The sequence below is a fragment of the Melospiza georgiana genome, chromosome 2, assembly GCF_028018845.1.
Source record: "Melospiza georgiana isolate bMelGeo1 chromosome 2, bMelGeo1.pri, whole genome shotgun sequence".
NCBI classification, from domain to species: domain Eukaryota; kingdom Metazoa; phylum Chordata; class Aves; order Passeriformes; family Passerellidae; genus Melospiza; species Melospiza georgiana.
Genome location: NC_080431.1, coordinates 52,716,086 through 52,860,264, shown reverse-complemented (window position 1 = coordinate 52,860,264; position 144,179 = coordinate 52,716,086). Strand labels below are relative to the sequence as shown.

General features: G+C 41.0%; 1 protein-coding gene across 4 annotated transcripts; it reads left to right on the top strand.

Annotated features, from left to right (window-relative positions):
* The first annotated feature begins 43,666 nt into the window (after positions 1 to 43,666).
* TSC22D1 (TSC22 domain family member 1) lies at positions 43,667 to 134,247 on the top strand. Of its 4 annotated transcripts, XM_058043098.1 has the most exons (4): positions 43,667 to 44,111; positions 44,730 to 47,581; positions 131,794 to 131,845; positions 132,837 to 134,247. In XM_058043098.1, exons 2-4 carry the CDS (start codon positions 44,763 to 44,765, stop codon positions 133,092 to 133,094), a joined length of 3,129 nt encoding a protein of 1,042 aa, XP_057899081.1. In that variant the 5' UTR covers positions 43,667 to 44,111; positions 44,730 to 44,762; the 3' UTR covers positions 133,095 to 134,247. The 4 variants fall into 4 exon arrangements, with proteins under 4 accessions (XP_057899081.1, XP_057899075.1, XP_057899088.1 ...); XM_058043092.1 differs by lacking the exon at positions 43,667 to 44,111 and having other exon boundaries at positions 44,721 to 47,581; XM_058043105.1 differs by lacking the exons at positions 43,667 to 44,111; positions 44,730 to 47,581 and adding an exon at positions 131,095 to 131,384.
* Positions 134,248 to 144,179: the final 9,932 nt, after the last annotated feature.

Here is a 144,179-nt window from a genome sequence, read left to right as displayed (position 1 = left end):
ACTCCAAGCATCAGGGACAGAGGCCAGGCCAAGGCTAAATGCAGTTGCAAGGGTTAAAAATCAATGAGTCTAGATGGAGAGTTGAGATTGCCACATCTGCCTGTAGGGCAGGAGTGCTGAGCAGAGAAGATCCTGCTGCAGTGGGAGGATGGACCCCTGCTCATCACTACATCCCACCCCCCCTCTCCAGCAGCATCAGTAGCATTATCTTTGGTTTCCAGGGCTCTGACACAGCCAAAAAGAAGAACAGGGTCCCAGACCTTGAGCTAGTCCCTTTCCTCCACCCTGCTTCCAGACAGCCCTCCCCTGTGGATATCCATCCACTCCATCTGTGTCTTCAGCTGGCCTTTCTCTGTGGGCTGCATTTATTGTTTTATATAAAAGATAATTCTGAGAAGAGCAAGCCAGAGAATGTGTCAGAGAAGGGGAAGAAGTGACTTTGCAACTCCAAATAAGTGCATGCAAACAGGGAAGACTGCCAGTGATTACTCCCAGAGTTGTGCCTCCTGAACCCACCACATTCCCATCCCGTGATGTTTGTTCTTGTCTCCAGCCTGACTGCAATCACTATCCAAAAGATATTGTGGAATTTCACTGTCAGCTAGTAAAACTAGGCCCTAGAAATGAGCTTCCTCTATAATTACTTCAGAATACTCAGAGGACCAGATGTTGGGGCATGTGGGACACATCACAGCATAACAGGATGGTTGTGGTTGGGCAGGATCTCTGGGGATCATCTAGTTCAAGCCCCCTGCTGAAACAGGGCTGGTTGCCCAGCCCCATGCCCAGAGTGCCGTCCCAAACTCCAGCAGCAGAAAAGTTCCTGAGGCGAGCTGACTTCTCAGAAGGAAGAGAAATTCTCAGAAGGTGCTCTGCCCAGATGGCAAAAGATGCCTTCATGGCTTCTGTAGGATAAAGCAGAAAGCAGGGTGAGGGGAGACTGGGGTTTAAGTGGAAATAGGTTTTGGCCACAAAGAAATAGGTGGATACCAGAGAAGGGGGGCTGCCCTGCTAGAACAATAATATCCCAAACTCCCATCAGTGCAGTTTCATTCTTGCCTATGGAGCTGAGTTAAGGGCAGTGCTTTAAAAGAAAATAAACCACTGTTGGGAAGGCAGTACAGCTCTTACGGCTGGAAGGAGACCCAGCACCCAGGGACCCGGTGGGTGGGAGAGCCAGGTGCAAGTTTCTTCATTGCATCGGGCTTCCTATGCCATCCTGGACAAATCCTGCCTAACAGTGCCTCAGTTTCCCACAGAAACAAGAGGCAGGTAAGAGCTTTTCTCAGGCTCTTTTTCTTCCTTTTCATTGAACATGCTGGGATGGGATAAACCTTAACAAGTGAGATGCTGGTGCCTGGCAAAAGTGGTGGATATTTAGGTAGACAGGCAAAACTCTAAGTAGGTGGTGCCAGATCACCCTTTCTGAAGATGTCTCTAGTAGCCTCAGAAAAGAGGTGATTTGAAGACCTCCCTGAAGCGTTTCACCAAATAAATCCTGATTATTTGGGCTTTGTGAAGACAAAGTGATTGTTACTCTAACTTCTTGAGGCACATAAGCATTTAAGCTGCCTTAAATCTTTAAGGTAGCACAATGTAAGCATTAAAGCCAACTTAAATCCTTATTAAGTCTTCTAGGTGCTTAAAGCATTTAAGCCATTTTAAAGTCTTTTTAGAATGACTGCTGGTTCCATGGGAAGGATGCAATGTTGAAAGACACTTTGTATGCAATGTCGCCTTAAAGTTCACGCTGTCAGACACGCTGGTGTCTCATATGCAGCCTTATCAGGAGAGATTTGAAAAATGTCTAGACTTTCATTTCCCTGCCATTTCAGGTTCAGTCCCAGGTTCACAACAATGTCTATAAATGTGACAGGGTTTTGAGAACATAATGATTGATCCATCAGCTCATCCTGGTGGTTCATGTTATCCCACATCAGGGCTCTAGCACACTGCTCTGTGGTACGTGCTTTGAAGGACAGTAGAGGATGCTGAAAATGAGTGAGTTCCTTGCACATACAGGGACAATCACAGCTCACAACTAAGCAAATCTTTTTCCTCTGACTTTTCAGCAGTGACCTTTGGATTGCAATCAACCTTGGAACGCCCAATCTGAAAAGGCAACATTTTTGGCATGCCGTGAAAGCGAGGCTTTATAATAGAAACTACTTTTGCAACTTTTATTGTATGACTTGCACTCAAGAGGATGCCATAACAAACTGCTGAGCACAGTCTTTCTATGAGAAGCGATGCAATCCAGCTAACCCTGTCCTGTGTGCACAGGCAAAGAAACCACTTAACCCCTTGAATAAGGGGTGGCATATGTGGCAAAAGTTCTAAAGAACTGGGCTATCAGTGGACAGAGGGTTTTTCCAATGACTCCAGTGATAATTCTGACTTGTTCTAGTTCTTAACTTGTCTTGCTGGATCATATCTCTTATACAATTATGATTCTGAATGGCTGACAAAGCTCTCCTTTTAGCTTCATTTTTGAGTGGTAGCGGCTGGGAAGCAGTCTGCCTCCTTCAGACCCTTAGCTGGTGCTGATATTGCAGGCACCCACTGAAACAGCCCTCCAAAGTCAACAGAAGAAGACCCAGAGCAAACACGAGCCAGAGAGACATCTCACCTGAGTGCTGGCCACTGTGCTGGGACATGGGCTCCCCTGCTGGAACCCTTTAAGGACTGACCCTACAGGACACTCAAGGGACTATGGTATGACTTATCTCTCCTCATCTTCTAATAAAATCTCTTTCTGGGTGGGTCATCTGGTCAGACCTTGTCGCACTTCTCAGTCAATGGGCAGGGATAGGCACCTTCAGGAAGCCATTCTTGTGACCTGTTTAACACAACTCCCTTAGTAAAGGGCAGCCATACCTTAAAATAAGCTCATGGCTCTCCGCTATGAGTCCAGGCAATGTCAGACATAGGCAGCCACAGTACACATTTCAGCAGACGAAACTGTGCATTTTATACCTAGGTACAAACCAAATGCTTAAATTGACCAGACTGTATCTTACCAAGTGTGCTCTAGTGTGTGTACAAAAGCGAATGACTTTCTCACCCACCTCTTGAGGTCAGTTTTGAAGACCCCCTTTACTTTAAAATGCCATTGCTATTGAATCATGGGGCCAGTCTAGATTCTCCTTCTTTCGCTTAATTACAAACTGTTAGCCAGTATGCCATAAAAGGTTTATGCAAGCATACCCAAGCGGGTTTGAATGCTTTCCACTTCCCTGCTTTTGCACATGAGAACTCGCTCACTCCCATTTGCAGACTCTCAGCAGATCTGGGGGTTATGACTGAATGCCTCCAAGCTGGGGGATGCAAACACGTCAGTGTTTGGAGTCAGTGACCGCACTCATGCCCACAATAATCACGAGCATGTACAAGCCACAGGGAATTGTTAACATTGAGACTGATTTGACCATAACAAAAGTCTCAACTGTGTTTTGTTATAAAGTGCCTCATTAGTCTGATATTCTTTGTGACATCCCAGTGGCAGTAGATATGAATAGAGTTTTTTCCTGTCTCACACATGAGCAACAGGCACTAATTCTCATGTCAGCCAAAACCAGGCCTGCTCTCCACACCAGAGATGTGTAATCTGTGGAACAGCTTGCCCAGGGAGATTGTGAGGTCTCCTTCACTGAAGATATTCAAAAACTGCCTGGACACAGTCCTGTGCCACGTACTCTAGGATGACCCTGCTTGAGCAGGGAGCTTGGAGCAGATGAACCCCTGTGGTCCCTTCCAATCTGACCCACTCTGTGATTCTGTGACTGTGTGTCTCAAGGACTGAGCCTGCAAGATGCTGAACATCCCCTGCTGATGAGAGGAGCCAGGTAGTTACTGCCTCAGTCTCTGGGATAATGTAGCCCAAAAAGGGAATGGAAAGTTCAAGAGCTTATTTAAGAGCTCTGTGCCCAAACTTAGCTCGCGCAAAAGGAATCTGCAGGCTGAGCGAGTGCAGCCTGCTGCACAGCTCCCTCTCCTCCTGAGCCCCTGGGATCACAGCCTGCTGCACAGCTCCCTCTCCTCCTTACCCCTGGGATGAGCTGAGGAGTATCACAACCTGAGCAGGAACTGCACCTGATGAAACTGTGAGGAGATTGCCATGCACAGAGTAGCACCTGCCGGATTGTGCAAATATGCAACATGCTTGGCTATGCAGACCAGTCATGGACAGCAGGAGCAAAAGAGGGCTGGCTGTGTTCCTGCTCATGCAGCCCAGGGTGAGGCTCATCTCCTCTGCTGCCATGAGGTGCAGCTGGCTCAAGGTCACCTTGCTGGCCACCAGGACAGCCAGATCCTTCTTTGCAGAGCTACTTTCCACCTGGCTGCTCCCAGCCTCCACTGGTGCACAGGGTTATTCCCCTAGGGGCAGGGCATTGCATTTCCCCTGCTTGACTTCATAATGTTCCTGTTGGATCACTTCTCCAGCCTCCTTAACATCCTTGTGCACGACTCAGTGCCACTGGTGACCTCACTGATGAGGCAAGCTGTCCTGTTAGGTCGTGTTCCTGAATCAAAACCTGACAAACTCCTCCAGCTGGACTCTGAACCACTGCCCACCTCTCTGGCAATACAGCCAACTTTCCATTCATGTTATTTATATCCAAATCGCAATAATTAGGGCATGCCCTATCAAGCATTAACTTTACAGATGAGGCCACCATGGTCAGGAATTGAAAGTGTATCTCCTTTTCCTTCTGAATGCAGCTATCCCTGTTTGAAGGAGAGTCATCCCTCTTCTCCACTGCTATCTAGACATGCAAAATGATTCAAACTGCTGATCCCATGAGAAACAGCAAACGTTATCACAAACATCACAGGAACAATCTATTTGGCTCTCTACACTAGTGAGAAGGAATACATTTTATTTAATGAATTACAGATCAAAGGCCCTGAACCAAGCCTTGGTATCACCTCACTTACTACTTGGCCAGACGAAAGACAATACACCTGATACACGGAGACATCTCTGTTTATATCAATGATCTGAAAGAGAGATTTGTAGTTGTTGCAATTAGATTCATAAAGAATATATGGCATGCTTGGCTATCTCTGAGATGAAAACCGTGTGCAGTGCACTGTTGTTAAATTGCTGATCACCTGCAGAGACAACGACCTCGATTCCATGGCACCCTCTTAATAGCTAAGGCGAGAGATCCTCTGCAATTGCAGTCAAGAGTTCATTCTGTTTGCTAAAGCCATTACGGTCATTATTCTAATTACCTATCGAGGCCTATTCTTGTGCGTGGTGCTGCACAAAGACAAAGGGAATATTGTTTCTGTCGCTCAAAGTTTGCCCTCCTAATCAGAGAAGAAGAGCATTCAGGCACCTAACAAATTGAGTGAGTTAGGGAGGGGAAGGAATTACCCCATGAATTAGCTAAGAAATGTTTGTGAGGAAAATCTCTGGGTGAAAAATGGATGTATTCCTGTCAATCACCAGCCCCTATGTTCTTGCAAAGTGGAGTGCAGGAAGGCTGAGTGTCTAATAGCCTCCTTCACAGGCAGTAATTCCTCTGGAATATGGTGACTGATTTGCTTGACATTTCCTCTGGCATTAGTGGTATTAGAACCATCAGGCAATTTCTGGGAAGCTAATTTGTTCCTTTCTACTATATGTTGATAAGGAACAAAGAGATGTTAAGTGCTGAAATCTCTCAAAAATCCAGTATGATTTGGATACAAATCTCAGGAATCTTTTCTTTAGTGTAACATAAGAATTTCTATAATTCCCTTTTCTATTTCATTAATGAAGTTTCCTGCTGGAAGTATCCAAAATAAATCTGAGGTCTGGCATAACATATAGACACGACTGTAGAGAAAAATAATTTTGTTAATTTTATCAATAATATGCCCTTATATGGAAACCTTGTCAGAATGTAATTATGTATCCAAGCAAATGTATTGCTACATGCTTCTTAGTGAGACAATTGCAGAGCAAAACTGAACTTAAAAGGAACAGAGAGGCTTCAGATGCTCAAACTATTCTACAGTCTTTGTGCAGATGAAATTCCCAGTGCTAGTGTGATAGGGTTAGGAGGGCACTGTAACCCTCCTATTTACCAAGAGCAGCTGTTTGGGATTGTTTTGCTCTTTTTTTGGGTAGTGGCTGAGATTATGGTGGTCCCTGCTGGTAAATCAGGTTCACTAGACAGGAGTCCCCTGGCTTAGGTTCAAACGAGTTCGTACTGTATGAGACGGCTTGGCCCAAGGGACTGGCCTGTTTACCTTTGTCTGTATTCCTCACCTTTCTGTTCCTGTTTTTGTCACCTACATGGCACTTCAGAGACAGTTCTGCTCCCGCAATTGCCACAGCCACTTAGTGAGCTTGGCTTGGCTTTTTTGCAGTTCTTCTGCCACATGGATTTTGAGTATTTGCAGCAAGAGCCATTTGAGAGCCCACGGCAGGACAGCCTTTGTCCTGATCTGCTGCAGTCAGCACAAAAGCTAAAATGGAGGATCACCATGAAGAAATAGCTGTGTTTTTATTGTTACATGCCTTCCTTTTTTCTTCTTCCCCCACCTATTGCTACTCCTCACACATCTAGGTCCTGGGAACAGACTTAATATCTCCTGCTGTTTTATCCAAGGTACAGGCTAGACACAAAGAAGCATGAGCTCTTTCCCATGCAGAAGCCAGTTAGGCTAATTAGCTGATGTGAACACGAGCTGAATGACTTTCAAGGTCACCTCATATCTAAGAATTGCTTTTGTGCTACATAAAGCTCAAACCTCCCAGCAGACTCTCTCGCTCTACCCTTATTTTCTGCAATTTGTTTTATTTGGTGAACCCAACTCCCTTGTTACCCTGGATCATGGACAGTTGAATTCACTCATTCTTCAAGCTCAATGGAACAAAAGATTTGGGCAGAGTCCTGAGGCATCACCAAAACACATGTAACAGGGCTGAGCATATTGCCTGCTCTGCCGCTTGCTGCAGGTTGAAGATCAGTGCTCCCTGTGGGTGTGACCAGCTCCGTCTGGAAGTTCAGACAAGATTTCAGGTCTATCAGCTTTTAAAAACTACTTGCTATTTACCAGTACAAGCTTTTAACAGCATGCAGCTTCCTAAAACATGATTTCTTCCCCTCTCTTGATTAGTTTAAGAGGAAATACCCTTATTTATAAGAATAAATTAGTGAGAAAAGACTGAGGCCCAGGTGTGGTCTTATCTCGGACTTTGCATGCACTTACGGTATTGCAAGCTACTGCACTCAAAGGAGAGTGCTACAATGTGGAGGATGTTTAAAGGCAAGCACTGAGTGCTAACAAATTCAGCAGTTTACTGATGATGGTTCTGCTAATATGTTTATGCAAAACTTGTCCTTTGATTCTCCCAAGGCATGGGTAAGTGCATGCAAGCAGTGTTAATGATGAGCTACAGAAAGTGTCTATGTCTGAGCTCTTGTTTTACTGACAGCACTGTACACATAGGCAGGCACCAAGCCCAACTATCCTTTTAGGGAAGGCCAAAGGGCTGGGATCCATACTTGTGTTTAGGTTCTTACATCCCACATAGGTGCTGGCAGTCAGACCCTCCTCACCTAACACCAGACACGCTGTAAAGTTCATGTGCTCGGAGCTTAGTCACCCGAGTCAGCGAGAAAAAATTGATGTTTTCAGGGGTGATTCAGACTTGAGCCACCTCTCAGAGCCACACATCCCCATGCAGGAAACTTACTTCAAATGGCTCCCAGCTGCGCTGCCACAGGTGCCTGAGGGCAGCAAGTGCAGCTTTGGTGCTTCACAAGACTGCAAAGGAAGATAACAGGTACGGTCTGCAAACAAGCTTGGAAGGGAACTTCGTGTGAGAGATTGAAGAGTACTTCTGTTAGCAGTAGAAACATGAAGAAAAGATGGTGCTTTACCCTCCAGGAGTGGGGAATAGAGACATTGGTGTAACTGTTCTATGATGTTCATACCTGGGAGCTAGACAGTTGTTGAACCTTAATTTCTGCCTTTCAGACTATTCCATTCCAGTGTTTGAGTGTCTTCCCAAGGATGCTGGGGATTTTTATGCTGTGAAGAAGTTTATGCCCATTTCTTAAAAGAGCACTGACTCCCATGCACCATGTGCTCAGTTTTCCTTTCTTCAAATCATCTAGCATGGAGAAGAAGAAAAAAAGCACAAAAAGAGTTCCCTGTAGGTATTGCAAAGGAATGCCTGCAAGGCTTAACCCTTGAGAGAGTGTGTTTGTCTTATATCCACAGTTTAATTAATTTATTTCTGGAATGGTTCTATCCTGTTTTAGAGCAGACCAAAGCAAACATTTTTTTGCAGCTGCCTGCAGTGAGGTTACAAGTAAACTAATGATATAATATTTTCTCTTGGAATTTATTCTATGAAGATGACTCATACTGGACAGTTAAATGCCATCAGTGTTGTGTCAGCTTTTACTGACTTAAGTGTTTTTCCATATGTGATAGGGGACTGTTCTTATTAATGGTTGAGCTGTAAAATCTTGCTTTCCCTCTTATTTATGATACTGGAAAAAATCCAGTGTAGCACAGTACATATGTAAGTCATTACCCTCCCTCTAAGCTCCCCCCAACTATGGAATGTTACTGTATTTTAATATATTACAGAAATAAACAAATGTTTTACATGTGGGGGATGAGTATAAATCAGAGATGACTCAAAGGGCAAAGGGGTTTAGCAGAGTTTGCTGTGCCTGGAAATCTCTGGAGCCCAAGCAGTATTTGAGGGGGTGTGGCTGTGCTGCTGCACTCTGCTTCCCCTCACTGCTTTGGCCACATCCAGTTCTACACAGTGCCAGGCTTAGAGTTCAAAAAAGTTTTCAGGGCTGCTCTTTAAAGGGCTCAGGATAACTGATGGTTTTTTGTATCATGTGGTCTGTGTTCCTTACTGCTGCATCCCAAAGCCTGACATTGGCGGGCTTTTCCTTCCAGACAACTGCTACAGCACTTCCTCAGGGAGCTCCCATCCTTGAAGCCTCCTGAGGGTCACATGCAGACCCTGAGTACTCCTGTCCCAACCTCAGCAGCTTCAGTCAGCCACTGTTGTAATGTCCACATTTCTTCTCACTGAGATAAGCAAAGGATGGTGGAGGTTAAATACAGAGACACTCCTGAGAATAGGGACTTCCTGAGTGCCTAAGCTCTCCTCGCTTCTGGCACCCCATATCTCACATCTCCCTTTCCATTCCTGTGGTCCAGCTTGCAGAGGAGAATGATGGAGATTCCCTTTCCTGAGGAGCTGTGACTTGAATGCCCTCACCCTGGGATGTGAGCTGTCCCTTGGCTCCCACCACACACAGTGTCACCACCAAAAGGGCTGGAGTCCTTTGGAGAGCTTTTTTAGCTTCACCAGGTGCAGGATCATGGCCTGGGCATCAGCAAGTGCCATTTGTACTGGCGGGAAGGAGGGGCTGCTGAAAACTGATGGCACACACAGTTTCCATTCTTCTGCCTGAACTCTTTCACCTCACCTCTCTCTACCTGTGGACAATCCCAAGGCTGTTCCCTGGGCTTATCAGCATAGCTGGAGGCACCGAACCCATGCCTGAACATGCTGTGTGGGTAAGGCCAACTGGGGCCATCAGGGGTAGCTGGTAGTGGCCACCCAAGTGTTGGGCATCACATCTCTTACCCAGGAGGTGCCCAAGGGCCCCTTCACAATCAGGCCTTGATTTTGCCATGCCAAACTCCTCTGCTCAAGCATTTATGCTTGGATCAATTCTCTGTCACACAGGGAGTGAGGAAAAGAAATCTTCCTCCTACAAGAGCCTTTTCTTCCCTCTGGATCAATGCATACAACTTTATTTGACATCAGTGGGAGCTCTGTCAGAGATCAAGAGCAGTAAATGGCCTAATGGAAAGAATAATAATGCTATCATGTGTACATACCACTTCTCATCCATCTTGTGGGTTTAAAGATCTTCCTCTTGGTGATCTCATTGGTCATAATGCTCACCCTCAGCTAATTCATACATTTTAATTATCTTTTCAAAGACACTATCAAAAATCAGGAGGAAAATGGAAAAGCACAGAATATGCAGATTGCAAGCTGAAATGAGATGCTCTAAAAGTTGAGTCTTCTCTTCTTAGAAATATAATAGGCAATATAATTTTCAAAAAAACAGTAACTTTTATTAGAAGCTCCATAATATAAAAACTATGATCCTGAGATTTAATTTCATCCAGCTGTAAAGTAATACTTTATTGACCTCAAGCTGGTTTATACAGGTCTTTTTTTCTGCCTCTTAATTATAACAGGCACATCTTTATAAGCCACTGGATTATTTACTAATGCAGCACTTTCATTTCATTTCAAGTGGGAAGAAAATCTATTTGTTGTGGGATTTTATTTTTCATAGTGTTATTTTCCCCTGGATGTTGCATCTTTGTGGGTACCTTTAATCTAATACAATATTAGCCTTCATGATGGGGCTGCCACTTCCTTGATATTCACTTGAAGTTGGATAATAAAGTAGGGAAGAATAAGAGAAAGACAATAGAAAAGTTTGCGTATATGCAGCAGTTAATTTTCTAGCAGCAGCATCATTATGCTTTCCCAAAAGTGCTTCTTTGTTTGAGATTTCAGTCTCATTTTGATGTGTTGTGGCTCAATGGACACTTAAAATAATTATTGTTATTTTTTCCCTTTGCTTGAATAGCAAAAATATTCTGGCACTCTCACAGATTCAGTGGCCTCATTCACTTACAGTTTAAACAGAAGGGATGAAAGGAAAGTTAAGTTATTTTCTATATTTATTCTGGCATCCAGCAAAATAGAAATCATCATCTTGTTACTGTAAGTGGTCATTATGAAGAAATTATGAGTTTCTTGGTGGCATAATTTAGAAATTCTTAAAAAAGAGGAGGTTAAAAGAGTGTGATAGTGTGAAAAACTGTAATGGACTGATTTTCAAGAAGTATTCTGTCTATGTCAGGTATCACCACATACTCACATTATGGAAGACCTTCTGCACAATGAATAGATTACAGCAAATCACAAAAATGAGGAATCACAATAAAAGTATTTGTGTCTCATTTCGAAACACACTAAGGAGCTAAAATTAAACATGTGCTTCCTCTCCCTCAGCTGATTCACCTCAGTCTTCAGTGGGAAAACCGAAGCGCTTCTGTACATGATGCAGTGAAACACAGAAACTGAGACTATTGATAGAAAATTATTTTAGGGTAATTGCTGTCTGCATTCAGTCTGCTCCTCGGAGATGAATGAGTTGTTATTAACCATGTGCTCAAATCTGTGATGAGTAAATCTGCCTTGTTTGCCTGGATGGAGAGATGGGTCTCAGAGAATGTGAAGGGTTACAAGGAGGAAAGAGACATTTTAACATGAAACCTACATCAATGTGCTGTGATCCTCAAATAGAAGAGAAAAGGTCTTCTGTGGTAGGGAGGGTTTCATGCAGAAATTCTGAAATTTTAAGAGTTGGCAACTGGTGTTTAATTCATGTTATGAAACAGCACACCATTCCATCAGAGCAGTTGGGAAGAACTTATCTCGTCCTGCAAAGTCTCAAAGCAAAACATATGAAAATGTTCTATATTTTCCCCACCAGCATTTGGATGTCAGACAGCACAGAACAAAACAGAGCTTGTGAGCAGCTGCCTGCTGTGGCAGGAGAATGTGTGACTGCATCAGATTCTTCATTAGGTGCCAGAAAAGATGCATGTCAGGTAGCAGCCACCACGCCTTGGTAGTTTGGAACGAAAACAGGAAAAATTATCAAGACTCTAGGCCAGTTTAACTCCTTTGAGCTCTCATTAATGAGCAAAACCAGCTCATTTCCAGTTTCCAGAGCACTCCTTCTATTGCAGAGGTCAGGGCTGAATCTCACAGAGGTTAAGTGCCTTTCCCAGGACTGGAGAGAGACAGCAGTAAGGGCTGTGGGGACTGATGACAAAGATAGGTCACGCAGCAAAACAATTGCAAGTCAGGACAGGAATCTGGGCCATGGGGATGCTCAGACCCCCACACAGCCAGACAAATGCTAACCATGGTGGGAATAAGAAAGAAGACATTGTTCCCTCAAACATCTTGGGACTGAATGTTTATCAACACAGAATCCTCTTCAGATTTTTTCAAAACATGGTTCAGCTCAAGGCTTTCCTGGATATCAGTGAAGGAGTTAATAAAAGGCAGTGAAGACTAATGAGCCTTTAGTAGACTTGAACTCTTTATTTCAGAGTTACAGGATAGATGTCTGCAAATCAAAGTAATTTGAAAAAAATAATGGATCTCATCTTTATCTGGAAAATAAAATCATATAAGAAAAAATTGAAAAATCTCAGAAAACATCCACCAGAAAAACATCATTATCCAGAAACTTCTCTAGGAAAGTATGAGAAAAGATAAGATCAAAGGTAGATGCACCAACTGCCTTGAACCATGTTTATACATAACATCTTCCATGTGTTGTGCTTTTGAAAGTAGATTAGCATTGGAAATGATTCAAAAACTTCTTCAAAATGAGCAATGCAGCTTTAGGAATACCAACATGAGGAGGAGAAGATGAACAGAAAGAGGTTCAGATCTACATTCAGGGCTGTAAGGGAAGCTGCTGTAAAGTCCTTGCAAGTTAAAGATGTTGGGGAAGACATCCAGACATCTGAACACAGGGAGCTGCTTGTGTCACACGAGAACCTCAGCTATGAATAGAGGGAACCAAGAAGGGCAGACCAAGGACAAGGAGAATTATGCTGAGCTTCTGGCAAAGAGAATTGAAAATAATCTAAAATCTCTTCTTCATTTTATATTGTGTTTTGGGTGTGCGAGAGGGACAGACTATGCATTTGACTTAGCTTTTAGTATGTTTTTTCCTTTTTTTTTGTTCCTCTCATGTCACAAAAATGCTCTTATTTAATGGGCTAAGATAAGACTGGGAAATGAGGGTACTTACCTTCTGTGTGGAGCCCAGATGAGGTGATGGAAGCAAAGGGAACCTGCCAACAACTCCTTCAGGCCAAGATTAACCAGAGTTTTCTAATTTCTGCAGGTGCCACAGTGGTTCATCAGTGGCCTGATTTCACTAGAAGATTCCAGTATGCTAGATTATGGAAAGGGGATGTGTGGGAGCCTCTCTGTTGACCTCATGCATACAGTTTGGGTTTCTTTGTTGTGTAGGAAAGAGAAGGAGATGACAGAGGAAGCTGTCAGCTTGCATGAGGCCAACATTTCCCCAGCTGATTTTGACCAGCAAAGTTGTCTTTGCTCCATTTGAGAAGGCTGAAAGGGAACATGTCCCTGCACAGAGCAGATCCTAAGGAATGGTAAATATGTTGGCATTCAAAATACACTTGAAATACAACATGCCAGACCTACTCTTCAAAGAAGCTACAGGTCCTGCCTCAGCCCACCCTGAGTACATGCTTTGCTTTGAGTCCCACTGAAATCAATGCCCCTTTGAAGTGTACTTTCCAACACTTTCAAGAAGTTCAAGGGAGATAGCAAAAGGTTAACCTAAAGTAATGGCACTATGAGCTACATAAATCTTACTCTTGGATCTATAGCCTTTCCATCTGCAGCTGTATAGATGGGCAAATTTCTTTTGATGCCTGGAACTGTGTTTCAGCACACCAACATTTAGAAATTGCACCTCCTGGTTTATTGCTTGGGTGAATTTCTCTTGTTGCAGCAGAAGGCACAAGAGAGCCTCTGTGGATCTGGCCAGTCTGAGGACTCATCTGGTTGAACTTCTGCTGCTGCCAGTGCTGGGAGGGCTGCCAGTGACAGGCAGGTGGGAAGACACCCGGCTGAAGACAGGATTATTTGGACTGCTGCAGAGTAGGTGTATAATGGTGAAAAGCTTCAGGGGAAAGCAAACTGCAGCCTGGCTCCAGCATGGGGATGCCTCACCCTGCTGTGCCTCCAGCTGTATGGTCTGGCACCTTGTGTGCCAGAGTGAGTGCCAGCTCCAGCATGTTCCACTGACACTGCCCTGTCTGCCATGGGGTCATGTAACTTTGGGTCAAAATCGTCCCTATAATTTCCTTTTACGTGTCCCTGCAAAGCTCATTCTTCACATTCTGCCACTCCCAGGTCACCTCCAAAGCTCTGACTTTCCAGGTTTCTCATCCCCTCAAACATCTGCCTTTTGTCTGGTTTTCCCCTAGATATATTATGTTTCATTTTCTCACTGAATGTCACTGTTATTTTTCAGCTGGTATCCATCTATTCCCACTTGTGTTTGCAACAGTAATGTCTGGGAATCTTAATAAACCAGAGTATCAAACACAACAACTTTGGTTTGTAGGAACCTCTGAGCTAAGGGAAAGGGAAGGCAAACACTGTTCACAGACACAAAGGTGGGCTCAGACTCTGGTGGCACAGAGAGCATTTGAGCTTACACCTGATCTGCAAAGATAAAGTTTTTCATGTGTTTGAAAAGAAAGCAGCAATGACAGCACCGCCCCCAGCCCTCATGGTTTGTAAAAATGAGAGTCAGTAAAGATGAAAAGCAATATGAATAGAAGAAGAAAAGGAATCCCCATCAAAAGTGCAATTGGCATTTCAGAGGCTGCTTTTGCTTTTAATCTGTGGATTTTAGAAATGAATGCACTTTAGCTGCTGTAACAAGAGATGACTTTTGCTGAGTGGGCAAGTTTGGTGGTGTGTGGAGGAGCTGAGTGATGAACAAGCCCTGCCCAAAGGAGGTGCATGTTCAACCTGACATTGCTCCAGGCACCCACAGCTGACCTTTAAACCAAACATGAGCCCTGGGCTCTCCCTGAGGCCGCCAGAACTTTTCTAACTGGGAATGTGCTGGGATTTAGTGGGGATGTTTGGAGATTGGATGGGGCATATTTATAGAGTACAGGTACAGACTGCTCCACAGTTACCATGTCTGTCCACACCTTAAGGTGTTGTCCACTAAAACAGCCTGGGCCTGGTATTCCCTCTGCATGGGAATCCTCTTTCCCGAGAGGACCATTTTCCTCAACTCCATTTCAGGGTGCATCTTCATGTCCTCGCTATTCCCCTAACCATTATAAACAGCAGGTAAAAGGTGGATTTTATAAGAGCACTGATGTATCTCCTTTAAAAATACTTCTTCCCTTCTCTCTTCACCTTTCCCATCTCTTTCTTTGCTGGCTTCAGAGTGAATGGTCAAGGGCAAACCCAATTTCACAGTCTTGGTATTATGTATGGTAGGCTGGAGAGCAACAGCTTTCTGAAGCAAGTCTAAATATGGAAGTTCTCATGGGAAAGGAAGGGAGAATGCATCTGTAGCAAAAAGGAAAGCTGGGATGAATGAGAAATGAAGCACCGGAGGTGATTTCCTTATGGCAGGTGAGTACTTGCTTAGTTTAGGACAAAAGTGGTTATTGTAAAATCCATTAGCTAGTGTGTTCTAACTGCTACCACTTAACATTATTATTAAAGCATATATTTAATTTTATTTCATACATATAAAAATATTTTTATTTATTTATTTTTATTGTAAATATTTTATTTTAAAATATTTATAACTATTTTATTTTAAAATATTTATTTTTATTATAAATTTTTTTTTAATAGTAAATTTGTATTATCAGATATTTGAAGGTACAGCTCAGACTGAAATGAAGGCTAATGAGGAGATAACTTTGCCCTAGCTGGCTAATCTGTGCTAAAATAGTTTCCCTTGCCTAGATTAAGGTCACAGGTCCATGACTTCAAGCAGTTGTAGTAGCTGATTGAGTTTCCCTCATCAGCTGACCTGCACTACTGGTTGCGTATCTACTCTGCGCTCACCACAACACTGAATTCACATAATTTCCCAAAGGGGACCCTTGTGCAAAATCTGAGTCACAGTTTATGCTAAGATGTACAAAACGAGTAGTTGCTGTGGCCTTGGTTGGCATTTTCAGCAGAAGATCTGCCTCGGTTTTGTGCCACCACTACGTCTCTTGATGCCATGACGTCTGGGTTTTGGATCACTCATCAGTCCTTTGATCCTTTAAGAGTCACAGAATCTACGTGAGGCACTGCTGATAGGCAGTCTGAATAAAGCCCCTTTCTCTATCTAATCTGACTGGGCTGATGTAATGCACGATACGAGCCAGCATCTTCACAAGATAGGAATCTAGGAGCGGCTTATGTGGCTGAGCCTTACACCAGACACTGCCCGGTAATGCCGACTGCAGGGGGGAATTAACCAGAGGAACAGTCAGGGCTCTTTGCTGAGGGGATTGCATCAATTGTTATAAGATATATTTGCAATAAAAATCTGTGGTTCCTGCCAGTAGGTCGGTATCAGTTGTGGCTAAGAACACTATCTTGCCATCTGCTCTTGGCAAGAATTGTACAATCCTTTCTTTCAAGTCACAGATATTATTACACTTAGTCAGCCTTTGTCAGCTCAGGACTTGACCATTATAATGCTCCCCGCAGGATGCTGCTCGCTGTGACCATCTGGAAAAAGAAGCTAGATCAGTATACAGCTGCTTATTCAGTAGCATTCCATACCACAAATGTCTCACACATCTGCCTTGTCGTCTGCCCCAGCGATTCATTTGAGGGTGTGGTGGGAGGTGCTGCTTTGAATCTATACAACGCTGTGCATGCAGACAGAACTATGCTAAAGGAATACTAGCCTGCAAAGTGAGGCAAAATTTCTAGTTTGGAAGCTTTGCAAGAAGCCTCTGGACTTCATTAAATATAGGGTAAAGGAGTATTTACACCTCTTGTCTTGGGCTACATGGACACAACCTGTCCCCACCAAGTAAATTTCTAACTTCTTCCTCTAAATTGCCTTCAAGCCAGATTGCTGTGACATCCTCCAGTCACTGTGATGAGTGGCACAGAAAGGATGGTGCCCACCAGGTGAACAGCTGTTCTGTGTTTTGTTTCTCATTATCCACTGCATGGCCCACTGCCCTGCTGAGCACACATTACCCAAGCCTTTCTCAGAGGCAGGTCTGTTCCCTTCCTCGTGCTCCCTTCTGTGTCACTCATCACTGTGATGTGGTTATAAATCAATTTATTCTCACAGACTCGTCTGTGGGGAAATGGTGGTTATGTCTTTGCCTTGCCTGACTGTGATTGTTACATTCTCCTGGGGTCTCATCTGCTTTGTTCCACCTCTCACACCAAACCTTCTTGCTGTTGGTGGCCAGTGTGGCTCTCACAAACTGAGGGCATGGTGCCTGTGTCTCCTGGGTTTTTGACATTCCCCTGCCTGATGCCCAGGCTGCCTGGAGAAGGAGGTGCCCACCTCAGTGGCAGAGAAGACAAGCAGCAGCACAAATATGGGAAGTCATGGTGGAAGCATCTGAGAACGAGGAGCCTTGCAAGGTGGGCGAGGGAAAGAGGAACAAAGACTGTGACTGAAGTCAGGCCACTGGCTCTGTCCCCTGTGCTGCTGTAGAGACTGAATCAAGGACTAGGAGAGAAGGCTGGGTGAAGGATAAACAGCTCAAAAGCTGGCAAATAGCTAGGGTTGGAATGATTAGGAGACCAGGAGAAGGAGGCATGGTTGAGAAAAGGAACAGCAGAGGCTGGGAGAGGCTGGAGCATGTTTTCCACCAAGGTCTTGGACAAAAGCCACCCTGGCACTCCTCTGTTGGCAAGAAACAGCCTTGAAATTCACCCACAAACTGTGCTATCACCCTCATCTTCTCACTGGTCCAAAGATTGGATGGCAACCTATCACTACTATCAATTACTGCCTCAGATCAAGTGTCTGAGTCACTTCAAGTCCCAGAGGACCAATCTACCACAGACCACATCTAACCTGCTGGCTTTTCAAGGCAGATCTTACCTGTGGAGGCAAGGCAGAAGTTAAAATTCAACTCACAGTTGAAAATCTTTGGAGCTGCTGCCATACTGTGAGTTGCATTTCCTGGGTAGTGTTCATGTAGGTTGTAGCAGCAACTCAATGAATGCACAGCTCCTCTGTACGTAGCTACAACTGCACAAGGACATCACACAGCCTATTTGCACAGCCTGTTAGCTGCACAACTGCTCTTTTGTACACCAAATCTCTGATTCAGCAAGTTCTTTAATCACGTGTCCCACTTTAAGCACATCCCTGAAAATCGGGTCTTATGGCACGTACCCCTGAAAATCAATTTTTGTTGCAGTTTGTGGCTTTTTCTGTAATTTGAGCTCTCTAGCTGGATTTGTCTGGAATTCTGTGCCTGAAGCAGAACATCAAGGAAACATACAAGTTCTTATAAATGATTACATTTGTCAAACAGTTATCTTCCTATGGCTTGAAGTGATACATCACTCTTTTCCATTTTTTTTTTCTGCATTATTGCCCCACAAAAAAGGACTACCCCTTTTAAAGTACAAAAATCTGGTCCTAAAACTAACCACAGTCTGAGAGTTTTTTCCTCTTTTTGATTAATGGGAATAAAACAGGACATCAGAAAAAGCCACATTTGACAGGATCTATTTACTCTATTTGCTCCTATTTACTCTATTTATTTCCCTTAAGCTCCAGAAATGGTATGGGCATAGCATTCAGCTTCACAAGTTTGTTTCCAAATCACAAATACCCTAAATTGGCATGGTCCCACAAAGCCTACCACACACTGCATCCAAACACATTTGTCCAAATAACAATTTTATATCTCGTTCATATCTAGTTTATATCTAGTTCTAGTATATACTGAAACCTCTACATGTGCACAGACCAAGATTAGTGATTCAATGATGCCTGCTGAAAAATGGGAAAAATTACCTGTGTTATTAAAACCTAGAAGTTTTCCTATGCATTTAGGGACAATATTTTTTGGCTGGAGTTATCTAAACTGCACCTTGCCATCCTATTCCTAGTAATGTGCAGGGCAGACTTTGCTGCTGGCTTCCACAGGGATGATTGATTGCATCTGGATATCAGAGAGCACATTCCTGGGTCTCAGGAAGTGTGTGAAGGCAGGCAGCACATGGGTCCCCTGGTGACTTGCAGAGGTTGTATATGCCAGTTGTGATGGAAAGAAACCATGACCTCTCCTTTTCATCTTCAGAAATTTTAAAGATCTGTCCACAGAAAGCCAATTTGGGAATCAAATAACCTTTGTGTTTTCTAGGCTGCAGCCTGGATAGGCAGAGAAGGAGGAAACCACTGTCAATAAATGCAAAGCTAAAAATAGGAAGACCAAAAGCCTCAGCAGGGCTCTGGAAAAATCCTTAAGCTGGAAGTAAGAGTTATTTATAAGGTTGGGAGCTGAGAGGGGAGAGAGAGGTCAGTAGAAGACATTACATTACTTACATAGTTTGGGTTCCAGAAATTACTTTCTGGAGCACATAACATCATTAGGAGGTGTTTCTGCTCAAGTCTTGGGTCCCATCCTGGCACTTTTTGGGCCAACATGCCATGCCATGCCAGGAAGGAGGTTTCTAGGTATTCCCAGGATGTAAGAAGGACAGGACTCATGACCTACTACTCCAATTTGGAGAGCAGATATTCTTTCTTGCAGATACATGTTTTTCAAAAGCATTTCTTGGAGCCTGAAAGCAGGTCAAGCTGCCTCCACAGGCATGGTCCTAACTGGGAAGTAGTTTGATGGAATTGTAGACAGGTGGAAGCCTTGGGTAGAGTCATCTTCTCCAAACTGAACTGCAAAGGACTGAGTTTTCTACATTTGTTACCTAGGATGTGTCCAGACATCTCCACAATGAAAGGTGAGCTTTGAGGATTGGTACTGACTTAGGCCATGTACAATTAAGCAAATAGTTCAGTGCAACAGGATTAGATGCTGGAAACTTGACATTTACATGACATAGATTGGTCTCATTCTAATTTCATCCCATTAGCACACCAGATGTGTCCCCAGGGAGCACCTTTTCATTGAATTTTATCAGCAAGGGATCCAGCTGGTGTCTCTGAGACTACTCCATGATGTGAACCCTAGCAGGGAAAGGAGAGGTGCCTAGGGGATGCATTTCAGAAATACTTACCAGTGCAAACAAAAACTCTGTTGTAGACAGATTATTAATCCTCAGATTAACAATTTTTATACATCTGAAATAGCTACCATGATACCTATCCCTCAGTCTGAGTAGTCCACTGAATATGTGAGGTCTGAGACAAAACCAAGACAAAACCTCATTTGTACTTCTAAAATTTTAAAATTGTACAAGTTTTCACCTCACATTTTCAAAGGAAATAGAGGGACTAATTCTTTCACAAGAGATCACACACTTTTTTTCTATCTTTACTCTTAAAGGTAATAAAATATTTGGCTATTAACCAGCAAATTACCAAATTCTGCATTATAAAAGCTGTTACAATTTAATGAAAAGTCTTGGGCAAGCTAAATAACAGATGGATATTCCAGCCTAATGTAATGTAATAGAATATAAATGACCACTAAGTGTGTATTTAAATATCTCCTCTTGGGCATATTTTAAATTGGCAATTTACATTAATTCTGAGGTAAATTGCTAGTGAATTTCATGAGGAATTTAATCTAGTTTGCCATGTCAGAAGGAAGGACAGCAGTTATGCAGGAGGAGTGTCCTGCCTGGCGGCTCAAGTGGACCTCCTTGGTTGTGGAAAGAGACCTCTGAAAAGCTGCCTGTGCAGAGGAACATCAGAAGGAAATGCTGGGACAGGGAGCTCCTGCATGAAATAATTGACAGCATCCCACGGAGGAGCACTGACACTTCAGAAGCCTGATTTACTTCTTGCCCACACAAAACAACCCCACAAGTGCGGGACAGGGAATTGCAGTGTGGAGGCAGGAAGGCGCACCCGGGGCTGTAATCACTTAAATGGGCTTTGCTGCATGAGGAAATGAGCGAGATAAGGAGCAATGAGGTGGAAATGTCTCTCGCTGAGGCTGAAGCTTGAAAAGCAGCGGCAGTCCTTCAGCAGCTAATTTAACAGTCATATTGCATATCAAAGGGACCCACTGACTTTTGGAGTGCACAGAATAAATAATTGATACCTCACCAGGGGGACTATCACGTCTCAGCCGTCAAGCTGATGGGAATTAGCCTCATTGGAGGAGATGTTTGCAAGGCCAGACCATAGGCAATGCTGTTGATAAGCAATTTGGCTGTGACATAATGCAGAAGTCAATGACATGTCAGTATTTTGTTACACCATTTTACTCTCTGCTCTTCATTAAACCCTTCCAGTGTCTGAAAAGTAATTTCTTCCCAGTCACCACTGCAGTTGTTGGAGCCCCCTGACCCCAGCAGCCTGGTCACAAGGGTGTCATGACATTTCTGCCAGCACAAAACAGCTCTCTGAAAAGTGTGTAGGCAAGAGAGACACTGAACAGGCTATTTCCACTGCGAGGCTTCTTGGATGTTTCTGCATTTGGGAATGAAAATACTAAAATTATTTTTTAAAATAAAGGCTCAGGGTCAGGATCCTGCCAATGGCACCTCAGAAACAGGATGGTTCAGTGTCACCCACCAGTTTGTACATAAGGACATGACTTGGGATGGGAAAACTGGCTGTACAGCCATTGGCCGGAGAGCCTGTAACCTGAGGTTTCATTTGTATTGGCATGGGGACAAACACTACACCAAGAGAAAATCCCATTGCAAACCATTTGGTCAGAGTCAGTGCCTTGTCACTCAATTTAGAATCTAGATGAGGGACCTGAAAATCATCTGGGAGTACAACAAAGACTGCAGGGAACAGCTGTGAACAGGGAAGGCAGAGAGTGAGGCTGCTCTGTGACATGGCTGCATATCTTGGTCTGATTCTACACTCCCATGCTCTGGATCTGTCTTCATGCACCTAAAATGTAGAAGAGAGATTTTCCCAGACATCGGAGACAACATTAAAACAGACTCAGGTGGAAGTAAATTCACCCCACATCTTTATCAGCAATCTCTGCAACAGGAAAAGGAGACATAACAAAGGTTTTATTTCTCAGGGACAGAGAGCACCCGAGTATCACAGTGATGACTGCTGAGACCTTTCAGGGATACAGAGCAAAAGTCCCCTCTATCACCATGTCAGGGGGCTGAAAGATTGTGGCACCTCTTGCTCCCATCTGAGCAGTGCGAGTCCTTGGAACACAGCGTGCTGCTGCAGCCAGCTCCCAGCTCCGGCCCCAGCCTGCAGCTGTTCCTTGGAAACACCATCCCAGGTCATTGGTTCCACCTGGGGCTGGACAAGAGCTGCCCCCAGCCTGGCCCTGCATGCCGTGCATGCCTCAAGCCCCCTGCAATCAACAGCGGGGGCAGCTGCGGGGAAAGCGGGTCAAGCCCGTGCCATTAAGTGCTAATGAACAAGCTGGCAAGGGAGGGGGTTGTTTTTTCGGCTTCCTCCTGAGAGGGAGCCTAACATAAGTAAATACTAGGAAGACAAAGGTGAGCAGGTCATTCCTGCTTTGGGCGGCCCCAGGTCAGAGCTCTTTCCACTGGCACTGGGTCACAGCCCTGTGCCGAGCACGGAGCTGGGAGAAGCTGCTGCACTTGCCCAATGTCAATCAGGATGGGGCAGGGAAAGGCCATGAACTCGTTCATGTTGAGAACATGAACAGCCAGGAGACAGGCTGTGCTGTGCTGCACATTACCTTCAGTAACATCTGAGCTCTGCCTCACGCTTTGGAGTCCTTAAGCCTCCTTAAGGAGGCTGCTGGTTTAGAAACGTGGAGGTCTACCCAAAAATGGTTCTATGGCTAGAATATGGGTATGGTCCACAAGACTTAAATCCCTGGAAATCACCACTTTGCAGTCTGGTCTGCTTTCAGAATCCTGGAGCCAAGGTCAGAGGTGGTAGAAGTGATGCAGACTACCTGACATTACGTTGTAAAAAACAATTATTGGGAAATTGCCAGCTTATTAATAAGCAAATGAGCAAGACCATTGTACCAAAGTTTCTGGGAACCTAAATGCCATCAGTGAATATATCCTCCCCAATCCTCTCTGTATTTACCTCTGTACAGGTGAAGAACTAAATAAAAACGGGCACTGGGAAATAAAGTGACTTAAGGTCACACAAAAGACCTGCTGCCCTGCTTTTGGCATTCAAACCAGGTACACATTCAAACCAGGCACACATGTTGGGAGCAGTCTCACCCCATGTTCCTCCTCTTTTCTGAGATTAATTAATAATTATTAATTATTAATTAATACCCCCAGAAGCTGAGCTCTCTGGAGGAGCTTGTGTCTTCCCTCTTATGGCAGAGGGAGCCTCATCCGGGTACATGGAAGGCACTGGATACAACTCAGCCTCTTCTGAGACACTGTCCAATACCTTTAGAATGATATTAATCATCATTCCCAACTGTACTGTTCAGTCTCAGATCAGGATTTAGCATGCTTGCATTTCATAATCTGCCTCTGAATTCTAAAATAATTCACCACAACCACTGTAGTAGACTCTTCAAATTAAAATGCTGTTCAACAGGAAAATGAAGTTCTAGAAATGTATTGCAAAATTAGAATTACCCACAAAATAAAATAATTTTGATGTGACATATCTGGCTGTAAATTTGCCTTGCAACAGAAATATTCATAATTACAGTAATTTGCAGCTCAGCCTCTTACTGTAGTTACATGATCCCGTAATTGCTGAGTTGTCTGCAAAGCGCTGGTTGTGCTAGCTAAACCAGTTTGCTGCTTTAAAGGAACAGACTCCCAGCCAGCTCCAGTGCATCCTGAAGCCATGGAAAACTTCCTAGAGACTGCAGAGAGCAGTGGGCTGGACCTTCAGCTGGAAGGGAGGATAGTCTCCCACAGAACTGTTTCAGTAACATTTGTTCAGAAGTATGGAATACTGGGATGGAGACAGATATTGGTAAAAATCGTGTAAAGCAACCTCTACTGTAAATCACTGCATCCTAACTGAGCAGTTCTGTGTTTATGCCAACACAAATGGAAAATACTCTGGTCAACATTATGGATAAAACATTGGCTTTTGCTTACGATACCAAGCAAATCAAGCTGTTGATTTCCTCAAATTCAGAAATGAATGTTCACTTTATAGGAGCCACAATTAGGAGAGGTGTAATTCAATAAATACTACTTCCAGATTACATAGGCATGCCCCCCAAAAACATTGTGTATTTGAGCTCAACTGCAACTAATGACCTTGAAAAAATAGTCTGTTTCTGCTATTACATAAGAAATGGCATAATCCATGGAGGTATCTTGTCAATAACAACAGTAAGCAAAGAACTTGGCAGGAAAAGAGAGCCTAAGGTTTAGATCCTTGATCCCAGGGCAGCATCTGCATTTAATTTTGGGTAAAGCAAAAAAGGAGTTCTAACATTCTCTGTTCCTAAATCCTGAGCCTTTAAAGTTGCTTTTGGCAAGTTCTACCATCTTGCTTCCTCAAACCTGAGTTCCAGGGAGGTTTATAGTCAGCAAGAACAGAGACTGGACTACCTGTGGAACTGTGTTCTCTCCTGGCATGTGGACACTGTGGGCTTGGACTCCTCTAGATTATGGTCCAAAGGGATTTTCCATCTCCTAAGAAAGACTTAGAACCAAGCTGTCAGAGACAAGCTGTGCTGCATGGTCAGGCAGTATGTAATGCTGTAATAAATAACAGATATTGTTTGGTTTGGTTTTGGTTTTATAAAATAATTAAAACTTTTTTACAAATAATGAATACTACTATTAAAGCCATCTTCTGGTCTACAAAATTAATGTTATACTCATATATATAATATATATATATATCTATATCATATATATACTCATATATATCAATCTCATATTTTATGACACTAGAAAAAGAGAAACTTGCAAGAGATAGGTTTTTATACCTCAGCCAGTGTTGTAGCCATGCCTGTTCAGTCAAATTTATTGAGCACAGTATTTGAAGGATAACTCCTCTATTATCTAATGCCTGTCAGCAATGATTACCCACTTATGAAGCACTTATTGCTGCCAACAGCACGAGGTTTCTTAAAAAAAAAATCTGTGACCAAGGTTGGCCAGGTACCAACCTAATTCAGCTAAGAGACATAACCACAAAGGTCTTTCTGCTGTGCCTGGGGAAGAAGCAATTAAAAAGCTACTTTACCCAAAAGCTCCGGAGAGTCCCGTGACACAGTGCCTCTCAGCAGTCTGAACCTTGCTGCTGATGGGATGTCTGCTTGGAAATGCCCCATCCATCCAGGCTCATACATTATAGCATTTCATTATGCTCACTGCAACTTAATACCTCCTTCAAGGCAAGCAGGTTCCTGGCACAGAAAAAAGCCACCAGCTCACATGGACACTCATTGTTGTGAGGAACCTTGCGTGGTGTGCCACAGTATTTTATATACAGTTTTTGTGGCAGTTGGTTACAAATACTGCTATTATTAGAGATATAAAATATGGTCATTCAGCTTGTGTAAATTCCTTCAAAAGACTAGCTCAGGTGCACATACTGCACCTTTTCCCTTTTCCCTGGGCCAAGCAGGGAAGCTGCTAGTCAGGCTTTGCCCAATAAGTTTAAGGAGTTTGTTCCTTCTTCTGGCCTCATTCCACCAGGATTTTCCCATTGCTTCTGTTGAACTAGGTTTCTGTCACTGTAGTTTGAACAATGCTGTACATTGCTGACCTTCCTGAGTAGGAAGGAGTCTGACTTCAGACCTGGGATTTGGGATTGTTCGTCCCCACACTGCAATGCATCCTCTTCCTCTGAAATCTGTATTTGGAGCTGCTTGTCCCTCTCCCCCCTCATCCCTAGCAAGCCTTCACCTCCTCATCAGCCCTGGGAGTCAAGTCTGGGATGCTGCAGGTGGGAAGGAGGAAAGATGAGGCGAGGTTGTGGTTGCTGCCATGAAATCAGGAATGGGAGCTGCAGGGACAGCTACTGCTGGGAGGGTGGGGGCAGCTCCAACCTGGCCAGTCTCCTCTGCAACCCAGTGGCAGCTGCATCACTGCAGCACATGTGGCCAGTCTACAGCAGGCACTCTGCCACTCTCCTTTTAACAAACAGGCCAAGGAAGGGACCTGCAGTCCCTCTTCAACCCGAAGCCCAAGAGCAAATGATTGTCCAGGGATTCTTCTGGAAGTAATGGATTGCAGTACAGGAATATCAAGACCCAGAGTGTCTGGGCAAGCTGCTGTGAGCAAAATCCCCCCTCCCTCCTCCCTGCATGCACATAATCCCAAAATAAATGTTGATGCCATCAGTAACCACAGCAGCATGCCAGCTAATGGACCAGCAGTAAGAGATGTGCTGCTACCACCTCAACAGAGAGACCTGTTGGAGTAGAACTTGATCCAGCTCTGTTCCTATTCTCATTTTTTTGTTTGTTACAGTAGGTCTTTGGGGTGGCAGAAATGCTAGAAATTCTTTCTGGATGGTTCTTCCATCATCTACCCCACCTCTTTTTATTTTTTAACACATACCTCTCTGCAGTTTTTAATTGAAAGTACCTTTCTCCCACCTAAAGAGCTGACAGTAATGATTCCTGGTGTCTAATACAGTGATTCTTACAGAGGGACACACTGGTGCCTGCAGAGATGGAGGCATAGTCCACAGACAAGCTCTGCAATGGGTCCTATGCTAACCTTCAGCATATGATATCAAGGATCCATCTTCTCAGCAGTTTTCTTGGCTGTGTCCCAAATTTTGGATCAATTTTATGCTATCATCTTATATAATCTATTTTTTCCCTCTCTTAAAAAAAATAAAAGCCATGACAAGAGGGTTGTTACATCAGTAAGAAAAGCAGTAAAAACATTGACTTTATGGAGTCTTCTGCCCTGGGCTGTATGTTTTGTAAAGCATTTTTTCAATCAGTGCCAGGCTGGGATTATGAAGTGTGATAACCAGATGCAGATAATCTGCATGTACAAAGCTGAATAGATGGACAGTGCAAATGGCATTGATTTTTGTCATACTTGATGAAAGTTATTATTCTGACCTTAACACTTCCTTAACTTTCAAAGTAGTGTGTGGTGTTTTATCTCTATGGCTTCCTGGCCCCATACTGCTTCTGTCCAAGATAACAGGAATTTTATCAGGGATTTCAAAGGGGACAAACTCGTTCCAATGGTGTCAATACTAACTGCATCATAAGGGTATTCTCTTGGAAAAAATACCTGAGCAGGAGTTCCCTGAATAGGAAGAACCACAGTATGTGTAACAGCACCAAATATTTGCCATATGACTTCATGTGGATCCACATGTCCATCATAATTCTCACAGCTGATGTGGCAGAAAGTAGATGCTCAGCTGGGCTCATTTTCAGGTGTCTGTTTCCTCTAGATTGAAGCCAAAGTCCAGATCTGTTGGCAGTGACTCTGTAATGTCAGTAGAGCCTACGCTTCTGTGGCCAAAGGTAAATTGTGTCATTCTTTTTAATGAAATGTTCCTTAATTGCCTTTATTCCTTGGCATAGCATATTTAATAAATAGAATATACATTTTATAAAGAGATTACAGAAAAGGAGAGCTGCTAACATCATTATATAATCTTGCAAATCCTAAACCTGAAATTGCCTTTTGCTTGCTGTTCTACAGCATATCTTTTCTTTGTGTCCTCTATAGCTGACAGAATAGTGTTTGTTTAAAAAAATATGTGACAGAAAACACCATGGGAAAAAATGTATTGTGAAATCTCAGCCAACCCGCGGGAAGGCTCAAGCTGGGACTGTCAACACACACAATCCCAATTCAATGTCTGCTCTTTGCAGCAGAAGAAGGCAGTGCAGAACTAAGCAGAAATTAATTAGAAGAACAAAAAGAAAGAACAGCGCAAATTTTATTTTTTCCTAATCCCAATCCAAATATGATTGGCAAATACCTGTCTACTGTATAAGGATATAGTTTCACTTTGTAGTTCCTACGTAGTGAAAGCCATAAACTAGCTCACAGTGAAGTTATCATTTTTTTGAAAGCCCAAACAAAACTCCTACTGATTTCAGTGGAGCTAGGCTTTCGTTTGATAAGCTTATCTTCTGCAATTTCAGCACTCTAAGAAACCAATATTAGCTTTTTGTTTTTTTTCAAATCCTGCATTTCTTGGTCTGTGTATTTCAAGTAACTCATCATAAACACTGTGAACATATAGCATGATGTTATATATTTCTCAGAGTTGTAGGATGTCATTTTACTGCTTGCCCTCACAGAGACACACTAGATAAAACAGACAAAAGGCTTCTGTGTAACTCTCCCCAGTGTAAAACAAGACCAGCTCTTAAATTGACTTTTCTGATTGGAGATGGATCTTGAGATTGATTAACTGTTCAGTGCTTGGAGGTACCCACCGGCTCTGCCTAAAAATACCTATTTGTTTGGCTTGATTCCATCAGAGAAAAAAAAAATTGTGCCACACCCAAACAGATTCACTCACATCCGTTTTGGATGCTTTGGACACTCTCCAAATAAAAGTGGTTTTGCTATTGCTAAGGAAAGGTTTTCACCTTTGATTACGAAGTGGAAACATTGCTATGGAAGTAAAGCATCCAAAACCCCCAAACAACTGCAACAAAAACCCACCCAGGAACTTCAAGTGGATTGGATAGCTGCTTATGCCCAAGCTGTCACTTAAACTTCCTTTGAAGCATGATGAGTCCAGGCCAGAACTGGTGGGCAGCTGTTTCTGAGCTGCTGTTCTGCTTGGTAGCCTGATCTTCCCAGATTGCTAATGCACCCCACAGTATCAGGGTTTCACTGTGTGCCAACAAACCATAGAGTTCACAGGACTCTTTCTTCTACTAGGCTACTAAGGAACCCTGAACTATTTTTGCAAGCATTTAAGCATGCTTTAGAAGTGGTCTGGATGTGGGATGTGCAGCCAGTGCCAGGCTTACCTTCCAGAATGAGCCTGCCCTTCCCAGGTGGCATGACCTGCACGGAGAATTTCCCATAGCGTCATAGCAATGTACACATTGCTTATCACACAGAGAGTTCCACTCAGAGCCCTTTGACAGCCTCTGGGGTTGTGAGTGACTAGCACTGGCTTTCCACGGTGACCTTATGGTCTCGGGGCAGGCGTGGGGCTTGGTGTGTCACCTACCTTACGTCAGTATAATAAAATCATCACACACACTATTGTGTCAGTAATGGCTACAGAACGTCCCTCTGCAGCTGCTGCTGCTCAGGGTGGCAAGCTGGCCTGCAGCAGGGCTAGGAGACTGGCTCCCTGCAGCTCTGTGTCTATGAAACTCAGCAGAGCTATGGCTGTAGGGCTTTTATGCAACACCTTTTATGCAATAGAGCTTCTCTCTCTTTCTTATGCACTTCTCTCCATCCTCGTGTCATATCAGAAATAAAAGTTAAACTACAACCTTTCTCCTCTACTTCATTAAGCTTGTGCACACTAAAGGTGTTTGGGAGCTCTATCTTTTTATCAAAAACATTAAAATTCCCATATTGTTTGGGAATATATGTAATTGCTGGAGTTTGGAGAAAAAATGGGGAAAATATTCACTCACAGATATTTTGAATCATTTGGAAAGTAGGTTAAAAAAATACTACATGAGATGTAGGCCTTTCACTTTCTACCATGCTGCTCAAGCTGAGTAATACGGTCACAGCACATATCTATTTATAGAAATGGTGCTAGGGCAGTGCTCCTGGACATCCTGCTGGCAGGGGCCCCTCTGCTCTGCAGAAAAAGCCTTTCATGGGTAGGATGCCAGTCACCATTGCTGCCCTACAGTACTGTTCCTAGATATTGGGCACACCAGAAACCAGAGGCACAAGTTTAAATGCTGTCCATGGCATGTTGTGACCAAAATCTGGGTTTAGTTATAGTCAGCTTTTTAGCTCCCTGAACGTATTCAAGTGCTTTTATGAAAGATGTGGGTTCACACAAGGCAGAATGGAGTACTTCTGGGACATGATTTCACAGAACCATAGAATGGTTTGGGTTAGAAGGAACCTTTAAGATCATCTTGTTCCAACTCTGCTACCACGGGCAGCGACACCTTCCACTAGACCAGGTTGCTCAGGGCCCCATCCAATCCAGCCTTGAACACTGCCAGGGATGGGGCATCCACAGCTTCTCTGGGCAACCTGTGCCAGTGCCTCACCACTCTCACAGTAAAGAAATTCTTCCTAATATCCAATCCAAATCTACACTCCTTCCACTTAAACTCTTTCTGTTTTTTTAGATCAGTTGAGGCAGAGGCTCTAAGATTTCTTGTACTCCCACAAAACTGAATATCCTTGGATTTGTTGTCCACACCCATTGCTTATGCTGTTTTTTCCACTAACTTATCAGGTCAGCAGGTAGTCTGCATAGAGTCAGCTGCCTTTGAACAAGCAGAATCCCTTTCACAATACAGAATAGGAGCTGGTTATTTCATAAATATGCACTTCTTTTTTTTTTTGTCCAGCAGCAATTTATGCTGCTGAATATGTGACTTTCTAATAAATCCCTTGCTTAAAGCATATAGAAAGAAATAATAATAGAGTGGAGAACTCTAAGTCCTGTAAGACCTGTGGAGATCTCTGCCAAAGTAGGTCAATGTGTTTGCACATCAGTTTTAGCAGAACTGCTAGAAGATTTGTGAGAGAGGTAGAAATCTGAAATGCTTTATTTGTTGCTGGCTTTGCAATCTGCTAAGACTTACTTTAAAAAGTGGTTAAAAATATAGTGAAACTATTTTTATAGGAACCAAGACAATAGCAGTCATGTTGAGAAAGGAAGCAACATGCTTGTATCATTATGCAAAGCTCTAAATGATTCCTTCAGTAGGCTTCAAATGTTTCTGATTTAATCCCAGATGTTTCTCATATTTATTATAATTTTTAGCCTTAAGAATTAACAAATTATGAGAACTTTCAGAAACCTGTGGTAACAATCATGATCTTAGAAAAAAATTGTTTACCTGGGATTTCCTCAAATAGTAGGAGAACAAACAAAAAATTTCTGAGAAGTTTAGTAAAATATCTGCCAATTCAAATCCTGGTCTGTGTCTAGAAGCCATAGCACTTTCTGCATCCTAAACATGCAGATGACTGGATATACAGGTTTTGATAAAATATTATTATACTTACACTAATATACCATGCAAATTCTTTGGTACCCTTATACTTTTGTTTCAAACCAGAATGTTTTCTACAAAGATTCCCAAATTTTATTCTTCTTTCCCAGTCTCCGGTAGCTAAATTTAATTCCTGTTTTTTTCAACTTTGCTAAACAGCAACAACTGGTGGCCAATTATCATTTTGGAGCTATGTTTTCAGCCAAAGAGCTGGATTTAGAGCTCTGAAGTGTGAAAACACAACCAGGGCATTTGTATCACATGCAGTTGCCAGCCTTTCCTATAAATAGCTGGGTCAGGAGAGCACCTGTGTTTTTTCCCTCCCAGCATTTGATGGATAGCTTTGCTGGCATCTCTGCAATAGACACTACACTAAATTCAAAAGAGAGGCTTAGTCAGTTCTAAGTAATGGAAAGTGTCCAAATTCTCTTTGGCTTTGATTCTAACAGGGAAAGACATAATTTTCTTGTCTCTTTCCAGATTAAACTCCATTCCATTTTCTGCTGCCCTCAATGCACACTCCTGAAAATCCCACAGACACATTAACATTCAGTCAATGAAATATTTCTAGAAGCTAGACTACTACAATGTTTAGGTTCTTCTGCAGTTGCAAGGCCTTGATTTTAGCTTGTCCTTACAGTGCATAAATTGCCTTTAATTTTGACAGCCCTGAACAATACCATCCTGACAGCCTGTAATACCTTCTACCCTTGCTAGCTGTGCCACCCTGTCTTTAAGGCTGCCATTTAGATCTTCTGTTGATTGCTGATGTGAGAGAAGAAATTAGCAATCACCATCCAAATCATGAAGAACCTGGCTTTTCACAAGTTCTCCTGGAAGTCCACGAGGAAACTTTTTCAGCGCAGATTGTTTGGAAATTCCTCAGAATGCTGGTGAAACAACAATGTGCAAATGTTTTCTCTTTCCCTTGTGCAGGATAAATAAACCACCCCCAGCTGGTAGAGTATCAACAATTCCACATTCCGGCATTGGGGAAGCAGGATGAAGGGAGGGACAGTATATCAAGGGAAGCACAAGCAGCAGGTTTGGGCTCTGAAAGTAAACTACAGAAAAGACGAGATGTAACCTGCTAACGTCGACCTCTTAAACCCTTCCCTTGAAGATGGCATGCTACAGAAAGTACAAGCTATTTTCTTGCCACTCACAACATTTGCTTCAGCTTCTTGCAGAGTCAGGAGGATTTGCCACTCAAATTTATAGCAGATCATGCTTTCAAAGTTTCTTTGCAACTTCAAAGGGCAGGAGGGTACTTCAGACTGGAAATTAACAGCAACAGCACACAAGTTCTAGACTGTGCCAAGTGCTGGCACTGTCTGGGTAGTCCATTCCAAAACACTGCAGTGTCCTCGACCCCATCTAGCATGAGCCACCTCGCACATGCTAACATGTGCACTAGCTAAGGGCAAGCTCACTAGCCAAGAATACACCCCATTCCTCAAGTGGCTTCTACTACTTGTGTCAAATTTCAGATTACTACATTGATGGAGACTCCAAGATGGCTTAACGGCAGCTCATGCACATCTCTGCACACCCACAGTCGTGCATTGCTTGCTAAGCAATGTAGTCAAACGTGTTCAAAAAGTGTGTGTCATTCTCAGCAGCCTTTTTCCACATAAAACTCAGTTCAACAGAATTAATTTCATTGGCCTGAGCACATGTAGAGCTCCAAAAGGGCAGGTTCCTAGGTTACAGCTTACTTTACCTAAGCCCCATCGAAACTGCTGAGTTTCGTGACAGAGCACACTCCACCAGACTGACCAGTTTGTGTTTGGCCATGACATTTCTATCCTGATTTCCTTAGGCAAAGGTTTGTGATTGCAGCCTTCATGCAAGGGCACAGACATGCATAAGTGTACATTTGCATGTCTATAAATTCTCATCACTGTCCATCACTCATTAGTAATGTTGAAGCTCTCAGTCACTTCCAGCCAAATCCGACAGCACAGCAGAGATTTCTAACATGCTCATTTTTAATGGGTCTGTATAAATAGGCAGTTAGTTAATGAATAAAAGCTCTGGTAGTATATCAGTAGTCCAGAGGAAAAGGTATAACTCCTATAGTGTATGTCTATATCCCTCCATTAATTTTCCTGGACCACTTTCTGCCATTAAGGGCAGCAGGCTGTGAACAGCCCATGCCATATACCACTAAATGCTCTTGCCCTCTGAAACAGGGTGGCCAGCTACTTGATGGAAATGGCATTGGCCAAAGCTCACTCCCACACTGTGTTCCAGATCCACTTGGGAGACTGTTACAGACACAGGTCAGCACCACGCCAAGCATCATTTGGATAATTTGACAGTACAGAGCATTTGAATTTGAGTGGCCAAAACTGTTCCCTGGGACTGTTTGATGTAGTACAGAAACTCAAAAGGGAAGGGTTTAAGAATGTCCCATCCACAGGAAAAGCTTGGATCAAGGTCATATTAGACGAGGGAGAATCCAAGAATGAAGTACAAACCTTCAGGGAATAGGCCTCATTAAATCTGTTTCTGACAGAATGACTTGTTTAGCTGATGGCAACTTATTTAGAATTCACTCCCACTAGCAACCCATTTCAGATATGATACAGAAACTCTCAGCCCTGGATGCCAGATGCATGAGTTGTTTTTGTTTTTAGTATTTATATAGCTGTTCAGATTTTGTTCTCTAATTTGTTTGTAGTAGCTGCCACATTATTGTTTTTTTAAGACATTGTAATTATGTGCACCTTTATTGCTTAACATGTGAATCAGATAATTTATCTTATTTGCTATCTGTAGAGGCAAATGAGAATTCAGATTATGGCCTCCATAGCTAAAGCATGAAGATGTTAAAATCTTAGAGTATGAAGTCTGCTAACCAGCAGCTGCAAAGTCTCATCTTCCAGGGCACAAAGAGAGACAGAAGACAAATACCAAGTATCTGCACACTGGGTATCTGGAGAACAGCCTCCTGCAAGGATAAACAGCTGAAAATTGTAGCAATGCTGAGAAGATTTAAGACTTGGATGAGCTGGAAACTTGAATGCCCATGAGGACTCTGAAAATTGTAAGCTGTAGGCTCTGTCTCTTGGGTACCAGAGAATGAAATCTCATACTCCTGCTGCAATATTATTAACATCTGTTTGTATTTCACTGGCACCTAGTGACCCAAATCCAAGACTAAGCCAACCATTTGAAAAATGAATACACATGCACCATGGGTCCATGATGTGCACACACATGAAGATAAAGACTCCAGAGAAGGAAACTCTTTCTGCATGCATCTTTCTTTGCCATAAATGCACTTGTTCCATGAATAACAGCAATAACAACGCTTGCCTACAGACTTTTGCTGTGTACAGAGCAGGTCTCCATCCTTCCCAATTCATCAACATTTTTCTCCTCACCAGAACATTGCCCCTCCTCAAGCCCTTTCTGCCCCCAGAGAGGGCTGTGTGGTGGCTGGCCAGACCTTGCTGGCTGAACCACAGTGCTGTGGCACTGCCACCCCAAATGGCTGCAGTGTCACCTGTTGCTCCCTGGAGCCTGTGTTAGGACCTCATCCTTTCCTAGGCTGCAGAAGTGCAGGATCTTCAGTGCTAGCATACCTTTGGGATCTCTGTTCCTGTCTGAAATGAACAAACAGGTTCAGAGTTATTAAAGAGGGGCTGACAGACAAGCAGACAGACAGCCAGGCAGAACAGTTGTGTAAGCTTTGTTTCCTTAGGAAAGCAGGCTAAAAAAAGAAACAAAATGCAGTATTCACTCATCATTGTCTACAAAAACACTGAAATCAGCTATTTAACACTTTGAAACGAGTGTAATGGCTCAGCAGAGTTATTTATTCTGCTTGAAAAACCTGTTTCTAGGCCTCAGAGGATTAGTTGAGAAGCAGCATAACCTCTGTGTGACCCTACCCGAGAAGAAGCTGGTCTAACTGGAAGCCTGAAAGCAGCATTTTGAAAGTGGTGGCAGCTATGTGTAGCTGTTCTAGGACTGAAATTAGGGGGAAGTTTTGCAGAGAACAGAAATACTCTAAGCATCAGAAAGGAGAAGGAGTCACAGAAAGTAAGTGAAAAGTAGGATTGAAGACAAGCAAAGAAAAAACCTCAGGATCAGCACATTAACAAATGCATTTAAGTGGGATAAGGAATATGGTATATAATTAATATTATAGGTTAAAGGTATGTACAGATAGTTGTTAAAAGCTGCATGGTGAAGAAATTTGTACAACACAGATTTGGTGTTCTTAAACACTTTTTAAATCAACATGAAGCATCACTGCCTCCAAACACAGTGGATGCCAGAGCAGAGAAAAGACGACAACATCAGTAATATGAAGCCAGGACTTTAACCAAAAATCTGCTTCATCTACCTGCCAGTGCTGGGTTTGGAAGGTCATGTTCACGTGGACTGTAGAGAGATGTCCAGTTTGGGAAGAAGGAAGATAAGAAACATGGGAAGGAGCTCTCAGCTGCACAGGCCAGGCTAAACCAAGCCCAGAGCACCCTTGGCTAATAGCATCTGACAGCAGGAGGAGGTGGACTTGTCAATCAGCAGACAATGAGAGCACCACCAAGTTATGTTAGTAAACGTTATTAAGATTATTATTTCCTAACATATATGTTAGGAAACATATATTAAGATTATATATATAAAATAATACAATGTATATTTTCAAACAGGAAACCACAGATAAAAATATTTACTTACGTATGCACATATTTATATACATGCATAGATTTATCTATATAAAGAATGTGATTTTATTCCCCAGCATAATGTTAAAGACTAAAATCACATTCCTTTCTGCTCTGGATAATCACTTGTCACTTTAATCCTGGTGTCAGGTAAAAGTCTTCAATTATTGATTGTTGTTCTTTGCCAGATAAGAGTATTGTATATATTAATGGTAGGAATAATCTTACGGATTATATGAACCCTCTCTTGGTAAGCATAGGATTACTCTGTACAGGCAGTTCTTTAGTAATTTATCTTGGCTAAATTTGAGTGTCACTGAAATTGATTTTCTACCCTTTTCTCATGGGCTGTCATTCACTGTTAGTGTTCAGTGTACCTTCCAAACTGTTTCTTCTAATGTTCAGTCTAAATATTCTTTTTCTGATGCCATGGGCTCACATACTTCCCACCTTACCCAAGGTCCCTTTTGATGGACACCCACTAGACATCTAATTACCCTGGATTCTCCTAGCAGTCAGTGGAGATAGCTCCAGAGCATGCAGAGCTTGTAGGTGAATGTTCCTACTCTGTTTGAGCAATGTTACAGCAACACTTCTAATTCAGGTACCTCACTGGGGTTGAGCTGAATTTGGATTTTGAAATACTACCCCTCCCCTTTAAATAGTCACAGATGATTATCTTGTGATTTAATGCCTCAACCTGAGGACACTCACAAACAAACACATACTATGACTGAAACTCCTGCTTTTTCCAACATCAATGTTTGCTGCATTTTTCTGGGCTATTTGCTGTTCTCCAATATATTTCTAGTACCACAATGTTCTAAAATTATTACAATTCACAGGGCATATCAGCAACAACAGCTCCATAAATGTCACCAAACATTAAAAATGTTGCTTTGCATCCATTTTATATTCCAAAATCAGGTCTAATTTTGTGTTTACTAAGCATGTGAACTAAGCAAACGCTTCCGGAACTACTAAGCCTGCATGTTATTTCCTGGACCTGTGTGATTGACACACCACCTCTCACCTTCATGTCAATGAATTTCATTTGTATCCCATTCACTTCCTCCTTTATGCACCATGAAAAAAGTGCCATCTCCTGCAGCCCACGCCAAGAGGGAGTAGTTAGGAGTCCTCTCACCAAGGATTCCCTTTGACCATCCTCGCTAGGCTGCTGAGGAAGCACTTGTCAATTGGAGAGCAAGTGTTCTGCATGTTACTGAGCTCAGTTTAGCATGAGTGCTGACCAGGGTTTGTCTTTTGCTTCCCACAGATGGTTTCAAAGAGACAACTGGGAAACACAGGGCAGGGGGTGTTTGCTGCAGGAAGCAATCCCCTCACTTACAATGTCACCACATTTTGTCTCACAGGACAGACACACTGACATACTGCCCTTTATTCAAGTAGGATGGGCTCCATCAGCACAGTCTGAGGTGTGTTTTGACACTATTTCTGCCTTTCCTCATGTGTTATCTAAGAATTCATTCAGCACTGAGATGTGGCGAGTAACCCCAGTGGGTTTTAAACTCTCATCAGTGCTCCCATGCTGAAACTACTAATAAAGGTATTAAGACTGAGGAGGAATAAAGCACTTTCCAATCAATAGCAGCATGCATTTTCGTTAATGGCCTATTTAAAATAGGGAACTTTCTGATTTCTTATGAACAACAATTAAGATGCCTTAATAACAGATAAAAGTGGAAACGAGGTAATGTAGCTTGAACCTAAAACCTGCCGTGAAATATTGCAGGACTGGCTTTTAAGCTAACACACAAAGCTCCATCAGATATAATGTCAGCATCTTTCAAAAAATATTGGCAGCATGAGGAGTAACCTTCTTCTTGATAAGGACTCAACAGTGTTACCAACTAAAGGTAAACAAAATCCTAGGTCTCCATAAGGCCACACCTTAGCACATACCTCATCTTTTTGTCTTCTAAGCCTACAAATATTTACACATTTAATGTTAAGTTTTTAGGGGTTTGGTGACCAAATGTTAATCAAAGGGACTATTCACATGACTGAAGTTAAGACTCTGACTTTGTGTTTGAACTGTCAGGACTTGGCACATCTTTTGTTCTACTGAAAGTGATAAAGACAAATTTTTTTCTTGTGCTTGACTTAGAAATCCTAAACCTGTTTCCAACTGAATTTTGTCACAAGGGCATTTTTAATATAACTTTCAAGGCTTATCAGTGTATGTGTGCAGAAGCAAAAGTGACATGTACAGTATTTAAAATGCAGAGAAAATCAGAGACAAGATGCTTGAAAAATCACAATATAGGGAAACAAAGACCTCACAGATACAGAAGAATTAAATTTACTGCTATTGTGAATGAGTTTGTAAGTCCTTTAGCAGAGAAACAGTGCAGTATATATAACTTGTATTATTGAAGTTATCAGGAAACTTACCAAGAGACTACTGATAAAAATTGTGTTTACTTCTGCTGTGCTCATGACCAGTCTGTGCTTACTTTCAGTAAGCAGTTCAGTTATATTACAACTAATGCATATAAAAAACAAAGCCAAAGTTTGCTCGAGTACTGTCCCATAGTAAATTCTGGATTTCTGCAAACAAACACTTGCTTCCACAGAATATGTTTTAAATGGCCAGAAATACTGTTGACACAGCCAAAGGGGAGATGAAAACTAGATACACAAGCTTCAGACAATTAAATGAGTTTAAGAAGAATTTCTCTGTACCCTCCACAATCAGGAGATCCTATCTGCCTCCAGTTACTGTGTGATAATATGACAAAAATTGTGTGGCTGTACTAAATACTAACTAACTATACATTCTACTTTTCCAAAGAATTCAGCATCGAAGAAACCCATCTCTTCAGGGGAAAAACAGAATTTAATTCTAGGCTGAGATTTTAAAGATTTGTGCCTTATCACAACAGACACATTCACTCATGACCATTCAAGAACACCACACATAAATCACAGAACTTTTAGACATCACAAAATTCCCAGTGTAGTGAGGGAACACAAAGTACGTTCCCAAACAAAGCATTTTCCTAAATGCTTTTCTCTATCAAGTTTAGGATCAGCCAGAAGAAAACAATTCCACACAATCTTTGTAACTGAGAACTACAAACCAAGAGTTCACATTTTCTGCATTTTTAAACAGTCCTATGCAATTTTTTATGATTAATTCATAAAACCTAATCTAAAAAAATGGTTGACCCATTACTTTGCTCATTGATTTACCAGACAAAAAAAAAGGGGGGGGGGGGGAGGCTCTATTTAACTGTATGACCATTTTCCATTGATTTGATCATCTATTTTATTTAATCTTCAGCTTAATTATATATACCATTTGGCTGACTAATCAAAGATCAAACAGTTAGCAATCTAAGACCTGTACTCTACAAACACTTAATTAAATAAATGATCTCACACTACAGTGGTACTGCATTCATTACAGTTGCATGTTGAGGTATCGGGGAAATATTTTCCATAATTTGGCACTTCTGTAAGATGCAAATTCATCAGTTGACTACAAATTCGAGAGAAAATGGAGGAATAAAGGAGAGCAAGATGAATACAGTGATAAAATCATGGTGATCTTTTGGCTGTTAATTCATTAGTCATGGGCTGGTGCAGGGTTTACTTTTAACCTTTGCTCCCACAATACGGTTAATATAGTCCTGTATGTAGTCTACACACCTATAAAATTTAAAGTGATGATAAAGCTTCTAAACATCTTTCATTAAATCTGAATTTGAATACAATCCCCATTAAAAAGACTGCCTACTTGGCCACATTCCCCAAGTGCAAGTATAATGAATATTTTAAAACAACTTTTCCAGATGATCTAGAAAGATATGATTTTGTGTATATTGGCATTGGAATACACCTTACTAGTCTAAAGAGAACTGACTTTTTTCCCAAGACTGCTAGATTGCAGTCTTGAATTGTTAATTTCTGCAAGCATTTATTTAATAAAAACTTGTGAGAAAACTTCCCTTTCCCAAATGTTCAACATTATTTAATAAGAATTAAAATAAGGGATGAAAATGTCTCAGTAGGCGTTTTGGAATCAGCAAACTCAATCAACCAACTAACCAGCCAACTAAAAACAAAACAAGAAAGGAGGATCAAGACTTGACTTGAACTTTCCAAGAAAATGCAGAAGCAGAATTACCACTTTTTCAGGGCTGAAAGGTGAGAATTTTCTTATGACTACTTCTCTTAGAAGGAAGAAAAAAATGCATACACCTTTGCAAATCAACTGAGAGACTACAGTCAGCAATATTAATGAAGAGAGAAGCTTTCTGTCTAAACCAACAATGGCAGATTCATGGAAAAAAATTCTTTTCATTAAATTTTTAAAAAATTATTTATGAAGCAGTCACACAGGATTTAAAGCATGCATCAGACTGATTTGTCATAATTCTGACTGTTTTGAGTAAAAACCCCATAGTATTCCTGCTTGTTGGCTTTATAATTACTTGGTACAAAGACATAAACTACTGCATATGCTAGGATGAATGCACGCAACTGTGTCAAATAGTAAAGGAGCCAAAGAAAGAAAATATTAAAATACTGCTTCTTTTGGTATCCTTGGAGAACCTGTGGTGGTAACAAGGCTTGTTGTTTCCTGTCTGAAGAAATATTACATATACAGGAGACAGATTTCTAAATATTTACACTTTGAAGATCTTGTTCTCTTGCACTAGCCCAAATTATAAGATTTTAAAGTTGAAACAAGGGTTATTACAGACACTCACTCTCCCATCAAGCTCATCTGTGCCTGTTCATTTGGGAAGCACGTATGTAAGAGATGCAATCCAAAGGGATTCCTCTATCCTGGCAACCCGCCAGCACTCTTTGGTCTGCAGCTGAGGTAATGATGGGACTGCAGGACTGGCTGCCTTGTAGTCATGAGCACTGATCACGGTCAACAAGCTGCTGAATCCATCCAGTGATGACACAAGTAACTCTGGTTCCAGCTGGCTGATCAATACAGTTAATTAAAAAATAGCAGGTAGACCTGTTTGGAATAACTACTGGGTAATTTCACTTACTTTCCACACATGGTCGGTTGTGTGGTGGCTGAATTTTGAAATACCTGGTGTTTTGTAAATTAGGTATATGATGAAATTTCGTTTCCCACCTTGAACAATGAAAGAACACCATCCATAACAATTATAAATTTCAGTTTTTAATTTTTTCATTTTAATTTCATATAGTTTAGTGGACATGAAAAGGAATTAAAATTGTTAATCTGAGAATCCCATTTTTATGCTTAGACTAATGCTTACAAAAAAATGAAAGAAAGAGAATTAAGCTTATACCTGAAGAAAATAGGCAAGGAAAGAAAAAGGGTGTAACATGAAAATATTCATGTTTACAAACAACATTAAAAAATTACTTTCAAATGTGCCACTTGAGATGAGCTTTGTCTAGTATACGCCATTATTTTGATTGTTAACAGATCAGTGACCACATTATGCAGATAAGTTAACACTGTTATCTAAATTTCATTTTTTCTTCAGTTTCTCTTTATAAGAAGAGAACAATATGGACCCGATTAATAAAAACCCAATTTCACACACTGTACTATGAAGCAGCACAACAACTCAAATTGAATATAAGTTAATTAGCATAGGCAAAGCAAACATTTAATTACTAACAGTACTGCTCTTTTAATTCTTTTTCAGCCTTGCTGATATTGATTAGGTATATACAAACTTTACAGCTCAATCCTTTTTAGGTTGCTTTTGCACAAATTTTTAAGTCTAGAAACCAACTCATCTGTATTCATAGCCTCTGTATTCATAGCTTTAAAAGTAGTTGGACTTTGTTCAAACATTCAAAAAATCATCTTTGAGCTGTGAATTATTACAGAAGACTTAATTCCTCAAAGGAAATTGTTCTGGGAAAGTCATAAGCAGACAGAACAGGGATTTTTAATGGCAGTTGACTTGCAGTGTGGAGCTCTCATCTCAAAAATGTTTACATGTGTGAGTATCTCATTAAAGACAATCTAAGATTCCAATGTTGCACCACGGATCAAGATGTATACAGGCTGTGGGCACCTTTGTGATGCTGTCCTGAAATCTGTGAAGGTTACATGTAGGCAGCTCACTTTCAGGTAGTATGGTCTTTAAGTATAGGCTTCTGTCTGATTATCAGTTTTTTAAAAATAATATTGGCTTGCCCTCAGGAAAAGAAGAATCTTATTTAAATATGTGTCAACTGTTCTTTAATTTCTGTATAAAGACAGTACAGCCATGGAAGGAGCAAGAATTGCAAGTCTACCTGTCAGGTACCTGGAGACCTGAGCTGAATGCCTGCATTCCAGATAAAAGGAATTAAACTGCAAAAGGCAGGGTTTTCTCAAAAGCCACCCCTATCCCCACACCAAATGGGAGCTAGATAAGCAAGGTTAGCAGAGAGAGACAAGATGGAAGTCTGAAACTCAGGAACAGGCAGCAAAAGCTCTCACTGTGTGTGACCTTGAATCCTTATCCTTTTCACAAAATGGAGCAAGAAAAGCAGCTTTTTAGTTCCTCTGTGATTAAATGCCACACACTAAACATGGGAGACTCAAATCTCCTCTCTGCCTAAAGGAACTAACATTTACATCTCCCATAAGAACTCTCTAATGACTCAGCTGTATGATATAATACCTTGGACTCTCACAACTTTTTTCCCCATTAAAGCTCTACCACTCTTCCTTATGTGCTTAAATATTCACTGCAGCAAGAGCCAAGCCCTGTTTTTTCTCCATGTCCTGTTGATTGCCCTGACCTGTGGGCTCCACAGTCAGGGTACAACACAAGCCTGAGCCCTTCAAGTCCTGCAAACACTTCACTAGTGCTTCCAGGCAAGCCCCACCAATCTCAAAGCAGTGATTTGAGACATCTCCTGCCTGCTCATGGATGTCTCTGTTTGAAGACAAAGCCATGCTGCCAGGAGTTGGGAATATGAGCAGCTCTCCATGGTGCACACCATAGGTAGCATCAGGGTGCTGGCGAAGCAGGGCAGAGAGTGTGAACCTGTCCCCGTCTCTGTAGGAATGCAGGACACCTATTGAGCTCTGAAAGGCTGGCTGGAGAAGGTTCTACTGCCAGGAGAGGGAGAGCAGTGCCAGTGACGGGGATCCATTGGGCTGGATCTATTGATCATGGTGGGGCCATGAGATACCTGCCAGGCAGCTCTATGCAAGCCAACAGGCACAATAGCACAAAGGAAAATCTCAGAGCAGATCTGGGTGCATCGAGCATCTCTGGAGATCAGGTGCTTCACCTCGATTCCATTTAATAAGTTGTGGTGTTTTTTTTTTTTTTTTTTTTTTTCTTTTTTTAATCAGCGCTTCTGTACGGTTCTACTGGAGCTTTCATGAGAAGCTCCTCCACACGTACACACACACGCACATTGACACACCGCATGTGGATGCGGATGAACGATTCCACCTGACCTCCGGGCATCCCTGCCCCGGCACCGGCGGTGCCTAGGGCGCCTGCGGTGCGGGCGGCGACCCCCGCCGGGTCTCGGGGCCGGGATGGAGCGGGGCACCGGGGCTGGGATGGAGCGGGGCACCGCGGCGAGCCGCCCGCCCCGAGCACAAAGGGAAAGGCGGCCCCGAGCAAGGGGGGATGCGCGCACTCCGCTTTCCTCCCCGTGCGCGGGGGAAGGAGCGGGAAGGAATATTCTGGACGGAGGGAGGGGAGGAAGGAGAGAAGGTGATGAATAACTTGAATAAATCTGCAGCGGAGCTGAGGAGAGGGGGAGGGAGGCGGCGGCGCAGGTCATGTGAGGCACAGTCATGCTGCGGGCAGAGAGGGGGCACCTGGCGGGTACACGATGCGGCCGGCGAGGGGAGGGGAGCGGGCTATCTACCGCCCGCCATGGCCGTGGCCGCAGCCTCGCCCCCTCCTCAGCCAGGACACCCCCACCCGCCCGCGGCGGGCTCGGCGCCGCTCGGCCATTTCCGCCACGCGAGCCGAGCCCTATTTCCGCCGGCCCCGGCCAGACGGGCTTTATGTCTGCCGGCGGGCCGCGCGTGCGCGGCGACCGCCGCCATCTTACGTTGTCTCTCGCCCGCCCTCCCCTTTGGCGAGCTCTCCCCTCCTCCCCCCCGCGGCGCCTCCTCCAGCGCTCCGTGAGGAGACGGGGCAGGCACGGGGAGGGAGAGACCCGCGGCGGCGGGGAAGCCGGGAGTAGACCCTGAGGGAAGAAAGGACGGGGCGGACGCACACGCGGGAGGAGGAGGAGGAGGACGGATTCCAGGCGCGGTTCTGCGGAGGACGAGCGGGTGCCGCCTGTTATAAAGGGGGAGGAGGCGGCGGAGGGGGAAGGAAGAGCGTGCGGAGCGGAGCCTCCTCCAGAGACAGCCAGACACAGGGAGGAGAGAGAGGCTGCCTGGCTGGCTCCCCCTTCCTCCCTCCCTCTCTCTCTCTCCTTTTCATGGACTCTTTTGTCGGGTTGCTGCTGCTGCTTTTCTTCCGTCCTTATTCCGTCTCTCTGATACCCAAAATGATTCAGCTCCATGGCTGCCACTGACGGGGATGTCCCTGCCCGGCTCAGCCTGCCGCTGCCGCCCTGCTCTGCGCCAGTCCTGTACGTATCCGCGCCTTCCTCCTCCTCCTACTACTAAGAGCGGTGATGGCGAGGGGCGCCGGCCGCCTCGCCGGGCTGCCCTGCGGGCCCGCCGGCTACCCTCGCTCCGCCGAGGCGGGGAGGGAGGGCGGTGCTGCCGGCTGCCGGCGAGCCGCGGCGGCCGGCGGAGCCTCCGCGGGGAGGAGGAAGGGGCTCGCCCCCGGGTCGGCCGGCTGGCTGCCCTCCCGGGTGAGGCGTAGTCGGGGGGCTGGGGAAGGGGGGGGCGGCCGAGCAGGGAGGTGGTGGTAGAAATCAAAGGGAGGCGGGGGGAGGGTGGTAGGGAGAAAGAAAGTGAATGGCGGAGGATTGAAAGTGTCACATTCAGAGGCGGCGGAGGACCGGTGCTCGCCCCCTCCCTGTCTCGGAGGGGAGGAGGAGGGGAGGGGAGAGGGGTGGTGGTGAGCGGCGGTGCCGAGCCGCCTCAGCCCGTGCGCTGCGGGAGTCGGGGGGTTGTGCGTGCTGGTGTCTGCCCTGCCCTGAGCACACAGCTAACTGTGTGTGTGTGTGTATGTGTGTCTGTCTGTCTCTTTCCATACCGGGGGATTGCACTCTTAAAATACACTCGATACAATGCACCAGCCTGACTCAGCCGCAGACATTAGTGCTAGGAAGATGGCGCACCCGGCGATGTTTCCTAGAAGGGGCAGCAGCAGTAGCAGCGGCAGCAGCTGCGTTACTGCTCCCACTGCACCAGGTACCGGCGTTGGGAGCGCTGCCCTCTCCGCCGAGGATTATCAGCCGCCTTTGCTGGTCCAGCCGCCGCCTCCATCTCCTGCAGCAGCTTCAACAGCGGGTCCACAGCCGACACCCCCTCATCCACAAAGCTTGAACCTCCTCTCGCAGTCTCAGCTCCAGCCACAGCCCCTTGCACAGACTGGAGCTCAAATGAAAAAGAAAAGTGGCTTTCAAATTACCAGTGTCACCCCTGCTCAAATATCAGCTAGTATGAGCTCTAATAACAGCATAGCCGAGGATACAGAGAGCTATGATGACCTGGATGAGTCTCACACTGAAGACCTGTCATCTTCAGAAATCTTGGATGTGTCTTTATCCAGAGCCACTGATATGGGAGAACCTGAGAGGAGTTCTTCTGAAGAGACTCTAAATAACTTCCAAGAGGCAGAGACTCCTGGGGCTGTTTCTCCTAACCAGCCTCACCTTCCTCAGCAGCATGCTCCTCTGCCTCATCACCCACAGCAGAGTGTTGTGATCAATGGAAGTGTTCATCCCCATCACGTTCATCATCACCACCATCTTCACCACCACCATCATGGACACCATCATCCATCCCATCCTGGGGTGGGTAGTGCCCCAGTTTCTGGAGGACCACCGCCCAGTCCATCGTTTAGAAAACTATCAACAACTGGAAGCTCTGACAATGTTATATCAACTGCACCAGTTTCTGCTGCATCATCCACTGGTTCCCCGGCATCTGCCGTGTCTAATATCCGCACTACAAGTAGTCCTGGCAATTTAGGTATAAGTTCTGCTGCTGGAACTAGTACCTTAAGTAATATTGGTGCTGGTAGTTCTAGTGTGGCAAGCAATGTGCTTGGTACTATAAATTTAAGCAACATCATGAGTACTGGTAATGTAAATGCTTTGTCTGGAACTAGCAGCAATGCTAATGTGAATATCTTGAGTGGTGTTGGCAATGGTACGAGTGCTTCCTCTAGTGTCATTAACAATGTTACTAATCCAACTGCAGGAATGGCAGTGGGATCAAGCCAGCAGCAGCCTGCATCTGGCACGTCAAGGTTTAGGGTTGTAAAATTAGATTCTAGTTCTGAACCTTTCAAAAAAGGTAGATGGACTTGCACTGAATTCTATGATAAAGAAAACACTGTTGCAGTTTCGGAGGGAGTAGCAGTAAACAAAGCAGTAGAGACGATAAAACAAAACCCGCTTGAAGTGACTTCTGAAAGGGAGAGCACCAGTGGGAGTTCTGTTAGCAGCAATGTAAGCACACTGAGTCACTATACAGAAAGTGTGGGAAGTGGAGAAATGGGAGCACCTACTGTGGTACAGCAGCAAGCATTTCAAGGTGTGGGTCCGCAGCAGATGGATTTTAGCAGTGCTGCTCCTCCAGCAATTCCAGCATCTAGTATACCACAGAGTGTTTCTCAATCACAGCTTGCACAAGTCCAGCTGCATTCTCAAGAAGTAAACTATCCACAGCAGAAGCCAGGGGTCCCACCTCCTGCACAGGCCAGTCTAACCACTGTGACTGGGGTTCAGCCAGCCCCAGTTAATATACTAGGAGTATCCCCATCTCTGGGCCACCAGCAACCTGCCCTTCAGAGTATGGCTCCACAGCAGCTGCCGTATTCGCAGCCGGCGCAGCCCGTGCAGACTTTGCCAGTGGTGCAGCAGCAGTTGCAGTACGGACAGCAGCAGCAGCAGCCAGTTCCTACGCAGATGGCCGCGGGTCACGTTAAGGCGGTGAACCAAAACTCTGTCACGGGGGCTATGCCAGACTACATTCAACATCAGCAGATCCTTCAGACTCCAGCCCCTGCCATGCAGCCAAGTTCTACAGGAGTAGGAGCTGGGCAACCGGTTCCTGTTGCCCAGGCACAGGGCATGCAGCCTTCAGTGCAAGCACATCCAGCTGCTGCCCCGGCTCAGCCTGTTGCACATGCTCCAGCAGCAATACCAGGTGTAGCTGCCAGTGGTCAAATGCTAAATGTTGGCCAGCAAGGAAGTGTAGCTGCTGTGGTGCAACCACCATCTGCTGCAAACCAAATTCCACCTCCAGTTATGCCATCAACGGCTGCTCCTCCATCTTCCCAGGTAGTGCAGCCTGTGCAGACAGGAATAATGCAGCAAGGATTACAGGCCAGTGCCACAGGCCTTCCTCAACAAATGGTCATTGCTCAGCAAAACACCTTGTTACCTGTACAGCCACAGGCACAAGGAGTGGAATCTGTAGTCCAAGGGATGACTGGCCAGCAGCTGCCTGCGGTAAGCCCTATACCTTCTGCTAGTACTGTTCCTGCACCAAGTCAAGCTGGTTCAGCTGTGCCTCCTGGCATACCTTCTGCTTCCGTAGGTTTGGGACAGCCACAGAATATAGCACAGGCTTCGGCTGTGCAGAATGGCAGCTTGGCTCAGAGCGTTAGTCAGCCTCCCTTGATATCAACAAGTATAGGTATGCCAGTGGCACAGAGTGTGCCACAGCAGATGCCATTAAGCTCTACCCAGTTCCCTGCACAATCACTAGCTCAGTCCATTGTAAGCCAAATGGAAGACGGCAGGCGCCCTACAGAACCTTCCTTGGCGGGTTTACCTCAAGCTGCCGGCGTCGAGAGCGGTGGTGGAGCATCGGCCGCTTCAGATGGCGCCAGCAGCAACGTGCCGTCCTCGGCCTCCCTCTTCCCGCTGAAGGTGCTGCCCTTGACAACGCCTCTTGTAGATGGTGAGGATGAGAGGTAAGGCTGCCTGTAACTTTATTAAAAGATGGGCTCTCTGATAGTTTGATTTGCGCTAACTTGCAGGTCTTGTTACAGCCATTCTGTGAATTGAAGCAGTGTGATGTTTCTGTCTAATTAAAATACTATTTCTCAGGTCTCAGCACATGCAGATATTGTATTAAAGAACTTGTTTTCCACTTGAGGGGGTGGGTTGTATTGATTATGCTTTGAAACTACTGTGTGGGTAAATTGTGTTTAACAGTCTGTTCAGTGTGTATATTCCCACTGAAGACAAGAATACTGTAGAGTGTGGATATACTAGTGGTGATTGCAGTTTAGATTATTTATTGTATGGAAATAATTAATATTTATTCTTAGGTATATTTTTTTTCACAAGCCTGGACTTCATCCTGCTTTAGTTTGTCTTTTTAAAATATTGACTTTACTAAGGTTGAACCAGTTGCGATTCTGTGGTGTATTCCAAACCTCTTTGACAGCCAAGAGATGCTTTAGGCAAATGAGTATGGTGGGATAAGGGATGTTCAGCAACATTGTTGTGGCTCTTTGAATTGAACCTGGGTACTTTTGGTCTTGATGGTGTTGCTTCAAAGCGTTAATGCATGGTGAGATCTGCTCAGGCCTGCCAAAGGGTGCTGAACCTTTGCATCTGCTGCACCAATTCTGTGCAGTTGGAGTAAGAAAACTGCATTTTTTTTCCCATTTTCACCAGTTCAAACTAAATGTATTCTCCTTTTCAAGTAAATGACCAGTCTTAATAGTATGTGCATGTGAACATTCTCCTTTCTTTGACATTGTGTGCAGAGAAGTTGAGACCATTGTGTGTGCAGGCTGAATTGATTGAAACATCAATTTAAAGTGTCATGGTTTGATATTAATTATGTGTGGAGAGTCCTCCATGTGTTGAGGACCTCTTGTGATATGGGTTTCTGAGTGGCCAGGAAAACTGGTGCTTCTTCCAAAGAACTTCTTGTCTAAGAAGCGACATTAATGAAGAAGTAACTTTTAAGATAAATAACCCTCCTTGGGAATGTGGAGCAGGACAGAAAACACTAGAAAAACTGAGACTAGGGTGAGGAGACAAATAAGGCACTAAACACAAAGTGGGAAAAATGCTGTAGCAATGGGAGGTGAAGCACTTTTTAAATACCTTCTTGGTGCCATAACTTTAAATCAGGAGTAATACCAGTGGCCAGACTATATTAATTTTATTTTTTTAAAATAAAATGGGTTGCTGGGAGAGGCTGGATTCTTTTCTTAATATTGAAAATCCTAACTCTATCAGCAGTCTCTGATTATGTTGATCATAAGGTGTTGACGGCCGTAGTGGCTTTCATCACATCTTTCTGAGATGCCAGAGAACTGTAATGAGTAGCAGCTTGTCTTCCAGGAGTGCTAGAAGACAAGTTCCAACACTGTTGCATTCTGATTATGTTTTTTTAGTCAATAAGTACATGAAGGTGATAGAAGACAGATTGGGGTGTTAAAGCCAACAGTGTCACCATTATGCTGTTAGCAGTTTTTCAGAAATATTTTTTGGTTTTCTTTCATTTGAATTTTGTAAACTGAGACCCTAATCCTTCTATTCATGAATCCCACTGGCGTTTGGTGGTGTTGTTTGTTTTTGTTGTAGTGTGGTTGTTGTTTTTGGGTTTTGTTTTCTTTTATCAACCAAAAAATCCCCCTAAGCCTTCAGGGGATCCTAGCCAAGTAGAAAAATCATAAGCCTAAACATAGGGTTTTGGAGAATGACATCTAGAATATGTCTGTACCTTGATTTTAACAGCATATGTTAACAGTTTGACATGATTGGTAGTTTTTCCAGAATGTTTAAATCCCTCAGGATAACAATAGCCAGAAATACCTTCTTCCTCTGTTGTTTGGCCAGCCAAAGATCATATCCTTTCTTCTCCCATGCACGTTGCGTCTTTGTTCAATCTGTCATCTCCAGGTAGGCTACACTTTTGTTTTGCTGCAGTTGGAAAACCATTTATATTCTTTACACAAAGCAGGATATGACTCTATTAAATGGAGACCAAAAATAATTGGGTTTTTTTTTGCCCGCAGTAGTGGCCAGGTTACTTTTGTGTACAGTCAGACCGTTTGCAGCAGCACGTCTCCCTGTATTTGTATGTGACCTTAAAAACCCGGTGAGATTGCTTCTGTTTCCGCTTCCAGGGGATCTCAGGGCAGGGTCTTTCTGTTGTCATCCTCACTGGACTTTCAGGCTGAAGCTGAGAGTTTGTTACTCACTGAAGGCAGTGCAAGATACGTTGTTACTGCACACTTTTCTGGCCATGGGATCTCTCTAGTTCATTTTTTGCTGGTTTGTTAGGTTATCCCCTCTTTCACAGGAGGTAAAGGGTAGTGTATTGTGAAAGGACATAACCATTTCAGAAGCAGGTGTATTGTAATTATGTGTGTTTGAAATCCCCATGTCTCTCTCTCTTATCTGCACACACATATATCACTGAAGATTTCTATCAATACATCCCAAGTGATTCTAAACCTGGCAAAGGAAAAGGTAGGAGAAAAGTGAGTGGTGACATAATTGGGCCAGCGAAGAAGCTGTAAAATTCCATTTAGCGTGCCTCTGAAAACACATCTGACCCATGTAATACCTTGTGTAGATTAACTTCCAGCTTTCCTTAAAGCTGTATATAGCAGCCTTTAAGGCTGTGCCAGTATCTTTAACTCTGTTCAGTTTTTAGAATACCATTTGCAGCTCTTTCTATGCCTGTTATCAGGGCATGGCCTTTTAAATATAGACAGTGTGGAGTGTATCTGCTTTGAGAGCCGTAACCTTTACTTCCCCAGTATGAATGACTTTTATTTCAAGTCATAGTGAAGATTAGATATTAAAAATGAGCTGCTTGGCAGAATGCCATATGGAAAATTAATTTGCAAATGTTAATAAATAAAGAGGATGTGAATAATACTCCCTGTATTTTCTGTATTTAAAAAAAAAAATCAAACTGCTGAACAAAAAACCTCAACAAAATCACCAAACAGATTATATTTTTCTGACTAGTCTTTCTTAAACCTGTTGTGTGTGCTGTAGATGCTTGTGTATTGGTAGGTTCATCATCTCTTCATTTTTTGGTCTACAAAAATGCTGGCCAGTTTTTTGGTTGTTAAATACTTTTTTTTTTCCCCTTCTCCTTAGCTTGAGCCATGGTATGGACTCAGTGCATAGTTCTTAATTATTTTCTTGGATTTGGAGTGGTTACCTTGATTTATTCACTATAATTACCAAATCTTGCTAATTGTAGACATGGTCTTTTGAGTTTAGTATTTCATCTTTAGAACTGTAGAGAGGATTGCTTTTATTTTCCTGTGTTTGATATTTAAGTGTGGAAGAATACGTGTTTATATCACAGTGAATCTTTCTATGTATTTATACTTAGTGTTGCAAAATCAGTCTTACATCATTGTAGACAATGTTTTGCTGTACATGCTTGCAGCAAGATTTTCTATGGACTTACATTATTTTTAAGTTACCTGTAAAGTGAAGACTTCAAAAGTTAATGTATTTTACAGCATCCTGTGAAGGCTGCTATATGTGAATTTAAAAATAACTTAATCTGAAGTGTTGTTTGCCATTACTCAAAAGCAGATTTTGTGAATGAAGGATAAGAGAACTAGTAACTGCCTCCCTGTCCTTGACAACATTTCCTGCAGAATTGTTTGCATTCTTTAGGCTGGTGCAAGTTGTGTTCACCTGTTTGTGCATGTCATCCAACGAAGCTGAAGAGAAAGGAGGAAAAGATGATCCAAACACAAAACAAGCACAGGGATTTAAAATATGTTTTATTATCTGACAATATCATTATTTTTTAAGAGAAAATTTTAATAAAAGATCCCTTTAGAAATGTTTTTTTGTGTAGGATGTGTCTTTTGGCTTGGTACTAAGTAGTTTTTAGAGGGGCTGGAAGATGAAAGCTGAACATGAGAATCAAGACTTGTGAGCAACTTTTGAGAGATCTCTAGCAGTAGTAACTAGTACTAGATTGTAAAGTGAAGTACATCAGGAAGCTGGATTAATGTTCATCATGTATACAGCCATGTAGTGAAAAGGTTTACAAGTGAGATTTTTACAGATGTAATTCAATACTTTTTGAAGATTTTAGCAAGCAGTAGTGAATGAAGTAAGTAAGGTAGAACTGGAAGGCTCAATTATATTTTTGCTGCAGTAACTATTTTGCATACTTACTTTGATTGTGTAAGTGGTTTTAGAGTTTATATGGGCTTTTTTGTTTGCTGGAAGTTTTGCTGCTCTATATTTGGTGAGAAAGGAAATCAATACTTTACAACAAAGGATTTCTGGTGGATTAGCATAGATTTATAGTGATTTTTTTTTTTTTTTTAGTTGCATTTTAGGGGCACTGGTGTTATTTTCTGTCTTGCAGATTTTAAACTTGACTCATAGTCTTGCCACCATTTTGAAAATCATGTAATTTAAGTTCTAGGAGATGAGCTGTTAAAAAAATCTGTTCATATGTTCAATTGAGCTTTCTGTGGAACTTGAAAAAATTATTAACCTCACTAATGTCAAGTGAAGTGAGTAGAAAGAGAGACCTTCGAGGAAGAAAATGTGTTTGCTGTTGTGTCATGCTGACAAGTCCAGTTTCTCACTTTGTCTGATGGAGTAAGAGACCTATTGTTGGTGGAATTGACTTTGTTAGTTCTGCTCTAAATAAAGAATAATGAGGAGTTTAGGGTGTGCACCTTGTATGTCTGCTGACCAGCTGTAGGTGGCAATACCTTTTTGATGGAGCTTTTCCTGGCGTCTTTTATGGATGCATTTTCTGCATGCCATGATACACTTTGGACTAAGGGTTGCTGCAGTGCTTGGTGTTACATTGCCTTTCAAGACAGGAAGAACCAACTGATACCAGGGGGTTATAAAAGCAATAATTTAGCACTTAAGGCAGATGCTGAGAAATTATCTCTTCAAGTGACTTCCAGAAACCATTCCTTAGCACTGCAGTTCTGGTTGCTCTTTGGAGCAGGGTATAAATATGAAACCATCTATGTATGTGTATGTGAAAATGAACAAACAAGATTTTGAAGTATTTAATTAAATAAACAATCTTTGTTACTGTCTCAAGGTTTGCATTCTTTACAGGCTAATCTGAAAATTGTAATTAAACCCACTGACAAATGGATTGGTAGTGAAGTGTTTCAGCCTTTACAAGTTACTGTGATGTAGATAATGGGGAACAGAGTAAAGACTGTATCAGTCCATAGTAAGCTAGCAAAGTTAGCAGAGTGTGAGGGGAAAATAATTAACAAACAAACACCACCATCCTCTCCAAAAAACCCTAACCCTAGCAACCCCCAATATGTTAATGTATCTTGCTTAGGCATAAATAAAAGGGCGTATGGTTAGCACACCTATGCTACAAAAAGACCTCCTATAACCTGTTCATCTTACAGATGGAAATAAAGTAAATAATCCTTTTCAGACCTGTTCTTAACAGCTTAGAAAGTACATCAAATTGTAAACAGCAATATTGCTAGTCTGGTCTTTTAAAGAGGAAACTGCACATGCCTGAATATCAGTGCAATTATAGGAAGTGATTCTTGGTATGACCTTTATGGGAATAATTTGTGATCTGGGTTTGCAGTGTGATGTAGGTGAAACATAAAAATGACTAGAAAAGAATAGTGTGTCTTTGTTCTCATTGATTTAATGCACTGGTTCTTTTTCTGTTCTTTTGATTTATTTATGAGACTAAAATGTACTGTGTGTAATACATATTATACTTTAACAAGTGACTGAAAACTTCTTAAAGTGAGCTTATACCTTTCATTTATGGATTTACGCCACCAAAAGCAGTGCTATTTAAGATGGACTATGGGTAAGATTATTCAGTAAATTATTTTTCATGGTAATGATTGCTGTAAATAAGAAACTAGTTTATTCTCAGCATGGTTGTACAGGAAACTATAGCCTAAAGCTAAGATGGAAAGAGTTCCTGAGTGACTGGAGATACAGCATTTTATTTATTTTAGACTGTTCTAAAGCATTCAGACTTAGGAATTGTGTGATGGAAGTGCAGCGTAATTATGGTATCAAATTGGAGCACCTGATCATCATTCTGGCTTTAATGTCTGGGAACACTTTAACTCCTTTTCTGCCTTTGGAATTTGCTAACAAAGATAGTAATTGTGCTACAGTCAGTGGTGTAGAAATCCTTATCAGCTCATTTTGTGCAAGCCTCCAAACACCTATTGTGCATTGTCAGTGTTGGAAGCAGGATTTGGTTTGTGGTTGCAGTTATATGCAGAAATCTCTGTCTTCCACTGAGGCTGAATTGACTTTCCCAAGAGAGGTATTTAGAGGTTATAAATGTTTGGCAGGCAGGGATTGTAATGATGCCATACAGGCAAGTGGAAGAGCCTGTGGTAGTTCAGGTGTTCTGACATTGTTGGTTACCTTATGGACTGAGTCACTTGTTAGTACCTACTAAATGAGGGCTTCTGATTTTGGTGTTGTGCAGAGATGAAGAATGGTATTCATTATGTTCAAACACATCCTTATGCTTTAATAATAGAACTTGTTCAATTTTATGAAATTTTTTCATACTTGCAAAAGTAAGATCTTTAATGTGTTTTGGTAAAACAGAAAAGTCACAGTGAAATTTTTCACTGTTTTCTTTGAGCAAACAGTTACTTTGATTATGCTTCCTTTAAATTATTTTGGTATTGTTGTGTACCAAAAATGACTCCTGTGTTTTTTCTTCTCTTCTCCACTGGGTTTTGTTAGATGATTGTCCCTCATGTTTAATGGTTTATTTTGCTGTTTTGAGGTGTTGGTGAGGCTTCCTATATTGATGACATCCGACACTCAGGATGTAAATTTAAGAATTGTAGGCATTCAGGTTTGTAGTTCTTGTTCCAATTTCTGTTTCTTCTTGCAGTGCAAGGTTAGTGATGGTCCAGAACAGTAAAAGTAACTTTGCTTCTTTCAACAGAGTGTGGCTACCAAAGCAAACTACTCTTTATAAGTAGCCTTCCTTACTGGGTACAGAATTTTGAAAATGTGCTAGAAGAACAGAGTAAGAAGTAAAATAGTTGGGGATTTTGTTTATCATTATAGCTTGGGAATTTAACACAGTTCTGGAGCTTACTGAAGTCCTTAAAGAGCAACAAATACACCTACCACTGATGCTAATTTTTTTTTCCTCAAGGAAATTCTCAGAAAATAGCTTTGTAGTTGTTTTAGTTAAATTTAAGGGGTATCTTGTTCATCTGTTTATATACTTCTGAATAATCAATTTTTTGAGTTCTGTAGCTGAGAAGTACCATTTTATAAATTGCTAAAACAGGCAGCAGAGGATCTTCTCTAAGTTTAGATTTAGAGATGAACTTGCTGCTAGGTGAATGGGACCATAGTCTGTTAAAAAAGACAGGCAGTACTTCTAGTAAAGTATAGATTTGATAGCAACTAGAAGTTGGTTGTAGAGTGTTTTATAACCTTCTGCTTAAGTTGGTTAAATGGCTTGGCCAGGCATATTGTTTGAGCTTCTGTGTGATTGTTTGAGCTTCTGTATGGTTTTGGTATTTTTCTAGCCTTCTTTTTTATGTCTTGTCTTTTCTTTCTTCTTTTTTTTTTTTTTTTTTTTGTCTTGTTTTGGTTTTGTTTGGTTTTTTTGTTTGTGTGTGTTTGGTTGTTTGAATTAGCATGGATATCAGCAGGAAGTTTTCAGGACTCTGATTTCCCGGTGTGTTACTGAGTTTTGAACTTCTCCAGCAGCTGTTTAAGCAACAGTGTCAAAGTACTGTGCTAAATACTAGGGATAGTACTGAAAGCTGCTGAAAATGTGGATACACATTCAACAATAGTTTTAGCATCTTAATGTATTTAATAATAGGGTTCTTTTTTACCTCAGTACTGCAGTGTAGCTCGTAATGATGAGTTACACAGGTAATGTAATTTCAGCATGCGGTGCTGTTACTGTGTGGTTGTGTCTTTATCCTCACTGTTACACTTGGTTCATTCCCCCTGTAAGATCACAAGACGTGGATCAAATGTAAGCTACACCATCTTTTTTGCAGATGTTGTTAGCCTTTTATTTGTAATGCATTGTCTTGTGGGTCCTAGTTATTGATAACTGAGTTATCAATATGTTGATTGTCTTTGGTTCTTACATATCTAGTTAGTAGTCCTTTTAGTTACATAAAGTGTTAAATTCTGAGTTTGGTATCCATTAAGTGTTGCTTATGCTGGTTTATAAATGGTGTTTTCCTCCAAATCCTTGTAAACAAATAAAAGTTATAGAAATAGCTCTCAATGTTTCTCCAGTAACTTTGAAGTCTGTGCAATGTAGAGAGATGAAATCCCTCATTTCCCTCAAGATGAGAGAAAACTTAAATGCCTCTTAAACTTCCTCTGACCTTCATTTCACCCAATTCCATCACAGTCATGGATAGATAAAAAAGAGAGATGATGACTGGCAGTTGACTTTTATATATAAGAAACTGTAGAAATCAAAAATGTTAGAATGTAACCATACTAAGTTGGTTTCTATAATATTTAGTGCTCTTATAGCTATAAAGAAAGACAGTGATTAAAAATTAACCCAGTAATTCATGTATGATTGCTTTTATGTCTGTTGTGACTGCAATTTTGAAATACTTCTCTTTTTGAAGAAAAGCAAGCAAAAATTTCTCAGACAGAATCTGAATAATGAGTGACTTGTTTGGCATATATTGCCACTGAGCTGGGATAAGCAAAGGGGAAAAAAAGGCTTCTGTAGATTTCCTGGAAGATTATTTTAAGCTTCATAATTTTACTGGATGTATGTGTGTTGAAATATCATAATGTGTTTTTGTACCATATGAAAGATTCCATATTTTTCTGAGGAAGTCTGTCTGTGGACTATAAACAGTGTTTTAATTTGTACTTCCAGATTGAGCCTGACAGAAGTGGAATGCTTTTCTTTCCCTTTAGGATTTTGTGAGGGTTCATGCTGTAATGCCTGCCATATAGAAAGGAATGTAAGGGGAAGGAGAGCAGCTTAGGCTGTTTCATGATTATTGTGTGTGTGTGTCAACTTGTGCATGGTATTAATTGTAATTTTCTCTTGATGTCATTTTCAGTAGAGGATTCTCAGACTATAAGCATCTCTGAAATCTGTCAAAAAGGATTTTATAGTAATAATTAGTTTATATTTAGCATTATGGTTTATGTTCTAAGCTGTTCAGTGAAGAATCTTGATCTGACCTTAATTTGAGATGTCTCCTGAACATCTTGGTTAATTTGCTTTTGAAATCCTTCAGTCTGAAATTGTTCACGTTCCTTACCTGTATTTACGCATATGAGAGTATATAAAACTTTTTTTAATAAAACAACCTGAAACCAACCTACTGGTGAAAGAATGAGCAATTGCTGCTTTTACAGTCTCATTTCTTGCAGTCTTACAAAATAAGACCAAGTGAAAATAAAATAAAAGGAACCATGAATTAATGACTACGTACTTTAAGTACTTGTTAAATAATTTACTGTAGCACCCAAATGAATTCCAGGTATAAATGTACCTCTTTAATCTGCTGAATGAGGTTATTATGTTAAGAATGGATCAGCATATTGCACTGCCAAGTGTTTCTGTAGTTGGCCTAATATCCCAAATTGGGTGAAATGTCGAATTGCTCATAAATGTTCAGGGATTGGTGTAGGATGTGTGTCTACCTCTGTGTTTTTTTTCTTTCCAAGTGTCTGAGATTCCTTCCAGTTCTGTAATTGCTTGTGAAAAAGAGGAGTTGCTGAGCCTCTATTTGATTGGAGAGAGAGGAGGGAGGGGAGAAGGTGTGAAAGAAATGCTCATGATGCTGGTTTTGGTTTTCTTCTTTATTTCTGGTGGGGAAAGGGATTTTAGTTTTTGAAATATTGTCAGGCATGCAGTGTGTCAGTCAAGTATATGCAGTTGTTGGCAATACAGCCTCTTCCTATTTATGGGATAGTAGCAAAAATGCCTTGTTGTGAGTTGGTGCCCTGCTTTGCTGCCTGCTTTATAACAAAGAGCAGAAAAGATAATGGTGAAGGACTTGGTGTCTGATGTCCATACAACTTCTGAAGCGATTTTAAGACAGAGATGCTTTAAAGCAGGCAACATCCTAAATGTTTTTAGTGGTTTATGGAAAAACAGAGCAGCAAAGCAGGATTAGTAATCTCTGTGTTCTTGTGGAGTTGTAGCCTCCTAATAATGAAGTGCATCATCTCAGGAATAGCACTGCACTGACAGTCGCTGGAGCTGCTGTTTTGCCATGAAGGCTCAGTCAGCCTCTTCAGGAGGTCTCACCGAGTGCCCTTGGGGTGTGTAGGTCTGTAGTGCTGCTCAAGTGTTGGATGTGGGGAAGAAACTGAGCAGTCTTGTTATTTCACTGGGATTTAACATGGAAATGGAAGATAATGATTTGCATTAAGATACCTCAGCTTCTAGAGCACTGTGATCTGTGGAAGGGGAGAAAGAAATGTTAGCATGTTATAGCAGACAGGTGTAGTTATCTTCACTTCCTGCATTTGACCATCAGAATCCAATGTAGAATCTTTATTATGTAGGTTTACTGTCAAAATTCTTAAAATATTTAGAACAGTTTTTTTAAATTCCTGTGAAATTATTGACTAAAAATATTTTCTCTGAAAAAGTTCTCCTGAGAATTTTGTAAAGGACATTGAACTTGTATGAGGTGTTCATACATATTTTCAAATAGAGGCTTGTCTTAATACTTAGAGTATTTAAGCAAGCCATGTAATCCTCCCTCTTAATACTTTTTATCTGGGGAGATGTTTAAGGAAAGCTGTCCAGGGTTTTAATTTTTAAAATTTTATTTTAAAATTTCCTCCTATAAAAAATAAAATATTTCCTCCTATTCCAACCTCTGAACATGATAGACTAAATCATTCTTAATGTTTCAGAACCATGTACATTTTATAACTATTTAAAATGTTCTAATTCTTTTTATATTCCAAGAACAACAATAAAGAACAAAAATGCACCCAAACTCTGGGATATCTTTTTATGAAATAATGAAGCTTACATAATATGTTAGCCAGAAGATAAGTCAGATCAATATAAGAGCCATGCAGTACCGAAATCCCAGACATCCATCCTGCTAGTTTGGCTTTAAAATCTTATGATTTTGTGGATTTACAGCTACTCTTTAAAAATACATTCTTGAAGTTGCTGTCAGGTTGCTCTGGATTACATCTGTAGCCTTTGTGAATGCAGACAAATCTTCTCATGCTTTTGTTACTGTAATCACTAGAATCATACATATTGTATTAATCAAATGATATTGCCATGTAGCCATGCTCAACTTGGCATAGGCAGATTGGCAGTGTGAGGTCTGTGCTCACAATAGGTCAAGTCTAAGTTTTGGTTGTCTGTAGCCGAAGGGAATATGTGTGATGTGTAGAATTTATGTAAATTAAATGCCAGAAGTTCCTAAACAATGCATTTTCTACTAAAAACTTCAGTTTTCTTGGATACCATTCTTAAAAATGTAATTATAATATGATAAATAATATTAAGTGAAACATATTTTCTTTAGTATTTTATATACTAAATTATATACTCTAACCCAAGGTATGCTTTAAAATGATGTTATTAAAATGGTTTCTTCTATTGCAGAATTGTTCAAGCATATGGGTAACCCTTTATTTAAATTTTTTTTTCCTCATCTGTTTCATGTTTTTCACCACTGATTTATGTTGTCTGCTTCTGATGAAGAGGCAAAATTTAGAAACGAAGCCATTTCAGAAATCATGAGATTGCTGGAAAGATTTGCATTTTATTTCAGAAATAAGAGTTAAAAGTAGCTATCATTGGTAGTCTCATCTTCCTAATGTGACCACAAGAAAAATGTACCAAAAATAATTGCTGAGAAAAGTAGGCTTTTTTCTTCATGAAAGAAGATCCAACCATGTCTGAATACTATTTAATTATAGTGTCTGTCAGTGAATGGACTAGTTTCTTTGAGATTGTTCTTAAGTCGTGAACGAGGGTTGTTTTTAATCTCAAACTGGTAAGAAATGGTTTGAAATACTCTGTTTGAAGAGATGTGCAATTTTTTCTGGTGAAGCATGCAATTTTTTCTCTAAGTATTGATGTGGGGGATTTTATGAAGATGGCCCAGATAGGAAACATGAAAATTAGAACTTTTTGCTTCTGGCTGTTTTGAAACTTAAAACTGAATAGAAAGTGTTTGAAACATGGTGATAAACACCTGAAATGTCAGTGTGGCTGCTGTTGACTTGGCAGAGTGATTTTCTTGAAGGATGATCAAGTTAATTCACCTAACTGAGCAACTGATGATAACACTAATAGAAAAGAGAGATGCTGAAGAGAAGGCTCAATATATAAGGCTCTTCACCTCACCCTGTGAGGTGAAGAACTTGGAAATCCTGGATTGAGGTTTGCCTTTGGACCACTTTGGTTTTGAGTTCCAAACTTTTACCTACTAGAAACTTTTGAGTCTAGAAATCTATTTCTGTCCTATTATACCTTCAGTACAATTTCTTGGGAGGGGGTAGAAGGGTTATTTTCTTAATGGTTCATGGTTGGAGACCCATTGCCATAGGGAGAAGTGGCTAGTGGAGAAGCATTTGGTCGGCTGAAGTGGGTTTTGTGGAGTCTGGCTGGTATGACTGAGTGTTGTGGGGATGCCATATGTCCTTGAAAGTGACTGTTTTAATCAATACTTAGCTGTTGAGGCCAAGACCATCCAGATTTATATGCAATAGAAGCAATTGTTTGATGTTAATTGTAGGTTTCCTAGGCTAGTATGTTTTATGTGTGTACAAATTGCATTTCAAGGTTTTGTAGTGTGTTTTCTTTGCTTGGCATGAACTGTTTGTATTTTAGCTTCATTATATTGCTCTGCTTATATGCTGAAGGACAGGCTTCAGAACTTTGTTCTGCTTCTTTCCTAATAATGTTGGCAAGATGCAACACTTGTCAAGCTCAGTTACGCTGCATGAACTAATGCATCCCATTTCTAAGTCTGGAATAATGTCTTAGAGTTCTTTTGCTTCAGGTTTGTGTCCTGTGCTTTTTCCATTTGTCCACTTTGGTTCAGCATCTGCTGTTTGCTTGAGGACTCCTGATGAATGTTAAACACTTGGGTTCAGGAAAGTGAGGCTTCTGTTGGTGAGTCTGAAGAGTGGAAGCAATAAAAGGGAGTAAAGAAAAGAATGGTATGAATGATTTAACTAAAGTTGGTGTGCTGCTAATTCCTCATCAGATTGTGAGAAGACCTCCATTTGTATTATTTTCCCTTCTTTGTATTCTCAGAAAGTCATTCTTAGTGAACCAGAAGGCTTTTGTGTTGTCCTTGTAGGTTTGCTTGCTCCAAACATTTGGTGTCTATAGGAAGTGGAGCCAATGTTAGGGTCACTGGCTTTCCTTTTCTCTTACGTCACTGATATGTTCTCCAAGTACAATGGAGAATTGTACCCTGGTCATTTTTGCCTTTCTGAGGATTTTTCACTCTCACCCACTATTACTATGGTGAATTAATATGTTGAAGAGTTCAAATCTCTTACTAAATGTGCCAGAAGGGTCATTTGGTTTTGGTGTGGACAGGTGAAAAGCACAGAATGTCCATCTTATAAATGAAGATGGTACTTCAACTTGGTTCTTTGAAAACAAAAAGCTGCTGTTGCTGAGGCCTACAACGTCTCAAAATTGAGTTGTGGTGTTGTATTTTTCTTAAATGACAAAAGATAATCTGTTGTCATTTAAGAAAAATTAGATTAGGAGGGATTAGAAGGAATTCAAAATGAAACAACCAAGTAATACCTAAACCAAGAAGTAAATCTCTAAAGCTGAATGGTAAACCTACTTCAGACTTCTGATTGAGACATTGACTCATAAGGAGCCTTAAAGCTATGACAGCATAGTCACTTTCTTGTGCTTTAAATTGTAAATGAGGGCTAGCTTAGATCATGAGCTAGACTGGATGTGCCCTCAAACAATTTGGGAACAAGAGACCATGGGTAGAATTTCCTGGGCTAATATTAAGAAAGATTTTGTCATTTTGTCTGTGGAGCCCATTGGCCGAAGATCCTGTGGAGACCTACAAGAAAAAAACGTTTAGAGGTTGTTGCACCTTTGAAGTAGGGGAAAGGGTAACAACTGCTCTATCCTGTCAAAGCAGAAATTAAGATGCTGTGTAAGTAGAAGCAAGATATTTGTGGTGTCATTAAGAACAAAACCACTTATTCACAATTATTTTTTGGGAAGCTGTTCTTATGCTTGAAAAATGTAACGGTCAGCACAGCAATGGCTCAAAATAGCGTTTTGGATGTTACAGCACTGGCATTAGAGCCTCGTTGGCAAACATCCAAGAGGTCTGTAAAAGAAGAAAATGCCTTAAATGTGAAAGTTTCAAAAGCTTCTGCTTAAATTTAATTTAAATTTTCATTTATATTTAAATTTAAATTTTCTAATAGTATCCAATTATGTACCTATTTAGTCAAATATTTGAGAGTGAGCTTAAAATCCTGTGAAAACACACTAGAATTCTTATTTGCAGCGCAAAATAATTGTATTGATTATAGGAATGCATGTAGGTAGGTAGCTGCAAAGAATTACTCAAACTTTTTGTGTACAGAATCAAGTGGTCACTGTACCAGTGAGATGAAAAGAAATAATTTCAGTAGCTGTATTTTTCTGTTCTCCCTGCTTGTGTATTTTTCAAATTCTTAGTTCCATTGTCAGGTTACAGTGTAGGCCTTTCTAGGTCAGTTCTTCTTTCTAAACATACAAGTAGGTTTAGTGGTTACCTGATGCAACTGAGGTGTGTTTGTCCTTTTGCAGGACACTGCTGGTGCCAGAGGGAGGGGTGGCCTTTAGCAGCCTCCTTCTGCTTTTCCCTACTCTTGGTAGTTACATCCTGCCTCGGGGTAGGAAAGATGCCTCCTGTTGTAAAAGCCCTCTTAGAGTGTCTATGGATAACTCCTAGCTGTTGCTAATGAATGAATAGGCAAATGGTGAGCATTTAATATTACCAGGTTCTCAATTTTACTGCTGTGTAAAGCAGGACTTGGAATAAAGGGTGGTAAATGCTTCCTGTGCTTCCATGTGTAATTGTATTGGCTAAATGCTGTTACCAAAGTTGCTGTGAAGTGTCTTCACAGTAAAAAAAAAAAAAAAAACAAACCAAAAACCAACCAACCAACCAAAAAAAAACTCCGAAAAAACCCAGAAAAATAAAGGGAAAATGGATGTTTTAGGTTGATTAATATCTTTGTGGTCATGTTTGCAACCAGGAGACTAGGAGTTACTTTTTTAAATTAGTTACCAAGTCTCTGACATCTGGCATTAGTTTTAAAAATATGCCCTCATCACAGTGCTCCTTTTTCAAATGTTTAAAGTAATTATCATAGAGGAGGAATTTGACTTTATGCTGCTAATAAATGCTGGAGCACATTTTCCAGGACTCCAGAGTTGCTGGCATATCTGATTCTCTGCAGATCAGGAAGCACGTCAGAGATCACTAAACCCTAAAGGAGACAAGTAATCTACTTAGGCATTTGGGGGTTTTTCTGACTTTATTTATAACTTCCAGTTTGAAATACATTGAAAATACCTTTCGTTTCATTGTGCTGTATTCTTGTTTTAATCCATCCAACAGCAGAGAAGGATATTTGTATCTTGTCCAGTGTGTGGAAACAAGTGTGCTTAGACAAGACCTGAATATGATCCCCCAAAGGGTACCATTGTGGGAAGGACTTGGGTCAAAACCTGGGTTAAAGACAAGGCCCAGGTACTAGATCTGCCATTTCTCTCTGGCTAAGTATTAGTATTGTGTTTGATCTACAGCACCTGTTCCAGACCCCCACTTCAGAGGCTGGAGGAGTCTGCAAACTTTTCAGGGGTTATACTGAGGGTGTTTGGAGAGGATGTTTGATTAGGTTTTAAAGTGGAGTGTGTTGTGGCTTATAGAGAAATAATGCATAATGTTGCAAGTCAGCACTAAAAAGAATAAGAAATGCAGGAAGCCTGTTGATCTTGTTTTCCATATAAAACGTTTGGCAAAACTTAAGCTTTTTTTGTAAAAACTAATTGCAGTTATGAAAGTCAATAAATAACCCTATTTGCTGTATAGAAATACAGAAATTGTGGCAGCAAGCAATATTTGAAGTAACATTTTCTTTACAGTATTTACTGTATAGAAAATGTTACTTCAGATATTGTTTGCTGCCACATGAGGTAGCATTGGAAAGAATTACTCTGAAAATACAAAATTCAAAACCCAGTGTAGTATACTCCAAGGCTTTGCATGGCGTACAACTAATGTATGAGGCCAGTTAGCAAATGTGGTTTTGCTTAGTGTTAGTCTTGGCATGAATTTCTATTCTTCATCCATTTTTTCTGTCTATAACCTATTTTATGTAGTAAGTTGATCTATAGTATCTTTCCATAGCATTAGAGAAACATCTTGAATATGAAATTATAATATGCTAAATTACTTGTGCCTAAAATAAGGATTAGCCAAGTGTTCTATTTATACTTCAACTATTATTCAGGAAATTTTTCTTCCTCATGCTGGGTAGTCATTTGCATCATATTATTGTCTGGGTGATATTGTAATATGCTGTTTGCTGAGAACACTGAGGTGATGGATTACTTTTTCAGTAGGCTTTGAATATCTTAAAGTTCTCTGAAAATAGGTGCAGAATTACGAAAGTGGAATAAAATACACATAAAGCAATAACAACTAAAATTCTTACTGTGTTAGTCCTTGCCATGTGCCACATCTTGCTCATGTCTACTGGAAGAGGCACAGAAACATGAGCATTTTACATTCTTGGAAGAAAAACTGCTGAAGATTAAGGAAGGTGGTGCAATTACGTGTATAAGATACTTGTGTAGCTTTTCTCTTAAGAAAATGTACCTGATCCTCTCTAATATAGCTTTGTTGATTTGCTCTGTAAAGCATCCTAGGAGAAAGGGGTCTGAGAAAGATGGGACTTTATTGATCTCTGATTTTTGGGCTTGTTTTGTATCATGAAAGGGACAGCAATTTGTATATATGGCTGAGCAGTAAATGGCCTCTGAAGATCAGGAGTAGAAGCTTGACTGCAGGGGAAGACTCTGCTGATGAAGGTGGTAAAGTACCCAACATACAGGATAAAGAAGGGGTGCTGATAATAAAGACTAAAAGAGTATGTTCTTTAGTAAGAAATCTTCTTGTAGGGAATGTTTATAAACACTGTGGGTGAGAAGGGGCAGGTAGGAAGATAAAGCCAAGGCTGTAAGTATAACCTCTTCCTCCAGATACTGCTCTCTAACAGCAGGTGCTATTTTAGCCCATTATTTTAAGCCACTGTACTGAGTATCTTTAGGTATATGTAATTAGACTGGCTAGCATATTTCAGAAACATGTTCCATATTGTCATTGACTAGAGCATTGTGCTCAACTTACAAGTGTTAATCTTGTCTTCTTGTCTTCCATATTTATGGTACTGTACGAGATTTAAGATGTGCCTGTAAGAAGTGTCTGTGTACGTGCTGCTTCCTGGATGCAAGCAGATATGCTTGTGATGAACAGCTCAACAGCATAAGAAACTGAACTCCTCTGAACTAGCCATGTGATTCTGTAGAACAGTGGCAATTGGGTTGGATAAGTTTATAAATCTAATTAGTCTAATAACTTGGTGCCAGAAATTTTAATAGGTGCCTTTTGCAAAACCTTCTATTATGCAATCAGTTTGGATTTCAGCGTAAGTGTTTGAAGTATGCAACGTTGGTTAATAGGCTTTGGAGATGGATGGAATTTTATTTTTGCTGGATGAGGACTTTAAGCTAAGGTGCTCTTGATATTCTTCTTTTAATTTATTTAAAACCAAGAATTGTATTGACTCTGTTTTGCCTTTGAAAAGAATTTTCATTGCTATTTGTGCTTTGGAAACTTTCATGCTCTTGTAATTAGGGGTTTGAGACTAATGGAAGAAAGCTATGAAAGGGATTGCTGAGTTTCTAGTATTGCCAAGTTTGGATAGTTAGGTTTGGTTAATTGATGTGGATTAAATAGATTTAAAAACTGTGTACCAAGATGGTACTGAAGTTCTTCTAGCTAAAAAAAAAAGAAATGTAAGTAGAGTAAGGCTGAACACAGAAGAAAAAATAAGCCAGAACAGCTCAGTGCATAATTTATGCTATGTAAATTGCTTTGAAATTAGTGACCCCTGATATCATTGCCCTTAAAAAATGCAAAAGGAAATAGAAAAGCTTGCATGTTATGTACATCTTGACTGTAAAGCTTATTACTCATTCTAGTATGTCTTACTTGAAAAAAAAGATAAACTGTTAAAATCCAGAAGCTTAAGGAGTTATCAGATGGAGTAGAATAGATGTAGAAATTCAGTGACTGTGTTTATCAATAAATGCACTATTTGTTGGAATATGAGATGGAAAAGCAAGTACTTTTACATTATTTGAAATTCATATGGAATATGTGACCAGTTGTAAGCGCTGTGGGACCTTTGTGTATTTGTGTAATGCCGATTTTCTGTTCTGGTTTGGATGATCCCTCATGTAATTTAAGGTTTTCACATGTTGAACAAGTGAACCTTACATTGTATTTCAGCATCAAAACAAACTGTTAATTTTTTTTTTTTGGTCTTTTAAAGGTTAATGTAATTGGTTCAGATGATTAGCTATGTAATGAAAAGCATACTTAGTAATAAATAAAATCCCATTAAACCTCAGGCTTAATGCATGGAAGTCCAGCTGAAGGGAGATGAACAAATACTTTCCTTAACTTTTTAATTGATACTTAATAATTCTTGCAGTACTAGATAGATCTAGGAAAAGCATTCCTAAGATATTTGTATGTGAGTAGTTATTTCTGTGCTGTATCTAGGCAGAATGAATTTCAAAGCCTTTGACAAATGCCTATTATTTCTAGATATTTGGAGCCCATTTTTCCCCCGAGGAAGAGTGATGTATCTAGGGAAGAATTTTCTATTGGAATTTACTCATAGCCGCCTAAAAATTGAATATTTGTATTATAAATGCTTATCAATGTTTTCGGGTTTTTGTCAGAATGGCTCTCTAAGGAACATCAGCAAGACAGTGGGAAATGTGAATTGCCATGGTTTTGATACAGAGTTGATTATAATAGTTCTTTGAACTTCATCTATCTCTTGTAACAATGAAACTCAAAAATAGGAATCTAGATACATTCCTTGAAGATTTTAATTTCTCATAACTTTGACATTTGAGTAGTTTTTGAAGTTATTTATGTATTTAATATAACTTCAGTTGAAAACATGTATGTACTTCAAGAGATTTTATTGAAGTCACTGAGATTGCACATGTTGTGTTATATCTCTCCTAGTGTGTTTGCACTATAGTGTGTTCTTTATCATTAATGTGGCCATTAGTTTATGAAAGCTAGAAGAGATGTCTTAGCTTAAAAAAAGTCTTTGGTGCTTAAAACTGTATTTTATAATACTTAATAAAGAAGTGTAATATGGAATGCCCATGACAATTTCAGTCGTTGGTCCAGTTTAAATAAATCACTATTTTTAATGGGTCCCAAGTAACTGTCAGTGTTTACTTGAAAACTAGGGAAGAGCAGTTTTGTCTCTTTAATTCTTCTTATGGATTTAATATAACTCAACACTTAAATGCCACAATAACAAACTAACTCAATCAACCAAAAAAGTCCCTCCTGCTTGTATTCAGGTTCCAGGTATGTTACTTGCTTTCTTGCTCTTTTGGTTTATTTTGTAGTCTTGCCACGTACTCTTTTCAAACCTGTGTGTTCCAAAGCATCCCGATGAAAATCTCTTGAAGTCAATCAAAATAGTGTCCCTGAACATTACTTGCTGTCTTTGCACTTTTTGGAACTTGCTCTTTGAAGCTTCTCTGTCTGTTCACACTTTGTTTTTTCATGTCTTTTGGTGTTTCCTAGGTCTTGCAGATAGATAGAAAAAAATTCACACATTTCCTGTAGCTGTCTCTTTGCTCTTCGGTTTCAAAACAAGTAGTTATAAATAAAAAATGCAGTTATTGGACTGTATCAGTTGGAAAATAATTTAACAGCTTCACTAAATGTTTACACTCTTGAAATTAAGACTTTAAGATGGCAAGCTTTTTATTTGATACCCTAATTCTGCTGTAGAGAAGTCTTTAGTAACAAATCAGTTATAGACAGTTCCTGACAGTGCAGGCATGGTATATGGCCTGGAAGAAATTGCTGACAAATAGAGAAAGGCTTCCCCTAAATTGGGAAATATCAAATTGTGACACATGTGTAAACAAAAAAGTTTACCAATTTGATAATCAGGTGTCAAAATGAGATGTTAAATATAGTTGCCTCGTGGGCTGTGGCACATTGTGCATCACTGAATGTTTGATAATTCCTGTAAAGAAAAAGCCTGTTTTCCCAATAAGTAGAACACAGGACTCTAAAATGAAGCTTCTCTTTCTTATAAAGGGAAGTACCATTGTTACTCACTCTAAAAAATCAGGCAGGAAGAGAGGAAGGTAGTCTGTTAGTTGCTAGCCCCATTTGTTTCTGCATCTCAAAAGTTGGGCCACTGTGGTGTATTCTTTTGTAGCTTCTTACTGCCTTCTGCTAGCTGGCCCTGCCATGAGCAGTGGTGTTTGGACTCAGTGGTCTCCAGAGATCCCTTCCAGCCTCACCTAGTTGGTGGTCCTGTGAGAAATTCAGTACAGTTGCATAAATTTATATTTTAAACTCTGTTTCTTACAAAGCAAGGTGATGAGATACTTGTTTGGTAATTCTATTTTTTGTTGCCTTTTTTTGAGAAATGAACGTAGAAATTGGGACCAGTAATTGTAAAACGAGAACTGAAGGTGGTGCTTCACTAAAACAATGTTCTTCCTCAATCACAGAACTGAAGCCAGAAACTGAGTATTTTAGGATGATGTATGGACTGCAAGCCAGAGTTTTATTAATCCTCTTAAGCTTGCATTTAATTGTTGGTTCTCTAGAACACCTTTGACTTGCTCATGATGCACACCTGTATTTTATTTAGATTTTTTTTCACCAGGAATGTTATTCATGAAACTTTATATAGATACTGCTGTAAATTCCAATGGCTGCCTTGTTTCAAAGAGATTCCTTCCTATGGTCCCTTTACTTTTCTCTGCGTGCTGTCTGTACCTTTGCCTTTCTCCCCAACCTGTTGGTTTGTTCTATTGAAAGGCTTCAGATGGGATGTTTTGGGAAGATGAAAGATGATGTGATGAATTCACTGTAGTATTTTTCCTCTTAAGCCCATGGTTGTGGCACTGTTTATTATTGTATTATTATCACATTATTATTATGATATTAATATTATTAATATTAATTCAAATACATTGTACAACTGTAAGTTTAACTTAAAAATTGTGAGTTTTAGGAAGTGATAAAATTTGTGTTTTATATAACACAAATCATAAAAATAAGTATTTGCCGTCAGTATATAACACTCTGTGTGATGATGGTGAACATACTTTTAAAATGAATTTAATTTACTACAGTGTAGTTTGAGAGAGAGAACATCCAACTTTATTTAAAGTTTCTGGAAGGACCATGAAAAACCTTACTGTTCCTTCTGCAGTCTATAACTAGTGCTTGCCTGTTTTACCTTTTGTTTGGTTATAGCCATATCATGTCCCCTTTTCTGGCTCCTACAGTCTTGGAATCTACAGTGCTATTGGCAAAGCTGCTATGAGCTCAAACTGTTGGAACTGAAGGATTTTAAATTTTGTTATGCATATTTTTGGGGAGATACCTAAGGAATGACTGTCTTGGTGTTGTTCCCATGTTTGAATTCCTTTTCACTGGTGTTGGTAGAAGGGAACAGAAACTTGAAGTAAAGAATTGCAGAGTTTGACAGAGTATAGCAGAGAATTTGCTGCTTTCTATCAGCAGTTCCACTTTTTGTGGTGCACTGTTAACCCATTGCTTTGGCAGCAGCCTGCAAGCTTCTGGACAGCTGACAACCTGTGCAAGTGCAATAGTCCTTCCAGAGGAAGCAGCAGCTGGATAGGCAGGATTGGCACACAAGGGGAGAGACATCTATTGTACTTGTTGTGTGCATCTCCAATTCTCAAGGGTTCACTATGCCTAGTACTTCAGACTTACTGTTTCTGGATATTCTAGAACTGGAAAGTTTCTGTTCATCACTTTCTCATTTTGTGTCTTCTGATCTGGTAGAGAATGTGGTATAAGCGCATGATGGGAGTGAAAATGACATGCTCAGACTATCATTAGACCAGTAATTCAGAACTCGTTAGGTCTTCATGTGGGTTTACTTTGGCCAGTGAGCAGACCAGAGTGAGTGTGTTGGAGCCAAGGAAATGGAATATGCTTTTGAACCATTGTTCAGGTTTATTCCAACTCTTCTTCCTCCTCTTTGCTGAATTGCTGAATTGTTAAATGGCTTTGGTAGGTAACTTGAGGGAAAACAAAGGTGGAGGAATTGGGAACTGCATGTATGTCCCCTGTTGTGAGCCTGTTGATTACCTGTTCGTGAACTTCTGTGAAACTTTTTCAAAAAGCTTGGATGTTGAATATTAAAATAAACAGGAGAGGGAGATATCTGGAAGTCTGTCTTCCCTTAGCCAGGTCCTGTGTTTTGGGGACCAATAATTTCATCATGACAGTGGTAGTTTTACAAATGATGAATGTGTTTTCCCATGGTGTGTTTTTAAGATAGATTTGCGTTAGGGCTGACAAACTGCTAGTGTTGCAAATGTCATCCTGAATGTGTCTTGGTGAAAAGGAAAGCAAGTCTGAGGATCAGGTCAGCATGAGAAACAAAACAATGATTCTAACTTCCTAATTGAGTTAAATTACGTGACAAATCAGACTTCAGAATGTTTTCTGAGGTTGTAGGCTGTCTGAAAATTGTAGGAAGGCACAGCATAGGAACTGGGGAAGGCTCAGCAAAACTGCTTAAAAGATTCTGTTGCCTTCCTGCTACAGTCTTAGATTGAGAATTCCCAAATTCTTTTCAATTAGCCTTTTAGGTGAGTGTTTTTTAATGTTGAACTCTTTCTGGGAGGGTATGGCAGTAGCTTTCATAAATGTTTCATAAGTGTGGTTTTGCTTCTTTGGAAATACTTTGAACTTTGGTTTGTGTAGGTGAAACAAAAGTATGGTCACGTGTATTGTACTTTTGACTTAACTATTGCATTCCTTTTTTTTTTTTACTGGTTTGTTTTTCTAATAAAACTGCTTGAGTTATGGTTAATTCTCAATTTCATGCTGTCTCTTGGATGATACTTATTCTAGCACAGAATAGTCTCATCTAATATTTTTCTAAAATGCACTTGTACTAGTGGTCTCAAAAGAAGAATGCTCCTGAAATTGGGACAAGGATTCTTCACTCAAAGCCATTTGCAATTGGAGAAGACATTCAAAACATTTGTTCCTGATTTGGTTAGTGCAGGAAGAGATTTCTAAAATGTTGGGTACATAAAAACTGGGAACTTAATGTTCTTCTCTCCCAATATGAGCAATTAAAACAAGTGTGGGAAAGAACAATTATATCTATTGCAAAATATTCTTGACAGGGCCTAATTTCTTCAAGTACTTGGTTGCCAGCTCTGGTAAGTGCTAATGTGTTCACTGATCATCCAAAAAATTTTGTGTAAAAATTCAGAATTAAAAATACATTAAATTGATGAGCTGTAAATTCAACTGATCAGGCTCTTTGAAACACAACACAAATAGGTGTGTACTGATTGGAAATTTTCAAGACTGAAAACTGTCTTCCTGAGAATTCCTCTGCTTTGCTTGTTTAAACCTTGATACAGTCTGATTTTTCAAGTGTCCGCTGTAAATTCTTGGGCCTCTATTAGAAAAATTTTGGTTGCAGGGTACCTGTGATGCTTTTAAAATTTTTTTGCACAGTGATGCCAGATGTTTTTACCTTCATTCAGCCTAAAGTAGTAACATGGAACTAATAACAAAAAATGTTTTGCCAGCTTTGTGTTACTTAGAAGGATAGATTTTAATGTCAGCTCTCTTGTCAAGCATAGCAGTCACTTCTATGAATAAATATTCTTAGTAGTAGATACTGTTGTGTGATATTAGAATGGTTCTTAAATATTTGGCAAATAAGATGGCAACTTGCATTGGAACAGTGTTTGAAAACCAGATAAAAACCATACAGACTTGCATCAGATCATGAAAGAAACTGAATTGTACTTAAAAATAGCATGGCTGATGCAGTAGTCAGGCTAATGTTGAAGCCTAAGTATTTTACCCATAACACTGACTCTAGTCCTGCCAGTGGCTTCATAAATGAATAAAGCTAATGCTTCAGGAGCATTGAATTCAGTGGAGTTCAATCCAGTCAGTGGCTCTGCTACAGGGTTAATGTAGGATGTAGGAACCAGCCTTGAAAGATTTTATTTTCAAGTATGTTTGCCGCCCTGGGTATTTTTGTTTAATATTTGAGAAAGAAAAAGATCCATGAGTACTGGAGTTTAAAAAAAACCTGTGTGCATGACTTTCAGGGGTTTCTGTCAAAAGTCTCGTTGGCTGTGGCACTGCAGTTACACTTTTTCTATTTCCATGCTGCTCTTCACTTTGCCCCCAGTATTTCCGTTTTCTCATATCTCTTTCCCATGTTCCCTATTGTAGTTTCCCTTTTGTTTTGTGTATTTTGACTTGCTGACTGTCTGAAAAGAAACCCTGGCTGGCCTGCTGCTGCTCTTTCCAATTGTGGTGTACTACCTGGCCAGCTGGTGGTTGTCCATCAGAATAAGTAATGTTGGGGATGCCTCTTTTATGTTCCTCACCTTGTACTTCCAGAGGCAAAAATAGGACCATGCTCATCTACTTCATTGGTCCAGTCTTCTGTTCTTTGAGGTGAGACACTGGATATAAAATTTTCAGTGGCTTCAAAAGTGGTTTTGTAGCAAATGTGCAATAGAAATACTGGTTTTCTTTTGTTATTTAGGGTTTGTGTGCTTTTGAAGACCCAGTAAGAATTGTGCAGTAGGCAGTAATCTTGTTGAGTATGAGAGTTTTATGTTTGCAAACTACTTAAATGTAATAAGTAGAAAGTTTGCAAGTCCATGGAGTTACAAACCCTATGTGTGAACTAAATACATTTCTATTAACTTTGTCAATTTCTGAACAAAATTAATGGTTCTAATCAAACATGGAGATGAGTTAGTTGTTACAGTAGCTATGAGCCCCCTTTTCCTGTAACTTGTATGTTTCAGTGTTTAATGCTAGCTCCAATTCTGAGAGATTGTTAAACTTGCTTGGATTTGGCTTCCTCATAGTAACTCCACTTCCTCTCTTTGAATTGTGTACTTTGCCTGGGCCATGGGGAGATGGATTACTGATGTCCTTGTCCATAGTATCATGTTTTTACATCAGACTAGCTTTGGTTTTGCTGCATATTCATTCTGCAAATGAATGTGTAGTGGTAGTTTGAATCTGCCTTATGATAATTGGAGAACAGGGTAATCAGATGATATTGGCTTTTCTGATTGCAAGCTGCTGCACAGGCATAATTTTTTTTTACGTTATTATTTAGGACGCTGCTCAGAATAACAGTTTGCTTAGCTGTAAGTGATGAAGAGGAGGAAAGGAAGATGTGTTAATGCATACTGGGGAATGGAATGGGGAAAAAGATGGATTGGTAGTGTGTAAGAAGAATGTTAATGCTCACATTTTATCTCGTAGCTTTCCCTTTAAAATACTTAAGCTTTGTCAAGAATGTCTTTTACCACTGCTACTAAATTGCAGTTAGATTCCTAGAACCGTAGAATGTTTTGTGTTGAAAGGACCTTAAAGATAACATAGTTCCAATGCCTGTCATATATTTGCATACATTTTTTTTAGTCTGTACTCAGTATTGTCTTGCTGCAGTTAAAGAACTCTAGATATAGTAGAGTTCAAAAATCTGTGCTATCCAGTTAATGATTCATTTCCTTAAAGGCCAAGGTTATCATGGTGAAATTATCAGCTCTTTGAGAACAGTCTGCCACATGCTTCTAACAGGTGATCAAGTGATTCCACTGGAGTTGTGGAATTATACCCTTCCCCATGTGCTCCCCTGCCCCAGTGCTCTATGTCCCAGCTTTGGAGATGAGTAGCATCTTCCAAGTAACTTTTTAAATGCAGACTGTCTTTTATTGCACATTATTGCAATGAATGCAGTAAGTATGAAAGCAAATCATTACCTGATTGTGGTTGTGAGCGACTTGGTATTAGGCAGAAGCATTTTATTAAATGTAACAACTCTTTTGAGGAAACACTGACCTTTACTTATGTTTGATACAGCAATCAGAGATCAGGCAACTCATTTCATGCTAAAAGAGTCATGTCAAGAATACCTCCATTGTATGTTATTGTCAGACTTGCTTCAAAATAAACTCTGCGTGTTGTAGATATTCATCATATACAGAAATGTTAGGTAATGATTCAAAAGGTAGTGTTGTTTTCAAGAGGGTTCCTAAGTTTTCCTACCGTAATGATTCTGTGATACCGTCTTGCATGTTTGCCTGAGTGCGTGGGAAGATCTTTTCTATCTGCCCTGGATTGTGGTTATTTTTATCAATGAAATCTCGACTCAAATGCAGGAAAGAGGGTCCTGTGAGATTCAGTGTGTGGTTAAACACTCTCCAGCCCAGATCAGTCAGTGGGGTAAGTTGCTATTTTGGTACAGTTATGTGATGTCTGACTTTTTCCCTGTTGTGAATAATTTTTGGGAAGACAGTATGCCTAGCCTAGAAATCAGTGGTTTTGTATGTATTCTTTTATGTATGACTTGATACTGTTTTTTTTTCTTGTATACAAGCTAAACCAAGTGCTAATATTTCAACAGATACAGAATGACAGTCAAACACTACACACTGGTATGCCTGTGAAGAGGCACTGCCAAAGTTAATTGTGTCTAGTGCAAAAGCTTGGAGTTCTGGCTGATCAAAGCAGGTAGGTGTGAAGGTGCTTGCATGGAGAGAGGATAAGGGGACTCAATGCAAATAGTTTTACATAAGCAGAACAAAATTATACATTCCAAATGGCCTTTACCTCAGCTGACTGAAACATTTTTAAAACTTGCAATGGTCTTATTCCAAGCGGTTTGGAAAAAATGATGCAATTTTAATTTAATACTGAAATGTGGGTGAATTGAGGCACTAGTCCAATAAGGAAAGTTAAGTCAGCAAATCTTCAGAAAACATTAAATTAGCTAATTAAAGACAGCATATTTTGTATGCTGGTAGCAGTACAGGACAATTTAGAATGCTTTTTTCATATACTGTTAACACATACTAGGTAAAAATATAAAAATGCAATTCTGATCTAAAGCATCACTGGCTTCGTATGAGACTTTTTAAACTTGTATCTTGAACCTGAGAGTCAGACTGTATTACAGAGGTGTATCATGGTGTGCTTGCACATCATTTGCAAGTCATGACTAAATCAGTTCGTCTTCACTGTCAACTGCTCATGTTAGACAATAATAATCCTCTGTTGATCACAGACCTGTTAATGCTGAAGAACTAAGACAGCTTACAATAGCATTTGAAATCACTTTGTGCCTGAGCTGTAACAGTTACTAGAAAATTCAGTTTTGGCTGTAGACTTCTTACTGCTTCTGAAAATGAAGAAGGGATCAAGCCCGTTGCTCTGAGTGCATTCTAAATTTATTAACTCTAAGAGTAAGAAAACCCTTTCTAGAAATCAGGACTTGATATGGGAAGTAACCTAAGTGCTCAAATATGAAATACAACTTTTGAGTGCTTTCCAAAATAAAACTTTGTGAAATTTATGACTTTAAAAACCCAGGTAATTTGTTTAGATTTTATTTATCAGTGCGCCCATGTTGCCTTTTACTAGCATTAATCTATTAAATACTTATATTGGAGTAAATATTGCATGAAAGGGGAATTTCTCTGCTGTGTTTGAATTCTCCAGAGGGAATTCATGAAGTGTCAAAATTTACAGACAAAAGCCTTGAGCTGTTCTCATCTGGAAATTCAGATAGGACCTCACCCTACCTCCAAAAAGCCCAACAAAAAAACCAGAAAGCCCACCCAAAGCCCCATAAAATCAAGCATCCAGTTTGATGTGGCTGTTGGAACAGCACTGAAAGCACTCCTCCTAACTGTGTGGTATTTCAGCTTCCAGGTTTAGATAGCTGGTCTGGAAGAGTCTGACCCAAGAAGTGTAGGAATTATGTGAAGATTGAAAACTTAGTAAGAGAAATGGTGCTTTAAAAATTGTGTAAGAAATTTCTGTTACCTAATTGTATGTAAATAGAATCAAATTATTTTGAGCAAGCAAGCCATGTATCAAGAGCTACAAAGGAAAATACAAAAACCACTGTTAACATTAAGAAACTACAGGCTTTATTTAATTTTTTCAAGGAAGTTCAAGGTATAAAGAAATGCTGTGACCTTTATTTCTCTAGTTGGCTTTCTAAAGCAGAAAAAAGCAAACAAATTGCAAAAAAAAATCACAATCGTATGATGTATTAAAAAAAAGTTTTTTTAAATAATAGCTCATGCACTCTGCCCAGAAGCATAGAATTTCCCTAAGACTGAAAGAAGGTCTGTTTTTATGACAGAAATGTATGTTAGTGCCAATAAAGTCTGTTAATCTGATTAAAATGTGGTTTAGTTAGGCCAAAAAAGGTTTGCTTTCAACTGTACTTGGCATAAAAGCTGACAAGAAATAAAAAGCATGTTAATGAGGACATTTAAAAATATTCTTGCAATATAAACAGTTTTAAAAAGAAAAATAATTATAATATTGTTTAGCAAATACCCATTTCTTTAATTGCATAAAATTGATGCTTCTATTAATGGAATTGTTTTTAAAAGGTAGTATTTTCTATAATCAACCAATCATTCATTTTCATACCTCTAGTGTTTTCCTGTTGTTGTATATGTGCCAAGAAATATTGGCTGTGTGTCTCAAATGTGTGGTGTTGTGATAGCTATATATAATTTTGGAATTCTGTGTCATGCTGAGTTCAGAAACGCCAGGGCTTTTTGCCACTCCTAAACTAGGAGTTTATGGAGGGTCTCTCAGGGGTTGGTACCCCTGCCAGTCTTAACTAGATATTGTCTATGCCTTGTCTGATAATCTAGACAATGCTGTGACCCTCTGGGTCTTTAAAGAAGTTGAGCACAAACATTTCTGGAGAGAGGCCAAATGCTTTTAAAACACCTCCTGGAATTTAGAAAGTCAAGACTGTTGCCATTCTGTTTGTTGGCATATTTATCTTTTAATGACAGGGTGCATGATAATCTTAAAAATAACATTTTGACCAAGGTTTTTGCTGCCTTTTCTATCCATCTTGGGACGAAATAACATTATATAATGTAGCTATTATAATGTTCAAGGACTTCTGCCCTTCTCTCCAATCAAGTCTCCTCCTCCTGTATCCCCGTCCCCCCCCAAAACGCCCTAAACCAGAAATTTTGGAAAGCTGCTAATTTTTTTTTTGTAGTTTCAGTAGCTTGGAATTTAAACAGCTTATATCACTCATTTTGATACTTAATATATGAGCCATGTTGGTGCTAGTTTCTGGGAAAATTATGTTTTACTAAAATTTGTTGTTCTTGTAATGTTTATTTTGAATAACAGTTCAGCTGGATGCTGGTGTGTAGATCCCATGGTGGGTTTGCAGCCTGCACATATGTCTAGAGGTATAATTAATGGCAGCAGGAGACAGCAACTATAAGAGCTGCAAATGCTCTGCAGGGGTAGTTGCACTTTACATCTCAAATAATTGCATATTGCTTTAAAATTTCAGTTTGAGGCTTGAGAAGTATTAGACCTGACTGCAAGTAACTTGAATTGGGTATGGCAATTTGTCTGTTTTCTATATTCTTTCACTTGGATCCTGCAGTTGTTGGAGCTACAGTATTATAAGTATGAAAAGTATTGTTGTTTATATTCTGTACTATTAACCAAATATGGAGATTCAATTTTTTGCTTATTTTGCAGATGGTATCCTGTAAAATTTACTCATAATTGTTTAAACTTTCAATTTCTTGGCTGTTGAGCTTCTGCTCACTGATGCAGACAAATGGAGACCACTCCTCAGGGACTTGTGAATTGGCTGTGGAATGTGCCTTATAGAGAAGGAAGAAAGCAATAAAGGGAATTTTACTCTAGGCATATTTATCAACAGTCAGGGCACTATGGAAACACATTGCAGAGATTCCTGTCTTTGCCCAAAGAAGAAGAGGGTATTGATTATAGGATTCATGACCATCTTCCATATGCTCACAAACAGAAGTGCTGGTGCTTTCCTGACTTCATCTCTATCTGTAGATCACCAGTGTGTTTTTCTTGTGTCATCATGGCCATAATTTCTTTCTGCTTCAGCCCAAAGGATCCCATCAGAGCCTGCCCTGTCAACAAACTGCAGTACAGTGACTGAGAAAAGCAGTTGGATATTCAGCTGCTTAAGCTGACTTAACATCCCATCTAGGTAGTACAAATCACTTCTGGTGGTTGATATGAAGCAACAAAAGAACTTTTCCCAAAATTCTTGTAAGAGGGATTCAAGTACTTTGGATGGTCTTTTCTAGACTTCCTTTTCATTCTTTAGAATTTTCATAAGGGCAATGGAGTATTCATTAACATTTCTCATCTCAAAATGCAGAAAGATTTAGTTGTTTCAGCCTGAAATACATATCTCTGTGTAGGAATCAATCAGGCTAGGGTTTTTGATAGCTAGAACACAAAAATTACCAAGCTCATTTATTCTATACAGTTCAAGACGAGTCTGCTCAAGGGAAGAATTCTGTATGAAAGGATAAAAAGAAAAGAGTTCTTCCTTTGTTGTAAAAAGAGCGATACTGTGATCTTGATGAAAGAAAAAGAATTTAACATCAAGTCATTCCTAGCAGTTTATTTCAGATTGATCTTCCAGAAGCTGTTCAGCTGTTTCTGTGAGAACACCAATGGACAAAATCCTCAGAATGCTTTTTATTTTCCTCTTAAATTTCATTTTGGATCTTCGTGTCTTCTGCTGAAGAAGAGACACGAATCAAATAAGACCAAGTGCTCCTGTCTCCTACGCCCCTGGAGCTGCAATAGGTGATGTCAGACTGTTTAGTGTATTGAAGGTGATCTGGAGTTTTTTCCATTAAATAGGGTCTTTTGTGTTAAGGACTATTTCTTACAGAGGGCCTAGACAGATTCCTGTCTGAAAGGACCCTGCAATAAGCTGGGTCATGCTGCTTTGTCTGGGCTGATCTGCTCTGATACCTTCTGTTGTTTTGAATGTCTTGATACCTTCTGTTGCTGGAAAAGAACATTGACTTAGAAAGTCAGTAGTGCTTGTAAGCTTCAATGCATCACCTGAAATGAAGCTTGTAGTGCTGTGTATGGCATTGTAGTTTTGAATGATAACTAATATTAGAGCAACCTGCAATGCCTTGAATCTCATGAACATATCAAATTATCTGGTTAAAAAGAACCTTCTCTTCACAAGGGAGTCTTTAAGAAGAAATAATGCTTTCAGCTGCTACTGTCCTTTTATAATATTGTTCTTAGCCAGCAGATACAGAGCGATAGACACTTGGGTTGAACACATTCTGTTTATTGTTATTTTATCTTCTTTCATTTTCTTCTGTCTTCTTTACTGGAAGAGGAGAGTACAAATATCAGCCTGGAGACATCTCTTGGCCAAGTGCATTTCTATTTGTGTTCATCACTTACTCTTTCTGAATAGGAAGAAACAAGAACATGCATGTGGGATGAAAAGACTGAGCCTCACTCTCTAATCTTTGAAAGTTGGTCTGAAATAATAAGACAATGTTTTGTCCAGTTGAAAGGCATAGAAACATATCTAGATCTTGAATTGTAATGAAAAGTAATGAAATTACAATAAAACCCCCCCCTCTTTTTGTGAGCCACTCTTTCTATTTAGACTGCAAACTCTTACCTTAGCTTGAGATACTGTAACCATATTCAGGAACAAAGAAGCAGAGTATCCTTCTGCAGGCCCAAGCGGTTTCTCTAGAAAGAACTTGCTGATTTTTCTGTTTTAATTACTTTAGAGTATCAGAGTTTGTCCTTGATGGCTTTATCTGTCACGAGTTTAAAAAACAAAAATGTTTCCTGTATGCTACTCTAACTGCAAAATTGCTGTGGTTTTAATGACAAAACCTTCCCCCACCACCCCAATTTTCTTGTGTTATTTTGGGCACAATGAACAAAAGAAAGCTTGTAATTGAAGAACATGTGAGGTGTCTAACCATCTGAAGCTATTTTGTTTAGGTGTGTGCTCTAGAGGAGAGGATGAAGAAATACCACCAATTGTCCCCAAATGAATTAAGCGAAATTCTTGAAACATAATGAGTAACGTACCTCCTTGGTTAACTGTTGGATCATGCTCTACCTGATGTCTTGAGAGCCAAGAAGAGCCTGCCTGGTAAAGTGATGGTGCCTTGTGTGCCTCAGCACAATGACTGCCCCACATGCAAATGCCTGGCACTGCTGTTGTGCAGAAGGTACTGCAGTGGATTAGTAAATGCATATGTGAGCAGCTATCCCTGTAGCTACTGGCAGTCCAGTGACTTCTGGTTCTGTTGTGTTGTATGTGGACTCCATGCTACTTATAAAATTTCACAGGAGTCTTAACCAGCTTTCAGGATTTGTGAAGAAGAAAATTTCAGCTCTCTTACACATTACTTTTGTTTGCTGTTTGTAATTTACAACTCGTAGGGCATTTGGGTTTTCAGGAATAATAAGAGGAGTATTTTAGAAATCCAGAAATATGATGCAGGAATTTGAGTAGGTTCTTATCTTCCACAGCAATCATAATCTGCCTAGGCTTGATCAAAGGTTGTCACAACAGCATTAAGATACTATTAGTGTTCAATCAGTCTGATTTTGGCAAATAAAGTAGAAGACCTGAGATTGGACTTTACAGAGGAGTTGGGAGAGGTGTTAGGAAGTCATTGGTGAGGGAAACATTCAGGTAAGTATGACCATTTCTTCTTAAAAGAGATTATGGGGAGATGTTCACTGCATTGCAATAGATGCCATTTTTAATTCACTTGAGAAAAAGTGAACAGAGGAGAGATTTGAATTATTTTTCCAAGAAATGAGCACTTAAATTTCCCCCTCCCCCCCCCACCTACATCTACTTGTAACAAACTGAGAGAACTTTCTGGACAAAACATCTTATGATTGATCTCATCTGTTGCTAGATGTCTTAATAGTCTTGAAAGTTCACAGTTCAACACTTTGGGGTTGGTTTTTTTGGCATCAGAGCATGAAAAAACTGCATGTACTAGTACTCATCTCTTGTCATCCTCCCTATTGCAGTGACTATGTGTATGTCTCTGTGTGGCAGAAAATGAGGGAATACAGATCATTATTCAAGAAGTTACCAACTAGCACTTTTCCTTCCCCTCCAGTCTTTCTGCCTCCCTACCCTGGAAGTATGGAGTCCCTGCCTCAGCCTACGGCTTCATTCTTTTTCCAGCTGCCCACAAAAGTAAAGAACCAATGTGAGAGTTTGAAGAAAGAATCCGCTCAGAGTCTCAAGCAAAAGCTCCAGGTTGCAGACTCAGAAAGAAACTTCCTTTGGGGAAGGATCTGCTTCCAGGATTTGCTCGTCTCTTTTTCCTTGGGCAAACAGTTCTTGAAGCAAACGACAGGGTTGCAGGTAGGTAGGGCCCCTTTGAACTGCCATCCGCTGAGGTGTGAAGGATGACTTTATGCTGTTTATATCTGCATTTTTTTTTGTTGATGTTGTCTTCCACCTCTCTAAGCTGAGAGAGGGAAAGAGTGTGAACATTGTAAAGAAAAAGTGTTGGGGAGAGAGAGAGGAGAAAAATGTTCTGGGCCCTTGGAAAGAATGCCTCTGTGTAAGCTTCCTGTCCATGGGTCATATTTGTACTTCAGTTCTGTGAAGCACTAATGACGTTCTTGGTGTGACCCTTCTCTAGACGGGAAACTAAGTCAAGAGCAGAAACTGGTGGCTGGAGCCAAGATAAGGCCAGTGATTGTGTATGGTCCATAGCCACACAGTTTTCATCTCCTCCCTGTCTCTTTACACTCCTGCTAGGTTTGAATGTGCAGTAAGGCAGAGATCATCAAATGGGTTTGAAATCTGATGTGATTCCCAGCACTGAAAAAGTTTCCCCGTTCTAAACATGTAAATACGTTTCTTCCTTTAGAGGAGCCTGTGGCTGCTGGGTTTGTAAAGTCCTGTTCTTTTTTCCATGTGAAGGAAATAGACTGAAATACTCTGATTAAAGGGATCTGCTGCTATCCCACATGATCAGCAATCCCTCAGGCCCAGAGAAGGGGAATCAGCTCAGGTAAATTCTGCCTTTCTCGGTTCATGCTGTGCGGAGCAACAGCCTCTTCCTTGCAAACATCGGTAGCCCACAGTCAGACCTTTCTTTTTCCAGCTATGTCATTGCTGGCACGGGAAGTTTATTCTAAATTCCTTTTTGATTTTTAGCAAAAGAAATCACTTGAAAACTGGCAATGAAATTCTAAGGAGATTTTACCAGTTCCTCTTTCGTGCTGAGTTTGAAGTCATTTGGAACTATGTTACGTGCATTATTACTTTGATGCATCTTGTGACTCTCTCTCCCTCTTCATTCCCTCCAAATTGCTTCAGGACACCTTCTAACCTTTATACTGCATCACAAGCCTTCAGCAGAAGATCTTATGTTGCTGGAAGATGACTGGGTTTGGATCTTGGCCTTCCCTAAGCAGGATCTCCTGGCAAAAAAATGGGATTGGGAAAGAAATGGCTCCTTTTTCCATCACACAGAACCACCCTAGAAATGGAGGCCTAGGCAGAAAATTACTTGTAATGCATTGTTCTTTAGGGAATGTGTTTGGCCTCCCATGGTCCTTTTGTTACAATGTCATATAGATATCCTTTATAAAACCTAAACCTGGCATCTTCCTATCTGAAGATCAAGTCAATAAATCCAACATAAAGAGTGTACAGGTATAATAATGTGATTGGGTCTTGCTGTCCCTTGCATAGGAGATGCCACGTGAATCTGTGAAACAGGGTTCTGCTGTGGTTCAGACTGTTATCTTTGTAAAGCCTTTTCTACTTACATTAAAATCATTAGAAATAATAAAGGTTCTTGTGAAAATGGTATTTAGACTTCTACCTTGCTGGGTATAGTTAAAAAATAAATTTGAGCCAAAATGTCACAATGGGCAATATGGGGAGTAGTGCATCTTTTGAGGTTTCCTGTGGCTTTGTGTCACAAAGAAGTGTGTTGGAACGGTTGAGAGCTATAAAAGGGAAAATCTTAGATTTTTCTTTAAGAGTGAGAAGTTGTTTGTTAGAAAGCAGAAAGCTTTTAATCGTTCCCCCTAAGGGATTCTGTAGTCAAACTTAATTAAATGTCTTCTAAGATCTCAAATGAAAACCTTCTGTTTGGCAGTAGCGAACAGCACACACATGCCTGTGCACTTGTGTTGTTCTTACTATAGGAAATTAGTTTCGAAGAATAGGGCTTAGTTCTAATGTTCAGATTAGGAAAGGGGAAAGTTTTGTTCTGAAGCTGAATGTGAGAATAGGAGGCAGGAGGGTGTACCAGACCCTCTGGCAGTAGGTGAAGAGCACTTTCATTTTTCTGTTTTCTGCTTCTGGCAGTTGAAGTAAACTAGCCAGATGCTTATACTTGAATCCAATTAATTTCTTACATCAGTTGCCACAAAACATTATTTTTTAACTAATGCCTAGATCTTTTGTTAAATTCACCAGCTTATTTAAATTATTCAATAGTTTTAACATAGCCCTGAGGCTACTGCTTCACGGCAGTTGTCACTTCTTACTATTCTGGAATGCACTGCAGTCCTAGTACGTTCTAAAAATAATTGTTCAGATGGTGCTGTTTAAGTACATACTTATGTAGTGAGCCATTTTCACTGGACTTTCTGAAATTGGCTTTCTGTTGGATGGCTTTTTAATATCTTATTTTGCTGTGATTATCAAACTTGTTTATCTTGGTGCTTCTGTGGTTATTGAGTAAAGTGCTGAATTTATAACCCAGTATTTTTAGAGAGCTGATAGTCACATGCCTGTGTTAAACTATGCAAGCACAGTAACACTTGTTAACTTTGAAGTTAAAAAAAAAACAGTTTAATGTATCAAATTCAATCCTATTATAATATGTGGAAATATGTATGTGATGAACTTAAAATTGAGTAGTTGCTACAGATGTAGACATGAATTGTATACTGAACAGAAGTAATCTAGACATTAATAGCTGAAGATCTGTGGGTCTCAGAAATGAATTCTAACATCTGTGACTAGAGTTTTGTGCCAGCAGTGCTTTTAGTTGAAAATACCTGTTTTTCAAATTTCTAGTCCATTTGAGGTCTGATATCCTTTGTGCCTTAATAGGTTTACTTACACTTGCCTCAGCCAGTTTTTGGTCATTTTGTTCTGTAGTAGGTAAATTTAGGACTGTCAAATATTTATGAAACAGGCACTGAGGCCTGTTTATGTTACTGTCTCAGTTCTTAAAATGGCTTTACTTCTCCCCATCACAATTAGGAAACAAAACCACCAAAACAAAAGGAAAAACCAAACTAAAAAGCCTGTTGGAATTCTACAATTGGTATTTGACATTTGTCTTATCACCGTAGTGTTGGCATGTTTCTCATGCTGAGTTTTACAGTTGGAATCCTGGGTTCTTGGTACATCCTTAGAACAATAACTCATGCCTTTGTGTTGCTAAATAATAAAGATACCTGAAACAATTTTCTTCTTGTTTATATTGTACTTGCCATAAGTGTATGTATCGAGTGACTCCTCTGACAAACTCTGGAATGCCAGGAAATGTGGAAAAACACTTTATGATTTCAGAGATTTTTAATGCCTGGTACTAACAGAATTTCAAAAAACAGGCCTATTTTTCCTCTTTCTATTCTCTTAAATATTTCTTTTGAGTATTTGAGCTACCTAACTCACTTCATGTGATCCTTTATGTCTTCTTGACCAGATACCAGCCCCTTATAATTGTTTCATAGCCCGTTAATAAAATCCTGGCTTTTGACACTGTTTTGCCTGTCCCAGAAGAGCTGTCTTGTGTAACTTGAAAGTTTTGCTTTCTTTTTTTCACCTTATGTCCACGCTTTGTGGCTTATGCTGCAGCTCTTTCTCTATTACAGGATGCTTTGAGGAAATACGCTGCAAAGATCAGGAAATTTGGGGGAAATTCTTGCTGATGTTGCTACTTCAGCCAGAGCTAAACTTGTCATTTGTGTGAGAGATGCTTGGTCAGTTTAGTTTCAGGAAGGGAGATGTATCAAAAAATGTTATTTTTGTAAGCCAGAAAATTACTTTGATTTTATAAACAAGAAAGTGGGACTAAAGAGCATAGGTTCTGGGGTGTTTCTATTCCCTTGCTTTATACTTAGGAGGTGGGTAACAAAAGATGAACAATTTTATGTGATTTTCTGTAAGCCAGACATGTTCTTTCACCAATGGTGTTATTTAAGTTAGATTTCTTTAAGTCCAGTTTGCAGGATGTGGGGATTTGAGCAGGTAACAGTGTCAAAAATATTTTTCAGATCTTTCTTTAATTGAGGAAAGTAGGCTCATACCTTGGTTTATCAGACGTGAAAGCATCCTTGAGTCTCAAAAGAATGAATGTGATTTAGGGGTAAGTTTAGAAAAAGTGTTTTTAACTGACAGCTGGAAAAAGGCATTTTCTGCAAGCAGTGGTGACTAATGGTTGAACCATTCCAGTTTTGTGTGTTGCATGGACTTTGAGAAGAATTGACGGCTGCACGGCTCCTAGGACAGGTCCGTAAGTTGATGTCAGCAACGTGAGGTGAGTTGGTGGGTTGTTGCAGGAATTGCTATTTTACTATTTAACTTGAGTTGTCAGTTTAAAGACCATATTAAGTTTGTGATTCTTTTGCTGATGACAGTGACACTTCCCTGATCACTTGCTAATTTTTTTTAATTATATAAATTTACTGTTCTCTTGAACTGTTCTGTGTTGTATTGTTTTGTTTCCTTGGTTGCTCTCACTGGACTGGCTTTGCTTTCTCCCTGGTAGAAAGTGACATTTCTTGTTTTTTCCGTGTACTGAAGAAGTGGAGGACAGGAAAATGCGTAGGTTTTAGCCTGGTGTTAAAAAACAGTAAGTGAAGAAATTGTACCTTGCACAGATGGGTGTCACTTTCATGGGGGCAAGATAATATTTTATCTTGAGAGAAGGTTGTAGGAGGTTGCACAGTTAAGGAGGCATGTGGCTTTTAGTGGTTTTCTTCTGGGTAACTACTTCAACAATTGTAACCATACCAGTATCTGACCTCCTCTTGCCAGATTCAGGTTAAGATATCACCTGTAATGCTGAAGAAAATAACTTTTAAATAAATAACAACTTGTATGGTTATAAATTGATTTAATGAGATCATAATTGGCCTTCAAAGATAGAAATGTGATTTATATAGATTTTCCCAAACTATAACTTTGTCCTGACTTAAACTGAACTTTCATCATTGGATGAAATTGCTTTAGAGCTCACATTAAAGCCTCCTTATCCATTTGAATGTTTCAGAGGAATTTCCACATACCTGCTGCTGATGTGTTTAGAACTTTTCTGAATAGTAAAATTTGAACTATTTTTTGAGCTGAAAATGGTTTCCTGGTCTCTGGTAGCACTTTGTATTAGATGAGAAAGCATGAAAAATTGATTTGCACAATCTTTGTGTGCATATATAAACAATGGAGAGATGAAATCAGACGGAAGTGTGTAAGAGTAAATGAAGAACAGCTGACATCAGCACAGCTGCTATGTACAGATGGAATGTTCCTGGCTGACTTCAGGATTACAGTGAAATTGAAGCTTAGTTGGATACTGGAACGGCACAGGAACTGGACTTACAAGTAGCTAGCTAATGTGGGAGCTCTCCCTTAACAGGCAGTAGACTTGACATAAAATCACTTCAAGCAGCTAAGTCTTTTTTCCCCCCTGTAAGTAATGATAGAAAAGTCTGTACTCCCAGATTTATAGCTTGTGTGGTTAGGTTCTCTGGTGTATAATAGAGTACAAGTGCTGAATTGAAGCTTTATTATACCTCAGGCACTAGTTGTGCTTATCACCTAGTGGTGTCTGAAACCTGAGTTGATGCTGCAGCTTTTTTTAAGGGGAAGAAAGCAGGGACAAGTTAGAAGGGCTTATGGACTTGTACATTTATTCTTCTGTAGCTTTTTAAGACCTTTTATATCTGCAACACTTGCAGCTGCTTGAAATTAGGAGCAGGTCAAAAAATTGAGAAAAACATAGGAGTAAGGATATTCAAAGAAAGAACTTACATTAGTTTCTTTCCTAATAAATTAAGAGTGGTGATGAAAACAAGAATGTGCTATTCATCAAAAGCCAGTATCTGTTCCCTTGTATTACTGCTAAATTTTATAATAAATTCTTAGCTATTCTTCCCTATGCTTGCATCTGTTCTAGAGATTTCTCCCATTTATCCCTTTTCAATGAGTACGCTAATCTTTGATACTTCCTTTTTAACTAGCTCAGAACTGTTGGTTTTTTTAATTAAGCAGCTTGAGAACAATGAACAGTAATGCTACATTTGTTCAGAGAATAAAAACTTCTGTTCCCATGTCAGTCTTCACATCATTCTCCAAAAAGATATGCTACTTGGAAGACCTGACTGTATCTCCTGTGCTAGCAGTCAAACCAGTGCTTCCAGTGTGGTAGTACTGAAGCTACAGGGCATTTTGCTTGTCTCTCCAGGCGATATTAACACCCAAATTCCTGCTTGTAGTTGAACTCAAGTTACTGTTTCAGATTAATTTTCTGCCTCCTTCAAAGACTTTTTAAAAACTGTAATTTTGATGACAGTGTAATAATGATACAAAAAGCTATCTGTGCTCCTTGCTCATTCTATACAAATTTGCCAGTTGAGCATTTTTCTCCAGTCTTTAGCACCACATATGAATGGATGAGATAAGTCTCAGATCTTCACTTGCCATTGCTCTTAAGCAGTGAATGGTTTGTATTGCCACGTTTTGTCACCCTGAACTACCATCTGTTTTGTGTCCCTCAAGCGCCTGCTGTTTCAAAATCTGGCCTGTTTTTTTTGAATCTGTGTACATTTTTCCTAAAGAAATTCTCCTTTCTGCTGTTCTGTAAATACCAAAGTGTATGCAAGATGTTATGGCTTGACTAGCTGTTCTTGTTTGGTACAGAATGCAGAATTAGAATGGAGATGTTTGAGAACCACATTGTGTAATCCTTTGGTTTAGTGAATAATCTCATCAGTTTGATTGACCTGTGACATTGACTTATTCTCAGGTTGTTACTTTTTGGAACTTTGTTTTTATGTGAACTTCACTGGAATAAATCATGTAGTAACTGGCTTTCTGTGAGGCAGGTATTCTTGTTGCCTGAAGGATTTTTTTTCTGCACTACCTAAAAAAATATACTATAGAACTGCTAAAGCCCTGTATTTATTCCCCTTCTTCAGTCTTGTTTTTGCTCATTAATTTCTGACACAATTAAGAGGTTTATTTACTTGGCAAACTCCATCCACCATTTGGAGAATCCATGCAGGTTAGATAAGCCTGGAAAATTAATTGCTTTTAATATGATCCATTATTTAATTTACAAAGTACTTTAATATCAATAAAGCCTCAGCCTATATCAAAATGTAGGAATTTACCTTTCAACTTAAAATTACAGTGACTGTAAAGTGATGTAAATGCTGTTTCCACCTACTCCCTCAAACCTAAAATTCAGCTTAGTCTGTATAAAATTCAGGATGTAATTATTTTCTCCCATTTCTCTCTATGCCAAGAAGGAGACTTTGCTTATTACATGAGACCATTGGATGGTGTTTCACTACAAACATAACTAATTTGTTTTATAAGGCAAGGGATTTTATTTACACCCCAAATGAATGTCAATTCCTCATTTGCACCTAAAGATTGTTCCCTCAAAATTCTGTCTTAAACATAGTCTGTCATACAAGGATTTTGCTATGGCAGAAAAATCTCCCTAAGGTGGAGTTTTGGGACCTGTAGTATAAAGTATGGTGTAATATGTGATACAATATCTCTTCTTAACATGACACAAAAATAATTACCTTCAGAGACTGTACTCTCTTGGGATTTTTTCCTCCCAGTCTGAGGTGTTTTAGAAAGGAATAATTTGTACTTGTGAATGGTGTGAAGCTTTGTTAGTGAACACCACCATTTTTTAATAAGCCCTCTGCCCTTGTTGCCTAGTTGCTGTCTTACTTAGCACACTGACCTTTTTTTTGGCTATGTTTGTAGTAGTGTCTTCTTCATCTGAAGACAGTAGAAAGACTTTTTTTTTTTTTGTTAAATATTTGAATGTTTATATGCTGCTTTTTTACTGTGGTGTTAGTGACAGCTTCACCTGTGAGTTTGTTAGCCTTTTGCTAAATTAAAACATTCTTACAGATAGGGGAACAAGGTATGTATTTTTAGTATTTTTTTAAATAAACATTGTGCTCTTGTAAATAGAAGTGGTCAATTAAATACAGATATCTTATTAAAGAACTGCTTCATGTCACTAGGCATTCATACTGACCTTTAAAATGAAAGCTAAACCCCAAAGAAGCTCAAACTAAAGCAGCTAACATGACTGCTTTCTAAAAACCACACTAAGATAATGAGTTCTCTGAGTATTCTGGGAGAAGCAATTCCAGTGGTCATAAGGAGGTTGGGTTAAAGATGCAGATGATTAAAGTGAGGTCACTTAGTGAGAGAGGATATTGTTTTCTTCAGCTCCAAACCTATTACTTTTTGGTATCTTTTTAAGTGCTTAGTAAATTTAAAAAATGAATTTGTGTCAACTCCAAGCTCCTGCTGCTTTTAAGAATAAATTGGAGTGCTGGATCTATTTTGTCTGTGGAAATGGGATTATATGTCTGTATATAAACAGATCCATAGCTATGTCTATTTCTACAGTTAAAGCAAGTTGGTGTGGAATATAATTTTTAACAGCTTTGGGAATTTAGAATTTATATTTCTTCCATTTGATTTTAAAGACTATCAAACCCAGCCTCTAATAATTAAGTACTACGGGCTTTAAAATAACTTTCCCCTAGCTTTTCAAAGCATTGTTATTATACTGCAGTTATCTAGTTTTTGATGATTCAGCACTAATGTATAATCAAAGGGGTTTGTCCCCCACAAGGAGCAGTGATCACCCTCTGCAGCAGTGGTGTGTCTCTGTTGCTACATAGGGCTATCAAAGCTTTTTTTGCTATTTTTTGTTACAACTGTGTGCTGATTTTTGGGCTTGACCTGAATGCTCTTGACCAGTAAGGGCAGTAAGGTTTAAATGCTGAGCACAGACTGATTAACAAGGTATTAAAGTCAGTTAATTCTTTCATTTTTAAATAAAGTATTAATGTGGTTTTGGTGGTCACTGATGTGCATTACAAGTTAAACAGATAGCTTATATAAGCAGTGTGGATTTCTAAACTATTTGAAGTTTTTGGTAGTTTTAGTCCTCAGTCTTAAACTGTGGAGTTCACAGAAATTAGGTTGCTGGATTTGCTTGCTCATGGTAGCTGTTGAGGTATTGAAAAACAGGTATGTCACTAACTTGTTTAAAGAGGAGGGTTTTAAATGAGTTTGTGTAAGCCTTGCTCTGTAAATGTGGTTCTTAGAAATGATTTTCCTGTTTTACAAAACAACTCTAGATTTACTGGGCAAGAGGTGGCTTTGCCACTCCTGTGGCTTAGTACCTGAGTGCTGGTTCAGTGAAACTTGAAATAAAGTGGGCTAGGGCTTGAGGAAGGTGGTAGTCATGTCTGCTAGATGGTACTGAAATAACATGACCTATAACCTAATTTTTCCATGCTTTCTAAACTTCAGATATGGTGGACTTCAAGTATTTCTGTTACAACCGTAATGGTGGATAAGATTAAGACCAAAAGTTCCACTGGAGGAGAAAATAAATTTAAATCCTTATTCTTTAGAAGTAGTTTCAAATGCTGAAGAGCATGAACTAAAGATTTCTGTTTTTAGAAGGTGCTTTTTAGTCCTGAGGCCATCTGTAAAAAGATTTTTCATAAAAAGATCTTACATTCATCTATGAATTCAAGAGGATTCATTAATACCGCTCTTAATTTCATGGAATTGTAGAATGTTCCAAGTAGGAAGTGACCCACAAGGATCATTGAGTGCTCTGTGGGGAAGACATAAGAATTCTGTATGGCTTTAACAGAGGACCTGTTACTGCAGGGCAGCCTCCTTGAGAGGTGTCTGCTGAATTTTCATGGAAATGCTGTGGTGCTCATAGATAGACAGACACTATCCAACGCTGTTACCAGCTTGTGGCATCTTAACCTCTTAGGACTCATTTTGATTTACGCTGTTGTGAGTTGATGTACTTTTGAAGGACGTGCTGGCATTCCTGGTTGATATAGTCACCTGTTGTATGCCTTGCAAATTATGGGGTGCCTTCTGACTCTAATCACGTGCTTAATTAATCCTGTTGCTTGGAAGGATGGCAGTGCATAGGACCGTGCTTTTCCCCCAAATGCTCTGTTGAGCAGTCCTGCTGGGTCTGTTCTAACATCTCACCTGGAGATCTGGGGCATATTAACAGGTTTTGGATTATACTAAACCTGTTTGTTACAGCATGTTAGAATAGATGTTGTGTTTGGGGCATGTGTAGGGAGAAGAGACAGACTTCAGGAGAGGCTGAGTTCCTGAGAACTCTTAACAATTGTGTAAGACTTTGTACAATAAATACAAGTACTCCAGGTTTATCTTGGCACCCTCTCCAGCTGTGTATCTTTTGTGTGAAAGGCCATTAGTTATGTTTCTGGATGCCAGAATAAGATAGAGAAGTTTATTGCTTGCAGATGGTGCTTCACATGCATAAATAAATGATTTCTGCTCATGCAGTTACACGACAATGTTACACAGCTTGGTTGTAACTTTGGAATTGTGCTAACACACATCTGAGGCCGTAGTTCTTGGGTTTGACCAGTCCTTTTCCTGAGGGTTATTTTGATGTTATGTAGACCAACTAAAAGCTCTTAAAAGGTTAATTGTTACAACAAAGGAATCACAATTTACTGAATAAATCTACTGCTGTCTTGCTGATGGCCTTTTAAAGTAGGATTGAAAGTGTAAGTCAGTATAGGAAATGGCCTCTGAGCCATAAAGATTTTTTTTCCTTCCATCATATATATACTTTGGACCAAGTACTGTACTCATGATTTTACATGAGAGGAGAGTCTGCACAAAGAGCAATTAAAATAATGTTGGTGTAACAGACTCTTGGTGGTCAGTCATTTCCTCTGTAATCTGAGTGCTTAAATCTCAGCAGTTTGACAATTTTTAAGTTTGTGTTTCTCTGATATCATCACAGAAATTGACAGCATTCTCTTTTTTCAGTAATATTTCCCTCTGAGGATTTTAGGCCATGCATAACTATTGCATCTATCTAAAGACAATTTCATGAAAGGCCTCTTCTCATGCCTTCATGTTATCATGGTGATACTCAAGTTTCAGCATAATTGGATGTGTCAGGACTTAGCATTAATTTTGGTCCAACTTGTTATTTTGATAATGGCATTAAACTTGTACAAATTTGATGCTATCACATTCAAATTCTAAAGGTATCCTAGTCTATCAGTATGTGAGTAGTTCTCCATTGACAGTGATGATGGGAGCTTTGTTTCCATTCTCTTTTACTGTTATATTGAAATATTGTAGGTTTATTATAGGATTTAAAAACCCATGACTGTTAATCTGAGTAAGCCTATATAATGTACTTAAAAGCTTCTGTCTGTCTTGTATCACTTCCTTCTGACTTTCCCTGGAAAAAGATTCAAACATTCAAAGATGTAGTCTCTAGAATGTCTTACATTTTAACCCAGAGACAGAATTGAAGTATAGTCCATTATCCACAGAGACTTTTGGTGTATTTGATGCCAGGTAATGCCATTATATACATATTACGTGTGTATTGTTTTATAAAAGTATTTAACCTGAAGAAACTATTATTCTGCTTGGAATGTGTTTTTGTTAATGAGCAGTGCATGTTAAGTAGGCATTGTAGGGCTGGAGAGGTAGGCAGTTGTCCTTTCTCTTCAAACTTACTCTTTCTAATTCTGATTCCTGCTGATAACCAAAATTTTAGGAGCATTGCCCTGGAAGTTTTTTTTTCCTTTTTAAAAGGGTAGTAATATTCTTCTGCTTTGGCAGCCCACTTCCACTTGGTGGGTAGGACATTGTTCTTGTCACTTCTTCCTCCCTCTGCCCCAGCTGTTTTATTGTTGACTTTGCAAGCAAACTGAAACTTCCTCTCTGATGTTTAATATAGAAAGGAGATTCTCTGTCCTAGGACCTTCCCAAACTATGCTAAGAGGTCAATGTTTCTGCAAAAGCAGCTTAAATCTGTTATCTTATCCTCTTGTGTGAGGGTTCTTGCGCTTATTTCTGTGTTGAGCTTTAGGCTGCAAACAGTGATGCTACAGCTTCTCTGGTAATAGTACAAGTAGGAAATTAATGATCATGAGGGAAAGAGCAAACCAAAAAATAAAGCATTTAGTTAGGGATGTCTGGTATAACCTAAGCATGTGGCTGTGTGGGTGGCCATAGACTTTTTGGAGCTCCATATTTAGAAAACCTGCCTAACTAATATTTGGATGTTTCTCTAGCTAGTAGAGCATTCAGTTCCAGACACTTGGTAATCAAAATTTTTGTAGTCATGCCCACTGCTCCAAATTCCTGTCATTCATCTGTGTATTTTAATGTGTCTCTTGTGGAGTAGTTGTAAAATTACCCACTGCTTTGACCTGACAAATGGGAATATGTGAGTTCCTCCTGCTGCTGTTCAGCTGGTGTATGGCTGCTTAGACCATTGAAGTGAGATGATACTTCTGCATGGAAGAATGGGGCATGTAAAACTATATGCTGACTTGCTATATGTTTGACCTTTCCATAGCAGTGACAGACAGGGTCAGCTCATCACTGCAGTGTTGAGAGTGTGTTTTGTTTATCCAGTCAGATTTTCAGAGCCCCTCACTGAAGTTCAGCCTTTACAAACTTGCTCCCATACAAAAGCCTGTTTTGCTCACCCTTAGTGGGCTTGCCCAGCCATACTTCCTCCCTCAGGTTGTGTGGCCAAGCTCATTGCTCCCTCAGAATATGAATTTCTGTAGGATGTTTTGCACAAGGCAGTGAGCCATTTAACAGTGAGACTTGGGAAACAGGGTGTTAAAAGTTATCAGTAATAGTAGCTCTTCTGCTAGGTTGTGCATTGTCATTGAGATCAAATCGTTTGAAAATAGTGAGGTTTTGATTCAAATAAAACATGTGCTTTTCAGAGAAAATGGAAAGGAAGAAGGATCTGAAAGAGCTATCACCCTCTGTACTGGTGAAGGAGAGCACAGGCTTACTGGAGAAGGCAATATGTAGGAGGCAGTGGAAGGGGACAGCTTTTTACTCCTAACATAAAACCCCAGCCCTGCTTCCTCTTTGTCTGTTCCTCTTCCATTTTCTAATTAATTCTTTTTCTTCTGACTAACTCTCTTCTTCTGTACGTGAACAGATTTGCATTTTGCAGCTACCGTAACCACTAGGTAAGAAGTGATGAGTTCTCTCACCTTCTAAGCATAAAATGGGTTTCATTAATTCCAGATGATGTCTGCAGTTCTAGTTCTGCCTTGCTGAGCTGCTGTCTAATTAAAACTTCAGCTTTCCTCTTATCTCCTATACAACCCAAACCTCCCATGTTTTTTAATCTCTTTACAGTTCAAATTTCTTAAATACTAGTGGTGAATGAGTTTTTGTCATCCAGTGATTTGGATAATATATCATAAGTTTTAAAAAACCTGTTCAGTGTTAGTTAGGTGTGTAATTCTGTGAATTGTCAACCAAAAGAGTTGAAAGTCATTTATTTGCTGATAGACAGTGCTATGCAAATACTGTATGGTAGATCATCCAGTTGCTTAGCAATAACATTAACAGTCATGAGTGTTTATAAAGCAAATATAATACGCTATGGTCAACAAGGTATGTGGTGCTTTTTGTATTACTTAAGTGTCCTGATAACTGTTGGAAAACGTTTATTAGGATTACACATGAGCCAGCACCTGACACTTAAAAGCAACAACTTGAATGAATAAATCTGATAAATTATATGCCTGTGTTTTTTAATCTAAACCCCCACAACTTGAAACAAGTTTTGAACATGATGGTTTTCCAAATACACTAGCTTTGAACTTTGAAATGTTATTTTCATGGCTTTGATAAATACTCTTGTAATGGCTTGGGATGTTCAGGCTGGAAATACTAAGGGTGATAGGTTATGTGATTGAAAGGCTTGTCTCCGTGTGCACAGCAAAGCCCTGAGGCACAGCAGTGCGTGGGGAACTCGGTAACCTCGTCAGAGAAATGAGCCCCCTGACCTGGCTCCTGCCAGGGCTGTCACTGGAGACTATCAGCCCTTGGGGACCTGGGTGGCAGACACTTGAGTTAACAGAGGCCAGCTTGCAGACTGGAAAGGGGTAGATGCAGGTAAGAACATTTTGGAATCATACCCAGCTCAGAATGGGATGTTTGGGGAAGGGAAAAGGTTGGGGAAAGGAGGTGACTTTGTGGGGAATGAACCATGGGTAAAATAGAGGAGCAAAGGGAGCTGCTTGTGTGTAAGCAGGTGGCTGCTCAGGATGTTTGTGAGGCCATGCCCTGGCCTCATCAGTGCAGTCTCATTGAACTCTAATTGATTGTGTAAGGGGCTCAATGCTGTGCGTGTGCCTATAGGGGGTCTCAGTGCCAGCAGCTCGAGTCTGACCATGGGTCACAAGGGCCCACGTGGCGGGGCAGGTGAGGGAGTGTGTGTGGGATGTGATGACTGAGGACAGTGAAGTGGGAGAGGAGACTTGGGAGTGGCCATGAAGTCCAGAAAAAACCCAGTGTGCATCTGTGTGATACCGCTGCAGGAGCTGGGAGCTCAGGCCAAGTGCTGCAGAGGCTCTGGGGTGCGGCGAGACCCCCGTTAGTGTGCGTATTTGTGCGGGAAGTAGCGGGAGGCTCTGGGGGCCAGCTGCTGGGTGGAGAGGCTCCAAGGCCACATCCCAGAGGGCTCTGTCATGAGTGTCTGCATGTTTGTGAGGGGGTCTCAGCACCTGGGGTGGGCCGTGGGGGCTGCTGTGCCCTGTGCTGCTAGCTGGGCAGAGGCGGCTGCTGGGCAGAGTGTGAGCGAGCCCAAGGGCAGTCACAGGCCGGCTGCGCTCTGGGTGCGTGTGCACGTGTGTGCGCTGTCTCCTGATGGACTTTCACCCCGGCAGCGAGCAGCGGGAAGAGGATGTTGGTGCCGGCTCTGTTTACCCAAGTGCTGAGTTTGCAGTGACCTGTGTCGCCAGACGTGTGTGTGCTGTGCACGTGTTTTGTGTGTGCCTGTGGGGAGCTGTGCTCAGCTTCACTACCAGACCTTGGGGTGGGGAGCTGGGGCTGGAGCGCCTCTCTTGGGCTGCTGGATTCGGCAGCTGCTGCTCAAGGGCTGTGGGTCTGAGAAAAGGTGCCAAGGCTCTTGGAGAAATCTCTCCTTATCTCAGCATCTGAGATAACTGGAATCAGTATCTTCTGAAGTAAATTTTCAAATGTACTGTGCTGGTGAAACACATTAGAGAAATTGTAGTATAATGGGAAATAATTTCAATGTAAAGACTCACAGATGCTGGGCCTTACAGAAAATCAGAAGTCTGAGCGTATAGCATTTATAACTAATTTAGAACATATATACCATTTAGAATATAAAATCTGGTTTAAAATACAGCTATTAAGTGTGTTATATGGTGTTGGGCAGCATTGTTCCCCTGCTAGATCTCTACTTTTCAGACTGTTACTGAAATCTTTTTGGTAGTGCATTGTCATTTATTTATTACTGTTGCACTTTGTTTTGAGACAGCTTAGGGAAATTCAGATCTGACCTTGAAACCTTTTCTATGGGTCCTAGATCTGACCTTGGAACCTTTTCTAGGCATGAGTACCCTAAAGCAAAATCCATACAAGCAGCACATACTTAAGTGTCTCCCTTTTCTGGGATAGTTCTCTATTTTGATTTAGCAGAGGTTGCAAATCGTATTAGGTCTACAATAAGTTTCTCTGTAATAATATAAGAAACTTCATCTGAAGGAAAGCCATCATTCATAAAACCCTCTAGATATTTAAGCTCTTACTCAGTAATATTGTCTAAACTTATGTAAGTTGACAAGTTTTTAAAAAATACTTTGGTGAATTCTCTCAGCCACCTGTTTGGCTGGAGGAAATAGCTATCAGTAAAAAAAAAACCAACTCAACGACCTTGATACAGAAAACCAGGAAAACTGAAAAGCTCCTTCAAGAATTGATGAGAATAAATGTTTGATGTTGTGCTCTGTGAAGCCTCAGATACTGTGCTGCAAGGCTCTTCAAAATGTGACAGGCACTGTGTTAATAGGTTGGTAGTATATTCAGCCATATTCTTGTACCCTGATACATCTGTCCCCTTTTTATTTATTTTGTTCTTAAAATTAGCTCAGACCTCTGAAGAAGCTCACATTAGACATTTGGCATCATTCTAGTGTCTCATCTATGTTAAAGCAACTGATGTAGGGGGAAAATGAGGAATGATTTGCTTCATACAAAGTACATAGTGGTAAAAAATCAGCATGGCTTGTGCTGTTTGGGGAATGGTATGAAGCCCCGTGGCTGAAGACTGAGGTAACACAGTAAAAAAGAGAGTTAAAGGTCTCTGATGTCTTAATGTGGAGTAAGTTAATGCAATATATAAAAGCTGAGGGGGTTACTGAATCTGGAAAGAATGAGTTCATTCAAAATATGTAGGTTGGAATGCCTGCATCATGAAAATGGAAGGAAGAGTCCTCTGCTGAACTTAAAATAAAAGAATTTGGACAAGTTTTTGAAAACTAGAAGTGCCTTATCTTTATCTGTTTGTTTGGCTTTTTTACTTACTAATTTCAGCAGAGGAATATTTTGGAAAGAACATGTTATGCAAACCAAGTTTCTAAGGAGTCTGTAGGCAAAACAGAGTTCAAGACCTGATATGCAAAATGATTCATGTTCTACTGCAATTAATTATTGGGAATATGTGTATTATCAATTATCTAGTGTAAAGAATTATATTTATCCTTGAACAGATCCTTGTGTGAGAATTTAGAAAGACTGACACTCAGCCTTGTGTGACACCATTGTATTGGAAACAAGATTTTGCAGTTCAGATGACCTGTGATATTCTGGCTCTGGCTGTTAAATATGGGTCAGATCTTTGAGAGCTGTGGGAAGGTCTGAGTTCTGCTCAACAGTGAACTGATGAAATAATTGTGGTACCTGATTTTGGTTTTTGTTTGTTTGCTGAGGATTATAATGGGCAGATGTTCTTTCAGCCTTTGTGCATTCTTCCATTATGGGTCCACAGTGCTTTTGTTTTGTTTCCTGGCTCACTTAGCAGGTGACTTCCTGAGAAGTCACTGGCAACTGAATACTGTGGCTCTGTTATAGGATTAAAACTTTGATTCAGAAGTCATTAGCTTCATCCTTTTGACCACTAAGTACTGAAATAAATGTTTTCTATGTTATGTTCTGTGAGCTTCTACAAGATACAGCTTGACTTCTAATGTGTGTTAGTATTTAATCATAATTAAAAAAGGGTAGGTCACTTACCTGAATACTTAGATAAGGACTTTTTTCTTGTCTATGTAGTGTCTGCTTTCTGATTAGTCACTTTAAAATGCAAAACATTGGGGTATGGGAACAAATGTCTGCAGTGATTCTGGATTCAGTTTCATGATAATATTTTCCCTTCTACTTGTTAACACAGTTGCATGTCTATTCCTGCCTTCACTGATCTTATAAAGCTGTTGGTTCTTTCCTATTCTTGTTTGCCAAAAAGTCTTAGGCTAAATTAGTTGATGAAAATGTCTCTATTTTGCTGATGCTGAGTCAGAAGTGTTTATTTAAAGATGATGAATTTAGTAATCATCAAACCATGTTTAAATCATCAGGAATGCTAATTATAGATCATCCAACCTATATTTCTGAAATCCTTAATGACTTGAAGTCCAAATCCTCCCTGCTTAGGTTAATAATAAAGGCATTGGCTTCAGTTGGAAATAGGTGACTGTAGTTCACAAAAGATAAAACTAGTAATTATGAAGATGAAAACATAGAACTTCTTTCCCATGACATGGAGGGAAGAGAAGCTGAAGTTCTCTTTTTTCATGTCATCTAGGGTAAGAAAGGAATAAAAATATTTTGAGGTTTTTCAAGCTATATATATATATAACATTTTTTTTTTGTGTTTATGATGCTTTCCTGTGTTGTGGTATATTTTGATTATTTATTCTGCCTGATTGGTAAGTTTTTTTCTTAACTTTTGTGGCTTTTGTTAGCATTTTTATTAATATTACTAATTACTAATATTTGAGGATCATACTGTTGATTATGGCTAGTTTGGGAGTCAATCCAAGGAAGAAAACAAGTCTTCCCTTAAGCCTTTATGATTTATTTAACACTTTATTCCAGTAGGTGTTTATAGTGGTAGTATGCTTTAATAGGTAGGGGAACATTTCATGGAAAGCTAATTCTGGGACAAAGCTATTTTAGAAAAGAATGAAAAAGCTGTCTTCTGTGCACAGACAAGGGGACGGTTACTGATGTAAAGTTTTAGTCTAAGTTGTTATCATATAATTTTTGTCCATTAGATGTGCTGAGGAAATATCCAGATTGTTATGCCTGTCCTTTTTTCAATCTGGAAATTCCATTTTCTTAGTGATTGTGAAATGTAATGGCCTTGCACTGGTTCTGCAGGCTGTTGTGAAGCAGCGCTGCTTTACTGAATGTAGACGTCCCTTACATTTTCAGGGACCAAAATACCATTGTTTCTGGTTTTGCTTTTAAAATGGGTGGAAATCCGGGTCCTTCCTAGTAAGAATCTGTGATGAAAAGAAAGAATATGAAGTATTTTAATATCTGACTAATTTAGATGAAGGATCTGTCCATGTTTGTGCCCTATTTGCTTTCAGAAACTGATGACTGGTTCTAGGGAAAAATTTTGTTCTGTTAAAATTGGCTGAAAAATTATTCAGTGCAGCTTCCTAATAGGGCATCATTTGAACTTAGTGGACCCTTACACGTTATGCTAACTGGTGTTAAATAAAATTAATCCAGAGCAGGCAGGTACAATTACTCATACTGAAGTTACTGTTAGAGTGTCTGAATTCAAGGTGTTTATGAGTGTTATTTAATCAAATTTTAAATAGAAATAGTGAATCTATTCTAGGGTCTACTGGTATAAAACAAGGCATTCAATAGTCTTCATTTGCCAAAGTGGAATGTTAAAAAAAAAAAAAAAAAAAAACCAAAAAAAAACAAAAAAAAAAAAAAAAAAAAAAAAAAAAAAAAAAACAAAAAAACCAAACTAAAAAAACATGTTTTACTGTAGACAAGATGGCTATGTTTTAGGGGCTGGGAGAATTATTGCTGCTATGACTTTATTTTTTCAGTATATGACAGTGGCTTCAAGAGAAATGGTACGGAATGCATGTGAGATCAAATAATGCTAAGTTTTCAAAATTTATAATTCTGACAAATATGGGAAATTCTATGCTGTTAATGAAGGCAGATTTAATACAGCAGTATTGCTGATGAAAGGCAGACTTAATTGCCTTGGATAACATTACATGCTTTGTTAAAACTCTCCTTTCTGCACTAGCCTTCTCCTTCAAGTTTAGTTTTACGTGGATGCATATAAAGGTAAGACTACCTTAAGATGCTTCAGGTTTCTGAAAGCTTTGGGGAAGAAATGACTGTGACTCCCCTGAAAAGAATGTTTTATCAGAGGTTTTCTTTAAATTCTACCCAGAATTCAGAGATCAAATATACACACGTTTTTTGATACCAAGTGTGAGCTTCTCATTTAGTGTTGGGAAGAAAATAAGATTTTTATCTTGATGATGGGAAAAACCCAAGTCCCAGCACCTATTATCTAATTCTCTTCACTGAGTTCCTGTTGTGTCAAATTACCCATGGTTTGTTACTTTTTTTTTTCTTTTTTTTTTTCTGTGACCTGAATCTCTCAAAACTTTGTGACAGCAGGGGATTGTCACCTCATTAAACTTTTGTATGGCTTTGGAGCCAGGACAGTCAGTGTTTGAGAACAAATGAGTCTGAGCATCAGAAGAATGTTTTGTGCCTGTGTAGAGTCCCAGTTCATAACTGCCAAGTTTAGGCAACTGCTTATCTTTGGGCTATTCTTAACCTCAGCAAACATGTATTGCAAACATTTCCAGCATGTCTAACCTTGCTGTTAGAGCTCAGTCTAGAGTACAACTTCTGGAAAAAAAAAAAAAAGGAAAATTCCATCATAACTTTGCGACCATCATGTTTTTGGAACATTTTAGCTATTGGAAGCTATAGTATAGAAAGGTGTGTTTGGTATTGGCAGTGAGCGCAGAAAAAAAAAGTAACTGGTCTTAAAGAGACTTCAAAACCACTTAATATTGTACTTATATAACACAGATGTTTTGAGAATAATGTTAAATTGGGATGATGTAAGGCTAAGATACATCTCCAGTTCATTTACAGTCTTCATGTAACCTGCTTGCTTTTTTTTCCTCTTGTAGTAATAGCAGTGTTGATTTCTACATCTCTAATGTTTCTGTCCTCCTTTTCTACTGTATTTTGCTTTTGACTTGTGATTGTATGGAGCTGTACCCACTGAGTTACTAATTAAATATATATCTTTGAACTTTAACAAACTACTAATAGTGATTTTATTCAGGCAGCATTTATCTAAACACTTGGACTGAAACAGTTGTTCAGAGTAATAAATTAGAAAGCAGTCCCAAGCTACACAGGTGATGAGCTTTGTGAAAGTGGTCATTTGAGTATTACAGAACAGCACCAAAGCATATATATAAAACTTGTGCAGATTCATAAATGTGTTTTTAACTTAAGACTAAAGTAGCTAATTCTTGCCTTTGTATCAAGGTTTTTTTGTGATATTATGTATATGTATGTATTGCAGATGTGGCATTTTTAAAATTAATTCTACTTGGCATGAATGTTTTGGATCAGTCTCTGGAGTTATTTTTTGGATAGAATCTCTCTTGCCTTCTTTCAATGCTGTCTGCAGCCTGGATCATGATATCATACCTAATTACAACATAACTGTTTGTGACCGTTGTTTTTAAATATGTAATTGAATCTAATTAGCACAATCTGCTAATACAGTTACTGTGTTGAATTCTTGAGGTTTCGGGGTGCTTCGGAGCTACGACCTAGTCCTATTTACATTTGCTAGGCAGAGACCAGGGCTTCATCTGGGACAGTACTACAAAACCTGTTGCCTTCTGTGTGATGTATTTGGTGGTGTTTTCACTGTCATTTCTCCCTTTGGTACCCCTCCTGCCCTAGTTCAAATGCAATTTGGGCATTTATGAAAAGGTTTCGTGTACTAAGTTTTTTGCTGTCTTTGCCTGTTGCCTTGATCACCTTTGCCAGTAGAAGTCTGAGGGTATGAGACCTTCCTCCTTAAAAACATCCATGAGGGAGGAGACTTGTATTTAATTTTTCAGGCCAGTATGGTCTCTTACCTTAAACTGTCACAAGAGAATAAATGTGACATACTAAAGGTTACTGCTTGTAGAGAGCTGAGATTCTGGTTTGCTCTCCAACCAGGAGTGCAGAAACCAAATAGCTGAAGTAATATCTCAAACACAGCTTAGTATGTTAGTATGTTCTGATGAGTTGCCTGCTGTACTTTTGTAACTCTACTTTGGATGAGCCATACAGTTTCTCCTGGTTCTCATATCCTAGAGCTGTAATATTTTGGAAATTGATTATTGGTTCTTCGGATACTCTACTCTTTTCCTTTCTGCTGTTCCAGAAAATAACTTGTGCTGTTTTAGTTGAGGGTAAGCAGATCATAAATGTGTGTCTTTGTTGGTCTGAATTTCAAGGTCCATATGAAGTTTGCACCATTTCTGTTCACTGCTCTTCAGCATTCCTAAAGCTGAGTCTTTTGGATGGCACCTTCCAACTTGTGGTCTGTCAGGGTAGTGGTGCTCATGAGCTTTGGGTTCTGTCTGTTCTTGTACCATTGCTTCAGAAGGCAGCCTCACGTTATTTTGAAGCTCACCTTCATTTAAACAGGAGGTTGAACTAGAGGGAAGCCAAAGGACCCTTCCAGTCTAATTGTTTTTTTCTGTTACTTTGTGGTTGGTAACACCTGTATTATACTTAACTAAGTGGTTTTGAAGTCTTACATTTTACCTACTTGTTTTCAGTGTTTTTTTCATTTTATTGGACTTGCCGTGTTATTATTTGTTCACATATGTTGAAGGCAGAAACTTTCAATTCTTGGACTTGTAAAACCTATAGCGAGAGACATTTGGTAAAATAAGAACTGCCCATCAGTATTCCTCCCTATGCATCCTGGCAAAGGTCCATTTTCAGAGATTTTTCTCATAAAGAAAACTCACTGCCTGCTTCGCTTTTTTGTGAAGTAAAGAGTTAAAGGAACTTGACTACTTCAATAAAGCTACGATGATTCAGTGAAATAATTGAATAAAACATTGCTTTGATAATGTAAAAGTATACATTTGGGTTTGATCAGATAACTTGTGGAGCCTACGTGCTGTATTGAAACTACCATAGTAGACAAAACTCCAGGTTGGCACAGTAACAAAAGATTCAGACTCTTGTATCAAATCCTGTTATGACAGTTGATTCAATACTAAATTTGGAAGAGTAGGTTGCATAAAGTACCTGTTTTTCATTGAGTTCACAATATTGCAGGCACATCTTTTTCTTTGACATACTGTGTTCCAGTGCAGGTGTAGGTAAGTCAGTGAGGGAGAAGGTGAAATGGAGGAGTGCAAAAAAACTCAAGACTTGATCCCTTTTTTTTTATTACCTTTCCCGTTTCTTCAGTCACTTGAGTTTCTGAACATATGGATCTTCATGTGAGTTGGAGTGATTGTTTGAGGTGAATCCAGATTTTTTTTTGATCTTGTTTTGTCTTACAAGCTTTCACGCTGCTGAGCTAAGAAAACTAACAATAGTTTCCATTAATGCTTGACCTGGCAATGTGTATGTTCTGCCTGTTCAGAGGGAAGGCCAGTGTTACTAACAAAACAGTGCTGACATCACTTTTATACTAGTGATGCTTTTGGCAGTTGAAGAACAAGTCTGTGCCATGTTGGCTGATGCTCTGTTAAAACAAACAAACAGTAAAAAAACAAGGAAGGAAAAAACCAAACAACAATACCTTCAAGTGTTTTGTGTGTTCATAAAAAGGAAAAACACTAGACTGGATGTTCACCAACACTGAAAATGGTTGCACAGGGGAGTACACTCTCTTTAAGCTTCACATTTTTCATAAAGAAATGCTAAAAAACCCCATAAAATCTGATTTGTAAATGTATTCTAGCAGTAAAAAGTCTTGAAAAGGAAGACTCTAAAATCTGTGTTCTGAAATAAAGCCTCACTTGTGTGCGCTGTGTACATACCCACACTTGTGTGTATTTTTTTAAGCTAGGTTCAGCAAGGGCTTGTTTCTTGTGGTATCCCTGGGAACAGTGGCAGGATTTGAGTGCACAGCATCTCACTGATTTAGTATTTGCTTGCAGGTAACCACCAGCTACCAAAGTTGGACTGGGTTGGAGGTGAGAGTGCGATGACCCTTTGGCAGCTTCTGCTAAAACAACTCTTTGGATTGTTTTTATTTCCTGTCATATGTTGTGAAGCTGGCCCAAAGGATAAGAGTCCCTTCTCAATAAAGCTGCTGTGGGCATGCATTTTTTGTGCACTGGCTAATGACCTCCTAGCAATAGAAAGGACTAAATTTAGGGGAGTTTTCAGGAAAACATAAGAGGGAGACTGGTAATCAAATTGATAAAGGATTGCTTCAGTCTGAGAAATGACAATGGCTTTACAGTGGGGGAAAAGAGAAGGTTTCTTAAATACAATGTCAATTCAGTGTTTGGAAAGGAAAACAAAAAAACGCGTCTCTTATACATTATGCCACCATAAATTGAAATTGTCATTTTCCCCATTTCTGTTTAAGTGTGGATTTTCTGGTGTGACACTAGTGTCTTACTACCTGTGGCTTTTTTGCTGATGAGAGGACTGAGGGGAGGGGACTGTGTTACTTTAGCTTGATTTGAATTGGCAAGCATGGTATACTGCAGCCTGTCTGCTGTGGTGTTCTGCAGGTTACTCTCCCAAGAAAAACACGGTGTGCTCAGTCTGATTCAGATCACTGTCTCTTTCTGCCTCCATTCACTAGCAGGCTCCAGCAGTCAAAGCTGTGCTGGCTTCCTGTATGTGCAGCACTAGGGAGATTTTTCTGGGCTTCTCCTGCGTGCACACAGCCTTAAATATTTGGTTAGAGGGAAAAACCAACAGAGGTTTTGGCTCCAAGGTCTTTTTAGACCTGAAAGTGTAGTGAATGTCTGGTGGATGCCCAGGGGAAGAGGCTGGTAGTGGGGCTGGTACAGTGTCCTGGAGGCACCTTCTTCTCAGGGCAGTCAGAGAGATGAGTTGCTGGTGGGAACATGTCTCAGTGTAAAGGCTCCCTCTCTCAGACTTTTGGTAGGACTCTGTTCCTGTGAGCTTTCCCCTGGCACTCTTTCCATGCAGTGGGACTATAGTAACAGAAAGGGATGTATAAACGGCGTGTGGCCCAGGCCTAGGGTGAGGCACGGTAGCTGGGAATGGATATGCCCAGCAAGCCGTGGTTTCCCATATCCGGCTGTGCTCCACCGACGTCCACAAAACTGCCTTTCACTGTCAGTCGGGTTTTGTCTGCTCTGATGCTTTTATTTATATACCCAGTCTGTGTAAAGCCGAGATATTTCTGTGCCAGCGTGCTTGGCCGTTATCGCTGTGGGTGAAGGCCAGATAGCTGAGTCGTTGTGCCTCCGTTCTCAGGCTGTTTTCCGGGAGATAAAGCCGTTTTCTGTAGGGAGGAAGGAGGGGGAGCCTGGACCGCTGCGTGCAGTTCTGTGTGCGTGTCTCACGGTTTATGTGTGTAGTTATTTATCTGCAGCAGGTGCGCGGTGGCGCCGAGCGCGGCTCGGGGCCCGCACGGGGAGGGTCCCTGCGCCGGGCCTTTCGGCGGCGGCGCCCGGGCCCGCAGCGCCCTCTGGCGGCCGTAGCGGGGCAGTGTCGCCTTCCAGGCGGCCGTACGGGCTCCGCCCGCGGCTCGGCGGCTCCGGGAGGGATGGGATGGGATGGGATGTTTCCCTCCTCAGCCGCGTCCTGTGCGGGGTGGACGGGACGGCCGCCCCGCAGGACACGGCGGAGCGAGGCGGCGACAGCGCCCGTGCGGCGGCGTGTCCCGCTTGCAGCGGCGGCGCGGGCACGGCCGGCAGGTGGCGCGGCTGAGCCACCGCCGCCTCCTCTCCATCCCTGCCCAGCGCCGGGGCGGCCGCGGTGTCCTGAAATAACCGATCTGTGTCCAGCTCATTCCCGAAATAACCGATAAATACTGCGGGGAGCGGCCTCTGCTGCTCCGGGCCGTGTCCAGCCCATTCCTGAAATAACCGATCCCAGCGGCACGGGCACCTGCGGGGAGCGGCCTCTGCTGCCTGAATCCACAACCGGCCAAACTAGCGGTAGTTAAGATGAGTGGGGAGTGGGTCCAGCGAGGGACAGTGGTGCCCCATGAGAATGCAGATTCTGTTTGTACATGACAGTTGTGAAATGAACTCAGTAAGTTAGGCAGAGCTTTGTACTGACCCTATATATGGGTTTCTTGGGAGGACAGGGTTGATGGGAGTAGTTAATAGCATTAAGGTTGCTTTTTGCATGTATGTATCATGGTGACTATTCCACTTTCTTCCAGACTGATTCTGCAGAGGCTGGTCTGGTATTTCCTATTTAAATTTCACATCGATTCAGCTTTAACTTAAAAGTTATTTAGAGTTAGACTTCTGGGGCAAAGGTGTCAGTAGGGGCTTGCCTGACGTGCGTGTCTGACCAGAGAAGCATCTGCCTCTCCAAGCCCATGGACCCCAAAAGGACAGAAGCATCGAGGGAAAGAAAGGCAATAAAAGCTTTAAAGCTGCCAGGGTAGGGTGGTGTTCAGCTGAGTCTGCAGTCTCAGCAGTGTGGTGCATTGGAATAAATTTTGCTCAGGCAGGACATTCTCAAGGTATCCCTTATTGCAGTGGTTGAATAACTCCCAAATAGGATGAAGCTTGTGAGAAAAATAATGAATGCTCTAGAGCTGTATGTACACTTTACAGCTTTCTTGTCTGAGTTCCCAGTAATAAACAAGGAAGGCTTTTCTGTCGTAGCAGAAAAGCTATTATCTGACTGTTACAGATAATTCCACATATAAAGAGCCCTCTGGGGGCAAGGTTGGTGCTGATAACATTGAGCCATTCTGCACTGAGAGTGAGGAATTTCTGGTTATGCAAGCATTATGCATTTTTAATTCGTGTTTTTGGGCACAGTGTGCGGTATGGGAAGCTTAAGAATCTGTGTGACTTCTTTGCTTCTTTACTTTTCTCCAAGCATTACATTATGCACGTGGTCACAGGATGGCTTCTTGTCGTTTTGGGGGATTATGTTTGGTTTGTGGGGTTTTTTTTTTGTTTTCTTTGGTTTTTGTTTTTTAAGCTGCATTTGTATTTTAGATGCATATTTGCAGTGCTGATATTAGTGGCAGCTCCATCTTGCTCTAAGTTGATGCAAAAGAGAAGTGTTTGTTGAAAAAATGGATTATTTGTCTTTTATGCTTGTTGTATGGAAACTAGTGTTTTTAGGCAGTTGAATTATTATATAACAGGGGCTTTGAGGAAAAAAATAGGCACCTAACTGGTGAAGGGAGTTTCAAATCAGTCTGAATAACCACTTGCTTTAAAAACAAAATCTAGAATACCTTTTAATCCTACTAAAAACTTTCTTTTATGGACAAGTGGCAATTTGAGACTGAAAACTGTCTAATTTTCTCTTAATTCAGGGTGAAAAGAAAATCATTGGGATAAATGGTAAAACAGCCATAAGATGATAATGTTCCAGTTTCTGAAGGTACCTTCTGCTGTGTAATTGAGCAAAGGTTCAAATCTTAAAAATCAATTATTTTCATCTTCAGTGGGAATTGAAGATTGAGCAGATATTGAGCACTCTTTTTGAGTTGTTGAAATAAATGTAAAAATATCTGAAGCTGAAATTATTTTAAGGTTAGTCTGTGCAGCTTAAGATAATACATAATGATTTCTCCTTGGAGAAATCTCCTTTTGTTTTTTCAATAAATCTTGTTATCTCTGGCTTTCATAAAGGTGCTGGACTGACCTTTTTGTGTGGCCGTAGATCTCAGTTTTCCTTACAGTATGGTGTGTTAGAATTCTCTGCATTCTCTACTGAGACATCTGCAGCTCAGATTAATTCTGCATACTTGGTATCCATTGCCTTCACCTTCTACCCATCTTCTTATGCTTCCCTCATGCTTGGAACTTTGTTGCCAACTGTGTCTTCTGGGAATAGGGGAAAGGAGAACACCTGGAAGGTTTACTATGTGCCAGGTTGGTAAACCAAAGGGAAAAGTGCCTGAAAGAACAGAGAAAAGAATACAGAAGAGGTGGGAACAGAGAAATGGATGGGCTCAGAAACCAGCACAAAGCACAGGAACACAAAAGGTGCTACTAAAATCCTTTCCAGTAAGGGTCTCAGTTTCAATAGCTTTGTAAAGTCATAGTATCTGTGGCTGCTGTGCATAGTAGATTTTAGCTACCAGAATTCTTTTTTAATTTTAGGGGTTTTGTGTGCTTGTGCTTTGTTTTATGAGCTTTCCTTTTGGCTTATGCTGGCCACTGAAAAGTCTGCTTTATAGGAGGGAAGGATATTTATAGATTCTAACCTCAGTTCAGGATATTCATTCTGCTGTTTCTGTGATTAGTGGAGAAAAGGCAGTGACCCTGGATGCTATCCTCTAGACATCTAACCTTGTTTATGCCAAAGTGGGCTTTAGAAACACCACTTGATATCCAATATATGAATTACTTCTACTAAGCTTATGAGCAGACCTTTTTTAAACTGCGCACTTACCTTGCAGGGTGCCTTTGAATGGTCCACACAGTTAAATGTGAAAATGACTCTAATAATACTTTTGAATAAAATAATTGGATAATGTTGTATCTGTGTCAATACCTCTCTCTTCCTAGGCACAAGTGATTCAGTCACTTCTTGAGTGACCCTGAATAACAGGTTTAATGTTAATTGTACTTGCTGTTATGTGTCTCTTAATACGATAACTTTGATTATAACTGAGATTTTTTTTTCTTTTTTCTGCTGTCATTTCTGCCTGCCTGCTTATCTTCATTGGAATGTGGTTCTTCAATTGTTCTGATAAACTTCTGACACAGGTAAATACCAGTCTGTTTGTATCTGTATTTACTGAGTATGCCCTTAGCTTGGCAGTGTGCAATGAATCTTGAATCAGATATGCCACACAGCTGTGGACTGGGAAAGGGAAATGCTACTGCAACTATGTGCATCTTTAGAAAAGATAATTAGCCAGGAATATTTCTTTCCTTTTCTGGTCTTCCTTATTCCTCCCTCACTTTTACCAACAGTAAAATAGATCTCCAGATAGAAAATAACAAAATTTCGTATTTGCTTTGTGGTGGTAGTATATCCTGCCTGGTGTTTCCTGGGAGACCTTATGCTCGTAATGGAGTTGGCGTGTGTGTAAGGAGGGGGAAAGCAGCCTAGAAAGAAAAATGTTTATACAGTCTCACTCTTCCCACTCTGCCAGTCACTCATTTCTGCCTTCACTTTTATATTTGTCGTCAAACCATGACATATTGTTCACATGGAGTAGCAGGTGGTAATTTTTGGTTTTCCTTCAGATCCAATGAAAAGGAGGAGGCAAAAACATGTGGGCAGGATGAAGTAGGCGAACCTTTCATGGCAGTTAGTTGGAGCCCATTGTGAAATACAATAGTGGAATATGTGTGATGGAGTGAGAGTAAGAGAATGTTACTCAACTTGCCTTGTTAGCTGCATTTGTGCCTTTTATTAAAACACATAAAGTTCAGCCTTTGTCAGTGGAAGGCCTTGAATGCTGAGCAGGTTACTTACATCTTTGGACTTAGCTCAGTATGTAAGTACTGATAAGGATCAATGCAAAGGTTTCATGGGATATTGAACTGTTCACCAACGGGGAAAGTAATAAACTTTGATTGGTTTGGGTTTTTTTTTCCTCCCCCAACTGCCTTGGAAACAAAACTCCTCATTCTTTTAACTTGATAAATTGATATTCAGAAGCCAGAAGTACTGAGAGTTTTTGGAATACATTTAGAACTCATCATCCTTACTACTTCTGGTGCATTTTTCAGTGAACAATATGAAGTGTTAGCCATTATTAACTACAGCTGAAATGCACATAGGTCAATAAAGTGGTATTGCATCCATCCATCTGTCCTGCCCACTCAAAATGACTGTGCTCTGAAGAGGAGTGAAAACAGCAGCATATTGTTCAGAGCTCACACGGGAATGCTGCTCTCCTAAAAATCCTCACACGTGCGGTGACCGAATCAGTTGTGATTGTGGAAAGATGGATGTAGGCTGGGTTTTGTGATTGTGGAAAGATGGATGTAGGCTGGGTTTTGTGATTCTGGAAAGATGGATGTAGGCTGCTTTGGATGGTGCTTAACCAGCCTGCACTGAAGGGCAGCTGCTGGTGCATGGCTGAGCTGCAGTGCCCCTGGCGGGACATCCTGCGTGCTGGAGGCACTTTGGTGGCTCCAAAAGGCAGGACAGCACAGTTCAGGGCTGGATGTGTCATTTTGGAAGGAGCTACCCTAGCATTGTCACCTTAGCCCTTTCCAGAGGGTAAGATGAGCCATGGAAGGGTCTTGGCTAATATAACTGCTCTACTTCTGGTTCTTTAGGTTAAAGCATTTCTCTAGTACACTGTGTTTGGAGCATGAACTAAAGGGAGAGTTATCACAGGCTGGATGTTTTTGCTCCTGTTCGTGGAAAAGGGAGCTTGAGAGTCTGAAACTCTAAATTTTTTTTTTCCCTTTTTCTTCCTCTTTTCTAAAAGTTGTCATCATAAGACAGTGATCCCATGTCATTGGTTTATCAGTGGAAGTGCTGTTCTGCCAAGAGAAACTGCAGGGCTTTGGCAGCTACTTGCTGTAGATTTAATTTCTTGATTCTTCCCTTCCTAGATTTTTTTTTCCCCTTGAAAAGTATGGCATGTCCAGAAATGCTCTTTCTGGTTTTCAGATGTTGTATTAAATGCACAAAAAAAACCCCCATCCGCTGTTACCTTTCTTTTGGGTATTTTTAGCCAATAATTTCTTTATCCTCTTCATTTCCTCATGCAGTTCCTGACCCATCTCTCTTTAATGCTTTGCTCTCCTAACTGTTTGGCTTACCCTGATTACTTTTTTTCCCCTCTTTCTTCCCTGCTTCCACTTGCCTTTTTATTTGGAATCTTTGCTTCTTATTGTTACAGTTCCCTTAATTCACTGACATGTTTTTCTAGTTTCCAAATGTGTAGTTTGATGGTTTTCCTGTGGTTCAGTTATTTAATATTTAATTTCATTATAAATACATTTTTTAGTCTTAATTGCAGTGTATATAAAAATAATCTTTCTTCCTCTGAGATGCAGTGATACTCTTCCAAGTGCTTATTTTGGTCTCCCAAATATCCTTCATAGCTTTTTGCTCACCTGATTACAGCAATTCAGTTCAAGAAAACCACTGATAATTACTGGGTATGGAACTGATGTCCCAGTTTCTGGCTTGAGGGGCATTTCAGCGCATCTGAAATGTTGTCGCATACTGTGCTTCTGACTGATAAGGGAAGAAGTGAAACTGTTGTCAGAAGGTCTCTGAAGAAAATGCTTTGTCAGAAGCAGCTAATTTCATAATTGCTGGCTGTTGTTACATAGCCAGATAAGAAAATTGAAGGTGATGACTTTCAGTCTTTTCTGAAATAAATATTGGCAAAGGTAGTCAGTTTAGAAGTATACAAAATAGACACAGCATAAAAGTTAAATGTTCATAATAAAAATAATGAAGTATTGGACTAGTGCTGTCTTCCAATGCCTGCTAAAGGAGCTAATGCTTAAAGTTAGGGTGTTGTTGATACTTGAACTAATATAGCTTAATCATTCCTGGTGGGATTCATGACAGGAAAAGACCTGTATGGTATCAGTGTCTCAAAGTGGCAATGTATTTAGTTTGCCACCTGTGGTGTTACTTCACTGATGCTGTTTTCCTGTCAAATTCTCTTAAAGTATTTCAGTAGGTTTCACAGCATGATGGAAGTAATTTGTTCAAGAACAGGTAACACACAGAGCACTTGTCAGACTGTGAAGTTTCAGTTTCAGCAGCAAGCTGCACCTTTCTATCTTCTGCTTGCACAGCACTTGCCTTGTGCTGCTCATGAGAGGTCCTGGGGTGGTCCAGGAGCCAAATGCTTGGGCCTGGTGGAGTCACCTTCTCTTGGGAAGTGATGTGTTAATGGAGGGTTTTGTTCTGGTTTAAACATCAGAGAATCACTTTTTAGCTAGATCTTGCCTTGCAGAATTTCTGGCCTAATTGAAGGAAGAGAGAGAGGATAACAAAGTGTTTTTCCTTCAGTGGGAAAATACTTGGCATGGCAGAGAGAACCCCAGTCCATCTGGTCTCTGCAGCTTGCTTAGAGCAGTGAGGGTCATGTTAAAGCTGCTGTGCCCACGATACCAAAAGGGCTTGGTTACTCCTGTATGAATTGGTGCTTTTGTAGTGTCTCAGAGGTGATGTTCTGCTTGCCTCCTTTTCTAATCAGGCTGACTTGTTAAAAATAAGACAGTAGCCTTATGGCTCCCAAAGCTTATTGGGCCTGAACTGCTGCTTGACTACAGGCTGCTCTCTGAAACCTGAAATAAAGGAAGAATTTGTAACTCTACAGCTGTCTTCTCCCAGATTTTCCTATCTTGATAATGGTTAGAACTACATTATTCTAAATCTTTGATTTACTCCTTTAATATGGATGTCACCAAATGCTCAAGGAATGTCTGCTGTAATTTAGTTTCATAAAGCTACAATATTACTGAGGAAGGATATCATAAGCATAGCTTTAACTGGTTCCTTTTAGCTCACACCTAGCAACGAGTCTCAGTTTGGAGGTTTAGGCAGGACAGAGATTTAGTCTGCAATTTTCCTCTGGAGGTTTTGGATGGACCTTTTCAATAGGAAGCTCTGAGTCTTTCTTCATGGTGCATTTGTCTGTCAAAACTGTGAGGCTCCATTTCATGGATTGTATGACTGGCAACTATAACTTCATAGTATTCTTAAGTTCTCTCTTGAATGCTTATGTTAAATGCTGACATGTTTTGGGGGGCAGGGTTCCTTCCCCTCCAGTCTGGCTGAATTTCTGCAAATCCTTAATTTTTACTTGTGTATTCAGCTGATGTAACATGCAGAATAAATTGTCAATCCCTTGCAGCAAAAAATGTTGAGCTGTTGTTAGGTGCTGTGCCAGTTCATGTTCATTAGGCTTCTTGTTAATCAGAGATTCTGCTGGTTTGTGTTTCACAGGTACTACAGCAAAGGAAGGGAGCACTCACTTTGGACTAGGCTAACAAAGCATAGCCAGGCTAGAGACATGCCTTACTTGCAGAAGTGGAAGAGATACTGGGCTTGTCCCCTGTAGGCTTAATCTGATTTTATTCATCTCCACAGTACTAAAAGCAGTAAGCAGTAACTATTCTAATTGGCAGTGTTTGTTCAGTATCCATGCTAACAGAGTTGCACAGTTTGAATATGCTTTGATGACATTTGCTCTTCTGTATGATTAAATGACAGAAGTTCAGTGACTTTCAGTTAGTGGAATGCACAGCCCTCACTTGCAGATGGCTCACTGTAGTTCTTGGAGAAGACTGACTCCTGCAGCTGCTCCTTCATGCTTGTGCTGGCTTCCAGGTGTTTCTAATGTGTGTTTTTAAAGCAGGGCTGCTCTTGAGATTACAAATCATATCTCTTTGAAAGCCAGGATGATTGATGCTTCATATTTGATAATGTAAAAAAACGTGTCTTGCCTGGGTAATTAACTCCAAATTAACCAGCCAGAATTTTACAAAAACTTCAGAACTCTGTGATGTAAGTAATGTCTGGAAAGGAAAATAAATTGACCAGTTCTTGGAAAAAGGTTCTCTTGCATCATTAAAAACACTAAGTTATTTCTTCTTGTGCAGGAACTCCTCAAGCTGCTGGTTGCTGGCAGGTTGGAGGATACTGTAGGAAAGTTGCATTTATCTGCTTGCCTTTTGGGGTTCTCACCTAAATAATCTGCTTCTGGCTATGCCTAGAAGTGGCTTCCAGGCAATATGGATGTTTCAATCTGTTCTGATGTTTCAAGATGTTTCAAGACTTTTTTGAAATTGCTTAGTAATGGACAGAAAGTTACCTTCTCTAACTGCACTTCATTATAGTCATTCAAAATACAAAGATAGCAAAAATACAGCAGTGATTTTTGCTGCTGGCATTTGGGAGTGAGATACTTCCAGTTTGTTGTCCATGATCTTGCCTTTCACTTCAGTGCTTTGGTTTTCACTGCAGTGCAGATGTCTTTTTACAGTTTGGGGTTTGCTTTTTTTTTTGTGCTTTTCACCTTTTCTTGTAATAAAAACTATTTCATTTGATAATCTGGCATGCATTGCTTTACTCATCGGTTCTAATATTTTCTGAAGTCAGTTTTAGTTTTTGTGTGCTGCTGTTGCTGACTAGCAGCCTTGCAAAACCCTGTGCCAAAGCACTTCATGAAGATTGATTTAAAATAGCAGGGTACTATTAACAGGGCATTAAAAATCCTCTAGGTTAGGATGCAACTGATGCATGGGATATCTCCAGTAAGCACTGCAACTTCATATAGAGGTTTCTTTGCTGTATTTGTAAAATATTTTTTTAACCTCTAAATATCTTAAGGATTGCGTGTTTGTAAGTTTAAAGTCTCCAGAAGAGCTTGAATGTCTGGTATATTTTGTGCTTTATCAAGCACTCATAGGCACATCCAAATTTTAAATTTATTCTTTGTTTGTTGCATCATGTCAAAATTGATGGTTGTTACTGTAGGGCTCTTTGTCTGTAATCTAAAAGTTGGCTTTATTTTCTGCTTTGTCATATGGTAAAGTCTGCATTATTCAAACAGTGTCTGAAGTCCTCTATAGAACGTGGAAAGTGAACCTACTAAATGTTTACCCGTGAAGGTATGGCAGCTCAATCGGTGATGTGTAACATGCTGAGGAATGTGGGCTGAAGTGCTACACTTTATTCAGACTGACATTAACAGTAAATTCTGCTGGATGAATGCCAGATTCATTCACTTACAGGTTAGATTTAAACTTGGGCTGATGTATTTTTTAATTTTATTTTTTTTTAGCAAAACTGTGAAACCAGGAATCTTAAAATAGGCCCCCTCTTCCCCTTTGGACATAAGAGCTGTGGGTGGGGGAGAACCTAGATACCTGATGCTCTCATGCATGAAATCTTGTTTTTTGTTTCATTAAATGTTAAAATTTGCCTGTATCTGACATTCTCATGTACCCAGAGTGATAATTCATCTGTGTGCAATCTGTCACTTTATATAAGAGCCGGGATAGTTCAGGACAAAGGAAGGAAAGCAGAGCTTGATGCTGAATTCTTGAATGTGACAGGAGAAGAACGAAGATCCTTGTACTTCAGGCATTTTTCAGTTGCAGCTAGAGGCTATTTTTCAAAGCAATAAAAATATTCAATCTCTTAGATAATCCAGTTGTTTTACAATTTCTTTGCGATTTCTGTTACCTGTAAGTTGTTGACTTGCACGTAACTGAGTAATGCTTTTAATTACTTGAATGCACTGGAACCAACTTTGTCAGATTTATGGGAAATGCTTACAAAAAAAATTACACAGTTGTCAGAATACCTGCCTCTGAAGCAGTTGTGTTTTCACTTTAATTTGTTTTCAGTCTGGTAACTGACAGAGCATATCCTTTGCCTTTTGTGAAGGTGAGAAATGGAATTGATATAGTGCACAACCATCTCCCAAATAAAAAGCTGTTTAATTTGAATCAGGTGCTTCTAGATCAGTGGTATAGAAATAATTTTCCTTGACATAGCTGAAGTATCATCAAATGAAGTCTGTGAGTGTTGCCTTGCTGTAAAGTCATCACCAGAACTGGGGCTGAAGTGTGAGGAAAGGTGATTGGTGTTACCAGAGAGGGAGCTAGCTGTGGCTTTTCTTTGTGAGTGCAGCAGTGAACTTGCTGCTCTGCAGAATGAAGCAGCTGCATATATGCTGCAGTCCCACATCATACATGCTTAGGTGTGCACATATTTGCTTTTCACTTTCAATCTGACTCTGATGTGGCTTCTTCTAACAAGCATAGCAAATTGCAAGAATTTTAGCAGAAATTCATTTCACTGCAAAAATAATACTTGCAGTAGTATCTTTTTATTTGTGTTTGGATGTGAGTTGATAGTACAGTTATTAATATTTCATAAATTTTATTCAGTGTTTAAACTTGTGTCTCTTAAGAAATTCCTATCCTATCACCATGTAATCTAACATTTAGTGATCTCTCTGGCCATATGGGAAACCCAGATTTGAGTCAGAACAGCTTTGGAGCTGAGCAGTGTATTAGTCAGACGTGCCCAACTTACTGGACCCTACTTTTAACTCTCATGGCACAGCTGCTAGCGTGATGGAGCTCCTGTTCAGAGGGCATCTCAGAATAGGAAAGGAGAAAGTAAAGACTGAAAAGGTTCATGTCACTGCTTTCATCCTTTCCCACTCCTACATATGTCAGTGTATATTCATAGCTTCAGGCATCCTGGAAAACACCTGTGACCTGTGCAGGTACTGTATGCACAGTAGGTGTGGAGGAAGATGGGTTCTCCTGCCTGGTGTCAACTGTGCAGCTTTACAGGCAACAGAGATGGCAAGAAGGATGTTAAACAGCGTTAGGAGAATGGCATCTTGAAATCTATCAGCTCTCTTGGTGCAGTTCTGTGGGACACAGAGTTAGCTGAGCCTGACTGCCTCTGCTCAGCTGTGCAGAATGTCTGAGAGAGGTTGAAGCACACCTAATATATGGGATTATGTAACCAGCAGGATTCATTAGGAGTTATTGCTGTACCAAGTCTCCAACTCTGGAAGTATATGTAAGGATGCGCCCAAAGTAAAATTTCTGTCTTGGTTCAGCTTTTTGGAGTTGGTTTTGAGCATTCTTCTTGTCAGCTTGATGCTTCAGCTCTTTAAAATAAACAAGATTCCATGCTATAAGTAATATTTCATTTTGAATACTTAAGTTATTAAATAATACTGGGTCAGACTTTCTCCATAGTTGTTAATTGGTGTTTCCTTTGTTCCTTGTTTATTTTCCATTGAAGGCTGTTGACTTTGATTCACCTCCCTCTTATATGTAGTTGTATCCACTTGAAGTTTTCAAGAGTAGCTCTGCTTTCAGAGTAAACATCCCTCTCTTAGGGCTGTTATATCAGTCTGCCTCTTCTCCAAGGACCAGGATCCAGGAATACAACTGCTCCACCATCTGAGTGGTCCCACCTCTGTGCCTTTTCAGTGGGAGTGCGAGGGGAATGCTAAAATCAGCCTTGCCTGTTACCCATTCCCATGCTGTGCTGAGAGAGGTGGACTTGATATAAAAAGAGAAACTTTTATTGTAAAGTGTAACTTTTGTCAGCTTCAACTCCTTGGTGTGCCTTAAAAGGAACATTATGCTCTGTCCTTGTAAGACAGGCGTACAAGGATCTGGGAAGGCTGTTTAGAAATATTCTGCCCTCCTTCACAGTTAGTACATCTGAAGCTCCATTTAAATTAGCTGAATTCCCTCCAGGCTTTGGGAATGGGAAACTAACCCCACTGCACCCCTCATTTCCAACAATTTGCATTTTTTCTTTTCTTTGCTTCCTCACTGCTTCCTAAAGAAAATATTCCTTGTGTGAGATGGTAGACTTCTTGGTTCTAAGTAGAGTTGGTTTTAACTCTCCCTCACCTAAGCCAGACCCCTTCCTGTTTTATTGTATAATACCTACTTCTCTTCCCATCGATCACCTCTTCACTGCCTTGGCAAGGTACAGCAGAAGTGCAGGTAAATAATACATGGCCATGCTCTGAGCCAGCTGCCAGAGGGCAGGTTTAGATCGGATAACAGGAAGCAATTCTTTACTGTGAGAATGGTGAAACACTGGCACAGGAGGCCCAGAGGAGCTGTGGATGCCCTATCCCTGTTCAAGGTCAGGTTGGATGGGGTTTTGAGCAACCTGGTGCTGTGGAAGGTGTCCCTTCCCATGGCAAGGGGGTTGGAACTAGATGGTCTTTAAGATCTCTTCCAACCTAAATCATTCTATGATTCTTGGTTTCTTTCTAATGTATTCTTGCAAGGCAAATCTACTTGAGGAGACACATCTGACATCACTTTAGCAGTCAGCAGTAAGCCCAAATAACATCTGCTAGGTTTGATTTCTGGTTTTGTCTCTGCATTTGTGTGGTCTTGGTCTGATGGAAGGGCGTAACCATTGCAATCAATGCCCATGCTCTATGGTGTGGTGGGAGCTCCTGCACACATACTGCAAGTGCCTGGCTGTTTCTGTGGTGAGCATTCTCTCTTATTCTGCAGCTTGCCTGTGGAGTAAGGAAATTAATCTTTCCTTCTCTACAGTGTGCTGTGGGCACTTCTTTCCCCACTGAAAAGCATTCAACAGAGTCAAGAAAGGAAAATGCTTACATTGAAGCAATGTTGGATTATGGTATCTCTGCATATAGCCTCATAGTTACATGGCAGAGAGCTACTACAATGCACCAAAACCTCCTCATGGCAATCTGTGAGGAAGAATATTGGACTGTAGTTTGGCTTGATACATGATGAGTTGCTATCTTTATCTCACTAACTAGATACATGTCTCCAACTCTCATCACTGGTTCTTTTTAAAGTAGCAATGACGGACAGGATTTGCCTGTGTAAAATAGTTTCTGGCAAACAGGCTACTGTCATTTTTGTGTCTAATTAGAATTGCCATTAAGCCTTAGAACTTTGATTTGAGAAACAGTACAACTCATGCTGCCTTCCTCTAAGCAGAATTAGCTACCTGTAGTGATTAATACATGCTTCACAAAAAGTGGGAGCAAGTTGAATCAGCTTCAGAGTTGACGAATTTGGCACTGCTGAGAGAAGATGCATTTGTTTGAGATTTGAAAACGTAATCATGAAGATTTTAATCTCTTTTGATGCTTTATGTAACAGAACACCATGTGACCTCAGGATCTGTGGTGTCACTGTTTGCCCTTCTTGTTTTTCTTGATCATGACCAACCAGTATTAAACTCAGCAAACTTTGAATTGAAGCAAGTGGATAATCTTTAACGGGCAAGGCTTTGCAATTCTTAAAGTGCTGCAGAATTCAGGACCTGCAGTTAATAGTGGAATGCTAATGCTAATCTTACAGCCACCAAGGACTGAGAGGTATTTCTTCTGGCCCTCCATCTGGGGGAAACTAATCAGCAGGTACTAAAAAGACACATCAATGAAAGTGGGACTTCTCCAGAAACAAGTGCCTGGCCAAATAATCATGAAAGTGTTATTCTTGGAACTGGAACAGCATCTGAAGAGGTATTTGTAAATATTTTTAATATGTAGATGCTTGATTTATTTGTTTTAATTTTTGGGGGAGGTTCCTTTATTTTGTTTGTGCAAGTATTTAATACCTCTAAATCAAAGTGCTTGGCACTTGTTAAAACTATTTCAGGCTAGGAACATCATACAGGTTGAGAGTAGCGTCATGCAGAGTTGATTCCTTATTCAGTGGAAATCTACATGCCTTGAAATATGCAGTATTTAAAATAATCCATATTATAAAACATTTGCTCTTACAGTGCTTTTGTTTATTTTTTCAAAGAACATTATTCCACTTATTTCAAATCTTAAGTAATGTAATATTAAACCAAAAAAAGGGAATTTAAAAAAACAGGATTTGAAACTCATTATAAAGGAAGTTTGTATTCATTCAAATACTTTTAAATACTTCTCATACATAATATGCACTATCTTCTGTACTGTCATGTGATGAAAGGAAAGTTTAGTTAATCAGTCTTGTTAAATGTTTGGAGAGAACTGAAATACAGCTTAGTCTTCTGCAACCTCCTTTTCTGTATTTACAGCGAAATATGAACTGCATGGTGTTTTATGTGGTTCTTTTTTGTGTTTAAAAGAAATACCAAGTAACTTGGTGAATTGGAAGAATTATTTTACTGAGTTAAAAATTCATGACAGTGACGGGAAAAAATGCCCTGACTCTTCATGTTGCAGAGTTGTTTTTCTGTGTGCAGAAGGAAAATACCCATCTGTGGGAGGGAGCATGGAATTTGTTCCTAACTTCTGATCTCTGAACTGGTGCTTTTGTTATGCCACACCCTTAAAATCTAAACCCCTTGATCTTATATAAATGTTTGCATATATCAGCTAATACATTCAACTTCATATTTTTGTCACGTTATGTTTGTGGTATTGCCTGTGGAGAATAGCTTTCCCCTGTGAATGATGTTGCTTAAAGAATATAAAATTGTACATTGGAAAACTTTTTAAAAGCTCAATTTTATTTTTTTCAGTAATTGATAGTTTATGAAAACATGTTGGACTTTCAAATGAACAGTAGAATTGTAGTAAATTAATCTGATTGCTTAAGGATAAGTATAATATTCTATCGCTGCAATTGATATGTAATGGGAACAGTTATATTATGTGTGAGCAGCACATGTATACAGCAGTGATTGGGATCATGTATTACTGAACAAGGGAACTAGTATTGAGGAGGTAGCATTGTTTCCTACCATCAACCAAGCTATTCCACAGAATGTGGAATGAAAAAGGTCTGGTGAAGTAAACATGTAATTTTCTTTAACCCTTTTGCATTATTAAAAGGTTCTGTTGTGACTGACCTTTACTGATACACACAGGAGCATGATGTAGCACCTCTAGTCATAAACCAAAGTCTGCATCTGCCAGCATTATACAGAAAATGGGGACAGTTTCTCCTGTAGTCTTATTCTGCAAGCTACTTTCTATTTAGTTTTCATTTGCCTTTATTTCCTCTAGTTTCTCTTGCAGAGATGCTGGTTTTCTCCTGGTTATTGTTCAGTGAATTCAAATTGGCTGGTTGTCCTGTCACCATAAATAGCAAATGCTAAATAGCAAATGCTAAATGGCAATCTTGGCTAATATTGTATGTGACTATGTTTTTTCTCTTTTTTCCCTGCTAGATGCATGGGTCAAATACAAAGAAGCATTTAGCTTTTTCTGGTGTAGATGCAGAATTTGAGAGTGGGTGCACTTGTGTGTGGTTTTCTGGAGGAAAGAGAAGCAATTCTGGGGTCAGGCATCTCATTGAAAACTTAAGAGATTATGAATATAGTTGGTGAATCTTTTCCTTCTTGCAGTCCTTGGTCAAGGGCACTTTGCAGCATACTGAGAAGGACTTGGACTCTTAATTTTATTAAATACTTTATGCATATTTTGCGTTTTAAGTTTGGCTGCCAGAATGAAGTTCAAGATTCAGAGTTTATGCTCTGGAGCTCCACCAAGTTGTTTTGGCAAAGCAATCCCTAATGTCTGTGTACTGCTAGGGAGCTGTCTAGCACTAGACAGCTGGAAATGATGATTGTATGGGTGTGCAGGAGCTGCAGCCTCTTGTGAAGTGCAGACTGCAGACAGGTGACTGTGTCCACTTTGGATGTACGCCACCCTCTTTCCATATTCATACAGAAAGAATAGTGGTGTGGCATCCTCCATGTTTCTTTTAGAAACTTGGTTGGAAGTGCAGAAGATGGGAGGGTAGGGGGAGATGAACACAGTCAGAAGATATTTTAGCCTTTGGTTATGGCATAAACTGGAAGGAGAGAGCACTGGGTACATCTGCTAACTCTTAGGATGGGTAAAATGGGCTGTAGTTGGTTAAAATACATGAATAGTGAAGGCAGACATGAAAGCATCTGTCTTGCTGTTATATTTAGGTCATCCCTATTGGCCCATCAATAATTTAAATTTATTAAAAGCATACCTGAGTGATGGGCATCTAGTCTCTGACAGGTGGACTTGGCAGTGTTAGGTTTTACAGTTGGACTCAATGATTTTAAAGGTCTTTTCCAACCTAAATGATCCTATGGTACTGTGATATCAAGGGATAGAAATCTCACTGTATTTATGAGCTAATGTTGTTAATCTTCTTTAAAAAGAGGTTTTAACTCATCATTCGGCAAGTATTAGGTAGTTGTACTCTAATATGAAGAAGTAAAACAAAAGTTTAATAGCCCCTTAAACCTAGTGTTTTCCCTATTTGAAGGTATTTTTTCACTCAAGTCACATCTCAGTCCTCCCAAGGATTTAAAGGATCCTTTCAAGTACCTTGACATCTTTCAGTCTATCAGTATAAGTAAATTCCCCCCCAGCCTCAGAATCAGTTTAATGTTTCTGTTCTACCTGCATCAGTTTATTGACAGCTTGTTTTAAATGCAGAGTTCTTCAGAAATAGGGCTGAAAAACAGGTTTGGGCAAGTCAGGAGCCTATCTGAGTGGCAGCAGTGCTATCCTGTGACTCAAACATTCACTTACAAATATTTTTGTTTGTAGTTGTCATGATTGCTTGTACCTGAGCTGCTGATTGATGTTACTGTCCACCTGGTGAGGGCCTCTATCCATTAGTAGTAGCTGGGAACAGTCAGAGAGGAATTCCCCTGTTCTGTACCTTGTGTGGGAGGGAGGAGGCAGGCCTCCCTGGATGGGAGGTTGCCTAGTGTGGGTTTTAGAAAAGATCCTTCTGTCCTCTGTGCTTGGTGGACAGCAGTGGTTCCTTGGCTCTGTCAGTGGAGATGGAAGAGGGAATTTAAATTCTGTGTTGCAGTAGGGATTTTCTCTCCTTCCCATATATTGAGAATAGTGTGGCAGCTCATTGTGTTGTTGTTGTAGAAGAGTGGCTACTGGGCTAACCCTGTGTAGGAATGAGGAAACAATTCCTGGGAGCTGTTCTGGACTCCATGCATTTCTAACTGCATTACTCAGACTTCTGATACTACAGTTACTTTGATTTTGTTTTTGTGGGGATTGGGTTTTGCTTTGAATTGTTTTTAAGCCACAGAGGTTCAGGGTATTTTTATAATGACAGTGGTTTTTGGAGGATGAACTAATTGTTTTTCAGAAGTATTAGGTGCCTGACAGTATATACATGAGCCTTGGACATTATATATACAAAAGACCCTTGGACATCTAATTAAATGGTTTAGGTGGCTATCCACCAAAAAACATGCATCAGCAGTTTTAGGGAGAGCACAGGAACGCTTCCTAAACAGGGCCACTCGTAAATGCAAATGCAGCCGTCACTGTGTAAAGACGATTACCCAGACACTGATTAGGGATGAAATGATAGGCTGCAATCTTTCCTTTGCAAATTGTGTATTAAAAGATAAAGAGAATGTCTTCTGGTGTTTGCAGAATGCCTGGCTCAAGGGCAGCTAAATGTCAGTGGTGTGTGCCCTGCATGGCCACCATGGATCCTGCTGTCTCGAGGTGCTTGCTGCAGTTAAGCTGGAAGATGCTGTCCTGTGGAAAATTAGAGCTTCTTACTGCCTGAGGTTCCTTTCCAGGATCAGTAGGGTACTGAGGAAGGCTGGCTCCCATTTAAAGGAGAACCAGGACTTCAGGATATACAGCCTTTTGGAGTGAACCTGGACCCATGCCAGCTGTTTGCAGTCTCTGGCCTAGAAGGTGCTCCAGGGACATGTTCAAAATATGCTGAGCCAGCACACCTGTGTTCTGTTCTCTCTGGTTTGCAGTGTGGCAGGGTTTTGAGAACAAAGTGTTGTGCTAAAGTAGGTAATACACCCCTAAAGCCACAAGGCAGTCAGGTCAAACTGTAATTTTGATCAATCTGTTCTTTTAAGTTTTGAAGCGCACCTAATTTCATAGTCTTACCTACTATCCCAGGTATCTTATATTCTATTTCAAGTCAGTATCATTTTACATTTTATTCCTTCAGCAAGGAGAGTGTAAATGGAGATACTCTGTTGGGATTTCTGTGACTGTGAGTCAGCAGGATTTGTGTCTCTTAAATCACTGAAGCTGTGGCTGGATTAAGAAGCCTGGGAGTGCTTTCCCACTGCAAAGTTGAGCTGAACCCGTTTCTCAATGCTGTACTGAGTTTAAATTCATCAAATTCCTCTCATATGCTTGTTTTCACAGATGGGGGGAAGGTACAGGTTAGGCAGGAAATTATCCCACAAATGCTCAACTCATTGGCTGTTAAAGAAAATTAAGATTTTGGGGTATACACACTGTGCAGTAAATCAGGTCATATTCTTATTTGTTTGTGGAAATTCTCCCCATGCTTCCTGAATGGTAATGGAGATACATGGCGTTTGATTTCTAGAAATTTAAATTTCCATTCAGGTAGAAAAATACCTTTAAATTTGCTACAGTAAATTCAGCCTGATAAAGTACAGTTCTTGCATGATACAGAAGGTCTTGAATTTTTCCTATATATTTTTTTTTAGGATGTCACCAAATTATGATAAACTGTGGGTTGTGGCATTACTAGAGCAGAGTATTTTGACCACTTATAGACTAAGAAATACAGCGTTTCAAATTTGTGTAATATGCATGCATTGGAACCCGGGGAGTTAAAGTGATTTCCCTACTTGTACATTGATACTGCTGATAAATGTGAAGCCATTTGCTGGTGATTGCGGAGACTGAAACTGTGGGAGTGGAAATGGGCAACTGGATAGAGGTCTATTGTCTCAAAATACTTAGTGAGGAAGAAAAGTGGCACTGAACTCTGAGCTTATTGTCTTTATTTTTCTATACGTGTAAACAAGTTGCAGTGTTGGGAGGTTATTGTTATTTAACAGAATGACCTAAAAATGGTTCTGCACAGCAGGGTGGTAACGAGGGATGAGCCACCACAAAAGCTGAGAAGTGGCCGATTTTCATCCTCGTTCACGGCAGATCGGATTCCACATCCCGGCTGCTCCTTTCCCACACTGAGGGCTTATATTTTGTTTCTGTACTTTTCATCAGCTGTTCTTAATAATTTCTGTAAAAGCTGGGGTAGGGAACTTCATTCCCAGCTTCCTCAAGACCATAGGCCAACTCTAGTTAATTGCAGAAGTTTTGGCTTTTTTTCCTAGCAACCCTGAGTTGGCTTCTAGTGTGATGGCTTCTGTAGGGAACACAGGCGTAATTTCAAATGTCATACCAAAATTGGCCATCAAAGGGCAAATGGTATTCAGTGGGAAGTGTAGACCAGCTGTTAATGCTGTATAAATAGTTTTTTAATAAGCATGACTAAATTATTAGCTGATCCAAGATTTTCAGTATAGTTTCAAGGGTAACAATTAGAAACAGGGGAGGAGGTGGGAAAAGAGGAAGGAATGAATTAAGGAGTTTAAAAAAACAAAAAGGCATAATGGGTGTAAACTTTACAAGGGGCTGGGAACAGGGGAAATGAAGAGCCTCGAGGTCCTATATCTCCCCCTTCCACAATTAGCAGTACTCAGTAAGACATAATTTTCCCATTTCATGAGAGTATGGTTTTTCCTCAGCCTTAAGCAAACAGAAAATAATACAAGTTCAAAAATAATAGAAGATTACCCTTCTTAGTTACAGTTAAATTTGGCGGGTTTTTAATTTGCTCACTAAACCCACTGTGTACTATTGAAGGTAACCTGGGGTGGGTGGGTGTCAGCCATTTTCTTGTAGTCCTTCCTGGGCTGTTTGTCCCCTGGGTTAGAGATGATTTTTAATAACAGAGAATTTCATCTTTCCAAATGCTTGTCATGTCAGTGTGCCAAAACACTCCCTATGCTTGCCATGCTTGTTATGTTAAGTGTAACTTAAAATGCTCCTGTGACTCTTTCCTTCCCTCTTCACTTAATTTTGGAGTATGTGGTTGAAAAATCTGTTGTACAGTTAGAGTAAGTGAGATTAAATATTTGTGTAAGTGGTTTTTACTTAGAGGTGTTCTTGCCTTTGAGAAAAGCATTTACACATGAAAAGTACACAGAAGACTAGAGAATTGAGCACTTTCTATGCATTAAGTCTTAAATTATTGAAGCCAAATTTCATATGAAGGAAAAATAAATTTGGGTTGTGAAACTTAGAGGTTGTAACATTTTATCACTCTTCTATATATACTGCATTATGACACTAACCTTCTTTCCCACATCCATCCTGGGGACAATGTCAGCATGCAGTGTGACATTGTGTGGAGCTTTCTGGAGGAAAGAAAATATTCCTGGCTCAGATGTCTCACTTAAAACTTCCAGGATGCTAACATGTTGGTGGATTCTTTCCTTTGCAGTCCTTGGTCAAGGGCACTTCATGGGATGCTGAGGAGGAGGGCTTTCACTTGTAGTAAAGTCAAATATTTCAGACCTGCTTATTTATGGGTTTCTGAAATCAGGAAAGCCTGTGATTCCCAAGCTGCATGTTACTGCAAATGCATTACTTCTTTAAATTTAAAGTGGAGTAGCATCTGGATGTAATTTCAGGTTTTGAGTTATGATAGACCTCAGCTGGCTCTGTGAGGGGACTTTAAAACTCATTGGACATGTACAGAGCACAGACCTTCATCTCAACTGCATTGCTAGATGGTTATCTGTGAATGATAGGGGAAAGGGGATGCCCTACATCCCTCTCCAAGCATCAAAATTGCTTTAAGATGGCTCATATTTCCCTGCAGAGCTCTCTGATGGGTAACAAGTGGGTCATCTCTTTGTTTGCCTGTCCAGATACTTGATTATAGACAGAATGTTTTGTTTTGTCAGCATTAAAATTGGTAGAATCATTATAATTCTCATTAAAAATAACTAGGATTGACTTGGTAATTAGTTGCCTGTCAAAGAGAAAGAGGATATCCTCAGAGGAACCAGTGAGAACCTCTCCTTGTTTTTCTTTTGATCTTACATGGTTATCTTCTTGCTTTAAATGCAGCCTTCTCTCTCTTGTGCAGAGCTCACAGCATGATACTTCTGTGTGTGCACTGTGATCAGAGATACTGTCAGGTTATTTCCAGAGCCCCAGTAGGGTGTGTGTATTCTTTCCACTAAATATTTATTTAGTTATGCTTGCACATCTGGAAAAAAGAAAAAAAAAAAAAGGATGTACAAATACAGCACTTCATTTCACTGGCATATTGCATAGCTTTCCCTTTTATCTGTTTTTCCTGGAACTAAACCCCAATTTCTAGCAAACAAATAAACTAAATTATAGATGCAAATAAGATTACTATGGGGGAGGAAAAGCTCACATTTAGGAAAACTGAGAGAGTACTGTCTTGTAGAAAGAGCTTTTTCAATTTAGCAGAAGTATGTAAATTGAAATAGTGGAATTCAATCTAGAAATAAAATACAAGTCTTTTGGAGCTGAGCAGTAAGTTCTTAGTGGCTTGGTTTCTTTAAATCAAGATCTTAAGTAAAGGTTTGGAGCTGGAGAAGGAAGTTGGCTGAGATTTTGTGATCTTTATTTAGGCTATCTGAAGATGGGGCTTGTGTGGGTGGAGTTATTTTGTTTGTTTGGTTGGGTTTTTTTGGTCCTTAGTCTGTTAAAAATATTTGATTTACTGTGGGAAAGAAAGTTTGTTGGACAGCTTCTCCAGTTATGTACCTTTACTAAGATGAAGAAAAAAAAATCATGGTCTCTTGAAATAAACCTTTAGTCCTTGATGTCAAGTGCAGCCAGAGCTGTCTCAGTTATTAGCTTGGCACAATTCTGCATAAGTTGGATGCCAGGAGGGTTTCTGTCAGTACACAAAGAATTTTGAATCTATGAATTTTAAGGCAGAATAGTACTCTGCCATTTATTCTCCATTTTTAGATGCCAAGTGGAATGCGCAGTCAGATGTCAGGTAGAATCTAATTACTGAAGCCTTTTTTGAATAAATAGCAGATTTTATTTTTAACCTTTTCAGTACTTGCACTCTGCAGCTGAAAGCTGTAGTTGAAGTTCACAAGATCTGAGCCTGTCTGGGCATAAGATGAAAGTGTGCTGTCACAGCAATTGCTGTTTTTCTAATATGGTTTCTGGTGTGGCATCTTTGTAACATCATCAAAAGATGAGATTTATTTTATGTTCAGAAGATGCTTATCGAGGGTTTTTAATGTTGTCATCTGAAGGGAGCACACACTGACAAGGTACTTAAAAGGTAAATGTTTCAACTTAAAGAACTTTTTAACACGCATGGAGAATTATGACAAACCCGACTTGCACAGAGACAAAATGATTGTGCTGTAGTTTACCTCATTATGTGCTTAAGATGAAAAGCACTTTCTTCAAGTGCTCAGCATGAATAAATTGAAACAAGAGGAAATTATTTAGTGGGAGGAACAGTGTTTAAGAGCTGAAATATTACAAAAGGTGACACGTGCTAAAAAGTCTGATTACTGTTTGTATGTTCAATTTAAGAAGTCAGTTTACTTGAGGATCAAAGATGCTGGTGAGCTACTCCTTTGCTGTATTGTTCTCTACCCTGCTGATTTCTCGGGAGCCCATCTCGAGTCTTTTTCTGATACTTTATGCAGTTTGTGAACGCCTGGGGGTCTCTGTAGATACACAGGCTTTCAAAGCATGTGCTAACAACGTGAATTTGTCCAACCCAGTGCAGGCCTAGAGTGCTGTAACCAAACTGAGGAATTCTGCAGCCTTTTCCACCTCTACTCCCAGGAATTAAGGCTTTTCCAGGAGTCGAATATCATGTATTATCTGTTAATGAGATCTTAAAAGAGGTGGTTATAATGTTTTGAGTAACACAGTAGTAATCTTGATCGTCCTTCTAGAGGAAAACTGAGTTTGGAGAACTATCTTCCTTAAATCTTCCATGTACTTTCATGATCATGAGACATTTGTTAAAAAACAACAGCAAAACCCCAGTCCTTAGAGTTCAGTGTCTGTCCTTGTCAGGCAGAGGATGGGGTATTGAACTGAGAACATTAGAGATAGTGGTGCTGTCCCCTCCTCCCAAAAAATTTCACCCCAATTTTGGAGATTAAAGTAATTTATATCATGGGGTTTTTTTTTAAAATTCCTAGATGATCCACTTTCTCAGCCATAAAGGGACACTTATCGTTTGCTTTTTTGTAGAGTGGGCAAAGCAGAGCGTGCATATTAATATGCAGTCCTACTTACGCAGCTGACAGCTTTCTGTTGAATCACAACTCTGCTTGTAGGCATCTAAAAATAAATGACAAATTTTGTTAAAAGCCCACTGAAGTTAATGGAAGATGGTCAATGAGTTTAGTGGGAATTTGATTTAGGATCATATGTGTTATCTCTACTTTGTGAAGATTAATATAGATTAAAGATGGCAGTGTTGTTAATTTAGTTTGAGAATGGTATAATTTTTCTGTTGTAAACGGAGTAATGGTACTTAATAATTATCAGTCGGTATGGCAGAACCAACAACCATCTTGGAATGAATCCATGACTTTATTTCTACATGTATGAATGAAACCAAATACAATTGTCTGCTGTCTGTCCTGCAACAGCAAAGCAGGAGTTGTCAGGGTAAGTCTGTCCTGGCCTGTGAGTTTGCTATCTTCAGGTTCTTCTATGAGAGCCTGATTAGCAGTGATAGGACTTCTGGTTTTGCACCTACTCTGCCCTTTCTCTGAGAAAGAACTACAAGGCAGAGAGGTGTTCCCAGAGCTTTTGTCCAGCTGCAGTTTTGTTAATTGTGCTGAGTAACTGCCATGGGGAGGAGTCATTTGAGACATCCCTGATTCTGAGCCCAGCCTGTCACAAAACATGAATTTAGCTCCAGTCAAGGAGCTGATGGAGACTGCAGCAGCGATGCCGTGCTGCTGGCCCTGTGTGAGGAAGGGCTCACCCGATGGCAGTGTGCAGGGAGAGGGCCCGGGAGGTGTCCCTGCAGCCCGTGGCTCCCGGCGCTGTCCATGGCGGGAGCTGGATGTTCAAAGGCATCGCTTCCCCTCACTCGCTGTCACGAGTTTGCCAGTCAGCACAGGCAAGGGTTTTTCTGAAACACTTCCTTTAATTGCCGGCCTCTTAGCTGCTATCCTGTGCAAATTCCCCACATATCCAAAGGGTGGGATGGGAACTGTGCCTTTGTGGGATGTGAACCCTCTATGTATGGTAGCAGGAAAGTGGCTGTGAGGAATTATTATTCTTAAATGTGACCTCCCTGTGAACAGGATTAGTTTGTACTACTCTGCTGGCATTACTGAATGAAAGAATAGTAGTCCAGGACAGCATAAATAAACTAAGAAGGATGATGCAGATACGCAAATGCTAAATTTAGCTTTAAGATGATTATTCCGTGCCTCCTGGCTTTCCTGCTTCTCTGGGAGCAGCACCTGTGATGTATGTGACTTGTAGCTCTTGGAGGAGTTTGCTGTAGAGAATGGAAGAGGTTTTTGACTTCTTTTTGTGCCTTTAAGTAATGTAACACATGCTGAAAGTGCAGGTCTAGAAAAGAGTGGTTTTAGAGGCTGGCTGTTTCTTGTGATGGGATTTGATGGTGGTCTAGTTCAGCCTTGGCTCTCTTTCTAGGCTGTTACTGGTAGAGAAGATCATTTGGACAGGCACTGAGTTTAGTTGCTGTGTTCCATGATGCATGAGAGCATAACATTTGTTGAGAAAAAGACCACAGTTAGTGGGAGAAGGATCTTATCCTAAATTATTAAGGCATGTACTGCAACTTATAAGACTAAGTGCCTTATGGTGCAACCTAAAAATAAGTGAAGAGGCATTTTCCCTGTTACTGCAGAATAATATCAGCCGGCTTGTTAGAAATCCACAGGTTTTGCCGTATGTGCTTTTGTAGACGATCAGTGGCTGGATATCTTTTTCAAAAAAGGTTTTATGGGCTCGCTAGGTGTGTGTAAGGGATGGCGGGGTCTCGTGGCTGTCTGAAAGAGTTTTATCTGCAGTGTGCGGGTATCCTGCTTTTCCTGCTTGGCCTGGGCGAAGCGAGCAGAGCTGCGGGCTGGGGGCTGCGCTGTGCGGGCACAAACGTGCGGCTGTCGGGCCGCGGCGGCTCCCGGACAAGCCCTGGGAGGCGGCACCGGGACTTCCCCGCTGCCGCGCGCCGATAGGTGGCGGTGTCGGCGCGGCCACGGGCGGCCCTCGGCGCGTCCTGCGCTCCCGCTGGGCCGTGCGGGGTTTCCCCGCCGCTCCTCGGGCCCGCTAATTATTATTATTTTTTCTCTCCTTTTTTTTTTTAATTTTTTTATTTTTAATCCCCGCTCGGTCGCTGCGGGCAGGGGCCGGCAGCGCGAGCGGCGCTGCGGCAGCAGCGCGCGTGCCGGAGCTCGCGGAGGCGGCGGGACCGAGCCCCCCCATTCCCGCGCGTGTGGGTCCGTTCCGCGTGGGCGCCACGGGCCCGCGCGGCGGCGGGGGGGGGCGCGCTAATGAGATGCGCGGCGCGGGGCGGGGCCCGGGCAGCGCAGCCAATGGGAGGCGGCGCCGGCGCATAAATGATGGGGGGGGCCGGGATGCCCGGGTTTTGTGCTGCGCGGCGGAGCGCTGACCCCGCTCGGAGCCGGCCGAGCGCAGCCCCGCAGGGTCCCGCAGGGTCCCGGCCCCGCCTCGCCCGGCGGAGCGGCCCCGCACGCACACACGCCTCCGAGAGGAGCGAGACCTGAAATATTTTTTTTCCCGGGGAGCGTTTCTGGCCGCGGTTGCATGAATGCCCAATGTTGTAGACCGGTGGCAATGGATCTAGGAGTTTATCAACTAAGACACTTCTCGATTTCGTTCTTATCGTCATTGCTGGGCACCGACACCTCGTCCCTGAGGCTCGACAGTAGGTAAATAAGTGTTGTGTCCGAGCGGCTCTGCCGGCGCGGCGGTAGCGGGGCAGGTGAGCTCCTTTGTCCGGGGGAGCCGCAGCGGCGGCACCGGCGCCCGCCTCTCCCCTCGGAGCTGCTGCCTTCCCCGGCGCCCAGCGCTTCTGCCGCAGCCTGCCATCGAGCTCCATCTTTATGTTCCGTCGGGAGGCAAAATGTCGGGATATTTGGTCGGGGCTGCGGGCGGGGGGGCTCGGCGCGGCTTTACAGGTTGCTTTGCTGCATTAGAGCATCCTGGTGAGGCGGCGGCAGGGCAGCGGGAGGATGACTTTCTCAGCCAACTGGCTACCAATGCTCGCGTCTCTTGTCTCTTAAATAATTCAGCCGCCGCTAATGTTGTATGTTTTTTCTCTTTCTTTCTCTCTTGCAGCTCCTCTGGTGCAAGCGTAGTAGCTATCGACAACAAAATCGAGCAAGCGATGGTAAGTACCGATGGGGCATAAAACCTCGTTCGTGCTTGAAGCGGTAAACAATATGGGGATAGAGCGGCTATGCCGTGCTGGGACGCGTTTCGGTAGCGGAGCCGGGACGGAAGGGGAGGCACGGCGTCGGTTTCGGGAGCTTTTTGGGGTTTTTTTTGCTATTTTTATTTTTAATTTATCAAAGGCTTCCCGCGGGGAGGAATGCGCACGTTTGTGTATTGATGCCGGGGAGGGAATGACGGCATTGCTCTTGGCTACTGCCTCCCCAAACGATTGATCCCGGCTCCATGCGGCGGCGGAGGGGCGCTGCTGGGCAGCAAGCGGAGCGTATTTGGGGGGTTTAACATTCCCAAAGAGAGGAGGGCGTTTTGGGGTACTTTTCATTTTATCTTTTTAACTCCCCCCAAAGCGCAGGCGAGCGCATCCCCCGCGGGCTGCAGCGGGACATGCCCGCCGCTGCGCCCTTCTCCCCGCGGGCGGCACGGGCGCTGCGGTGCCCGCAGCCGGCGGGTTCGCCTCGGGGACCGCCGCGGCCGCTGCCCCGGCCCCCGCCCGGCGCGGAGCCGGGGGCCCGGCCGCCCTTTGTTACTGGAGCGGTGCCTGGAGCCGCTCTCCCGGGAGCCTCTCCGGCTGTTGCTAGGCAAACTCCGAGCCTTTAACTCCGGGCTATAAATAACTCGGCCGCCCATTGGCTGCGCCGCGCTCTGACGTCACCCGCGGCCGCGCGCGGACGGCGGGAGGGAGGGAAATGCGGCAACCTGCGCCCAGAACTGGCTGCAGCCGGCGCGCGCGGGGGCGGGGCCTGGCGGGGGGCGGGGCCGCTGTGCAGGCCGGGCCGCACGTGAGTCCCGCGGTGACAGCCCGGCCCGGCCCGGCTCGGTACGGCACGGCAGGGACGGCGCTGCCCGGGGCCACCCTGCAGAGCGGGGTCCGCCGCCGGGGCCACCGCTGCGTCGCTCCCCTAACGCACACACTCTGCTCTGCGTTGCAGGATCTGGTGAAGAGTCACTTGATGTACGCTGTCAGGGAGGAAGTGGAGGTCCTCAAAGAGCAAATCAAAGAGCTGATAGAGAAGAACTCGCAGCTGGAGCAAGAGAACACTCTGCTAAAAACACTTGCCAGCCCAGAGCAGCTTGCCCAGTTCCAAGCACAGCTGCAGACTGGTTCTCCGCCTTCCTCTTCCCAGTCACAAGGGACAGCACAGCAGCCTGCTCAGCCAGCATCACAGGGCTCAGGGCCTTCAGCATAGCTCCCGATGTCATCGCCACCATGATTGCTGGCTTCTGGACTGTCCAAGGCGAGGAGGACTAGCGGGAATCCGCCACAGCCACCCTTCATCCATTTCAATGCACACTGCAACCCAGACTGAGGACTCCATGCCTTGCACACATCAGGAGAGGCTTCTCCCCCTTGTATTACACACTCATCTGTCTCTCCCTTACCTCCCTTACCCCTTTGGCTTGAAGGAGTCTATGTCCTTAGGTTGGTTGAATAAAATAAACTTCTTCCAGAGAATTAGCACAAGTACACTGGGGACTCGAGCAGCTTCTGCAAATGGCTGAGAAACGAAGCTGCATGCCTGAATTTTTTTGGTTTGTTTTTAAATCTTCCACTCATCCAGTGCTACAGCTGATACAAGTGCTTTTCAAACTTGGAAACGTGAAGAAATAGACTGGAGTAAAAAGTGATGGCTCAACCCCCTGTAGTGCATTGGGGTTCCAAAGTGTGGATTGGTGCGTAGGATCTAAGAGGAAGAGGGAGAAAGGTAATCTCAGTGTTTAACACTTAATTGTCACCTGAAACCTTAAGTGCAAATATTTGCACCGTTTTCTGAACCAGTGGACAGGTGCATAAAGCTGTATTATATATAGAAAACAGGTAGGTGACAATACAGTTGTTGGGTCATAGGATAATTACCATGAAGGTTATTTGCCTACTGTACATTTGTGTATTTAGTGTAATTACTTTGTAAAATAGAAAACTGTAACTATTTAGGTTGTACAGATTGAAGTTTAGTTGTTTCATTGGCTGATCTGAAGAAGTTTGAAAAGTTTTTTTTTATGCTACATAAATAAGAATGCACCTACGCAAATGTTCAGAATTTGGCAAATTAATGCTGTTTGTGTAACTTCTGAAGTTCCCTGGCTGCTGATTATCTTGAAGTAAATCATTGTTCATTGTAGTTTGGTTCAAGATGGGGAAAACCACTCCAAAAATTATCAAGCCCTGCTAGCAAAGAATTAAGGAAAAAAAATTGGATTTCCCAGTATGGATTTTTTGCATATGATCTGTATAGTAGTATGCATATGTTTTTGTGCATGTTCTCTACAGTTGTAACACGTCGATGTATTTAACTGTTGCACTTGTCAACTTTCAATAAAGCATACAATGTTGATAAATCACTGTTTGTATAGTGTACTGGTGTTAACCACAGCCACGTTTAAGATGTTGCAGTGCAGTTTTACATGGGTGGTGAGGTCAGTTCTTGAAAACAATCAGGCAGATACTGAAGTTAAAGGGAGGAGGAAGGGAGTAGGGCACCCTTTGACTAAGCAAAACGCTGGGTTTGGTCCAGTCCTGTATGGTCAGGACTGTGGGGCCACAGATATCTGTTGTATATAACAATATATAAGCTGTTTCTTAGTGGCAAACTGTGTCCTTGCCTGTGCACTGGTCATCCCATGCTGGCACAGTTCCCACCCTTAACTCAGTGACAAAGGCAGCTATCCCACCAGTATTAATTGTGCCTTCTGAAAAACGTTGAGAATAATTTCCAGCTTTGTGCATGTAAGTTTGAAAAAATGCTTCTTAGTAATACTGATTAAAATGGAATCTGAGCTTATGAATTTCTAGATGAAAGAGTAGTGAAGGTGTGATCAATACACTGCAACCAGGGGAGCAAAGGAATTTGCAATTTTACAGCCGTGGAAAAGAAATTAATTTGACTTAAAATATAAAGGTTATTTACAAAGGATTTTTAATAGGGTCATATGATTGCTCACTTGTAATGAAATCAGGAGATACTATTTTTGTGGAGCTTCTTGTTACTGAGAGTAATCAAGTGTAGCACAGGAAACAAGAAAGCTGAAGGTTCAAGGTGGGACAGGTCACTCTTGTGTAATTCATAGCTAAATTTCTGCTTTTGGTGCATACTTACCATGTAGCAGTTAAGGCACTGCTTAGCTGAATCACAAGTAGTTGAATTGTCTTTATTGGGATTGCCATATTAAAGTGCTCATGTGAGTGTGTCTTCATGGGAGTGTGAACTTGAATTCATAGCTTGTGTTCTTGAGATTTCAGTGTACAATTTAGGAGTGCTCTTAATGAGGAAACACCAGTGAGAAATGCAGGGTTTTTCTTATTAATGGATTAAGCTAAAATTAGAAATTGTTGATGGCCTTTGTGGCAGAACAACGCTTGAATTATTTGGATCCGACAAAAGGAATGCTAATTTTGGTGCTTTTTAAAGGGCTTAATTGTCTGCAGTTGCCTTTATTTTCTGACTGTCTCTTCAATGCTTTCAGGCCGTAACATTGTAAAATTGACTTTTTTAATATACTTACACAGATCTGTTTTTTCACCCGCTTCAGCTATCAAAATTTGTGAATATTTTTATTTTTAATGAAATGGACCTCTGGGGTTTTTTTAACTGTTCTTTAAGAAATTATTTGGAAGGCTTCAGGATTTTGGTTAGGTAATACATTAATAATTTTACTACACTCTGCTAAACAGTGGCAAATCTGATCATTTATGTACTGAGTAGTTCCAAACTCTCGAGCTGGTTCTTGGAACTGTTTATTAACCGCTAACATGAGGCCAAGCAATGTTTTGTTGCCGAGATGATTTTAGCAATAGCACTGTCAAAGCTGCAGCCTCTTCATGAAATGGATTCAAATTGACTAAAACTGTGCTTAAACTCCAGACAAAGAGTAGATGTTTGTCAGTTATGTTGTAATACTTCTGGAATTAATTGTTTTGATTTTTCCTTTTGTTCTAGAACAAATAATTTTTCAGAGAACTTTAAATCAAATGTTATCAGTGGCCAAGAGTGTTGTCTTTTTCTGCCAAAATTTTTCTTTTTACAAACTGAGATGCTCATGTTTTCATCCGCACTGAGTCATATTAAATGTAACCTCTCTTCTATATGTCAACCTTTTTATTCTCTGTATATCTCCAATTCAGTAACTCTTCAGGCTGTATTCAAGCTGTTTGTCATTTCATTTCTTGCTGTCAATTAACTGCACACTGGCTTTATTTTTAATAGCAATATGATAAACTGATCAAAGCAAATTATCACTGAGACCAGGTTGCTGGTCTTTTTTCTTCTTACGCCTTTTTTTTTTTTTTAATCCAAAATTTTTTTGGCAAATAATTCTGAGGCAAGTCTAGGCGGTTCAGATTTTGGGGTCTCCACAAATCCTTGAAAGTGGTAACTTGCTGGGGGTAGAGCTACTTTTCCTCAGAGTAGCTGATAATGGGCTGGATTTGTGACCAAAGCAGATAACACAGGGATGTGTTTGATACAGCTGAACAGGGCTGACACTGAGTCAGGGCTTTTTCTGCCTCTCACCCCACCAGAGACAGGGCTGGGCTGCACACGGAGCAGGGAGGGGGCATGGCCATGACAGCTGACCCCAGTGACCATAGGGCTATCCTATAAAATACGGTGTTGTGCAGAGTGTGTAGAGCTGGGGGAAGAAGGGGAGGAAGTTCAGAATGATGGTGTTTGTCTTCCCAAATCACTGTTACATGTGGTGGAGCCCTGCTTTCCTGGAGATGGCTGAACACCTGCCTGCCCATGGGGAGTGGTGAATGGATTCCTTGTTGGCTTCTCTGTTAAACTGTGTTCATCTTAACACACGACTTTTCTCGCTTTTCTGATTCTCTCCCCTGTCCCACTGTGGGGGAGTAAGGAAGTGACTGTTGTGGAAGGAAAGAGAAACAAGAGCAAGTGGCTGTTGTAGCACTCAGCAGCTGCCTGGTTAAACCACAACAGTCCTTTTTGTCACCTGCTGTGGGGCTCAGAGTACCACCAGATGTGATTGGAATGTGCTCCATCGATTTTATCACTAGTATTGCTGTTTTGCTATTAATTGACAGGCTCCTGCTTGTCACAGGGCTTGCTTGCCTGAGTCTAGTGCTCATTAGTGGCTGCCCAGTGCACTGCTGTGCAGCTTATCTCCTTACTCTGTGGTGCCTGAGAACATTTCGATAACAGCCATGGCAATGTGTCGGGCTGGCAGATAGCCAGAGCTGCTGCTGTGCTGCTGCTCTGGACAGGCTGGAACTCCAGCATGAACCTGAGTGGAAGGGCCTGGGATCTGTGGGTGAGTCCATGTGGGAGCTGGACACCCTGAGGCATCTGTGGCCCTGGATGAGGCCGTGCCAGAGCAGGTACATCTCACAGCATCTGTGGCCATGGTGTCTGTGCCACAGCAGCTGGACTCCGAAGGGATTGTGGCCCAAGGGTAAGTCCATACTGGAGAAGGCACACCTTGAAACATCAAGGTTCTACTTGAGGTCATGCAAGACTACTCCAAAGTGTGTGGCTGTGGATAAGCCCAGGAGAGAGCAAATACACCCCTGGAGGGACTGCAGTCATGGGTAAGGCCATAGTGGAGCAGGTTTATTTTCCAAGGGACTGGGTGAGGCAGGAACGTCTCTGAAGGCGTTGTGCCCCATGGAAAAGACCATGCTGAAACTGGTCTACCTCAAAGCAACTGTGGCTGTGGGTAAGTCCATGCCACAGCAGGTGGACCCCTGAAGGGTCTGTGGTTCGTAGATAAGGCTTCACTTGGAGCAGGTATGCTCCTAAAGGAGTGTGGAAAAGTCCAGGCCAGAGCAGGGCAAGCAGAAGAGTTAACTGCAATTTTAAACCCCATGGTCTGCTCCAAATGAACCAGAGGTGGAGATTGTAATGGAAACGTCTTGAAATTGTTCTAATGTGGAGTTTGGCTTGGCTGTTATAGGAATTACTGCAGCAGGAATCACCCAAACCAGTGGAGGACAAGCCTTACAGGAAGCAGTGCAAGTGCAGCAGTGACCTGACGTGACCTGCCTTGGTGCCCGGTGACTCCACACAGCACACCACATCTCCTGTCCTGACCAAAGCCAGGGACTAAACAATCTCAAAGGACATTTTGTGGATGTCTGTGGTTGCTTGACAGACATTTCACAGGACTGATCCATAGACTAAGGAAATGATCCTGTGTGTTATATCAAAGGATGGTGACAGTGGTGGTGGGTAATGAGGATGTACTGGAGAATGTGGGACCTGAGCATGATGTAAATTGTATGGAATCAGGAATGGAGAATATGCTGGTTTTGGCTGGGATGGAGCTAGGATTCATCATAGGAGCTAGTGTGGAGCTATAGTTTGGTTTTGTGTGGAGAACAGCGTTGGTAACACAGGGATGTGTTTGTTACAGCTGATCAGGGCTGATGCAGAGTCAGGGCCCTTTCTGCCTCTCACCCCACCAGAGACAGGGCTGGAAGGGGACAAAGCTGGGACAGCTGACCCCAAAGGGATATCCCAGACCATATGGCATCATGCTCAGCATATAAAGCTGGGGGAAGAAGAAGGAATGTTTGGAATTATGGGGTTTGTCTTCCCAAGTCACCATTACATGTGACTGAGCCCTGCTATCACGGGGATGGCTGAACACCTGCCTGCCCATGGGTGGTGATGTATGGATTCCCTGTTGTACTTTGCTGGTGTGCATGGCTTTTGCTTTACCTGTTAGACTGTCTTGATATCAACCTATAAACCTTCTCACTTCTCCAAATCTCTCCCCCATCCCAGTCAGGGGGGAGTGAGCAAGTGACTGTTGTGGAAGGAAAGAGAAATACTCTTCAATAACATGCCTGGAAACTGTCCAGAGAGCACCCAGACAAAACCTCCCAGCAGCAGGGGAGTAAATGCAGTGCCTTAGAGATGCCTCTCCCTAATTCTTAGGGAATAAATCAATGCCTGGGAGGCAGCTTCCTGTGGTTCAGCTGCAGAAAGAACCCCACAAGGCTATTTGGGAATTACCACCCGCGATTTTTTGTAGCTACAAATCTCAATACAAAGAATTTTAAGTATTATTTATTCCTTGCAGGGAGAAATAGCAGCTTGCTGGCTGGAGGCATACTTGTTTGTTTAATATGTGCCGTTTGCAAAACCTCTTGTTAAGCATCCTGAGCACATTACTAACAGGTCACATCTTACAGATGATGCATTATTTGTCACTTTTCTCCTCTCTTTTAGGGTTGTATTTTTTAACTTCCTGGTGAATTTTCTGCTGGACTAAACCTGAAATAAGTTAGAAATTCAAGGAAATCAGCCCAATTCCAACCTTTGCTATTCAGTGTTACTTCAGATGTTTGAAATTGAATGGAGAATGGTTGCTGGAGGGACCTCCTGAGAAGTCTGGAGTGAACTTAGGCATTTGAAATGTTTGGGGATATTCTGGAAAACTCCTGCCACTGGGCCAGTCCTTTTCCTGTGATGAGTAAGCAGACTCTTCTGACTGCATTTATTTAGTATGTGCTGAGCTAGGTCAACAAACGGCCTGCTTGAGAATCCCAGGCAAGGAGTTTCCAGCAGACACTGGCAACTGCCCTCCTCAACTGGGGTCCAATTTCCAACAGGAGCAAAGCCAAGCTCAACAACAAAGTTAAAAGCCAAACCATGAATAAACTGACTTCCTTACATTGTAAATACATCGGAAAAGGGCAGCAGTTCAAAAGGGAAAATCAGCCAAACTCTGATTATTTTCCTTGAAACTGAATCCCAGGGGGTGATTGTCCATTGAGATGCCCCCAGGAGAGTTGTGCTGCGCCAAGAAGCAAGAGGGTTTGGGTAGGACATGGCCCAGAGGCCTCCAAACTGTTGCACAACAGGAATTTGGGTACAGTGTAACAATCGTCTGAGGAAAGGGAAAACAGTTCTCAAGAACCTTATTGCTGAGCTAAAGCAGGTTCTCAAGCCATCTTGAATTTTGATTCTTCAGCTGCATTGGGTGGGGGTGGCTTTTCAGTGATGTGTATGTGGTAATACACAGTGGATGTGGCTCAAGCCATCATGAGAAAGTAGCTGCAGGTAAAAAAACAAAACAAAACAAAAAAAAGTCATAATACTCCAATTTATAGTCTTGTAGTTTGGGTGCACTGAGAGCTCTGTTAAAGTTCTCCCTCTTTGGAGCTCCAAAGGCACTGTAAGATGATGAGAGGTTCTGATCTGGCAAGTGCAAGCTCAGGGCAAATCCACCTTAATCTTGGAAGTAACAAAAGGGGAGTGAATAAAACCTTTCAGCCTTAAAACCAAAGTCAAGAAGAACAAACCTCAGTGGCCTTCAGAATGGAAAGCAGATGAAGTTGTTCATCAGGGAGTACTGGAAGCAATGGACATGAGCTTATTTTTGTATTATTTAAATTATGGTTAGCTGCTTTCCAGTCCAACATACACTCAGGATCTCTAGGATTTGGAAGCTGGGCATCTGTGCTGAGGTTTCAGATCTCTCGCCCCACACCCCCCCCCAAAAAAATCTTGTTAAAAGAATCTACCTGCATTATGCTCCCTGTGGAGGCTGCTGTAAATGGCCACTCTTCCTTCCATTAGTTTTATTACCGAGAACCTCCCCGTCCTGCCTTTGCTCCTGCTTTAATTGAAGCTTTGCTAGCAGATAGCCATCAGAAAAGGCATCTGCAATTCAATTAGATCTGTGCTTACACTCCTGATCTCTGTGAAACCGGCCGCTGCCAGAAGAGAGTGCCCTCCGTGGGCTCACCTGGGGCTGCAGCCTGCTGTGCTCTGCACTGCATCCCCCTCCTGCCCTGCCGGCCCCGCTTACAGGCGCTGGAAACGAGGATCCATTCCTCACGGGAGGCTTGCAGGAGCTCATTTCCCCTTCCTTGCACAGCCGAGAGAAGCTGGAAACTTGGCACCGCTGGGGAGCCGTGAAACCTGCTTTATAATGTACTGAGAGTGGTTACTTCTCTAGTCCGCAGAAGAGAATCTTTCTGCCATGGCAGGTAGGGCATTAAGGAGTTCCAAAGGTGCTCCAGGGGTAACTTATTGCATCTTTTGCATAGACATGAAAGCATGATGAATTGATAGGAATGTCCATACTAAAAGCAGTTGGGCTTTTTCACTGACTTAATTCAGTCTCTGGAGCTGTTAGTGGCATCTTCCCTGGTGCCAGCTACTCCAGGGCCACCATTCCTGCTTGCACTGACCCTGTGAGGTGACTGAGGTGAGGACCAAACATCTGGGCAGGCCAGACCACTGAAACTCTGCAAGGAACAGTTCTTTGGAAATGTTTCCATGACCCTAGAGGTAAATGTTTGTCTCTAAGTGATGTCAGGCTGGTCCCTGACACAACCTTGTTTATAAATGCTCCAGAAGGATGTTACAAAGTGCTTCAGTGGTCTTGCTTAAAGCATTTGTAAGAACTGATTATAAAGACTTGCAAAATCACAAGTGAAAGAAGCCAGAAGGCTTCTTTGTAGAAAAGATACAGTTGATGAAAACCCCAGATCTGAAGAGAAATGAAAAGTGAAGGTGAGCATGAAGAATGGATTTGGTTTGCAGCTCACTGCAAGCACCCCTGCCTTCAGGGAGAAGTGGCCCCCAGTTGATAGAGGGGAAAACCAAATACTTACCTGGGATGGGAGAAAATCAAATGCAGCTGAGCGAAGCATTTCAAATGCATTATCAGAATAATGCAGCTGAGTGAAGCAGCTGGGCTGAAGTGCTGTACCTGTCTGTGCCCCTGAGTACAGGGGCTCAGCAAAGCCTTATGAGAAGTCTGCAGCCATGGGCTCTCTCCATCTGCCTTTCACAATATTGCTGCTCTTAGTTTATTTTTAATAAATCAAGTGAAATCTTACAGGGGAAGGAACTAGTCTAGCAGGTGTCCCTTTCTGTTTTAAAGAGTTGATAGTGAGGAGTTTTGGGGCTGCTTTTCTACTGGAGCATCCTCAAAGCCTGCAGTGTTTTAACTTGCTCCTGGCCAATCTGGGTTTTGGCAGAACACATGTATGTGCCTAGACCCCCCAGGCCATACATTCTGAGCCTGTTGGATCAGGAGGTGGAAGGCCTGTAAGACAGGTGATACAGGAGCTTTCAGCTGGCCACTGCCCCCCACCCTTCCCTCAAGGAGCTCCTCCTGAGGGTTATGCCCCCAGCCACTGGTGAGGCACATAGGGCAAGGAGAGGGCTGCACCTCTGCACCCTATAGCCCAGAGGAAAACACTTCCACTTCCATGGATTTTCTAGTTCCATCTCAGCATGGCTACTCATAGGCAATCTGGAGGTAAAATTAACTTGCACCACAGTTCTCTTTGCATTTCACCACACTGATTCAGTGGCAAGCACCCCTTTATTTAAAAGAGTTTCCTTTTGGGGATGTGAAAGTATAGGTATCAGTTGTTAGTAATTTAGAGAGGAAAAAAGTTTTGTATCAATACTAAAAAACTGATGTAAATATAAAACACTCTGTGGAAGGCCACAGCAGTTCTGCACACAGTGATGTACATCCCAGGGGGAAGGAAGAATCCTTCCAGCAAAGCCTGGCAGTTTATGGCTGTTCCAGCCATGGAATCTAGGGAATTTCATTTCCAATCTAGGGAAAGGTTGAAATGAAAACACTCTTTTGAGATGTCATATATGAAAACTCTCAGACATTAATTTTCTTTTCAGAAAAAGAGAAAAGCATATTTTATTTTTGGTCTAAATTTTCACAAAAGTCCATTTCTATATTTACTTCAAAGTTTGTCAAAGAAGCTACTTGGTAACATCAGTACAGAGAAAAGATATATCAGCCATCATCTATGTTAGAAGCAAACTCAGGATAAACCTTCAGTATTGCTAATTTCTGATGACCTTATCATAATGCCAGATAGATTTGATGTTCCCATTAAAATGTGAGTTCCTGAAATAATGCTGCTCCTGTGAGATTTGTACATTCTATTAAGAATGAGTCAGCTTCTAGCCTTGGGTTTCTGGGTAAAAGAGCTGAAAATATCAACGAGCTGCAATACATCAAGCTAGAAATCAGAAAAGAAATAAGAGAAGAAAATTCCAAAATTGTCTTTTTAAGATAAAATTACATATTTGGCCTGAAATTTTGGATAGTTTGACAGCTCTGAAATCGTGTTGCACCAAACTTGTGCTGTGACAGTGACACAATCTGCCTTTGGTGTCATGGTGCCCTGATCCTGCAACAAATTAATTAAGGGTTTGGGGTTAAACAAACACAGGATCAATCTTCCTGTTTCATGAAATGGGACTGAATTATTTTCTTCGATGTGTGACAGTTTTGTGATATTTAAGCATATGCTGGATTTTTAACCTTAAATACCATTTATCTCTTCCCCTCCCAAGGAGCATTTTGTATTCAGTGTGTTTTATCTGGTGACTCATGTTATCTGCAAATAATCAAGCTGAAATACTAATTGCTTTTGAAGAGGGAATAAAGGATGACATTGTTCTGGATCATCAAAAGCAATTCAATCTGTTCCTCAAGGCAGGAATAAAGGTTGCAGCCTTGTTTACAAAAATGGGGAAGGCAAGGGGCCACTCTCTTTCAGCTGTGCATATGGGTGAGGAGAACCAATGTTCAGACTGGGTTTATAGAATGCTACAGCTTGACTGAGCCTCTTAAAAGTAGCATTTAGTTCAGAGGCAGTGGTGTTCATTGGCTCACCCCAAAAGAATCTGGAGGGCTTTTATTATAGCTCTGCAACCTGGGCAGTGTTTGGCACCAGCTGTAGAAGATTGCTTCCCTGGAGCTGGAGCCCAGGCACCAGGGATAATGCCCCTCAGTGCCCAGGAGCACGGCTACCCTACAGCCAGCAGGGCTTTCTCAGTGGCCTCAACAATGGGGGCAGGACTGTGGATCCAGAACTCTCCAACAACAGCTTTCCTAAAGGTTGAGTTTTGAAGGGTCAGGAGAAAGCACTGACTTTTCTGTTTCCCAGAAACTGCTGGCTGAGTTATTGAGACTGAAAAATAGAAACAGCCATTTCCAGCAAAAATAACCAGCAGCAGTAATGGTCCCACCTCCAGTCAACTACATCAGAACTTCATCAGGAGCACAGCAAAGGACAGGAGAGTTGTTTGAAAAACTGGAATCATACAATAATAGCACAGCTTCTGGTTGGTTGGCGATGCCCAACCCAAACTTTTAGCCTCCCAGGCTCTGGATTTAAGGGCCTGGAGGAGAAGCCATATGAAGAGCAGCTGAAGTCTCTTGGTCTGTTTTGCCCGGAGGAGACTGAGGGGTGACCTTGCAGTTCTCAACTTCCTTGTGAGGGGAAAAGCAGGGGCAGGCACTGATCTCTTCCCTGT

Excerpts from the sequence above, each read along its gene's own strand:
- TSC22D1 (XM_058043092.1), top strand. The coding sequence starts at position 44,721 with ATGCACCAGCCTGACTCAGCCGCAGACATTAGTGCTAGGAAGATGGCG. Across the intron at positions 47,582-131,793 it reads GTAGATGGTGAGGATGAGAG|CTCCTCTGGTGCAAGCGTAG; the intron begins GTAAGGCTGCCT and ends TCTCTCTTGCAG. Across the intron at positions 131,846-132,836 it reads ACAAAATCGAGCAAGCGATG|GATCTGGTGAAGAGTCACTT; the intron begins GTAAGTACCGAT and ends TCTGCGTTGCAG.